General features: G+C 38.2%; 1 protein-coding gene across 1 annotated transcript; it reads left to right on the top strand.

Annotated features, from left to right (window-relative positions):
• Positions 1 to 17,813: 17,813 nt before the first annotated feature.
• Positions 17,814 to 97,190, top strand: LOC108668704 (lachesin). The gene is made up of 11 exons (XM_018155949.2): positions 17,814 to 18,589; positions 68,555 to 68,664; positions 77,280 to 77,490; positions 77,899 to 78,057; positions 84,896 to 85,024; positions 86,322 to 86,462; positions 91,614 to 91,766; positions 93,778 to 93,846; positions 94,355 to 94,432; positions 95,970 to 96,041; positions 96,485 to 97,190. The coding sequence occupies exons 1-11, from the start codon at positions 18,508 to 18,510 to the stop codon at positions 96,562 to 96,564; spliced, it is 1,284 nt and encodes a 427-aa protein (XP_018011438.1). The 5' UTR covers positions 17,814 to 18,507; the 3' UTR covers positions 96,565 to 97,190.
• Positions 97,191 to 135,042: the final 37,852 nt, after the last annotated feature.

The following is a 135,042-nucleotide window of genomic DNA, read 5'->3' as shown; positions in this document are numbered from 1 at the left end:
TATTTGTGCCTTTAAATCAAATTTAAATTAAATTTAAATTTGCTTTGTGCTGCGCCTGAGTTACGGTGGAGACTCGCCGGCCTTCTCGGATCGTGAAAAGGCGAAGGAGCCGCCAACTTGCCCCGCGTAGGTCCAACCTGCAAGTCTGATGTAGTAAAGCCGTGGTTATATTATTTGTATTAGGGTATTTGTATTAGGCGCCAAAAACTCAAATACATAAATATAGGTGCTCGACGGAGAGGTCTTAAAAGATGAGGTTGAAGTAGTTATGGCATCGTAGCGAATATCACTCTGATTTAATAAAATTTTTTTTCATTTCTTCTAATTGTAAACAACTTGATCGCTCCAATCATGATTTACATGATTGGAATGATCCAGCAAAGAGGCATATAATGATATAAATTAATTAGAGGTTTTATCCAAAAGGTATTGACGATTACGGTCTTATTATTTACCAGGTTTACCAGGTACCTAGCAGCACCATGTGGATTGTTGTTACGTAGTCGTGCAACGAACCGGGGAAAATTATTGAAAAGGGGGTGAAGTGGTAGTAGCTGGGCGATACTGGTTTCATATCAAATGTTTACGTTAAAACTACCTGAAGCGTCACCAAAAATAAGGCACAGAGCAAGCATTAATGAAGCTATTACTAGAAAATTTCTAACTGCTGTAAACTTAAACCTAGATCTTATTTTTTTTGTTTACTTTTTCCAATTGCAAATTTGAATCGAGTAATTCATGCCAAAACTGATTCACTTATGTGAAATGTCTTCACGAGTAACGACTTTATGTGCGGGTCATATTGCAAACAACTGGTTAGTCCTGCTGTCGATCTTCACTTTGCCTTCAATTTTTCTAGAAACCTGTTGTGAAGCGTACGGTTCAAACATTTTGAAATAAAATTATGTATAACCATCGTCATTTAGCCAACAATAACAAATCTGGACGTATATTTTCCCGTAAGTGTCATCTTCAAAACGCTATACAACGTGATGATAAAATACTTGACGCATCAAAACTGTATGACCAAATATATTCGTGTAATTTTTGGAAATTTGTATTTTGAAATTGAATTCCTAGTACAAAATTTTGTTTTGATAATGGGATGAATTCAATTATGTAGTAACAAATAAGAGAAAAATACTTGCCATCAAATTATTCAGAATTTGGGCTTAAACTCCAGTGCACACAGAATGTGTATAAATGGTGTAATTTAGAGTAGCTAAACTCCTTCAATCGCCGTTCAGAGCCGAGCTCATTGCAATGCCAGAGCAGACTTTAACAACTAGCAAACAATTTAAGGCATTAAGCGAACGTGCCAACCATTTGTTCATCAGAGCAATTTACTTCATTACTTCTTGTCTATTCAGGTGATAATTAGCGACTAATGAACGCCTCCGCCTTCCGTCACGTGCCTCTAAGATCGCAGGTCGCGACGCGCATCAGGACCGAGAAACTTAAACTTTCGCAAAGGCAAGCAACGATATACTGAACGACAACAAATTATTCTTGAATGTTATTCTATTTCACGTATATAAGCGGATTATTTTAGGCAGTTTACCGAGAATTATTCACCAACATCGATTACTCTTGATTATTATAATTTTTTTTATTATAAATCATGCAATAGACGATTTAAAATGTATGATAGCCATGATTCTATACTTTGATTTAATTTAGAATGGTGGTTGTTCAACGTTATGAATTATCAACAGGTAAAAGAAATTGGTACAGAGTCACTGTGTTGCTTAATCAAAATTAATTATCTATGTTTTTTATGTTTGAGTTTATTCATTTTCGAAATACCCTCACAAAAGATCATGTTCTACTCACTAAGAGCGGCTCGCTCGCGAGTTGAAGGGCGTGACAGTCAAAGGATAGCGAGTGTTTGCCGTGTGACTATACGAGTACACCGAACACAACGACGTTCCCGACGGCACTCTTGAACAGCTGCCTACGTTGCATTTCGTACGAAAGGAGAAAAAGTTCGTACGAAAGGTGATACGAGGCATTCATGAGACGACGTACAGCTGTGTTTGTAGACCAGTTATGTCGTCATCGAACACTCACAGATAATTCACCACATGCAGGTTTGAGGGCTTGTGTGTTTCATGTGTGTGCTCGTGTGCTCATATTGACGGTACACTCGAGAATCACGTACGTTTGCTAACCAGTAGGGTAACATGGGGCAGCGAGCCCACTGCGGGTCACGGGCCCATAGCGGGTTTCTCGCTAAGTATGGCAGATATTGGTCCGTGTTCTCTACCGCCGGTCGACAGTTTCACTGGGATGAAGTGTTTGCACCTTTAAACAAAACAAAGAACCACCTCGTATCAATTAAAACTTCATCAAAAATTTAGTTTAAAAAAAGTGGGGGGCGCGCTGCCCCACGTTGCCCTACCACTCGACTGGCGATCCCCATGAATGTGCCCCGAGACTTCAATTGACGGCTGCATGTCACGGCTCACATCTTTGGTTCTGCATAAAATTTTATGCCCCGTTACAGCAAACTCCAGAAAAAATCTTGGATGCATTTTTCTCATATTTTAGCGTCATTTAAAACAACAATATTCGAGAAATTGTATACGTATTAGCTATTGAAATGTTCTGGCAATCGTATTCGCTTGAGTAGTTTTTTCTAATTAACAGTTTTTCCAGCTGTTTTTTTCCGGCCATTGGAGAAAGCAGAACGCGTTGTTTAGCCGTCACGATGCCTCTGACGAGTCAATGATACACGTGCTCTGCGCAGCCGAAAGTTTGATCAAGTAATTTACTTTTTGCGTGATTATTCTGTCCCTTCTTCTATGTTGGGAAAATACACAATCGTTTATACAAGATGCTCAACATGCATTAATAATTGCAAGAAAATCATAAACTTCAAGAGCGAGGATAGAAAATTTGACGATACATCGAACCGATGCTGATGCTTCAGAGTTCATTCGTTCTTTGTGTCGTAGCTCTCCGGCAATCATTACGGTCAATTGCCTCATGAGATCGAACTCGTATTTTCCAATGCGAATTCGATAAATTCCAATAAATTCAGATGCCGTATCGGAGTAAAACAAATCTATGCACATCAATATTTATTAGAATAGATGCGGTTAAGCTGTAAATGCTGTAGTAAAATATTGAGCACGAAAATAAAAACGAAAACCATAAATCAATCTATAATGTTTTCTTGCTTAGCTGGGTTTCTGTGCTCTCCTAAATGAATAAGAGATCTGAATGATCAACAGACACTTTTGATGAAGCTTCGCTTCTTCAAGCCGACGGATGAGCGCCAACTTCTTCGACACCCGCCAAATTAATGGCAAACTCTAAGCTCACACAAAACTGATGTTCATCAGTGCTAAGACTGGCAAATCTGCCCTGTATGAACGTCGAGTTCCGAAAAGTCACTGATTACGACCTACTGCGCGGCTCATCAGGAGGATATTCGTTTGAATTTGAAAAAATGAACAAATGAATAACACGGTAGATTACGCGAAAAATTTAATTAACCCGAATCTGTCGAAATTAAGGACAAAAGAGCAAGGTTTTATGTATCTAAGTCCTATTTTATAACATGGAGACCCTAAGCAACGTCTCCAACTAAATTGTGTCAGATCACATTTGATTTAAATCTGAAAAATGGTCCGATTTATTATAATGACTAATTTTTTCCAGCTAACATGTTTTTAGCGCATTTTCTCATTTATGGAAAAAATGCGCTATTGTGCTCGCCATGTCCGTCCGTCCGTCTGTCTGTGTGTCCGTCCGTCCGTGAGTTCACGTTTTCATCGACGGGAAAATGCGCTCGCTTTCACTCACTGCAGTGAGTACTGAGTAATATTTTTTTTCTCTTCGGCTGTAATCTCCCTTGGATTCACATTTAATTTGACGGTAAAATGTTTAAGATGCCCATTACAAAAATGCGTCAAAGAAAGACAGAAGAGATCGAGATTTTTATTCATCTCCGCCCTCTCATAAAACATGAACAAAAAATGCCAGCAATTAAGGGTCTTCAATTAAATTCTGTAAGATCGACTTCGATAAAATATTTCGATCATAGGTGCGAGAAATTATAATCGCTAGGCATGTTTTTTTTACTAATACGTGAATTTAATCAGCAGTAGTTGGGGGTTCAGGCCTGCCTATACGGTGTACGGGGTTTTGCAGCCGTAGCTCGATGTTGAACACTTAAATTAACACAGCATTAAACAAATCCAATTAACAGTCATTTGCCTTCTTCATTCCATATTCTCATTCAATTTTTTGTTAAACTTTTTGTTCAATTTTTTTTGTACATATCTGTTTATGGATTTGTTCAGTTCTTTGCATATTGGAAACCTGGGACATTAAATACACGAATATAGGGAGCTAAATGATTAGCTTTTCCACGATAAATATTGGCTCGGGAAATTTCGGATTAAGTTAAAATTAACTTTAATTTTGAAATTTGGTGCATTCACTTTGTACATAGAAGTAAATGAACTTTATTTATATTTAAAAATTATCAATGTAAAGTTTTTCTTTAGATTTGATTTGAACGCGTCGTCCTTTTATATCCTTTACAAGAATTTTCCTTTCTTCCTTTTTCAAGAATTTTCTGGATACCATGACTAACGTATGATTCGAACATGATATCATGACTAACGAACATGGACATGCAACGGTCAAGAATCAACCATCCTAAGCAGGGCGGGTTTTGCATTCTAATCGTGTGTTGTTCATATCAATTAATCCTACAGCATCTTATTGGTTCAGATGTAGAGTGTATACGTTGAACAGTAGTTTATCCTTTGATCTTGAATCACCAATGTTTTATTAGAAAACAATAACTGAAATCTTAAATCATTATAATAAAAAACATGTTGGTGGATACAGTAGCTCACTTGCAGGGAGAAGGATAAGAAGACTATTGTAATATATCGAAATGTACTCTGCAAATATTATTACCTTAAAAAATGGCCGGAGGTGCAAATCTAATTCTCAATGAAAAAAATCTTGCAACTTGAAGCAACCGGCGCAAGAACACGCAAGCACTATTTCCAGGTTACCGATGTTACTGTCAAATTCATGACTTGCATTTTGTAAAATCTAGCGAATTAACTTGAACAGTTAGGTATATTGCTACCAAAAAATAGAGTGATCTCAAGGCAGTGCGAGTGGAGATGAATGAACAAATATCATCAACCAATTCATAGGACATCAAAGCAACGCATATTATTGCTCCTATACGCTGCGATATTTGCATAGTACTGAAATAATCCCATTTGCAGGAACGATGCATCGGAAGCTGCAGTCGACTACTCCACATTCCAGGAGCGAGAGTATGCAAAGCAACAAGAATAACAGACGCGTTTCTTTGACACCAGAAGCAAGGAGGGCCTCTGGCGGTCTCTACATTAATTAAGGCAGCTGATGGGGGCCAAAATTAGAAATTTACGCTCAACGGTCACGGCCGCACTTGAAAGATGGACTGTAACCTCCAGGCGTTAGTGACTGAACAGGCGGCAGAGAGCGACACACGGGAACACGAGTTGAGCGGGCCTAACGAAATGAGAAGAAGGGAGACGCAACATTTAAAGCAGGATTAAGTTAACTAGCGTAGTTCGAAACTATTCTATTACAGCGTTTACGGAAAAAATACTTTCTAAATAAAATATAGTGTTATACCATATATGTACTCAGTACTCGTATAAGCAAAGAAAACGCTAAGCAAATTCAGGATATCTTCAATGAAAATGTTTAATTATCCTCTACTGCCGTATGTGTCACTGTCCGGGAACATAACTTTCAACTCAAATTAAATTAAATTAAATTAGTAAACTAGTGAGTGTAGGAGGACATTTGTATGCAGAAGAGAACATTTTAGAGTTGTCGTACGTGGCGGCAACCATATGTGCAAGTAATTTTGCGCTCATTGTGCAAGTCATTTTGCGCGCGTATCCTTTTCGGCTAGGCTTTTGTGACAATATTGCTCCGGTTACTCATGTCAGGCGGTGGAGGGTTAAGGGACCAGCTAAATTATCAGTTCAAAAAATTATTTAAAATGCAAGTAATGAAATTCAAAATATACACGAAAAAGATTAAAATCAAGTAACGAGAAAACGACAAACGAAAGAATTATCGATTAACAATTTCAGGAGAATAAGAACTGTTCCAGTTATTAGGACAAGGTTCATCTTTAAAAACATGCAGTGCTTACAAAATATCTGAATCAGAACCACTAGTGGTTGAACCGAGTATCTCTGAATATCTCTCAGACACAGGCAGTTCGGCGTGAAGTATATATATATGTAGCGCAGCAGCGAGAGAAGGCGTGGAAAGAGGCAGGTTCGAACGAAAACTCCTACCGCTGTTTTCATAAACCCGGATCTTTTAGTTACGAAGGTATGAATGAAAAATAGGCAGCCAAATTTTTCTATCATCTGTACTTTGCACAGTATACCCATTGACGAGCCTGTATTCACGGCAAGACGGCAGCCAAATTAAATGCCACCAAACCGAAAAATTAACAACATAGGCTTCAACTTCGAGTAATCCTTGATCCACGCTCTTTCTAGGTATCATTTTTTATAATGAAAAATCTTGTCCTGTCTCGTATCTCTATATATTTTCTTTTATCATTATGTTACGTCTCGTTCGTATTTATTTGTCTGGGAACGGTTCATAGATCTAGTGCAAAATTTTTAATTGAAAATAAATCAAAATTTGGGCCTATATTCAGGGACATATTTTTTACTTTTGTGTCTTATTTTTCATTACTCGACCCGCTGTGCCGGTTCAAGAAAACGAGCGCTTGTTCATTAGCAGGACGCAAGCATTTTGTTCATTACCAGCTAATGTTCCCCTAAAATGCCTGCACCTACAATACATGTCTTGCCTCTCACGTCGAGTGTGAATATAATAATCAACTCTACAAATGTCAGACTTGATCCTTCGCTGAAGCGAAGCATCGCCATCGCACTTGAATAAATTAGTGATGTTTTGACTTCTTCCGCATCAGTGATCAGGAGAAGCTGTAATTAAATTATTCACGTTGTTAATTATTAAAAGTTGATATTTGGCTGACTTTTTGTACGAAGATCAATACTAGCATTCATTCTCAGCTACTGTATGAATTAGACACTGAATTAAGACTTGATTAATTCATTAATAAAGATAAAAAATCTAGGCTGAGGTTGCGTCATCATATTGCAATGTTACTCTCCTGGAGACCTCACGCGAGAAATGCCACGCAATTCTATCATGGATGATTGCTAGTAGCGCAGCGCATATTTAGGACAAGACTTCGGGAATTCGAAATTAGCCAATCAAGTTAAAATCATTGAGATCTTTATTGAATTTTCTGAATAAGTTACGCAGGGTCACTTAGACGACGCTTTTATAGCTCGTCCTGTGCACCCGAGTGAAGCAGTCCACCAGCACTGACCGAGACGACCTGCTGCAGTCATGCCTTATATAGTTCTCAGGTCAGCTACCAGGGCAACGAGTTCTCGAATATGGATTGAGATGACTACTTTGGTCATAGTCTTGATGGATGACTAGTTTGGTCAATAGTCTTGATGGGTGACTAGTTTGGTCATTAGCCTTGTTGGAAAACTAGATTGGTCAATAGTCTTTATGGTTGACTAGTTTGGTCAATAGCCTTGATGGATGACTAGTTTGGTCAATAGCCTTGATAGATGACTAGTTTGGTCAATAGTCTTGATGGATGACTAGTTTGGTCATTAGCCTTGTTGGAAAACTAGTTTGGTCAATAGTCTTTATGGTTGACTAGTTTGGTCAATAGCCTTGATGGATGACTAGTTTGGTCAATAGCCTTGTTGGAGAACTAGTTTGGTCAATAGTCTTGATGGATGACTAGTTTGGTCAATAGTCTTGATGGATGACTAGTTTGGTCATTAGCCTTGTTGGAGAACTAGTTTGGTCAATAGTCTTTATGGTTGACTAGTTTGGTCAATAGCCTTGATGGATGACTAGTTTGGTCAATAGCCTTGATGGATGACTAGTTTGGCCAATAGTCCTGATTAGCTTAGTATTTTTACGTCGTTGAAGCAGGATTTTGCTTACAAAATCATCACCCAGTTTTGGTAGATTTAAAATACCTTGGGCGCTGTTATTATATGCGAGATGAGTGTTGAGGCTGTGATGAGCTAAACTCAGAAATCGACGTAACCCGTTGCATCATCTGCATAGTAATGATCGGTCCCTTCGGTCGTCATGCCCACCGAAACTGCTAATACTAGTAGAACTAGTGACCCAATTGCCTGTCCAAAGAATACTCGAGATGTATGGAATATTAAATGATATTAAATGACTATGGACGATTAAAAGCTGTATATTTACTAATTAGAAACTCGATAAATAAATATGGCAGAACATGAGCTGAATAATGATATCACTTGCAATGGAATGCGAGAGAGATTTGAAGCAGACATTGAAAAAAGAACGCCATTAAGCACCAACAATGGAAAAACCAACTCTTGCCTTGCATGGAGCATCAATAAATAGTATATGATCTTATCATCATGCAGAATACAACATACCCTGGGGTTGGATTATCAACCTTGTATCACGTACTCGTTGCGCCGGACGGGAACAAGATGTTATACTGACATGTAGAAAAATGCTGCTCGACTACGAAGCGGTAAGGCTTTATCTTATAAGGCTTTATCTTATATGTCAGAATGCAAGTAGCAAGAAATGTTCAACCCACAACATTACAAAGACCTTGAAGAGTTTTCTACAATGAAACCGTTCAGTTTGCACTGCATTGATCCAAAATCATTCAATAGTGACTACTCACAAAAACATCTAACATAAATTTTGTTTTTACTTTCGCCATGAGAAATTATACCATCTCTTGAATGCGAAGGAAGTGCCAGAATTGTTTTGGAATCAATTATTATTTAAATACCCGATAACATTTGCACTGAACGCCATGAGAAAATTGAATATTGAATATTGAATATTCAGAAATCGCGATATTTAAATAAATTACAGTAGTTCAGGATGGCTTCTATTTATAATGCCACAAATTTCACTCAATAGGCGTTGAATGATCAAATTTAAGTTATGTTGTTCGATTAAGGGCAGATATTAATAACTTCTCGCAAATTAAATACCTAATTATTACCGCAATTGGAAAATTTTTTTGTTTATTGCATGAATTTACTTTGGGATTATTTCAAAACGATTCGCATTTCAACAATCAATCACTTTGATTACATCATATTTTGCAACTAGCAACCTTGTAATTAAAGATAATTTATTTTCACTGATTATTTTTATTCATGTCAAATGTTACATACCGACCTTGATGCATTACTCCGGGAGCAAAAAATGTTCTCTGTGATGTAAAGATGGGTCCATATAGAATCCATATAGATAATTGTCAGTTCGATCAATAATACTCGTATAGTCTCCACGCGGCTGTTCTTCAAGGAGAGTATATGGGGAAGAAACTCGGTGCGTGGTCTCTAGGAAAAAACGTGAATAAATAAAAAAGTGGCGAAGACTGGGTAGGGAGAGGAAAAAAACGGAAAAGGCAGTAGGTGACAAAGAAGGTTGCATAGCGCATAGTTTGATTGCATGACAAAATTATTTGCTTTACTACGAGCTCGTTGTGTGACGTGCCTGACTGCAAACCTACTCGTTCATCGCCTATATAGCATGAGAGAGCGCAACCTGACTCGTTTAGACCTGAGAACGTTGGAGTTCAAACTGTTTTTTTTTCAGAACCTGAGCACTTCATTGGCATGTAAACTCTCTGTTGTAGAACCTAAACACGTGTGAGTGCAAACCTACTCGATCAGTGCCTGCATGAGGATGTGGGAATGTATTATTATTCTTAACATACACGAAAAAACATAACATATATATCTTTTGTAAATGAATACATGGATAAAATATATTCATAACATGCACAACGTATGATAAAATATATATCCGATACTTCTGAATCTAATTCCCCGTATGAGATTATGCTATAATAGGTATGGTTGCAGCGCACGATTCACTATTCTGGAATTTAAAAACATACATTGTGTGCTAGTTTATATAGAGCTTGCGGCATCCACCATATCTCGATTTTCGGTACGTATCATAGATCATTCAAGAAGAATGAATGCAAACATTCATTCTAATTGAATCTGAAGAATCTCTGCTACGAAGTTTTTAAGATTTCATCATGACACTACTCATCTGTTGATAACATATAAAATGCAATTTCCTGAAAATTATTATTTATAGAAAAATTGGCTCTATATTTCACCTGATCATTTCATTTCTCCCCACGAAGTGTTGCAATATTTGATGGTTTGAGCCTTGCTGTCGTGTCATCTTCTAATCTAATGCAAGTTCATTAATGTTGAATAGTAGAAATATTATCAAATATATTACACCGGTACTATTGTCTGATCTACACATCACTCATTTTCTGAATATCTTGCGAAGAATGTACCATCATCAAGGGAAGAAAGTATCCCGAATAAAAAAATGATGCAAAAAAATGTTTCCCAAATGTATCTAAATATCATCACGCAAAGAGAGTATCCCGAATCCTTCGAATTTTTATACTCGAAATAATCATTCATGAACGAGGCATTCTTCGGTAAGCACCTGACCAGGAAATATAACCTCCCTCAGAGCTCGAGTTGTCATTTGCAACGACGGCCTCAAGTTTTTAACTTTCAGTACATCTCTGGAAATGCTTCTCCCCGCATCACATGTAAAAACCGAGCCCATTTCTTTGTTCTCATAGAAGAAGTTCTTCTAAAAATTCCAGAATTAATTCAGGCAGAAGCTCACCTGTGACATTTTCTGGAAAAGCAGGCGTCTTTGATGAACGAACTCCCGTCAGCTAGCGGATGGAACCTCAATTTTTTAGTCCTCGAGAGTAATGAAAACGTTTTTTCTTAAGATCCACAGAATGGTTCGGCCTCCGAATAATAGTTAGGTCAAGCATTGCGCTATTCAACAGAACTCATTGGTGTTCCGTACGTCGTACGTCTCTGAAGAGACGAGGAAAAGGTTCAAGCTAAGGTTGACAATGCAGAAAGTGTTTCATTTCCTTTATCAAGATCATAAGGAAAATGATTATTCAGTACTTCAGTATTTCAGAACACTGCCTTCAATGTAGTAGTTGAGTTAGGATGCACTCCATCAGTCTGAATTAAATCACGATTTTTGGCAAAATTGATGCAAAGTCTACAGAACTGGTATAATCAATTCATATAATCGAAATAAATTTTCTCCGAATAATCTCTCCGTGATACCTATAAGAATAATAAATCTACTCTTTCATAGTACACCATGACCTTGCTTAAGTAAAATGCCATGCTTATTATTTATTGATCACAATTTTTGCCGCATCACCATTTCTTGGAAGCCTGATCACCATTTTGGTCAGACTAAGGGTCAATGAACTGCTCGCATGCTAGCTAATTATCAACTCAATTATGCTACTCGTAAAATGAGTAAAAATTTAAAAATAACTTCTTGGACTGTGCAATCCAGTTTGTTTGTTTTGTACGAGCATAGAGCAACTGGTTCAGTTCTTGAAGAAACGGTTCAGTTCTTGAACATGTGTGAATATATTAAGCGGGTGCTAAAACTAAAATATTATGTTTAATTTATGCTTGTTGTCCCATTATATCATACGAGAGAAAACTGCGCAGAATTTCAGCTTAATTTGCTCAATTAATATTCACCGGTGGCTCACCGTCGTGCTATATCTTAGTGTTTGTTATATTTCCATATCATTCAAACGGGTGGTTTGAGCTTCTATTGGTTTAGTAATTTACATCAGTATCATCAGATTTGTATGTTTAAGTTAAATGAAACATGTATCGAATGTTCCATGTTAATCAGGGCACTTAATCAGACTTGACCTCCAGATGCTTTGAACATGCAGAGATTAGGAAGACTTGTGAGATCAAAAATCTTCCTTTGTTCTTTATTTCTTGCAATGGAGCTATTTAAATATAGAATTTTTTTGAATCATCATTGAAAATTTTGAAACCTTTCGCAGATTTTTTCACACAAACTGTTATGAAGTGTCCTCATATTCTTCCAGTCATGCTTCTGCTGAGTGTCATGGCAGCTCTTCAATGCAAAAGACAAATATCTGGTTCTTGTTGTTGTTGATTAAGTAAGCAGTTGTCCATTCAAATTATAGATTCCAGTACAATGCTGTTTAGTGGTCTCTGGTGATGTCTTCTTGGAGGCTAAAACGTTGGACCATTTCATGTTAAAATCATAAAAGCTGCACAATCAGTTGCTTCCATACCATTCCCAACCAAGAAAAATGTTACACCGAGGTTGCCGACGCTAGTCTAGTGCAGAGCTAAGCTTGGGTTATATGCCTCCATGTGGCACCAATAGTTAGCAGAATTTAATTGTCTACAGTAGATGTCAAAAATGACAATGCAAACAAAACGAAATCATGTCATATAGGGCTGCCTGTAATCGTAAACCAAACACTTACCGTTATGAATGAACGTTATTTCACTTAACATTAACATGTGTTAACATAAATGTTCAAAAATATGCACGTATAAATTATTTGAGATCCATTTTATGGCAAATGAAGTTAGTAACTTTATGCTCTTCAACACAATAAGAATGCGGGCTACGCGTAAGAACTTGAGAACCAATAACTCCAGGTAGTTTAATCTTTGGGGCCACATCCGTAGATTCGATGGCAAAGTTACTTCGTGCTAGAACAGCAATACCAGCCATTGTTCTGGGCCCATACTTTCAAAAAAAGCTAAGAGATCGTAAGTTCATCAGCCAATCATTGACGGCCTTTCAATCAAAATCCACCAATCATAGTCAAGAAAATAGAGCGTAAGTACTTACGTTCACTTAGCGAATTTTGAAAGTATTGCCCCTGGAGTGGATCATACCCTAATGGCTAACTTGGTATACCAGCCTTGTTCTAGGGTGGATCATACCTTAATGGCTAACTTGGTATACCAGCCATTGTTCTGGAGTGGATCATACCCTAATGACTTTAATTGGTTTGAACCAGGCCACAATGGATGAATCGGGACACCAGCCATTATTCTGATGTGAACCAGGTCGCAATAGCTCATTCGATACACCAAACCATAAATTGTGAACCATAATTATGTGGACCGTGCCCAAATATACTGCACCCAAATGATGTTTCGGGCAGAATAACGGAAGTGCCGACTTTTCGTGGACCTGCTTGAATACGAGTTAATAAATGGGTAGTTTCGAAACAAATATTTATTGAGACAGATGAAGTGCATTCATGCTCATCCATACCTTAGGACTTCGAATAGCACTGAGCGCTGCAAAATTCATATAATACTCACTAATGACACTTTGTGAATTTTGCTTTTTCATTCACAGTCTTCTTTAATTGGTAAATTTTTCATTAATTAAAATTAATTAAAAATTAATTTTATTTAAATTTAACATAAATTAAAAAGTTTTCAATTTTTTAGATTGGAAATTCTTCTGATGAGGTTAGGAGCCGAAATTTCACACTAGCAATGTTCCAGTAGCAGTCCTGCATGAACGAATATAAATTACAGCCTCAGATGTACCAGCCTAATTCTCTGGTGAGAAAAATAGTTTATAAATTTGATTCTGTCACGACTGGACATGTTACATAATTTTAAAAAATTCCCGATTCCTTATTAGGAGCAAATTATGAAATATCAGGAAAATTTTACTCCTAAATTAAGACTGCGTTGAATTTCATATTAAATGAATATTCAAGTCCTTGTGATTCGTGCAAATATATTCGCTGCTATATCAATTTTCTCGTTAAGTCCGATCCGATATTAAAAGAAAAAGTGCATTCTGAAATCCGAGAGCTCGAATGTAAACCATGATGCAAAAGTCAATTATGTCACGGATCATTTGGCTTTGGAATTAAGCGAAGCTCGTGCGAAGTATCACGGTTTCGCCGATTTCGTATCTGTGATCAAAGGGAAATTTGCGAGGTCGCGCCAAGTATATAAAGGGCGGCGCTAGACCGAGGCTGTGTGAGGGAACAAGGCAGGCGGGATCTTGGGCAGGCGGAGCTAACCTCGCCTGCACCAAGACTACCCTCAGCCTACCCTCGCTGCCTCAGTCTGTCCTCGGACGCCGTCACGAGGGGAGTGCTGGTGCCGCTTTCTGCTGACATCGCCACAGCGGCATGCTCTGCGGTCGCTTCTCAAAAAGATATGCTTTCCAACTTCCCATCTTGTGAAATACATCAAGTTTCAGTTTATCCTCGTGGTTCTCCTTGAACTTTTAAATGCATGTTATATAAATACGCAAATTTTACAATTTTGATTATTGAAGATTCTTCATTGTGAGAAATTTCAGAGATTCAAAACTAGTTTTCATCATGTGGACTTTCAGATAATAAATTGGGACAAAATAACTGGAAATACACGAGAGAGTTCATACACGTCGTCCACGTGAGAGTCTCGCCCGCGGCCTTACATGTCGCAGGGCAGGACGGTCGCAGTCGCCGCAGCGACGTCGTGTTGAAGTTACCGAGACCATCGGCTTGTGTCTTCACTCAAAACCAAACTGCTCGTTTTTTAACCTAAATTTCCCAACAACTCTTCCGTGCAAGTATTTTTCCTTGACTGTACACGAAAGTCCATACGTATATCGTGTATATTTTGTGTCGGTAGGAACATAGTGTACGTGGTTAGTCATCGATTCTAGAAGCCAGTAGCTGCTTTTAATCTTATTCATCTCATTAAAACTGACCTATTAAATATTAGTAAAATATACTTTATACTTCTTTACGACTGTGCTACACCTCTAATCCGTAGGAAAATATTGCATTTAGTTGTAACCTAGTTTTAATTTCTTATGACTTAAAGCATTTGTACGTGAATTGTTGAATATAATTTACACTTATAATACACCACTGATAAACGTTATAATGTGTGAAATATATTCCTTGATGTATTACGGTTCTGACGAGTAAAACTGGGTGAAACAATATTCTTCTCGTGAGGCTAGAATTGAAATAGTTAGCCAGCTGTAATGACGGCTGAGTTTCCTCAGGCCGTCTTTAGGCCGTAGTTAAGAACCCTTCTTCGTCATTGCAATCTCGGAAACCATCTTCTTTTTCTAATCGAGGAGAGAAATTTTTATCTTACAAATTTTCTTCCTAGATTCTTTACTTAATGCACAGTAGGAAACCTGTTTGACTTCGACCAGAGGATTCACTTTACCTGAATTTTATTTCTCCGTAGACGGCAACGAACTTTGTGCATATATTTTTCTATGTCAGTTAAAAAGGAGCGTGTCTTCCACCTTAGACCAATTTCTCAAGTCTAATTCTGAGATTTTTTCTTTTCACTTCTGGATTTAAAATTTGGACTCGAGTAAAGAACCGAGTTGAAGTTAATGACGGTCAAGAGAAGGCGAGGTCGCAGGCGATGGTTAATCGCGATGGTTAATAGCAAGGGCTTTGATTAGATTTTTTTATGTACATTTTATTATGAATTTCGTGTTTCTTTTAAAGTACGATCGAATTTTGTTCATGTTATGAAGTACATATTATCAACGCCAAAATAAAAACAAATACAAATTAAAGAAAACTGGACAGTAATAATCGCAGTTGGATATCAAATTTGTCAAAGTCTAAAAACATAGCAGTTCAGCTAAAGATTTTAGATGAAATAAAATATTTTGGTTGTGAAAATTAAATATATTGAAAAAACATTCAGTATAACTCAATTAGTACCTATAGGAGCTCAACATTGACATGAATCTTTGTAGTACATTTTATAAGAAGGATTGTTTTAAAAAGTTTTCTAGTATTTAAAATTTTCGCTACTGGCACTTAGCAGTTCCTCTTCTACATACTTGCATAAACTTCCTTGTAATTAGGGAGAATTTATGAACATTTTAAATCTCACGAGCAATAGTTGGGCTAAAAATTGTATTAAATGTTCAGAGTAGAAATAATTTTTTTTTTGCATTTGACCACTCGACTAATTGTTCTGGCCCTCAATGGGTTGAGGTATCAATGAAATATCTAATCAAAGTTTTAAGAAGAAATAAGGAATAGCGGGAAAAATCTTTTTCCCGCTAATAAAGGTCTATATAACGGGAAGTTTGTCGATCTTTTTTGTCGAGAATTCCGCCATTCGCTTCTGCTGGAGGACTATTCACAGATTAGATATATTATTATCGTTTATTTAAATTTTTAAAACTTTTTAAATTTCCACGTGTTACCCTTGACGAAACTGATAGGACGGTAATTTTATTCGCAGACATGAGGCATTCACATATTTGACCCCACTAGCTGAAATAATTTCCAGTATTTGCAGGATAAAACACAAAATTGCTTTACGCGTAATTATTATTTTCTCACAGCATAATCATAATTTTTTATTAACACTGAACGACGGAGTAGGAGTCTCACTGTCATTGAATTGAGACTAAGCAGTTGCCATGGTTACACGACGCGGCGTAGCGCGATACCTTCGCGTCCGGAAGTCGTAACGCTCGATGTGTTCGATCAGAGCTTCCGTATTGCTTTCGTATCGCCTCGTTTGACGTTCAACGGCAATATTGGAAATAAAATCGTATTAAATATTCCAATGTCCTTTGTTGAATATTATTTCTACATCGTCTGCCTCTAATATAACTTGAATAAATTTTCGAGAAGAAAATATTTGGAACACATGAAAACCTGTTTTGCATTGAAGACACAGAAAATATTGAAGTGCCACCTTGCAGACACAAGTTTGTGTATAGTCAAAATGGTTTCTTTTCACCCATTGATCGTTATAAAATTGAGTCGAGAAAACATAAAATTGCTATTTGTCGTTGCAAAGTCAAAAAATTGCATACGAGAATAGAACTTGAAGTTTGAAGAACACATCATATTAAAGTTGCATCAACATCTGTAAATGCTTGAGAATGACACTCAAGTCACGAATCGAAGGCTTGGGCATTCAAATACCAAATTTAATCCTTATATTTTATCAGCATTAATTAGCTGCGGCCAAAATCTCTACAATTGATATTCGTTTATCAATAACCTGAGACAAAGTAAGTTTGCGTTTCTAAAAGCTTACATAATAATAAAGTTTCCGATGTAGTGATACATGGAAAAAGTTATCCGCATATTAATTTTAAAATAATTTTAGCAAAAATATTGGTCAACCTGACTTTTGGTTCTACCGTGCATGCTTAAAAGTCAGTCCGAATGTGATACGAATAATTCGAATTTTTTCTTCTTGTAATGTTCAAAAAATGATAACAACCCATCAAATGACGTTTTAGCGTATTTATTGACCAATAATCAACTACAGCTAATTTATTCTGTGAATATAATAGTTTAGTAAAAAATATTAATTCAATATTTGATTCTTGCCTGCAATGCAAACATAAATGCATTCGTCCACTATCAGGAATGTTTTAGAAAATATTGAAGAATGCATTCAGCTGACCCCGCAATTAACACATTCTGCTGACCCCATTTGAATTAAGAAATGAAGTATATACTACATAATATAATGAATACCTTATTCTATCAATTTTAAAATACCTATCATTTTTGAAGCCCTGAACGGTTTTGCCAGTCGAAATTAATTAGTTATCATTGCAATTTCGAGAATCAATGGTAATTGTTTCCGAAAATTCCGAGCTCGAAAATAGGTACCAACGGACCGAAATAAATCAACACCCATCAGAAAATTTATGTCGTTCTATACAAGGAATAATGATATTTTGTAATTTTTATCTGTGAAACTCCTTTGATGATTTGAAAAATTGAAACTTCAATTTTTTAACTTACATTTTTATTATAACAAAAATCAGCCAACATGCTGTATAGCGCTATCTAAATCGAAATAATTGCAAAGAAAAGCAATTCATTAAGGAGAAAGAAATAAACTTTTGAAATTTGATCGCGTTTTTTTTATAATTAGCAAGAAATTTCCTAAGATGAAATTGGATCCGATTTTAACATCAGCATTTGAATACATATGAATTTGAATATTATTTTCTTGAAAATGGCCCGAACGAAGAAACTTGTGTGTCAGGAAACTGCTGAAATCCGAGTGGAGTGAAATGCTGAACTCAAGCATTGATAATCTCGTATGGTGATTGAAAGCTTACCTGTTCTCACTACAACATAATGCGATGTCCTCACATTTGAATCTTGACATTACAACACGAATAACTAAACCTGGATGTGCTGACAATATCATGCGATCGCCTCAATCAAGTCGTGCATAAAGTTTCTCGATTGAAAAATCCACTGTCAGTAATTTCAAATAAATGCGGCATAAGTGTGGCAGCAGTTTAATCTGATGTAGATTTGTTTGTCCCAACACTGAATTTTGAAAATAATCTCACAGTTAGTTGTGGAATGGTAGGAAACAAGGCGGGCCGTCTCTAGTGAAGTGATATTAGACAAGGTGTTACGTCACTAGTGAAGTAACTGTTGACAAGGCGTGACGTCACTAGTGAAATAATACTATACAAGGCGTGACGTCACTCACGTTGTGCTAAACCATGCGTCGGGTCTGCCATGCCGCGCTGAACCTTCTCTGCTGCTACGTCGCAGCTGCCTTAGCAGCGCAGACAGAAACTAGAGGTAAGCCACAACATTTTTATTGCTCAGCTATGATATTTTTTAATAGTTTGTTAAATTCAAAACAGAGATTCTATGCCATGCGTTTATCAATATATATATATAGGTCTTTCACTAATTGAAGAAAATCATAATTCATTAAATACGTTTCTATGAGGTTAAGTCCCAATTTCTAAGCAGTTGATGACAGAACGTCGCCAATATGGAGTGGAATTTCATTTCAAGTTAAAAACTTAAATGGGATCAGATGTAGGAACCTCAATGAGACCTGATCAACTGAGAAGAGTTGCACATTCAGCAATAAGAGAAACAGGTGCACAATTGCGATAGCCTGATTTGTTATTTCAGGAAATACTTTTCAGATGATCTGAAGGCTGTCTATACATAAGCGATAGAAAAAGAGGTTCTTTTCTTGTAAACAGCCACGAATCTCAATAAAGCAGTTGTGGTGTGTAGCGAGTAAAAAAAACTTTACAAAAAGTATATCATTTGCTGAACTATAACTTAGAGGTTTTATTCAGCAAGTGCTTATAGCTGGAAAGACGTAATTTAAGAAACTGGTTCAAATATTTCATCAAATAATAATGGATTGTTAATAAATACTTATTTTGTGTTATATTTATACAGGTAACTTAAGTGGATTCAGTTGAAATAAGTGAATTCAGCTATCTTATTCTTTTTACGAGATCTGTCTAAAAATGTAATTAGACTAAGTAAATGCAAGCACTGATGTTCATACGCTGAGAACGTTTCAGGCACCTTCTGCATATGACTTAGCTTGAATGAGATGAGCGATAATATTATGAAAAGTGGTAACACAAAAAACGTATCCTGCATTATTGTCAATTATCAGAATTACTTGTCTCATTTGCACTCTTATGTACTCATAAAAGTCGTTCACGTAGTACGGAGAATTTAAAGTTTATTAAAATTCAAAAAACGCCGCCGTCGACTTATTGTTTAACTTTTGTATTAGGTTCTTAATTTGCGTATTCTAGAAAGTCATGGCCGTGTCGAAACGTGGCACCGTATGGCCCAGAATTTTATATTGGCCTGGATCAGCAATACAATAGAAACCAAACTGTTCAAACATTGTGTACGTGTGAACGTTACTGTTAAGTTAGCAAGGTAAACTTGAAAAATGTTTCCTCTAGATAAAATACTTGAGTTTTACTGTCTCTTTAGAAGCCTCAAAATGCCAATACACCTCACAGAAATTGTTGTAATATGAAATGTTGATGAGCCAAGTAATTCAGGCTAAGATTTAGCCTTGAAACCAACCGCAAGCGTGTCGCTTCGCATGTCGAGTTATTCTCGCCTACAAATAATATAACAATACCAATAAAAATGGCATAAAGTGTATCAACAATTTTCTCGCTTTTAACTTACATGATTTTGTATAATGTTCTACAGGAGTTCTAAACTCAATAAATTCTATATCCCCTCTAATTGGGTAATAATCTCATATAATTTTGAATTTTTCCCAATTTCATTCATTCAATAATTTCACGATGTGTCCTAATTTTCTTTCCTTTCATTTGAACTATATTCAGGACCAGAGCTTCCCCCTTTTGGATTGAAGAGGTATTTTAGTCTTTGAGAATTAACGAAATGTTCTTAATTAATTCGAGAAATGACAAAAAGTGCATAAATTCGTACGTTTCTTGTGTCGACCTTGGTATGGGATGCCCGTTTCCGTAATTTTGAGTTTGTTGATAATTAATTATCTTGAGCTTATGTATATTCAGAGCATTATGTTCGTCTCATCTTCCTACCCATCGTTCTCATAATAAAAACGTCAATGAAATTATAGCTCAGCTCGATTCCTCTATGATGCCGGTCACCATTAGCCACGGTCCCTTTATTGTCTCAGTTTCCTAGCCTCGTATAGACGGCGTCTGAGGATCCTGTAATGCGAAAGCGTTGCCTTTCAATAAATCGATTATCTCCGTTCATTTCGCTATCAGCTCGCGTCCGCGATTCTGCAGGCCTTCGATGCAGCGCGGCAATAATTTGCTACCGCCTCCTGCACGGCGCCGATCACTCGAGTCCCTCACTAAGAGGAAAACTCCTGCGTAGTTTTGAGGAGTCACTCCTCGTGCGCATTCTTCTTTGGACACTCCAAGTTGTGGAGTGGCGCCAGCAGTTTGTTATAACGACCTTTGACTCACACCGACAAGCTCCGTCTGCGCCAGGGAAGTCGATGCTCGAGAAAAGTGGTTATAGAGGGAAACTTGTCACTTACAAATTTATCCTGCATGAAATATATATTAACTGTCCATCGATATCTAAAATAATATTTTTTATGTATCGGCGGTAATTATCCATTATTGACTTTATACTTAGAACAAAAATCCAGAAGTCAGTGTATTCAGAAATGATGTAAAGCGACAAACTCTTGCTGGTTTCGATCCCCACTAAAAATTATATCAATGAATTTTTCACGTTGAACTAATAAATGAAAAAGGTAATATACGAAAGGAATGTTTGAAAATCAACTAGATGTCATCAATATACGTATTGTAGAAAATATGCCTAAAATATTTCAATGGGACAACCTGACAACTAAAAAATATAACTCAGTACTCACTGCAGTGAGTGACAGAGAGCGCATTTTCTCGTCGACGAAAACTTAAGGTCACGGACAGACGGACGGACAGACGGACAGACAGACAGACAGACGGACATGGCGAGCACAATAGTGCATTTTTTCCATAAATGAGAGAATGAGCTAAAAACTCGCGAAAAGGCATGATAGGGCCAAAGAAATTGATGGTAGAAAAAAAATATGTACTGTACTCTGTCCTACTTTGGTAGATCGTCTAAAACAATGTTCAGAGAATTGAAGATCTTATTTTCAAAATATTTTCCGAATGTTAACCTGCACCTGGCGATTTCTTTTCAAAATGAGTTACTTCTTATTATCTAATTAAGGATGTTAATTATTCCTGCCCAGTCGGGGTCCCCCATGGTTTATGAACACAGTTGTGCTCGGTGCGCATCAGCGTACGTCAGAATGACATTGCATAACTTCTACGTCTGGGTGGTTGAATACCGCGGCAGGGGCTTTCGTTCAAATCATCTCTTTTCCAAGCCTTTTCACTCCGATGTGGGGCTTCACGCCGAACAGTACGGAGTGACTGTGTCTAAGAGCAATTTCTAGATGCTCGGTTCGATACTCTCTCGAGCATCTAGATGCTCGATACTCTAGAAATTGAAGATAAATAAGTTTTTATGTGCCGCTTTCGTTTTCCCGCCTCTTAGTTCCCACCTCTTTAGTTTATATTTGATTTACTTTGCTGATTGTGCTGGTATTCTCGAAAATTTTTGATGCGATGACGGAGCTTTTGGAGCTAATATACTAATTAATGCTGGCGGAGCTGGTCTCCGAAACGTTTTCAATGAAGATGTGTTGAATTTACTTGGCTTTTTATATGCGTTTCAATTCATGGTGAACCTGAGATTTGAGCAGACTTATCACATATGTCCCATTCGTAATATAACATTTAAATAATAAAGCTACACCCCAAGCCTGAGACTGATGATGAATAGTGTAAAAAGACCGTAAAATAGAATGCCAGTCATTATCGTATTCGAACTAAGACAATCACAGCTAATTCGAAGGAAATTTGCTTGTAAATACTTAGCATAAAATTTTATTCTATTTTGAAAACTATTGATATGAATTTATGGTGTGTGTGAAAGCTTAGCGTGGTTTAACTGCAATGTGTCATTGCTAGGCATTGATCTGGGTTCGAAATTTTCCGTTAGCTGCAATCGCTTACTGATGGGATTTTTGTACGTCTATTTATGGAAGGATTTTATGAGCTTCAAAAATGATCGAGTGCTGAATAACTGTACATTTATTTCATTGTGTTTAAATACTAGAAATCATTTTAATTTTCATTTCCATACAAAATAATTTTCTTCTGACAAAAGGGTACTCTAAGATTTGATTTATCTTCGTTAGAATACTCGCTTTATCTCTTATTTATTGTTATTTTCTAAAATATATACTGTACCTTTTGCTCACCAAGTAGACCCACTAAGCTCAGCGGAAGGATTGCCTATGCTCTTAGACAGAGCAGGTGCAGGACAGGCCGAGCGATCATGGAGAACACAGCACAACATTTGTCCGAGCGCTTCACCTGATGATGCGCTCTATCACCCTAGACCAGCTATGAGCCTCACGACGCCTTCCGTGTCCTCTGCAGATAAATTTCTTTGCGTTTTGCTGGAGTATGTTTTTCCCGCGCAAATGTTTCCCGCTCAAATGTTTTGATAATACCACCGCTAGTATTACGTTGTCATAGCAACGCCACTCGTAAGTCGATTTTGCGTACTTACGAAGTTTTGATAATACGGCCGCTGATCTTTTCGGTGTAGCGCGTCCGATTCGTGCAAATAGAGTAGCATCGTGCCTGGATCAAGCAAAGTTATTTTGAGATAAATGTTTCAAAAGGTTTTGCCTGTAAAGTATTTCTATCATAATTAAACGACTGACACGTTCGCTATAATATTATATTTTATGTTCTATATATTGGTTCTTAACGTGAAAATTAATGGCGAATAAAAAATTTACTTTCGACTGTAGCAAAATAATTCATCAAAGTTTGCTAGTGGAAGTACACGTCAATCAAGACCTGTATTATTATACATATTTCGGAGAAATTTTTGGCTGGTAACAATTTAACTGAAAGTGAAAAAAGTGAAAATAAAGGAAAAAATCAATCTTCAGTGCTTCAGAAAACAACATCTAGGTAATACTCCGCAGCTGCACAAACGATCACATTGAGCTGTCGAAATTTCGTCTATGCTCGGCTATAAAAGAAGCAACACAAGAAAAAAAAAAACAAAAGAAAAATAAAGAGAAATTGAAAGCAAAACAAAACTTCAGCGTAACTAGCATCTGTCCTTGATCTCGCATTACTTCGACCATCTCTTTCCACTTGCTTCTTCGTGAGCACATGCGCATCATATGAATTCACTTGCATCCGACAACAGGGGCCTCTAAACCGGTTAACTAGACATTCCCTATACCAGCTTCATGCTGGTCAGAGCAGGGCAGCGCTACTTGGAAATGTAGCGGCGCTACCGCTACCGCTACATGCTCTAAATGTAGCGGGCGCTACCGCTACCGCTACACCCACTAGATTGTAACGGGCGCTACCGCTACCGCTACAGTAAAATGTAGCGCGCTACATCAGCCGCTACAATGGCCAAAATTATTGGAAATCTCTAAATATTTATTGTTCTGCTATTGGGATTTACTCATTAACATTTAATGATAATAAAACATTTTTAAAACATATCAATGCAACTTAATTGCAATTAACCTAACTGAACTAGTATGGGTTAGCCCAGGGTTAGATACAGTAGATAAAAGTTACAGTTATTTTTATGTTTTACCTTCCCTACATGGATGTGAACTTTAATCTACCAATCTAAGAAATTATCCACATATACAAATAAAAGTCACCAACAGTTTTCAAGCTACGGCAATGAGAGACATACCATTCGATTTGTAAAAACAATACCTAGCGACTCTAGAAGCTTGTGCATGGTTTGACTTATATATGGGAGGGGGAGGAAGGTGGGGGGGTAAAAATGTGAAAAAATGGGAAGAACGCGAAAAAAACGATGAGGAAAAAAAAACCGGGCTACAGTCGCTAGATATTGTTGTTATAAATCGAATGATATGTCTCGACATTGTAGCATGTGATTTGCAAAAGTTATAAACTTTTTAGAGTACCCCTTATTTGCCGTTTTCTATTAATTCCACGTTTTCTTTCATTTTTTAAAATTTACATGAACAAAAAGGTCTTAGATTTCTGTTTTACATATGTGTACCAAGTTCCAAAACGATCCGTCTGTAAACAAAAAAGTTTTGTTGGAGGGTAGCCGATTCCCTTAAGTAAAATCTAAAGGCTTTATCTATAAATGTAGCGGTAGCGCTGTAGCGGCAAAACCTCGTATCGCTACTTAAATATGTAGCGGGCGCTACCGCTACCGCTACATTGCCTTAAATGTAGAGCCGCTACCGCTACCGCTACTGAAAGTGTAGCGGCCGCTAGTAGCGGCCGCTACATGTAGCGCGCTACTGCCCACCTCTGATGCTGGTATAGGGAATTTATTTGAATTTAACTCCACTCCATGTTTGGTATTATTGATTTTTCGTAATAAAATATTAATTTAATCAAGAAGCTACTAGGGATATACGGTACAAGGTACACGGAATAAATTTGAAAACAAAAATTTTCATTCGCAAAAATTACTATGCTTTTTTAATATTTTTATGAGCGCACACATAGGCGCATAAATATCTAGAGTTGTATAAAAATGCGGATAAAGTTCTACGAAAATGTCGCATTTGAGAGTGGAGTCTTGGGTTTCAGACTTGGTGAAAAAATGATTTAGGGCCCTCCCCCAGCATAGGCACTCGCGACTTTGACATGTATTTTTAACCTTTTAACCGTTCCTTCGTCCAGCTACATAGAACTCCCGAGCCTGCCAACAAACGGCAATAACCAGCATCATCTTGAAACAAATATCGCATGACGTGACGAGGCTTGTCACCTGCGCTGGTATAGCACTTACTCCCGTTGTAGTCCAGACATAGCCCGGCAAAGTCATCTATTCAATGACAACGCGCCAAGGCATCTCATAATAAGGACGCAGAAAAGTCTTTTTCAGGACTACCATGGCGCTGCTGTGACTTAAGTTGGAATGTCACCGTATGTAATGCCGACACCAATTTACATCGGATAGCTTTCGCACGAAATTCTAGAAACATTCGCAGAAATTTGGGAATCAAACAGAAGCAGAAACAGAAAATTCGAGTAAATTTTTAACAACTACGATACACCGTTGTAATAATTTAACATCTTTCAATCCGCTTCACACATGCTGAAATTATATTGAGCGTTGCTCTCATGAACACAATATCCCTGCTATCATCGGACGCCGTAACAGCAACTCAAAGTAACTTTTCCAAAAAATTGATTTTATTTTTTATTTACAACAACGATATAAATCAAACAAACGAACAATAATGTTAAAGTTTCTGCGAGTTAAATTGCGGAATACCTTACCTACGAATAAATCGTGAAACTGATCTACGAAATTCCCTGATTAGTTATCACCGAACAAAGAAGCTACAACAAAGAGTCTACGACCAGACTGCCGCCGAGCGTGCGGCACCCAAACGACCCCCGTCACCCGAGGAACACCGCTGGAGCAGCTTTGACGGGCCCAGACCAATAAATTTGTGCACCTTTTAGTCATAGCGCAAATAGCTGACTATTAGAAATTATAACGATTCAGTAATAACAAATCCTCTCTGAATGGAAAGAAAGTACATTGTACGAGTATCGTCACAATAGATTGTTCAGTGTATGAGAAAAAACGGAAAGATTACCAACATATGTTGCCTCCTACAGCGTACCGGAGCCGTTAATACTATCGAACTTGCATCAAACTAAGTATATATAAATTTTCAAAAAGTCCATTTAAAATCGAGCTGGCGAGGACGATTATAAAAGTTTGTGCGTCCAGGCTTTTCACTCACTTATTAATTCCCATGCATTAGCACCTTTCAGTGTTATTATCGAATTGACTCAACGTATAGTGCATTGTAATGCGATCTTATGAAGTGACCGTGCTTCTTGTTAACAATGCAAAGATAAACGAGAAGAGCTGTATCAACAGACTGTAAAGATGAATTTAATACGGCATTCACAAAAGGTTCGAATTAATGGCATTCATAAAAGGTTAAAAAATTAACCGTAGAGTGATTAGTGTTCATAGATAAAGCAAATTAAGATTCCTAAAAAATAATCATCAAATGAAATTTTATTGTACAATCAAGATTGAACAATCATGAGAACTTTTGGTACTCCTTCTGAAATTTCTCTCCAAACCGAAATTTCACTTATCTCGGTCTCTTTATCGAGTTCATTGCCGGCAGTAAAATGTTATTCGCACGTTCTCAAGTGGGTCGTTTTCTTATTTTTACTCGTAAGACTCTTCTGCATTTTGGCGAGGTGAGAGTGCCCCATTACTATTCTTTTCAGGTATGAAGTGGTCGAGTGTTACTTGAGAGGCCACTAATGTATAGCATAGCGCAACTCAGTTCTAAAAAGCTGACCCGCGCTCACTTTTAGGGCAGGCCCAACTCGAGTGTCATTTTCTTCAGCGCCCGCCCCACCCGACCGTCCAACCCTTAAGATAATATTTACCCGACGTGAATTCCGTAACAGATCCGCCAATTAGGAGCCTTATTTCAGACACTATACGTGGATCAGCTGTGGCTTTTGATGATTTCAAATGTTCGAGCTGCTGAGTGACAGAACGCTGGCTGAATACTTTTTTGTCATATTTTTTCAACCGATTTAATTAATTAATGAACTTTTACTTTTATAACACTTACTGACAGGCATTATGAATTTAAATAATTTTTCTCCGTCTCTAATCGTTCAGTAATTCACCATCGCGTAAGAAAAAAGTATAGTGAGGCAGATTGCAGATTTAGCTGTCGACGATTGTTTCAAAGATTGAACTTGAAGTTGTAGTTGATGACGACAGTTTTAACACAGCAGAGAAACGTAGATGTGACATTTTTCGCGTATGCATCTCTGCTCGACACTCTCAAGTGTTCACCTTTAACTCAACTTCTTATGAATAGTTTTTTAGAAATTTATACATCTATATCAAGAATATTAAGTAATGATCTTTCGGTGTATGGATGTGGTACTTATCTGTTATAGATTTTGAGTTATTCTATTATTCTTGCCATACATTATTATTATTTTCATTCATGAAACCACATTTCTCTTGGAAGAAGCTATTACATTGTGGCTCAATACATCCTCGAGACAAATGGTTTCATATTTTTTTATTTACATTAATAGTATGGTTGTTACTTGAAATCATAAATGCACTTCTATTGATTTAAAATGTGAATCTTTTCATTATCACGTGAAAGTATACACCATTAGTAAAAATGATATCAAATAATATTCGTTTCACATATAATTCAATGATGAATTTCGCAAACATAAAGCTCAGAATTCATCAGTTTTCTGAAAACATTGATTATAAAATCAATTTCTGAAGACAACATCATCAGAGAGAATAAGCGACAGGGCTTCCTTCTGATTAATTACGAGTGGATTATCATTTGCTTTGAAGAGCTTCGCCCATACTCCTCAACATCTGAAAGAAAATTATAATTCGATTTGAAATTCAAGAATATGTTGTGCAGAAATTATCGGAAATATCTATAGTTTGGTTCAACTTTCATATGATTGAGTAAAATATCTGTTTTATCGATCTTGGCTTCGAAGTTTCAGAAGCAGATGCATGACTAGTGTAAGGCGTATAGATGGTAAGAAGGAAAACGAGTTCTGACTTTTATGTGATGAGCATCTTACGGAATTTTTTTACTTATTTTTATCTCTAGCATTAAATTACAATAATCTTAAATAAAGACCTTAGAGCGAGAGACTCCAAGTTACTGACCACCATTTGCTTTACATGTAGAGAATTGTACCTGATATTATATTATTATAATTATTTCACAGAATTAGGTTCCACGAGTTAGGTTTTTGGCGCTCGTTCAATGATCACTGTAAAAAAATTCATTCCTGTTCCCTTAAAGTTCGTGGAGGAAACTGTAAACATTTTAGTTAAGTTGTGGTCTATATGGCTGCCGAGGATTCTTATACTACAAGTTTTAAGAAATTTCCTGAACTCTTATAAGCCAATTAAGTCTCGTAACAAAATACACCAAATGAAATTATTTTTACACTCTATCAACTGTACAACAAGCTCTTCTTGATTGAGCGTCATTTATCCCGACCGAGCATTCAAGTGATTCTAAGCTGATAATAATTGTAAACCGTTTCAAAAGATATACATAAACGAAATTGTTATCCACGATCATCTTTAGAGTAGCGCGTTCAGATGTCTTAGTATATATTTGTTTGTGAACAACTTCAATCATGAACCCGATCGTCGTCAAATTAAAATTTCAATTACATCACTTTCGCAACTATGCACGTCAATGCATACCAGACGCACCACTCAAATAAAATAACTACATATCACTCACACCACTACGTACATCAAACCAACCATGTCACCACGCACATCACTCACATCATGGCGTACATTACTCTCACCACTCCCTCTGACAGTCACTGTCTAGTGCGACTGCGAGACTGGGAGACAGCAGCTAGACGCTGGAGTGTCTCGTAACCAAGTTACGATTCGACGTCTCGCAAAAATCTCGCGAGACCTCGTGCGTCGAGCATCAGAATAATAATGCTTGTCTCTACTCATGTCTTTGTTTGCCCATCACGACTTCTTATCCCCACAGGAGTACACGTAAGCTCCCTATAAACGTCGGCCCCAAATCCGTGCTTGCGTGAGGAAAGATATTACAAAGACTGAGCTGTCATTCCCTATCATCATTCACCCATCTCATTCACTCATTCGTCTTATGTTTCATACACGTCATGCGTTTGGTCACTTACTAGTCATGCGTTTGCTTACTACCTCGGGTTGAATTCGTTTACCTACTCATTCGCATTGTGTTTCCTCACTCGCCCGTCATGTGTATACGTATGCACCAGTCTTTTATATACCCGCTCCCACGTTTTATAATTTATCGTAATAAATTTTCTAATTTTTTTCTTACATAGTTTAATCTCTAATTTTCTATTAAGAATGTGAAGAACGAATTGCTCACATTCGTCGTTCAGCGGCTATAAACGACTTTTATATCCGAACAAAATACTTTCTGAATTAAAAAATTTCAACTCCATCAAACGGTAAAACAAATCGACGGCCTACCACTCCGATCATCATTCTGAGATTACAATCTAATTATAGTCAATTCGACACAAAGAAATTTCCCAGGAAAAAAATAATCAGCACCATCCAAGTATCGGGATAATTTTAAAAGGATATTTGCAACATATACTGATGCTGACCAGACTGTACATGTGCTGATGCTTGTACGTCGCAGAGGTGAACATATTCGGCACAAAGAAATCAATTCGGCACAAAGAAATCAATTCGGCACAAAGAAATTTTCCATGAAAAAAGAAAAAATAATCAGCACCATGCAGGCATTGAGATGACTTTACAAGGATATTTGCAACATATACTGATGCTGACCAGACTGTACATGTGCTCATGCTGGTATACGTCGCAGTGGTGAACAAAAGAAGCGTTGATGCAGCGTTTGTGATGCAGCGGAGGACGCAGAGGCTGGAGCGCAACTCGCCCCTGAGACCTGCTGCTGCAGCAGCAGACTGCTATAGGGCTGGAAGTACGTTTCGTTTTCCTTTTTTGCGCATTTTGTCATTTATGGAAAAAATGCCCAATTGTGCTCGTCATGTCCGTCCGTCCGTCTGTCCGTGACTTCACGTTTTCGTCGACGAGAAAATGCGCTCTCTGTCACTCACTGCAGTGAGTACTGAGATATTTTTTTGTATTCTGGAATGCTTCTGCAATGATATCGAATAACTGCTATCCTATTCTGATTTAAAACGTGATAATACAAGCGCAAGCGTGGACTAGGAAATGTTCATTAAACGACTTTTTATATTACATAAAGCCGGGTGTCCACTGCTCATCATACGTCATTGGGATATTTTTCTAATCCGGAATCCATAGTAAAAGAGGTCTTTAAAAATTGAACTAGAATTTGGTGATTTGAATATACTTTCGATCGTTGAACTCGTTCTTATTAACCTGAATGTGATTGCCACTAAAACATTTTGAGCAGCTAATACACAGGATATTACAATAACTTGTAGTGTGCAGCATCGCAGTCAAGGACTGTGCGGGATAAAAAAACCTAATGCATTGAGCGTGTGATGTCAGAGAGCGGCTCTAACTATGACAATTATTATATAATAGTAATGCCAGCCTAAATAGAAAATTTCACCCTGAATAGGCCGGGAATCGATGCATTTTCTGATACATTTTCACCTGGAATTCATCTAAAATTCTATTCATCTATTCATAAACGCCATCAGTCAAGAGATTCGTTGAGCGTTTATTTGATTTTAATGATTTGAGATGGTGAAAAAACGTATTCATTGAGGTGAATTAGAAAGGCGTTCACTTTCTTATTCAATTTACAAGAAAGAAGTTGGAGTTACGTAACTTACGAAGTTCTATGGATTAGATCGTTTAGAATTTGTAGTAAATAATTCGATCAATATAGAAGCATTAATTATTCCTGCAATTTGTAATCTCATCCAAATAGGTACGGTATTTAAATAAGTCTCATATTAAATCTCAATAAATAGCGCCAGAAGTGATCTAGAAACTATATGTATCCCACCCAGCTTAGGGATTACTGGTTGATCCTTATTGACCTTCTGTAAGAACGCCAGCGAAGGCATGTTCTCTCTGATCGCCCTCGTTATTATGCATAGGAAACTGAAGAGCGACGTAAGATAACCAAGAAAAATTACCAGCAAGTCTCAATCTTGTGACTGCGATGGCAGCGAGATACACAAACGACATATCAGGTGTCAAAGGTGGCTTCCTATGACCGTGATTATTGGGATGTCTGTGGATCTTTGATGGTCATCCATCATTCGGTTAGAGCCCAACATGAATTTTGAAATGAATTAGATTAAATGTGAAATCATGATGGAAAGTATTCTGTGCACTGAATGCAAGATCAAATAATTTCTACTTTTCATTCATCTTGTAATTGGGAAGAGTAAAAAATCGTTAAGTAATCAAGTTGATAGCAAAACGATTTTTATTAACTTCAATCCCGATAATTTTATGAAAAATATGACGAATCTCATTAAATGGAGGTACATTATGCGAAGACAATCCATTAACTATGAACGGACTCAGTTATGAAGAGAAAGACAACCTCCAACAGATAATTCTATTTGCAACGAATAAATCCAGCCAACTATGATTATGTTTAAAATTTGACAGACCCTCCTGAATTTTAGCAACAAGGAATTGATTTTGATTTTTAAACCACTCAATGAAATGTGCAGTAAATCAATTTCCACTTCCATTGTACAACTTGGATTCGAAATTTAAACGGATGCTTACATACAGGTTTAAACATTAAATCATTAAGTTTTGTGGTATCTTAATTACTACTCGCGTGCATCATTTGAAAAGCGCTGTATAAATTACGTGTCCAAGGCAATCAAATTCCTTTTGAGAAAACGAAATCTTTCATGATGAACAAAGTTTCGATACAGCAAATCTGGCTCAGTTTCGATTACCCTAGCAAAGGGTAACCGCGCGATTTTGTGCCATTACGAAAACATAAGCAGAACATCTACATCTGCTCTGAAATATCGCATTTCTATTCTATCAAATTTGTATTCACACATCATGATATTTATTTCTATTATACTATTCAAGATATCGATCGAATCACAAGCTTTCGTTCTTAAAAGTGCCTCCTACGAAGTCATTAACCATTTCTATTAACCTGTAAATTCTTGGTGCCAGGCGAATATATAGAGTTCCTCTGCCAAACGCAATTAAACATCACTTAAAGCCTCACTCCTATCCTGATTTTGACTATAATCGTTGTTGCATTCTCCAAACGAGAAGCATTGCACTTGCATGGAGTCTTCCTAGGCTCTATGTTGCTCGCGCGTGAGTCGTTAAGTTTTAGCGCGTGTGTGATAGCAACGATTGAGTGCCATAACTGCTGCTGCGTTACGCCTAACGAACCAGACTTTGCGCTCTAAAACTTCGACGACCAACATCATGGGCCGTCGAACGACTGCTCGCAGGCTTCACTTCCCGTTCTCGCGACGAGCTTTGAACGGGTCTTTACCAATGTCCGCTTGAACATTCATTCTTCAACTGAGACATTCTCTATTGACTTCTAGACTTATACGAAATAAGTAGCTGCGGACATTGCAACATGGCGAGATTATATCGGAGGGCTTAATATTGATGTTGTCGTGTTGATACCTGAATTTTCATACTTCTATGCTCTAATATAATTCGAATTTACCCTAAAAGAGTAACAATGTTCCCTAAAACGAGACGATAACAGCTCAGGGAATTCTATAATAGCGATAAAGTAACGTGAACCTCCACAGTTACTTATGAACAACTGAGACAAAAAAGTAATTAAACTGTACTATCCAAACACATAAAACATAGTTAGAAATTGAAAATTTCAATTTAAAATTTAAATAATTATTCTAGAGAGTACGCTAGCTCTAGCCTAATATCTTGCTGTGCCATGTGCAAGAAATTAATGAACTAAAATTTATTCTTCCAACTCAAAAAGCTTTGAAGCAGTAATTTTTCCTTAACGGAAGAATTTAATCCCTGTGCTAGAAACACTCTACGCTAGTTACTAAAATTGATTTACATACAATTCGTAGAAGATCGCAGTCGAGTTATCCAAGTTCCCATGATGCATGAATGAGACTTAGACTTACGAGCATTCCAATCGGCGGTTTCTCTTCTCGCTTGCCCCATTGCATAACCACGTAACAATCTAATTTTAAGTCCCACGGGTAAAGGTAATTCGAATGAAAGAGGGATAATCTGTAGAGCAATAGACTTCTTTATGCATTGTAAGGAAGTGGCTCTGTTTGGGCTTTTCAAACATGTACCTGGGATATATATTTAATTAGGTAAGCAGGAAGAGTTGTTAGCTGAAGCAGCACATCAGGGTTGCACGTGTGAAGGATTTCTCCTCCATGTCGACAAATCGATGGTGACCTCACTCATAGAAGAGTGAAGGGTAAGCAAAGATCTCATTCTGTTTGTATTAACTTCCGTAGGGACTTACAATCTTTTCTGAGGCCACTTCAATGGAACTTAACGTACCAAAGTCATTACGGTTCGAGCTATCCGGCTTGACCTACAATAAATTGTTATTTGCGTGAAAGCATTGACAGACATTTCTTTTTTATCGTACCCCATTACGATGCATGTCAGTGGACGTTGACACGTTGTTGCTGCTGGTGTTACTGCATGCTTGTCACAACAAGCATGCAGGCACTTCTTCACTTCGTGGGAGGCACTTCTAAGAACGAAAGCTTGTGATTTGATCGATATCTTGAAAAGTATAATAGAAATAACGCGCTATCTGAAGCGCGTGACGTTGTCTGTGTGTATGTTGCGTGCCCCGAGGTAGCCTATTAAGTAGTTGTATTTTTATTTAATTTGACCGACTAGGTGCAAAGAGTGGAGTGAAAAGCCGTCGGTGTATGTCAGGTCTGCCATCGTTGTACTGACAAGATATTCATACTTTTTTGTTTAACGGGGTAAGGATATCTACTGCCTTATTCCGTCTAAATAGGCCTCAATATTAGCCAATATTGTTGGTTAATGACAAATTTTACTTCACAGTTTGGGCACAAGTACTTAGCAGGAGTGAACGAATCTGTGTCTGAGCGATTTGATGGCAGCTCAACTCACGATCGCAGGTCAAACGGAACTCGAATGTGAAGCTGCGGCCCAATTAACTCCCACTAACTACATATAGCCTTTGCGTCGCGCATGACTCTTGACCGTTCAAAGAATTTCGAAACAAATTTTGACATAGCACTACAAAATTTAACCGCATAATATTATGCAAAATGAATCATTTCGGCCTTAATACTATTCTAGCGAACCGATAGTAATGCCAACGAAACGTATTTGTTTTGCGAAACCTCTGAGATTAAAATCTTTTCATTACCCGAAATGATGTTTTCTACTACTCAATATTGGGACGGTTTTTATTTTCCAATATTACGAGGGCGTGGCGGATTTGAGAAGATTTTCGGCAGGCGGTAACGAAATCCAGCGTTAAGATGCTTTAATGAGTGCAGATATTAAGAGCTTGTGGAACAGGAAGGATATTACAGGCAGATATGAAGGGAAGGATCTGTGTAGGCAATACCTCCTCATCTAGCCGTAGCTAGCCCCACGCTGCAGTCTAATTAACTTGAGCCTCCCAACACCACACTCCCCGAAATTTTCTTTGACGCTCAGCTTGCCAGGATTCCCTCATTACAATCAAGATTGCAGAACAAAAGCTCCTTGCAGCAGCAGCACAAATTACGACCAGATCAGTGGCTGATTTATTGGTATATCGTTAATAGAGGCGGGAAACTAAACCCATGTTCATATTATACCTCTTATTCTTCACTTTCCTTCACGCAATACTGCGTTCCGACAAAACATGAAAAATTTAATGAATAATATAAATGGTTTCCAAGATTTTATTTAAGAATTTCAATCAATAAGATATCATATCTCCGGTGCTGTTTGGCAATTGGTATCGCTGGCGCACACAAGGTTCCCATTAACAGCTGGTTGCATTTCCAAAACAATTACACATGAATGAAGTTGAAGGGATGGTTTACTAATTAGAACAGAATAGTAAAATTTTAGGTGTTTTGCGATGAAGGTTTCTTCGATTTGATGTTCTGTAAGCACGTCCCGATCATTTCCCAACCGGTGATCGCGTTATGCGTTCAGAAAATCAAGCAGAAGTTATTGTTGCGAGTCTCAAGTTTCTCAAGTTCGCTGTTTAAGATGATAATCACGTGAAACCAACGGAAATTTGGAGTAAAAAAATCACTCAATGCCCTTAATTATATCCACACACAATAAAACAAAACTTCAAAACATTCCCCTAGCTAAGTTCCATTCCGTATACACGCCTGCTCGATAAACAAATTATTTAGTCAAGGTTTCAATGTGAAACACATTCAAAAGGAGTGACTCGTATGAACACTGTCAACGGGCAACTTGTCTTCTGCGACGAAGTTACGTTTCATCATTATAGATTATTCATCTGAAAGATTAACGTCAGCAAATTTAACCAGCGGAAACATTAACTAAATCCATCCGATGTATTCTTGTGAAGATAATAGCAGGATTTAAATCAAACATTTCAGTTGGAATCAGTAAAAACAACTGCAGAGCTGTATGAATACAGTTAATTGAACAATAAATTAATCACAGAAACAAAATGATAATAAAATTGATACAATGACGAATAAGTCAACATCTTTGAGGGCCAAATGATAAAATCAGCATCTTATGCAAATGTTGTACTCTGGCCACGCTCCTTTTTACGACAATTGATCGACCGATGAGGAGGGCTCGTGAATGCCATAAAGTCGGTGATTTTATTATTATTGACACCCGCTAATAAACTTAGGACCTATCTATAGCAACATTCTTATTACAATAACGATTTTATATTTAAATGAACTACCGAATTAGGATTTTTTATGTCTTTTGGTCACATCAATTCTTTGTCCTCGTGCTCCCTTCTGCCCCTCCCCAGCTTTATTTACTCCCCCCACAATGTCCAGTAATGCAATAGCCACTGAAAGCTCGTCTGAGTGTCCGTAAGTAGCTAGTGCGTCGCTGCAGCTGCTACAGCTCTTCATATTATGGCCGCTGCTCTTCTTACAACTGCTCCTTGATAGTTTTTATTAGTACTGTTGCCTTTGTTACAGTTTCTCTTGTTATACCTGAGTTATTACTGCTGTTACGGTTGTTCTGGTTACGGTTGAAATAAGACTCTTCTTTATATGTGAGATATTCCAACTATGCAACTGCTCCTCTGCTGCTGTGTTTATAAAAGGCAATTCTGATGTTCATATTACCGCTGTCCTTATTACAGTTGATGATAAGCCGCTTTTTGTTGCACTATAGAAACTTCTGCTTTGCATTTGCTCCCGTTACAGCTTCTCTAATACAACTGGGAAGTCCAGCAACAGCTGCTCCTGCTACAGTTGTTCATATGACAGCAGCACTTCCATCAGCTCGTCGACAAAATTTCAGGCTAGAGTTGCTTTTCACTCCATGGGTCCTCTCAGTACAGGAGCTACAGCATCCCACGCCTTCTTATATCACTGTTATCAAGACTAATATGTTGCTTCACATTGCTCGCACTTGCTGTTCTTTTACAGCTGTTCATATCAAATCTAGGTATTTTACCTCCTCTCAGACAACATAGGTATCGTCTACTGCTGTTCATAATAATAATCCTTTTTCTGTTAGAGTTTTCCTGGCTACAGCCGCTAATTGAAGAGCTGCTTATATTGCAACTGTTCCTGCTGCTTATATTTATTTTTAAGCTACTTTGGTTACAGCTGCAATAGTAGGTGCTGCAAAAACAGCTGTCCGTTAACTCAAACTTCATCAATTAAATCATATGATTGTTTGAATAGTAAGTTTATCAAGGATTCAATAGCAAAGAAAACAGCCAAAAAATTCACCATTTCTTAATAATGAAAACGTTTCCGTGTCCAGCTCCATCGTCATCGTTTTGAAATGACTAAGGAGCTGGACTCCGAAACGTTTCCATTTTTTAAGAAATTCTAAATTTTTTGGCTGCTTTCATTGCTTTTAAATTCTTGATAAACTTCATCATAGAAGATTAATGCACTCAGTCAACTTTCAAACAATTCAGAAACAAAACAAATAGAAGACTTGAGTCTACTCACCACACGGTGGAATAAAAGCAGGTCACCCCAACCGCACGGGTTAGCAGCAGGTCACAGCAAGGGTTAGCAGCAGGTCACCGCAAGGGTTAGCAGCAGGTCACAGCACGGGTTAGCAGCAGGTCACCGCAAGGGTTAGCAGCAGGTCACAGCACGGGTTAGCAGCAGGTCACCGCACGGGTTAGCAGCAGGTCACCGCACGGGTTAGCAGCAGGTCACCGCACGCGTGAAACAAATTAATGTAATCTTTGACGATGAGTAGCAAAGACGAGCTTATTGTCACCGTTCTAAAAGCCACTATTATTTTTGGGCGAATAAATCGAAGATGAATTGGAAAAACAAAAATAATAATTTGTACATAAACACAAATCTTGTATATAAACAAAAATAGAGATAAATCGTTAAATTTACTGGAGTCATGTGCTCACATTGCTTGACCTATGTACGCATTAAAAAACCTGCATTTAATATACATTAATTTTAAGCCCTACTACAACTGTTGAAAGGCAGATGCTGAACTTAGAGCTGGCCGAATAATCAGTATCTTGACAAATTCTTGAGAGTAACGTGCAATATTAAAAGAGGAAAAATCCCTCCTGCATTTTGAATCAACGTATGGAAGGATCAATGTAACTTTGATCATTCTGCAACAAACTACTTTTATTGAATGATATATTCTATGGAGTAATAATCCTTGGAATATATCATTACACAACATCCACTACTCAAGCCGTAGCCTTAGAATGAGATGAATAATATCAGTCTTCAGTCCTGGTGCTCACGACTCAAAGTCTTGCTCTTGGGTAGATTGTACCATATTTTTACACTTTAATTAATTTGAAAATCAATTTTTAAATTGCGATGCACGTTTTCTTGGCCAAAAAGTGTCGCTCACAATAATGATCTCAACTCAACATTAACTTTGCGGGACAACTTTCATCTGAAAGCAATTAGCCGTACATGCCTGTCGGGCAGCCTTGTTCGTTTAGTTTCAAATAAGCTTAAGCAGAGACTATTTTACCAACAGTTCAAGTGTTAGCTTGTTGGGACCAAACGATCGGAGTCGTAAGGTGAACCACATAAATCTTCAAGCTACACGCATCTTCGCGTGGTCACTTGGTCCTCTATAGTGGCATGACACGGTTGGTCACTCAGAATCTGTTGCTGGGTCTATAGAGAAAAGCTGTAAATATTTTACATGCAACTGAATTTTTTGTTGTATTCAGTATTCATAATTAATTTCAATAAAGTTACCAACACTTATGATGCTCAGCAGCAAGGATAGATCTTCAATGTTTATCCAGGTGATGGATACTCAGCATTACTAACTTAGTGCTCGTCGTTGTACCAGGTGAAAAATATAAATATATATATGGACACAAATGAATTTTCCGAAATTTCAGTGCCTCAAAATATATCCAAAATGTATCCTTATAGTAAAATTGCATGCGTGTGTATATAATTATTTTCAGCTATACTATTACTTCCATTGGAATCAACTAATTCATTGAGTTAATACGTGCTCATAGAAGAGAAAAAATTCAAGTCAGCTGTGAAAATAAATGCGCAGATACAACAGTAGCGGTGAGTGCGCGCAGCTAGGCTTAATTTCACGCTTTTCGCTTGGCTCAAATAAATTCTTGAGAGTTTTTAGAGCCCGGCGGAGAGGGGGAGAGGGGGAGAGAGGGAGAGATGGAGAGAGGGAGAGAGGGAGAGATGGAGAGAGGGAGAGGGGGAGAGTGAAGAGGAGGCGCAGCTGCAGTCTCGACTTTGTTGGCGCATTGCTGTGCCTCCTGCCTCGCTGAGCCTCCTGCCTCGCTGTGCCTCCTGCCTCGCTGTGCCTCCTGCCTCGCTGTGCCTCCTGCCTCGCTGTGCCTCCTGCCTTGCTGTGCCTCACGCCTCATCATTGCAGGATCGCTAATTTCGGAAGCCACAATTATCGTGATATGAGCCTCTCATTTCGGAAAATATTCTTATGCGATTGCAACTATATTAGCTTTTATGAATCCGAGAATATTGAATAGATGTTGACCTCGTGAAACTGTGGCATTATCTTGATACCAAATTATAGCTTCTTGTTCATACTATTATTAGCTCACAGTAGATTATTCATGCATTACAGTGCGCATGTTGTTAAGGTTCTCGGAATAATTGTCATAGGGCAGGGCTTCCTCGAAAACAAATGCAGTCAAGTGACATTTAATTTGTGTCTAATATTATTCGGCGTCAATTCTATAAACTGCAATCTCTAAATAATATATCTAAATAATCTATCTATCTCTATCTATATCTGCAATCTCTATCTCTGCAACTATAAACTGCAATCTCTAAATAATATATCTAAATAATCTATCTATCTCTATCTATATCTGCAATCTCTATCTCTGCAACTATAAACTGCAATCTCTAAATAACTGATCGTCCATCCAGAATGATCAGAAACTTATCCATGGTCATATCTTAGCAAAATCGGTTCACGAGACACATTTGTTTCAGGGGTTTTGAACTTGAGAAACGAATACATTTTGATGTGCTCACATGGAGCGAAGTAACGGACGGCAGGAAAGGCTGTGCCGAACGAAAATAGTGGTTAGTCGCTGCCTCTGAACGCCACATAAAATAAACTATAAAAACTTAAAGACTGGTCAAGAAACTAAAATAAAAATTATATGATGATTAATTTTTTTACGTACACCAACTGCATCATATTCTTTTATTTTCTCAGCATCCTTTTCGCGGTATATAAGAATTTCTGCGTTTTTTCCATAGGTAACAAGCGGCGCTCGTCGAGCTTTATTCCGCGTTTTTGCGACCCCGAATCAATTGCGGCGGAGGGCGGCTGTTCTCTTCCCATCTCTCTCATCTCATTTCCTGAGGGCCTCTCGCGCCTCTCGAACACAGAATATTCCCTAAAATTAAATTCTACCCTGGAAATAAGACCGCCCTGTCATCGACCTAAACGTGTATCCTATTTGCACCCAGCTGTGCTTTTTTGAAAATAAGGGAAACTTTATTTGTAACTTTGTCGAATGGTCGAGTGATTTCTCGTAAGTTGTGTCCATTGGTATCTTAATTGGATGAAAAGTTAACTTTTCTCGTGTTTTTGTGTACAACTTCACACGAAACTTCTTAAGCACTTCAAAGAGTCCTGCTAAGACGTCGGCAGTACAACGATAAGAAATTACATAATTTTTTCAATTAAATCTGAAAATCTTTGAACTGCTCTCTACCAATAAATCTCAATAAGCTAAATCTTGCTGCAAAATTTTTCTGGAGAAAAAGCGTTTGATTTGCGCTCATGAATTCACAACGACATGAGGACAATTTTTTGAATTTTGAATAGTTGTTCTGTACGGATGAAATTCATTTGTGTCTTCCCTGAAAGTGAGTACTAAAATTATGTTTTCCAATTATTAATGGAATCAATCTATGTTGAAATGGCTAGTTATTTATCCAAGGTATCATTTTTAAATTTGTATTACCAAGTTTCTTGTACTTGTATTGCAGAATGCAGAACTGTAAATTAATAGACTAAACGCATAGATACGCAAAATTTTTTTAAATATTACACGCAGAATATGTGCCATTTATAATTGTCATTCTCAATTTTAGGACAGGAATAAAAGTTCAAGCAGATCATGATGTACCTCACAGGATCGGGGATTGCTCTTGCAGTCTCATTAACTTGATTGTCCAATTTCATGCTTGAACAAGTTCAACATATCAATTGAATGCAATTAGCGTTATGTGCAGAACAATTTACGCGCCATATTCAACGAGTGAGTTAGCTTAGTTCAGAATTCAATTTATAGATATAACTTCATAATTTCCATTCAGAAAAACAACTATGAGTTGATTGTACGCTTTATTAGATAAATTAGCGCATTAAATTAGCATTTATGTAACTGTTATATGTAGAGTGTTTACTAGTGTTCAGCCTTAACGCCTCTCAACGTGAACTATCATGAATTAAGAAACTGTTGGCAGCTGCCATTTTATTTCAGAATGGTTCAACTATCATATCTATGATATATATACAGCGCGGAGCGAGAGATTATTGCACTGAGTAATGCGAGACACCTATACGGCTGTCGGTCTTGATGCAAGATCGAACTGCTTGGCACAGACATGGACAAGTAGTTGCAACATCTCCGAAATCGAGAATATTATTTAAAATTATGTTTAAACATTGAATTTTAGTGATATATAATATGTTATGCGATAATAATGTATAACTTGACCAGTTAGAATGTTGTACAAATGTAAAGATATTTGCGACAAAAAGCAGGATAGAAATACACTTCATGGTAAGAAATAATTAAGAAAGGGCCATAAAAAAGACCGCATGACAAGAGTTTCAAAATTTACAGTAGGCTCCATGAACTTGATTATAAATTTTAATTAATTTTAACGGAGCATTAACGCATAGAAGCTGAGAATAAGTTTAAACTTAAAATTAGCATGGATGGTCACTTCAAGACGGAAAGATTAACTGGATAACAATATCAAAACATAATTCCGATGTTTTTCATTTAATATAATTTTTACGAAATGCACAATTCCTCCGCTGCGTGAACAGGTCTCAGTTGTGCACGTGTAATAGTGATTATCGAACACAAGTTAAATACTAAAGTGGAATATTCGTGCAAGACCGCTTGTCTAGTAAAGATTACGAGTCATGCGCCGCTCATTGAATCGTTTTCAATCATCACGGGATAGATTTCCTTTTTCCGCAGTCTCATTAAATCCAGCTTTCCCGTATTAATTACCAGTAGCAGCCAACCGCTTAGCGACGAAAAACTTTATTTTTAAGGTGATTCAAGAGGAGCAGTTGTACGTAGGTGAGTCAATAGTTTTCACTTGTTTTACTTTATAACTATTTAGATCGTTAGGCTGCTTTAATCGCAGGTTCAACAAGAATTTGAGAGCAAAGAAAATACCAAGCATGTTCATCATATCTTCAATGAATATGTATTGTTCATGTTTATTGTAGAGCCGATTCACCAATACGGAAAACTGCTCAGCATGATCGGTTGGTTGGTTTCAAGTGGCAATCATGCTATTAATTAAAAATGAGGCATGACTAATTAGTAGCAAAAATATGATATTCCATCTAATTACATACATCCTCTCAATTACAAATTTATATTTCAATTATTTTCTTTTATAAATCATAATTCAGTGATCACTGTAGCAAAATAATGGTCAAATATGGAAAAATTATTAATTTTTTAACCCTCATGTATTTATCATCGAGGCACAGCGTATTATTGTTGCTTGCTGTAGTACAAGCAAGCGTAATGGATGATAGCTGAGCAGTAAAGCAGCCATTGAGTCTGACAAGCAAGGACGGTCATCCTCTCCTATACCTCAGGCGATCGTTCCTAATGACGCATGCACGGCTGGGGACTTTGTTTGAGCCTAGCTAGCACGACTGCGTGGCACGCACGATGATCAGGAGCCAACACTTGCTGCTGTACGGATGAATGTTAGTTGGATATGATATTTTTAAGATTCCTAAATGTTTTCTTGATAAGTTGGACTCAGGAACGAATTGAATGATCGTAAACACCATATTTGTGTCGTAAATAGATATGAAAGAACCATCAGAAATGCAAATGTTTTGTTACCAATTGTAATGTGTTGACATCACACGTTCACACATCACACGTACCGTCATCACACGTTGACGGTATATACTGTATACAGGTTTCGATGTTTACCTTTTATCCACTGAGCGTGGAATGTGATGGAATTAACGAAACCTCTCCCTCTTATCACGTAACGTCCGATATGAAGATTACCTTAGCTTTCCTACGAAGCAATCGCTGCCTCTGCCAAGCTGTCCCAATCCTTCTCTTTGCCGCGCCACAGCCTCGACTCTCATCAGCTGCCTCGCCTCGCCCCTCATCAGCTGCCTCGCCTCGCCCTCTCGCCCATCATCAGCTGCATCGTCTCGCCCATCATCAGCTGCATCGTCTCGCCCATCATCAGCTGCATCGTCTCGACCGTCATCAGCTGCCTCGCCTCGACCCTCATCAGCTGCCTCGCCTCGCCCATCATCAGCTGCATCACCTTGTCCGTCATCAGCTGCCTCATTTCGTCCATCATCAGCTGCATCGCCTGCATCACCACCGTCCTCAAGTCGCTCATCCATGCGAAGCTTTAAGAGATTATCTTGTAATCTCAGTTTAATCTCTCTCGCAATAATCACTCTCATACTGCATCAATTAGAATATACGACTAGAGAATATTCAGTGAAAATTGAGAGTCGTTCAAGATTTACTTATGTGACGATAATTATTAATGATATGAACTGCACGTAAAAACGGAAATTGAGGCTCTTAATTAATAAAAAATTATCATTTAAATTATATTCTTCTATCTATATGATATCAAATGGTACATTTAGATGGAACATTGCTCAATTCCTTGTGAAATAAAGACATCTTCGTTTAGAATTGTTATTGGGCTTGGTTTCATTTCAACTTTTTTTACACTCTTTTCTATGACATGTTTGGATAATTTTCGACTCAAAAGTCGATAGAATCACATGAACAAATATGCGGCATATATAATTTATCCTGCCGGACTTCATTTGGACAAACATTCAGTTTTGATAACTCTAAAATTACGTTCTTTTCTTATAATCTGTGCTTAAACATACACAGTATTTCAAATTCGCGGTGTGATCTCAATTCTATTTCACCTTGTGCAAAAGGTTTTTTATTTTTAAGTACTCCAACACTCCACAATATCCCAATTGAATTATAGCCTCAGTAAATAAGACCATCATTATACCAAAAAAAAGTTGGGGCTCTTAAATTAAGCACATTCTGTATAGATTATTTTTTAGCAATGTTATAAGCAATAAAACGTTAATAACATTACCATTAACACTAATAAAATTCTACTAGACAAAAATATAGAGCACATGTGATCTGTATTTCATGTATGTTATTTCAGCTACCAAAGGAGCCACCATGGCGCTCTAATTAACTGGTGCAGCGCGCGGTGTTTGCCCGGCCGACGCGGCGACCAAATGATGCGTTCTTTTGGCCGCAAACTCCGTGCTGAGCGCAGTGCGGTGCTTGCTGCTAAGAAACTACATGAAAATTTGAGAACGCGAGAATTAAAAGGCTCAATAATTGATGTTTTGTTCATAACTGCAGATAATCATAAAACAAAAAGTTATTAATTCGAATTCCAATTTGAATTTTGAATACAAATTTAATATTCGAATTTAATATTCCTTAATTATCCATAATAGTGGCCATGTGGACGTGCACTTGCTATCAAATATATGTTGAACGTTCGTAATACTCAAATACTCTAGTAGTCGAAATCCTCTGGCCAAAGAAATACTCGGATACCTCAAATGGAACGTCGCTTGACGCTCAACTCAACAAAAATTTTGATGCCCTGTCGTGGCTCAGGCGCTACCACAATTTCTGCGCTGTAACCACTCCGCGCAAGCCTATGCGATGGATTTGCTTCGGCTAGCACGCAAAGGGTAAAAAAGACTCCAGTATTTTGAACACAGCACTGAGAGAAACTAAGGAAACTGAGAGAACATCAACACATGACAGCGGATATTCGAGTAACTGAAGCATCAAATCCTACCTAACGATAGATTTGATTCTTAAAACTAATTTCAAATCTTTAATTTGCCACTAAATTTCTCTTCCCTACACATATATTCCATATTGTATGATTTTAAATCCAACTTTATACATCATCACTCAATAAACCTCTCAGTATACATATTTTTAATTCTAGGCTACGATTATGAGTAAGGCAGTTACACCGACCTTGTTCATAAGGGTCAGTAATTAATGCTTCTAAGTTACTTGTGAAGACCGCAGAGCAAGCGGCGTTTGGCGGCCACTACCGCTGTTGTCGGTGCCCCGTGACCCCGTGATTAGCGGGAGCGTCTGGCGGCCGCTACCGCTGTTGTCGGCGCCCGGTAATTAGCGGCAGCGCTGCGCGGCGCGGGCGCGACTCCGTGAAATGGGCATCGATGCGTTAAGTTCACTGGTCGCGCTACAGCGCACACAGCACTGCCAGGGTCGCGGATAATAATACATAATTATATACAACGCGCTGCCAGTGACAGCTGCTTGTGTTACTTCACGGTGAATTAACTCGTTTAGTTTCCTGAGCAACATTTGTTTTCACACCTGGAGCCCAGCGCCGACTTTTAATCCTGATATATTATATCTTTTTTTTTTATTTTCTTGCACGTGAAGCCTACCAGGCGCTTGCGAAACTCATATTGTTAGTGATCTTTCTCTTATATTATATTTGAAATTTATTCAAAGGTTGTTATTTTTTACAGCACAACCCTGCACACTTTTCACTCTTTCCGCCTTCCACTTAACACGCTGCTTAGTGCCGGTAAAATTTTTTGGAATTTGCCCAGATTCAATACTGTTCTTTATCCATTGAATGTGTGAAATGTAAACTTTGTTTCCAGTAGCTCATTACAGGCATGCCCGGTGAATATCAGCAAACAATTCTCACTGGCATAATATGAATGTCTTATCAAGACCAAGGCCTGTCTTCATGATGGATTCAGCTAGCGTCTTTAACGCAGAAAAAAAAACACAATTTATTTTCTGCATCTTGGAAAAAAGGCATAAAAGAATTCTTTCTTGTTTTTTATTGAGACGCCTTGAGTCAAATAATGAGATACGAACCTTCTACATTTATTATAATAATGACATAAGTACATAATAAACCTTCTGCATGGAAACCTTCTTTGCATGGAAACCTTCTACATAAGTAAACAGGTTTCCATGCAAATCCAAACTTTAAATTTGAGCGCCCATACATATTCTACTCACCTGCATTTGGCTACACACATTCAGTCAAAAAATAGTATAGGGAGCAGTCAACTGAGTTCTTTTCCATGGGGAATTTTCCACTTAGACTGAACCTTTCCCCATTCTTCCTCACTTCGTTCCTACCGTGAATGCTCAGTGTGCATGGTAGGTAACTGAAACCTTACAGGATAGCATGACGCCATTGTTGAGAATATTTCCCAGCATGGCTGGGAAATATTAATAAGCTGTGCTGGCTCGTCTATATACTATGGCTGGCTCGTCTATATACTACTACGATTAATAGGCTGTGCTGGCTCGTCTATATACTATGGCTGGCTCGTCTATATACTATGGCTGGCTCGTCTATATACTACTACGATTGATAGGCTGCGCTGGCTTGTCTATGTAAGTACTATCAGCATTTGATTAAACTCCTGACTCTCGTTCCCGCCTGATTTTGAAATCGTATTAGGCTTACTTATCAAATCCACTTGAACTAATTTATGAGGATTCGTCATAATATCCATATTATTTTCATTATAATAAATTTTGAATTATTTTATTGAGCACAACCCTAAAAAAGTCATCCTATTATTTAGGGCTGCTTGCGTTTTTTCACTCTTTTTCAAATGTTTTGGCTCACTCGCTAAACTTACCATCATTTTGCCGTAATGGATGACCAATTTAGGTAAATTTTCTTTGCGGATAAATATTTCAATAGCCGGTACATAATCTGACCATTAATCACTCGAAAACCTTTGAAATTGTACTTTTTGTATGGTGCCTTTTTAACCTTTAATTATTACTCCCTAACTTTAACTTTATTTCCAAAGTTCTAAAATCCATAATTGTGATGACATTTAAACTCCGGTGTGTCGCGGTTTTCAAGTACTTAACTTGTGACAGCGCAATTATGTGCACTTATTTTTAATTAAATAAGGTGAGGACAATTCAAATATTGGATGAGAGGTAAATGGAAACCTGATATGTGCAGAGTTAAATGACTCCATGCATGCATCACTAAAATCTAATTAAACTACATTAACCGTACTCAATTTGTTCCAATCCCTGTTTTGCGTTCAGTAAATAAGATTTCTAAAAGAGGTTTTCTTCTGTCGTTGGGGAAAATTTCCTACACGCACCATTCAGGTATGTAGGGCAACAATATTGTAAGAAACAATAAAACAACAATATGTAGGGAAGAGCCACGAAGGAAATCCTTGCCTCGTCGGAGGTTATTGTTCACCTCATGGATCTAGATGATATAAAAAACTATATGTAAAATGGAACTTTTCTGATTCCCAGTGTACTTTATTTTAGGATGGTTGAATAGCTTAATCAACCATGTCTGTACCTCGTGTTACCCTATAATGATTAATTCATTGTATTTTTTCCTTGGCAAATCATAGGTTTGAGATTCCAATAGTTATTAGTAATGAAAAACTAATCACAGAAATCGAAGCAGAAAGGACAACCTTGAATTGTCCCAAAGCCTTCCCCCTAAAAGCTTCAAGTGATCTGCAAGCTCTCCGGCAATGCTACCTCCAGCAAAGCTATACATCCATTGATGTCACGCAAACCTTCCTGCAATATTGGCAGCTGGCCCTCGTGTAGCGGATGGTATCGTGTTATTCGTTTTGAACGAGGAAGTTTTCTTTGAGCCTCAATATGAGGAAAAACTAATTTAGTTTGAGTGTAGGAGGGCGAGTCCACTTTGATGAGGTCGAGGGCTCTTCAAAAGCAATAAACCGCACGAGTTTTCTAATCCCGGTTTTATTTCGTGTATGCCAGTTAGCTGTGATGGCAGAGTGGGAAAAGCCTAGTATTTGAAACCGTCACTTTGTTCCGTTATAAAAAAGATCTTTGATGGTTGATGAGAGTAACATTGATCAAGATGAGTGATCAACAATGATTAGCATCTCTACTGTTCGTCCGATGTGGAGAGTCTAGCGGGGTGCAGTTGCTAGCTAATTAGCCTGACTCATATCAGTACAATAGTGCTTGTGTCATCTACGAAGTTGATTGAAGTCGATTTTTAATTTTGAATAACACGAAAAAATTAACTTTGCCCGATTACTGACTAACTTTATTTTGAATAATGCTGATATAGTCGGGCGAGTTTGATCGTATTCGTTAGTCTGGCGAATTAAAATGTGCCTGTTTTTACTTTTGAAATTTGACGCAAATGAGCGAGGAGTTGATGGCGTCGATTGCTGCTAATTACCGTTACTGGATTCGGAAATGTTACTGAGAAAAAAAAAAACTCTAAACTTCGATAGCTATGGTAACGATGCTTCATGAAGACTTTTTGCTGCCTCTTCATTAGCGTTAAATCTTGATGAGTGTGTTTTCCAAGTTTAACTTGAATCTTGATACACAAGTCAGTCGCTCATGCCAATGTATCGACATTAAAAGCTGAGTAGTAATCGATCTCAAAATAATTCAACCGTATTCGTCATGTTTGGGTTGGAATCGACCTTGCGTGTTACGGAACAGATCTCGCACACGGCACAATAGCGCTGCCAACAGACCTAATGAGTGCACCTAAAGACTAGCGCCTCGTCAGGAAGTCTTTGAAGTCCTCCATCGCGGGAGTCTTGCGTACTCAAGTCCAAGTTAATGTCCCAATTATCCATACATTAGAGATCCATGAGAAATATATATTGCGGCTCATGGATTTTCCATCCCACTGTGGGATTGTTCATGCAATCTGATTCAATTGCAAAGCTTGAATAATTCAGACGAATTATAGTGCCTATACTCGCACTCTTAAATGTTCGTATAATCTTGATGTGAAACGAATTTCAAAAACGCTATAGGATTTAAATTTTTGTACCGACAATTCCTGAGCTATTTTTAAATTTTAATTATAATTTAATACTCATTGTTGCTTCATTGTCATATTATTCACATTAAATGCAGTACTTGCTAAAAGAAAACGAGCGATCTTTTCGGAAATAGAAGCTAGGAAATTTGAAAATAGCAAGAATATTAATCACTTGGCCGAAAATTTGGCGACAATCACACGGCCAGACAGGCAGGCTGCTGGACCCACAACTGCAGCGGCGCCCGCATACACGCAATTGAAATCAAGCTGAGCAGCAACATGGAGGGAGTAGGAGTAGTCAAGCTGAGCAGCAACATGGAGGGAGTAGGAGTAGTCAAGCTGAGCAGCAACATGGAGGGAGTAGGAGTAGGAGTAGGAGTAGGAGTAGGAGTAGGAGTAAGAGTAGGAGTAGGAGTAGGAACATAGCAGCAACATGAGAGGGAGGAGTAGGAGTAGGAACATAGCAGCAACATGAGAGGGAGGAGTAGGAGTAGGAACATAGCAGCAACATGAGAGGGAGGAGTAGGAGTAGGAACATAGCAGCAACATGAGAGGGAGGAGTAGGAGTAGGAACATAGCAGCAACATGAGAGGGAGGAGTAGGAGTAGGAACATAGCAGCAACACGAGAGGGATGAGTAGGAGTAGGAACGTAGCAGCAACATGAGAGGCAGTATGAGTATTTAACGTTTAGGCTCAGTCATCCTTGCAGGATGTGTGAAAAAACTTCTTCTCTGCGTTGGTCTTGAAACTAAGTATTCGTCTACGACTGAGCTACTTAAAATAAAAAGCGATTAAAGATTTTAAGAGGATGAGAGCTCTAAAATGCTTTTGTACAATGTTTCCTTTAAAAATTGAATCTTTTAATTTTTCATACCGCCGCACCTTTTTTTAAGAAAACCTTTCTTAACATCAATTATATTTCTATTTCTTACATAATTTACATTTCTAACTCCTTTACTTTATCACATGAATCCAAAAATCTATCTCACACTCGGAAACTCGGCCAGTTTTTCTGTTTATTTAAATCATCATAAAACAATCAACTTTCAACAAAATATTTTCTTACGTGGATAGTATAAAAAAAATGGGCATACATGCTGCTTCTGTAATAACCACAATAACACATGCATTCCTAGACTTATAAAAATATTCTTCTGTTTTTAACTTGTGCCGTGTGTCGGAAACGCCGAGCTTATCTCTCACAAAAAGCAACGATTGACGACTCTGCTGTACATCCGTCCTCGGTTATGTATTTAAGTGAGACGAAAGAAACACTCCGCCTTGACCATGGGAAGATCCGTGCTGTAGGAAGCCTGCAATACAGCGGTCCGATACTAGCAGTCTTTGACTGCAATCGCCACGGAAGCTCTGACTTATCGCAAGATTTTTCAGAAGTTGCTTCCGTTTTGTGCTCGTAGACACACTGGTACCCTGCAAGACACGCTGGTACCCTGCAAGACAAGCTGGTACCCTGCAAGACAAGCTGGTACCCTGCAAGACAAGCTGGTACCCTGCAAGTCTGCAAGACACGCTGGTACCCTGCAAGACACACTGGTACCCTGCAAGACACGCTGGTGCCCTGCAAGACACGCTGGTACCCTGCAAGACACGCTGGTACCCTGCAAGACACACTGGTACCCTGCAAGACACGCTGGTGCCCTGCAAGACACGCTGGTACCCTGCAAGACAAGACAAGAGCCAAGACAATAGCCAAGAAAACGTGACTGAATATATTATACGATAATTACCTTTCCGCCACACATGATCTGAATGTTATCATACCGCGCGAAAAGTTTACCAGTGAGTTGCACTTAAATTACTGTTAAATCACGTACTGTGCACATTCATCAGAATATTTTGTTCATATCAGGCAGACTTAATTTTCAATCAGCAATAGAAGTCGCGTTCGTAAAAGACACGCGAGTGTTCCGTATAACAATTCGCCTTCATAAAACGCACGCGGCTCCATAGAAGCAGGCGTTGGCGTCTTGCTTTTTCTTCTGCGTCAAGAAATACAGGGCAGAAAATACAGTCTCCCGATAAATGTGCTTCGCAGACTGTGCCATGCCCTCGCGTCGGCTTTCATTAAGAGAGTTGGTCTGATTTAAGGCGGTGGTAAAATACTTGATGATAATAACCGTACTTGCGCTGTCACCATAATCATCAATAACCGAACCCTCCTGCATACCCTCCTATACCGAGTGATGCTATACTAATGGGACAAATTTTTAGGAATTTTAGTTTATTACGACAGACTTGATGCTAATTTTTCAGGGCTGAACTGAATATTCCCCGCTAGGATTAGAATTCGGAGGAGCATGTCCAGTGTCACAAGCACTCCGCCGAACTTCATCATGTTCAGTAATTACCAAATTAGCTCAACATGCTGGCAACTGATGACAACTGTTGAACGGAATAAATTCGATGTGCGACTCCAATAAGTATTCATGTCTGACATGTACATTTTTGCACAAAACAAAAGCAATATATTTTATAATAGAGATTTCCGCTTGAAACTTAAGTACTTCCGCCGTTGGAAAACGGTACACCTTTGAACAAAATTATTAATGCATAGAAATGACGAGTAGCTATTTTCATGTACGTAATGCGGGACAGATACAGTAAAAAGCGCGCGTTCGAATACAAAGGTTGCCACAAGGCATAACTTCTGGAAGAGTTTGTTTTGTTGTGTAACAATGACTTCGATTGCGACGACATGGCTTTGCTCACCCTCCTGCCACCTTTGCTCTTCAATATCTGCTGATCTTCTGAGAAGAAAATCATGGATAAACAAAGGTACTCGTATTTTATTTATGTATAATGAATACACTCTACTTGGTAGAGTATGATGATATGATCATACTTTTTGTGCAAAAAACAACTACGCTGAAAACTCGCTCTACACTGGAATTAGAGGTATACAAGCGTAATTCTCTTCTAAGTTGCGAGCGCCTACCGCTTTTATCAAAATTCCGTTGAATTTCAGCTCTTCGATCCCAACGCGTAAAACTATTTCGTTCACTCGAAGTGCAAATTACTGCAGTATCTCCTTCAAGAACATTCAATAAAAACAATAAAAAAGTTTTTCAAGTCAAAAGTTGGCGCTTTAAGCTGCTCGCTATTCAAAACAGGAACTTTTTGAGCAACTTCTCACGAAAAGTTACTCCAAAAAACTGCCAAGTTTGTCTTAATAAAAACTAATTCCACTCGGCAGAGGGTAATGGGACTGCTCTGGTCTATTGCAGCGAGCGCTGTGATGCGCAGGCAGGAATGATGCTATACTGGAGTGATGCTAAGCCCTAGTGATGCGATACTGGAGTGATGTTCAGCCCTAGTGATGCTATACTGGAGTGATGCTAAGCCCTAGTGATGCGATACTGGAGTGATGTTCAGCCCTAGTGATGCAATACTGGAGTGATGCTAAGCCCTAGTGATGCGATACTGGAGTGATGTTCAGCCTTAGTGATGCAATACTGGAGTGATGCTCAGCCCTAGTGATGCTATACTGGAGTGATGCTCAGCCCTAGTGATGCAATACTGGAGTGATGCTCGGCCTTAGTGATGCTATACTGGAGTGATGCTCAGCCCTAGTGATGCAATACTGGAGTGATGCTCGGCCTATATAGTGATGCGCGGTTGGTGTGATGCTCAGCTAGGTAGAGTATAATGGCTGATTCACAAGGGTCATCATTTTCATTCAGTGTGAAGTTAATTTCATGATTTTATTAGGTTAATTCAAGCAATATTCGCTCATTGGGCATAGAGTTATGATGGAAACTATATGAGTCAGATTTCTTTTTTCAAATATTTTCGTTAAGATTAATTAATGGGATTGAACACAACACATATTTTGTTCTTCTCATCTACAATGAAGATCTAACAACATAATAACTTCTAGAGAAGAATACATAGAAAGGAAAAAGTACTGGTCATTTAGGTTAATATTTCCAAGTAAACAGTGTTCTATTAAGGCTCAAGCTTAAAGCTATTGAATAACGAGTAAAATAGGAATGAGACAAGAGAAGACACCGAACACAAACGAAAAATAGAATGTCGAGAGAGGAAAAATGAAATAAGGTATGAAAATAAATCAGCTCATATAACTCATATATGCGTGACACATATCGAAATCAAATGTAACGCTCTCTTAAAAATTTTGAAGGAAATATTTCATTACCACTACTATTGCTAAATTTGTTATTGTAAGAAAGTAAAAGCCGTTGACACCGCGGCAAGACCTCCAGCCGGGGCAGCGCTAACGATTTTCCGAGTGCATTGGTATTCAGGGGGCGACACCGACTGTTTTTCTCTACATTGGAAGTCAATGATCGGCAGCTCGAGAAAACCATTCCTAAAGGCACTGATTGACAGCACGCGGGTCCTGCTTGAAGTAACGGCTATATATCTTATTCTCTGCCGAAAGCAGAGAACGCACTTTTATGATTTATTCAGTTGTCGATCATATTATGAAAATTCATTAGATTCGAAATCAGTGTCTGCTCCGTCTATTTTCATAAATATTAAAATATAATTCATAAAATTTCAAATCTCATCTCAGCAGAAATTGTAAATTCAAATGTAAGACCGCTGAAGAACCACGTAAAATGTTTTCGAAGCAAGGAATTTGTGTTATAACTTCCAGCGCATTCCGTATTCACTTTGAATCAATCTTTATGGGCCCCGTAATTCAAATTTTAATCTACCTGCGACCAATTTTCACACCGGGATTTATTAACATATCGCAACTATGTAATGAGGAGTCTTGGGTCGACCCTGAGTTATTACCCATTGAAGAATAGCTCGTGTCTTATTCAGATGTTCATCACAACAGGTTTATGGAGGAGTTTCGAGCGACCTTGCCAGATTTTACCCGCCCCTCAAGCATGCAAATTGCTCACTACATCACATATTCTAGGAGCTTCGTAACCTAAATCTTATTATATCTCCACGTATACAAGAAGAATACATCATGTAAAATGTGGCTAAGAGAATAAATTATTGGAACATGGCAATAATTTGAAAATTACTAGTATATTTTATACTCTAATAGATTACTTTAAATACGAAGTGAAAAGATATTGCCGATAAGTTGTATGAAAACTGCTTTATTCGTAATGCGCATCGTCGATATTGGTTCTATCAATATCAATTCTGTCAATATTAGCTCTGACATAATTGTTATCTATTCATAGTTTGCTATGAATATGAAAGTGCTCGAGCTTGTGACATTAGTTCCTGAAACTGAATTTATATTTATAAATGTCCTATCTAGCTCCTCCTATTTCATATATTCGTTATTCCAGTGTATTTTTAATGTATCTTTATCATGTTATGATGTTCAATTTAAATTTTCGTGCTAGAGCCTAGTTTACGTGTTAAGATCGAGTCTCTGTTCAATTGAATATTTATATTTTGAATATTTATCAAGTTACGTAGAACAACTCGGGAATTTGATTGCCCAAATTAAAGAATAGTGTTAGAGCTACGACTGCGAGACGGATTTTTCTGTCTCGTATAAACTATCTTCATCGGAATCTTACGACAGTAAACAAGGGATTTGAAGTCATTGATTAATGTTGAAACCAAATTCAAATTCCCAAAATATGGACATGACTGCAAACCTTTATCTGAAGAGATCATATTCCGATAATTATTGGGAAGATGTCGCACAGGCTAATTACCAAAGAACATAGTCAATAAAATAATTGAAATGAAATGGATGTAAATCTTTTCATTTGCGTAAACTTTGGTCGGTTTCGAACGAGGACAAACTAAACTTCCTAAACCCGTGTTAGAAAAAATAAATAATGCATTCAACTCCTATTAGGTAATAAGGGAAGTTGTTATGATCGCTATACCGTACAATAATTACTTGTTTATTTGATCCATATTTATCTTTGATACTCTGAAGTTTTCTTAGCTCATCTATCATTAGCTTCATATGATTGGAAACTATTTTTTGCTTAATTAATTGTCAAAATTATGAACTAAACAAATTGTTCTGGCGAGAAGGACGTAACGTTAGGTGGCCTATATGGGATACGAGTCAGGTATTCGAAATCGAATAAAGAAGTCTAGTGTAAAATGACCTATTTGTAAAGCGTCTGGGTTTACGGTTATGAATCACCAGTGTCAGGTTTCTATCCTCCATGTGACGCGTACTACTAAAACTGTACGATAACAACGGCTTTTGTGTAGTGGTTGCCACGTGTAAACTGCGGCAGCGTGAGCGCCACGACTAAGTGTATAGTCAAGAATTTTCCCCGATTTTGATATTCTTTCGTCTCATTTTTCTGATTTTAAAAATAATAACTTCGCTTTCAGAAAGTATTTGTCAAGTACTGTTGTCGATGAACAGGGCAGGAAATTCATACGCTTGATAATTTGTCTTCAAGCTTGATCATCAAGAATCGAAGCTTGCAGTCAAAATTAAATTTCTTATCTCATCATGGAAGCTTTGAGGCGCTGTGTCGAATCATATCCTGAATCTGTGCTTCATTTCGGCAATGAGCAAAGAACAAACACAAATCATCGACTGTACCGGCGATTTTTAGAACTCAATTCGAGCGAGTTCACTATTCGATGAAGTGATCGGGAGTCGATATCAGGAGGGCACTTCTCTCAAGTTGCCCAGGCTAAAAACGCCAAAAACCTCCTCTTGACGACTTGGTTCGGTCATGAATAAGTAATGATAGGAGCCGGTGATGAGCGTCAGTTGAATAAGAGAAGCGAAGGCGAAATAAAGTCGCCTTCTGGCTCCAGCGTTCAGCGCTTCGCAGGGCACATTAAATCTTAAAGCTTTATAATGAAACTGAAATGAATCGATGACACGTCAAGACAGAATTCCTGGCCGACCAACAAAAAAGGCCTGGAGGAAGGTGCAGCATTAGGATAGATTACAAGGAATTATTGAGTAAGCCAGCGACGACAGAAAGTGCGCGGGGCTTCATTTTAGCGGATATTCATTCTCATGCGAATCGTGATTAGCAAAGCACAAAGAAGCTCTTTGTCTTGCAGGAGGAGGCGAAGCAGCGGGTGATGGCAGATTAGTTGGCTTTCTTGATAAAATGAACAGCTGAAGTGGCAGGCAGCCGATCGAACTGAGCTACTACATCGTTCCACCTGAACGAACTAAATATTTTGACCATTTCACTTACGAGCTAACCTTGACTCCTTTATATCCTTTATTAGTGAGTTATCGATTCAAAAATAATTATGATCGGACGGGTAGCATACAAATTATTTTGTCGGAGTTTCGTTCGTAAACTGATATCATACACTAGCCAAATGAAATGCTTGTACAGGGTGTTTCAGAATTAAGTAACCCTTTTAATTTGTTAATAAATAAAAAACTAAGAACGTTATGAAGTTGAAACTTGTTTTATTTAAAAGAAGAACATTTTTATGGTAATATTGTATCCTAGTTTTAAATATAATATCTTTTAAATGCCCACCACAATTGTTTTGACAAAATATTAATGACGTAACTAGGATACAATATTACCATAAAAATGTTCTTCTTTTAAATAAAACAAGTTTCAACTTCATAACGTTCTTAGTTTTTTATTTATTAACAAATTAAAAGGGTTACTTAATTCTGAAACACCCTGTATATATTTCTGCACGACCAATTTTCCCAACAAAATATCAAAACTGTCATGCCATGTTTTTAATTAATGCCTCTCCACAAAGACAATATGTGCGAATTGTGAATTGAATTGGTAGTATAACGAACCATTAAGCCCTTATTAACAAAGTGCAGAGTACAAAGTATGAGTGATGCACGTCTAATTATGGCTGTTAAATGAGTACGAAATATTTCCAAATTAAAGTTAAATTTGATTAAGAATTTTTTTTCAGTGTTGTAGCTATAACATCGTACCTGGAAGCGGAATGTAATGGGGTCTAATTTATTTCACTTATGAATAGTAATTTACGAATAAAATTTTTGTTGATTTAGAAGACATTGTAGGCGAATAAATCAATGTTTCGACAACGTAATTACATTCTTCATGTTTTCACTCGTGGGGGTGCGATGTTACATTTTCACTGAGGGGAAAAAGAGCAGGCATTGAGTTACCGTAGAGATGATGAAGAAAAAGAAATGAAATTACGAAACGACATATTGATGCTTGGCACATAATTTGGTTTTCGCGTAGTTTCGACATTCATTTTTAATGAACTTTACAAGGGTAGTCGGTCCTGTGTGGAAAGCTAACTGTCATAGCTTGATCAAAACTCTAGCCGCATTGACTTTTGAGGCCTGGTGAAGCACACTTAAAATTGGTGGACTTCAAAAACTAAAAATTAAATTGAAGAAACGCCAAGAAAATATCACCATATCTTCATTGACAACTTCTGGAAATCAGTTCCTCCATCAATTCAAAAAGTTACATGAGACAGGTACAATCAACCGAGAATAGACAAATTTACACGAAAGAATCAACAGTAAGTAACGAATAACGAAAACGGAACCTTGAAGCTGTAAGCATTTTTAAGTCAAGGTTTCTGTCTCAAAATATGCAGCGATTCCAAAATCCCGAAACCCGTAGAACTCGAGGTGAAACCAAATATATTGAAATTGCACATCACCACAGCCACTTCTTGCTGTTCAGACTTCAGCGTGGAGGCGCACAACAAAGTGACGCGGATAAGTAAGCGGCTGATGAAAACGAAATCTCCTGCCTTGGTGTTTAATGTAGGAGTTACGCGGCCGCATTCCAACGTATGTAGGCTGATACGAACTGCGCTCAACGGCAAGACTGCACGAGTTTTGGGCCGCTGGATAGCAAATAGACTACAGACCCTCACGAGACCTAGTCTGCAGTACAAACACAAGGACATGAGCTGTAGACCCTTGCGAGACACGGGCTGCAGGAATTCACAGTGCTACATCTGTTTCAGGGATGTACTGGAACTAGCACAGCAACTTGTATTGAAATGTCGAGCTGTAGCACAGCCTGTTAGTTCTGTAAAGCTGTTCCCCGGTTGTCTGTCTGCCTCGCTTCCTGTGACTCAGCTTGTGCCGATGGCGCGGCTATTGAGCAGCTCGCCCACTTCGCTAGTAAACAGCTTCTTCTAATGGACGTTGCTCCTCGAAATAAGAGTTTGCTTGAGAATAAATTGATTTACATTGCAAAACATTTTTGTAAACAACGATACGTTATGTGGTAATAACTTTAACTATTGTCATTATTTACAAGGTAGCTTTCTGAGCAAATTATTAATGAATTTTAAAACTTTTTTCCACAATAAACAGTTAGCGACCACCGATGACAGTATTTTCGGGTTCAAGTTCGAGCTTTTGTGTGTAAGACGACTCAATATATAAACTCTATATGTACTCTCTAAAATAATATAATATTGGAAAATCTCTCATTATTCGACACATCATAATGCACAAATAAAAGAATGTTTGTCCGAAGTAGAATTAAATGATTAAATTAACTTGAATGGGTCATGTTGTTAGGGATTACAATAAGGTTCGTTAAATTTGTCATTTCCGTTTTGATTCACCACCGATGATTTCGCAAATGAATGTTTACTTATTTGTCATTGCTACGTGATCCACCACAGAGGTTAGTACCTGCATTGTTTATCGTGTTAAACTTCGTGTTGATATAATGGTGGCCTTTTTGGTGATATTTAATATTATTATTTATATTAGTTTTTATATGTCTGTTATATTCATTTGTTAGAGTTCCGGTAATTCAAGTCCTTGATTTGTATTTATTCTTGCTTTTCAGCGAGGCTCCGAACTTAGGACGTGATTAGGAATTAGTGGGCAAGGGCTAGAGAGACACGCGGTTTATAGTTTTGTAATTTGTTTTCTTGTATTTATCTTTAATTTATTATTATAGCTCTTTATTTATCAGTTTTTATTCATCCTTTTTATTTGCGATCATTGGCCAAGTGTTTGGGGTTAGAATGCTTATTTATTGAATAGTCCCCAACAATGTGATAAAAAAATAATCTGTCATAATTATATGATATCATAATCCTCCAGTTGTTCGCATTATTTCAATACGAAGAATTCATATTTCAAGAATCCTTCGTCCTATGTGTCAAATAGTTCCAAAATACCACTCATCTGGAATTGCAGTATAATTTCTGTAATTTCGAGCATTCCATTCCATCCATCTTAAATAACATTTATTTACACTTATAAACTTCATTTGCGGCTTATCAACTCAATCCGAAATTTTTCCAGCTACAAACTCCTTCGAAGCTTGCAGTCTACCCAAAAGAAACTTTTAACATCCTTCACTGCAATTTTATCCCAACAACAGGCTTTTTCAACGCTCATCCAATTTTATTTACGGAACAGCTTGGAACAGTTTCCATCCATGTACTATAGACACTTCCTAATTGTAGATTCGTTTTCCTCATATAAAATTCTCGGATGAAACCTCCGTTTCCGAAGGAGCCATCAGTTACTACAACTTTGTTGACGGAAATCAATTCCATCCTGGCGTGCGAACCGAGTTGTGCTGCGCAGGCCTGCGGTATCGAGGTTATCTCGTAGACGTCGTCTGCGTGAGTGTCACCAAGAAGCGGGCCAGCGTGTGTTGGACGGCTGTCTGATTATCAGACCAAGTATTAGCAGTTAGAAGAGTTTGGGTCTCGCCGGGACGGCGCACGTCTTGAGCGCTTCATCACGCGCCAGTCGCGGTGCAGTCGAGCGTGACTTTGTACTTGTTTGGGACGTAGTATTTGGTACTTGAGTGACTCACACATACAGGAAATTGCACCTCAAAACTTGGGATAAAACTACCATTAAAAGGAAGCTCCGTGACAAAGACTTCATGAAATTGACAAAAATTTATAACTAAATGAATTCATACGTTAGTTTGATAGGTGAAATATTGAGTCAAAATTTGCGTACATTTTGCAATTGATTTCTGGTTAGCAGCAATGTAATTTTTATGATAGAAGGACAAAAATTAATATATGATCCGTTTTGCTAAAATTACTACTTTAAATCAAATTTTGAAAATGGAATAGTGGAAAATTATTAATATAAATGGAAAAAAATTAATATAATGAAAAAACACGATCAAATCCACACTTTATTTAGTTTCTTGAGCTACGTATAAATTTACAAAATTTGTTAAACAAAATACTGATTTATGAAGGATTGGTTGAGAAACGCTATTCACAAGGGAGGTAGGCATCATTTCTCGTTACTCCAACTATATGTGTTCTAGCGGGGACGGTAACTTATCTCATTATATTCTCAATGCATTCCTACTACTTGCTTAATATTCAATCATTACATTGATAACAACGAACAAAACGGATTCGACAAAGCTATCACATCAGAACTATTATTCCGATGTGAATGACTGTTGAAGGGTTGATTAATTGTTAGACTCTACCAGATGAAGCCACTAGCCCGTGGTGCAAAATATAACTTGAACTCCTCTCAAAGCAAGATTTATGAGACGAACACTTATAAACAGAGGAAAAAATTCACAAATAATTAAATAAGTTTCATCTATTTGGACTGAACCGATTAAATGAAAAAGGCATTTTTGATTCACGTACTATGATTTTATGCACTAAAGTAAGAAAATAATCCAAACTTATCATTATTTCTAAATTTTGTTTATTGAGCGTAATTTCATTAATCTTGTTTCCCCCATTAATGTTGTTTCCCCCACTCGTCATTGAGTCTTCGATATTTTTCCAGAATTTTTTGCATTTTTATCCAGCGCAACAATCAGAACAATTCATCTTTATTCGCTGTAGCCTACGGCTCATAACTCCTGCGTCAAGGAAAAAGCCCAGCGACTGCGACAGCCGAGAAATGATGGCGGACCAATAGGCACATTTTATAGCACAGTAACGACGCTGCTAAACAACACGCTGCTGCTCCTGCTCGCTCCCTCCCTAGGAAATGTCATGAGCGTATGTAGAGGGCACAACATTTCGCCTCTCCAGCCACTCGGATCACAATATTACACTTACAGAAGAGGAGGGATTCGTGGAGATTGCCGTCCACTTTAGGAGAAAGATATTTACTCCGAATATTGCCAAATCTCGAATAAAACATTATCAGATAATATGTGGACTTGTCACTTGTGGACTTAAATGTCTACAAAGAACTAGTGTGGACTTATATGTCCACAAATGACTCGTGTGGACTTATTTGTGGACTTATCACTAGTCATATAGACAAAAATTATGCTTTGCGATTTAAAGCTAATCAAAAATATACCTCAGTACTCAGTGCAGTGAGTGACAGAAGAGCGCATTTTCTCGTCGACGAAAACGTGAAATCACGGACAGACGGACAGAAGGAAAAAAGCACAATAGCGATTTTTTTCCATAAATGAGAAGATGCTCTATAAATCCATTAAATCAATTGTTTAATTTAATTCAATTTGTTTGAATAATAACATTAGGGAATGACAGAGTGTATATTTTTGAGGTGTTGTCACTCTAGTAAGTCTTTTTTTCCTTTTTAACACATCCTTTGCTGGCTAAAATAACCTGACATTTAGAATGACTTTACTATGGCGTCATGGAAGAAGAAAACAAACGACTGCGTGGACGTATAAAGCTTTATTTCGCGATGAATTCTACAGATCACTTCAAAGCTGTAACTTCTCAAGCATTCATTACGTCAGTGAATTGCTTCTACTTAACTTAAATAAATACTTTTTATTCCACGAATATGGCCTTTAGCTGAAATTACTCTCGACGCGATGTAAAAACAGATATTATGAACCAAATATACTTTACCGTTGATCTCTCTGAACCCACTAAAGTAATGCCAAAACCACCCAAAACATTTTAGTAAAAAGGCGTTAGGCATTATAGAATGCGGCTTTTCAAGGTATTGATTTTTTATTTGGGTCTATTGAGGGAGGGTAGAAGCGAGGGTCTGAGGGGAGCAGCTGCTGTGCGCGGGCTTGATTATTGCTGTGCTAAACTTTTGCTGACTTTTTCCGTCACGACTGATGGATAAGATGCGTCAATGGGAAGCCGCTCTTCATTCCAACTAACTCGGTCATTGTTAACAATGTTCCTACGTTGTTGAAAATCTCAACTAGCCTAGAGAAACTAGAGAGCAGGGATTGCGAATTTTGTAGATATATTAAAAATTTTTGAACGATTTTTGTAGGAAAGTTCACCTTTCTCGGCAAGAGATTGTAGAGGATTTGTGAAAATTGTAAATCAAGAAAGTATTTTACCACAAAATTGCGCTCAAGAAACTTCGTAATTTGATTCACAAGTTTTGAACTATTAATCAACACCTCCTAAGCATTTCAATCTTACGCATCATGTAAGAATTTCATGACATTTATATAATTTTTTTCACAAGGTAATATTAGATGCACCTCGTCATCGCATGTATCTTCTTCCATAACACACGTCAACTGTAATTAAATTTGATTCTTTTTTTTTCCATAGTCAGGGAAATAATCAATAGTACAAAAAAAAAGTTTTTGAATCTAATTGAAATATTACGAAAATAAATTCCCTCTGGCAGTTATGTTCCATTGACTCAATCGTGAATGTTCGAAGAGATCAAGTTATGCCACGGAAAGCACTTAAAAAATCACGAAATAATTTCCGGTGAATTGACGCAAATAAACAATTGAAAATCATTGAAGGAAGAGTCTATAAAAATAAAATTAAAAACTTTCACAGTCGGAGTAATTATTAATTTTTAGTAATGGTTACTAATTGTGCGGTGATTTTTTAAATATTCGGTAAATTATAGTAATTGCTTCCCGTGTGTTATAATGGAAACTATTTACAGTTATAAAGAACACCTAACCTAGAGTGATTCGTCTCTTCAATTAACATCAATGACCAAAGGTAACTGTAGATAGAGATATCAAACCGATGTCATTCCCTCCTGAACAGTTGTATTCCGATGATGGTCTGTTTTATTTATGTGAATTTCATGGTCACTTTATCATGAATTACCGAGTGTGATGCGACAAAAGCCTGACCATGATGCGTACAACGCGTTGGCATGCCAAGCAGGAGGCCGACTCCCGACTGGTCTGTCTCCTTGGTGACAGGCTACGATGGCAGGACTGGCGTGACGAAATGCTGTGATCGAACACACACAACAAATGACTTTAAAAACAAAAGACAAAAAATAGTAGTCATAGTTAGTATTCGATGGCCGTTCTATCAAAAGAGATATAAGGCACTAAAGCAATTTATCAAAACATTGGTTTTAACATCATTTGATGGAAGATCATACAATATGTCATCGAAATAACTCTTATTGAGCACCGTATCAGCATTATATTACCTACCGCAGTACCATACGAATTGCTAATTATAATGTCCAAAGTATGGGCATTAGGCTCATTCAAACACGGCACTCGGCTGTATTCGTATGCACGTCTCAAATACTCTATCACGCGCCCTTCAAAGATTAAAATTCCTTACTGATATCTAATTTTACATCAGATTGTATAAAGGATGGTGGTTTAGCCCTCTCAGATTGTTTACATTCATCAATGAATTTCAGAATAAAAATATAAGACAAATTTAACCGTCTCAACTAAAACTGCCAACTAAAAGCTAAATCTTCCAGGCGACATTGCAGGTCCCATGGCATAGGATAGACGCTTTTTGTTAGGTAAAATTGCACCGTTCTTTTGCACCGTTCGCAGTAAAATTTCACCATTCTTTTGACAAATTCGTTTAATAAAATACAACAAGCACGCTTTTAATTCAACGAGTCTATTCCTTCAACTATGTATATTCAACTATAGTAGAATATACTTATTTCATAATTAACAAATCTAACATTACAGTTTACCGCGTCCAAATGGTCGGGAGCATCACGTCCCATTCGTGAAGAAGGAAAGAGATCAATAATATATTAAAACTACAATTTCCAATTCAAAATGAAGATTGAAGATCTTCATTTATCTCCCAGCAACTGTTTAATTTCAAATATCTTATCAAAATATGAAGAGAGTGTTGAGTCATTACTTGGCCACATAAGATCAATCTGTACTGATTTACAATTCATATAAATTCTGGTGATTACTTGACTCGTGAAATTTCATTCCCAAATAAAAAAGTCTGTTTAGACGCAACTATATAAACCCATCGGATGTCATAGTTTTAAGTCTGATTTTTTCAGCTAAATGGGCAGTTTTCTATTGGTTACGTAATATATACATCTATATCCGTGAACGACATGATTTGTGTCTTCAGAATATGAGTAATAGGTCTGGATATATATTTAAGAAACACGTCATGGTTAAGTGGCATCAATTTTGTAGGGTATCTAACATGAGCTATTCCATTAATTTAAAAATGGATAAAATATGTTGTTAAATATTAGTTTAATTTTCCGCAGACTTACATCAAAGTAAAGCTCTGGCAAGCCAGGTTTTCTTATAGGCCGTCTCAAAAGAGATAAGCAATTTAGTGCGATTATATTCAGGCCTTCAAATATTCATTACCCTACTAGACAATAAACTAAATATTTCTTAAATTATGTCTCGGCCTCTGAATTATGGGTTTCAAGCTTTGCATATATAATTTTTGCTGGGATAATGAACGCGGCAACCGTCTCTGCTGCCGCCAACAAAGCCATTAATAAGTTCAACTAATGAAACTCGGAAAGGATTTATATGCGTGCGTTCTACGTGAAAACTTCATTTTAGAAATAGTGTCGAGAAACACGACTTCGATGTCACAATTTAGAAACTATGCCAACTTTTTAAATAAATAGGATTTCTCATTTTATCTACAAGTAGAAACGATGAAAAATAATGTGCTTTAATTTTACCCTGCCATCTCGCGGCACAAATGAGCAGCGTTGAGCGGTCTCAGCAGCGGCTGCAATATCGCGCGTGCGTGTCGATATTCATTTGTTGAGCTGCGTCTCAGCCGTGGCAATAAAGAAGAGACTCAGAGCAGGGATGAGAGTTTAGTGCTCAGCCTGGGTGAAGATCAGAGCTGCTCTGAGCACCGGGCGCCATTCATTGTACTGTATATCCCTAAGTAAAGCACTGAGCTTAATGTGTACTTGATTATTACAGTGAGTTATGTGCACAGAGGTTCCACTCTGCTATGTACATCCATGCACAACACTGAGCTTGTATGTACCTGATTGACGAAGCGAGTGATGAGTACAGATCGAGGTTCCACTGTGCAAGTACATACACGAGCAACACTGAGCTTTATGTTTACATGTTAATAGTTAATAAAAACCTGTATTATCATGAATTTCATGACCATTGCAGCGCATTAAGTGAACTTCGAACGCCAATGAGCTTTATATACAATGATTTGAAAACATTTAGTTCGGAATATAGCAAGTGCTTGATTTCACATGACTTTGCTTTGCTTGAGAACCTGACCACTGCACCACAATCCCTTGAAATCAATTAAGCATTGGCCCATCAAATATTCACTGAGAAGATCACAATAATAATTAAATGGAATTTTAAGTGCTAATGAGCAGCAACGAAGAAATTTTATCTATGCATAACCATCGAAGTCTTTAGTATTTAACTAGTCGGTAACTAATATCCAATAGGGCATCACATGCATGCATTCCAGCAGAAAGTTTGACCTGTTCGGTTATGGAGGACAGAACCTTAATAAATTGAAAATAATACCGTAGTTCACAACGAACTCCGATATCTTCTTACCTTGTTAATATAGTTGAGGGCATTTGAGAAACTTGAAACGTAAATGACTCATCTCATTATATAGACTAATTTAGTTGTAAGTAATCCATCGCGTACAGTACGCGTGCAACCTGAACTTTTCGTTCGAAACCTTATAATATAGGGCTGATGTAGCTGAGGATCACATGCATGCACCCGCTGCCGCTCATTGCATTATTTGTTGGCAACTTCGCTACTCCCAAGAATAATTTGGTACAATTCTCGCATATATTTCTTTTTCATATATTATCGTAGTCAATTAACAGTTCTTCAATGTACTAAAGTAAATTCGCTATTTTCTGTTGACAGAGTATAGAAGGCTCAAGCTTCGATCTTGCTTGATAACATTCGAACTTATTGAACATGCAGGGCAGAACATTCAAGTAATTTTCTATGGGTTTTGTGTTTTTTTTTTGGCACAGTTCAATTTTTGAAGATTAAAAGTTAAGTTATACGCTTGTCTATTTGTTCCTATAATGTTTGTTAAAACGAGGGTTTTCCTAATACGTAACATTGCTAAATTTGTCCTGCATGGCTAGATGAGGTGGCTTTCTGAATTCTAAGCCAGGACATAATCTCATGATAGCTTCTTGATATTTACCTACCACTGCCTCGTGGTGATTTATAGTGAAATGCTTAAGTTGGATCTGGAAGCTGAGAAGAAACAAAAGTTCATCTGAAGGAAAATCAATCTGAAGTCTATGAGTAAATTAAAATATATATACATATATTTTAAATTTTACTCGTGAGGTTAGTGATATCCACAGCAAGCAAATTCAATTGTGAGTTCCGAAGAACTATGAGTTTGTTAGTGATCGACGTCTTTGTGCTGGTGAAGAGGCATGACGATCAATAACGATCCGGGACGATCCGGGAAATAAGAACGGAACTATTTTATTCCTCTTTTATGTTCGTGCAACTAGCATTGAACACCTGGCATGCAGTTGTTTGAGATCGTACTCAAGGAAAAAAACAACTCGGTGCTCATCTAAAAACATCAAACATAAAAATATTCAATCATCATGCGAACCTCTCAGTCTATGTGAGATGTGGCACGCAATATTAATGAAGTTTATTCTTAGTGATAAGGTTTTGGATGATTAAGGATCATAAAGAACCTAAGCTTTGTTATAGTACTTTACAAATTACAGATTTTCTTCATATTTTTATTAGTAAGAGAAAGTTAAGGACCACGCAATATTACCTTCGTAGCTGTAATAGTGACTGATAGTACTGGAATATTGAATGTTGGGCTCATTCCGCAATCTAGTGTTATTTCATGAGACCTGTCATGGAGTAATACGATATATATCGTGCAGAAATGGTAATTATACGAAGTTACTAATACGCAGATGAGTCTTAGCTTGACGATATTAGAGAAGGAAAACACCAGTATGGCTGACAAGCATGTGAGAATGAAGTGGTCTGACTGAAATGTCTTACTCTACAATATTAACTCACCACTTTTACAAAGTAAACCTGATTTTTGGAACAGAATATAGTTTTACTTATATCGTTGACGTGAGTTGTGCGATTTCTGTGTACTTGCAAAGAATACCATGCAGTTTCGGAGAATACCGCAACGGTTAAGACGAAACAAAAAGAGCTCTAAGCGTACGCAGCCGAGATGCTACAGTGGTGAGGGCGCTGGATCGGAGGGAGGGGATAAACGCTGCATAATTTAGTCAGCTCACGCTTCTTTCTCTCCGGCCGCCTGAATATTCGGCTGTCCATTAGAGTATCGGCCTAATTCGTAGCCCTCTTTAGCGCGCTGAATGCTGAAGCCTGACACCCCGCGGAGCCATCACCTTGCACTATTTCTCGCTCTCTTTTTTAACTTATTATGCGGGTCTTGAAATTACAATGCAGGCGATTGGTGCATGAATAACCTTTTAATTTATGCGGTTTTCTTAAGTAGTTTCGACATTTGTGAACTTTATAACTACTTTTGTTATTGTCCTTGATTCATGAATCGATTAATATGTTGAATGAAAGGAAAATCACAATTACAAATTCATTAATCGATTCTTACGCAATTCATCGATTCATATCTCGATTCTTACGCAATTCATCATTTCCGGACGTTGCTTGCACCTAAAAAATCAAACATGAAAAAATTACAATAGCAAAAATTTGCAACATTAATTTTTTCAGCCTCAACTAAGTAGAAGATAATTAAGATGTAGATGGATGTCGGACAACTGGTACGGCTTACCGAATTGTAGATATTCAAACTACAGCAGCTGACGCGTTAATAAATGGTTCAGCGAGGGGTTCAAACGTACTGAGATGCGATTTTTCCGCGAAAATTCTTCCATATCCGCTCGAAACACAAACTAAGCCATTGTTTTTGTTTCACAAACCAACATTGCCTTCAAATGATCCCTCTAAATTGAGAAAATGCACTACCCTTTTAAGAAGCCAAGTCATGCATCATCTAGCTTGGACTACCGAAATAATTTAAAAATGTACTCCAATAATCAGTATACCTTGTTATTTATAGTTTATTGTAGCTGTCGCTTAAAAATAACTCAGAAGTATATGACTTTATCCTTCAGAAACAGAAGTTGCCCGCTGAAAGCTAACAAATAACGGTTTATAAACCTCTTGTTCAGATTACGGGTTAATAGCGCCAAAAATTACAAGAGTTGCACGTTTTCAACCTTTTTTTAACAGTGTAAAATAGCACTTTTTTCCTAAAATATCAGTGTCTTTCATATTCCTTGTCAAAGAGGGAAAATTTGATATTTCATCCATGATACTCATTCGTTCGCATGCAGATAAAATTCGGGCTTCGATATAAAAATTTTATTTGACTGGCGGTACTCAACATATTGACGCATAATAAAAATATCAGTTTAAGAAAAAATTTTGAGACTGATGAAATTACTTACGTTTATATCATTAGAAACTGGGCATCCAATACATATTTCATGAAAGGTTTCCTTGGCTGTCGTAAAATACGCCAAAATACAGGCACGAATATTGAAATGGGCAAAGTCGTCATTGAGATAAGCCAACATTGTCGAAAAGCAGATTTTGGCCTAAAAAATCCGTTTTCATTAGATCGCTCTTAGATTTGGATATTGCAATGAGTGTAAATAAATTTTCCTGTGAAAAATCACCTCGTAATTTTATGAAACTTAATTGATCAATGATATTGTGTTTGCAGGAGGGAAACCTCGCGATCCTGTTTTCCTGGGCGACATCAGCAACCAGACCGTGGCTGAGGGGCGGACCGTCAGATTCGCGTGCCGGGTTGACTACCTGGGACCACATAAGGTGAGTAAGCGCTTCATATATTGAATTAATTGCTTGCTCAACTATATGCATGAAAATAAAAGTAATTACAACCTTGCATTTCTCTCTTTTATAAATCTGTGAATTAAATCCTCATAGAACAGCCAAATTACGTTATTTTAGCTGACGTCAGTCAAATTTTCACGATTTATTTATTTATAAAAAATATAACTCAGTACTCACTGCAGTGGGTGACAGAGAACGCATTTTCTCGTTGACGAAAACTTGAGGACACGGACGGACGCACAGACGGATGGACAGACAGACAGACAGACAGATAGACAGACAGACAGACAGACAGACAGACAGACGGACATGGCGAGCACAATAGCGCATTTTTTCCATAAATGAGAAAATGCGCAAAAAATTCTGGAATATCGGCCTCTGCAAAGAAATTATAAACAACACGCTTAGCCAATAAGCGTATTGCCACTAAAGCACATTTACATTTAGACATTGAGGAATATTTGCGGTCAAAGAGCATGTATAAAACCATCTAGGTTGATACTCTCACATCTTAAAATTTTTGGACAATTTTTTTTTTAAACGAGCTATTCTATTTCTTTCTATTTCTGTTTTACGCAAGGGAGCTAAAAAATAAAAAAAATAGTTACAAGTCTGTGATTAAATCGACCAATTACTGACAGCTTTTCAAGCTAAACCCACCAATATCACAGACAAGAAATCGGCCGCTACGTGTATATATAGGGCCGTTATAGTTTCTAAATTACAGCTCTGGTGTTACGTGCATGCATGAGATCGATATTTCTGCCGGATCTGTGCATGGAGTCAAAAAGTGCTAAGGGACAAATTGAACACAGTTAATCTCTTATCCCTTTGTTTCAAATTGATTAGGACATTGCAATAAAGGTTCAGTATTAGGAAGAGAGCATTTGTGAGACTTGTTTTTGAACTTACATTCTCGTTTTATTTGTATGGAAAACGTAATTGTAGAGCCGAGCTTGCAGCCTACTCTAAAAATGACTAAAGCGTTGTCAAAATAGCGACGCACTATATGCTTGTAGTTTCGGGCCCAGTATAAAAGCGTGTGGCCCAGTAGGTCCTATGGAAGTGTGGTCCATGTATAGAAGCGTTATCAGTGTGGTTCAGTATAGAAGCGTTATCAGTGTGGTCCATGTACAGAAGCGTTATCAGTGTGGTCCAGTATAGAAGCGTTATCAGTGTGGTCCAGTATAGAAGCGTTATCAGTGTGGTCCAGTATAGAAACGTTATCAGTGTGGTCCAGTATACAAGCGTTATCAGTGTGGTCCAGTATGGAAGCGTTGAAGTGCTACGTGCAGAAGGTGTTTCACATTTGGACAATGGAACCCATTCATTTTTTTGAGTGTATGGTACGTACAACGATCGTTTGTGGCGCTCTCCTCAGTACCAATCAGCGAAGTGCAACAGCAACGGCCCAACACTGCGTTTATCTTGGGTACATTTTAGCGAAGTAAATCAGGATTTGTTTACTGCGCTCATCACGAGTGGAGGTCACTCGAGCACGGCAGTAGAGTCGCTGACTCAGCCAAATAAATTGGTCTGAGCAGCACTGCAAGTCCCTCCACATTTCAACAGCTTCCAAATAACTCAAATATTTTTTCACAACTCTGATTCAGTGCCGTATTTTCTACTGAAAACTCAATTCGGTATAATATCTCTTTTCCTTATGATAATCAGGAGTTATTTCTGGTGGTTTTTCTGCTGCTATAGAAACCTAGCATCACCATTCCTGATAATAGTTCAGAAATGATTCATAAAGAAGAAGAGTTTATTGATGATACTAAAGAAGAAGTATTCAATGATGATGATGCACAGAGAAGGAAAGTTCAGAAACAAAGCGAATAAAGTCCAGTCCTCTAATCCAATTCAACTGATTAATCACAGTTGCGAATCAAAGCAGCCTCTGTGAAACGTGAAACAATAAATCAGCAAAGTGTGCGATTATGTGCATAATTGAAGTGGACCGGAAATAAGCAGTTGATATATAAAATTTAAATGCAAGCATATAGGTAGATTTGCAAGCATTTTCCATCGTTCAAAGTAATCACAGTTATATTAACACTCTGTGGAAACGAGTAGCACATGTTGGCTTGAGTTTGTTTTTAAAATTTTCACAATAAACGTGATAAATTATACAAGAACCAATCCACAATAATAGAAAATAGAATTATACTTTATTCACAAGAATCGAAACTTGTTGAACTCTGAACAGAAAACATGCATTTTAAATAATATTGAAACCCCAACACAACCACACACACCGAAATGTTGCATGTACAGAAGGTGATTCCTAATACAAGTTTGCTTGCACTTCTCTCAAAAACCAGTACCGAGTATAGGAATCAGTGCTCCACATCACGAGTCTTGCAGCGCTTCACTGCACTCCTCAATTTCATGTTAGAGTTGCATCCAGAGTAGGGTGGCATTTTTAGCGCACTTTCTCATTTATGAAAAAATGCACTATTGTGCTCGCCATGTCCGTCCGTCCGTCCGTTTGTCTGTCCGTCTGTATATCCGTCCGTGTCTTCGTGTTTTCGTCGACGAGAAAATGAGCTCTCTGTCACTCACTGCAGTGAGTACTGAGTTATATTTTTTGAATCTGTATTTTTTAAAACTGTCAAGCAACTTTCGATGCACACATTCTAGTTCATCGATGATAGTCATGTCCATATATGACAATACAATTGTGGAATTCTTCCTTCTCAAATACAAATTTTATTTACCCCGTTCGTCTGGGGCAAGCGTGTCGTGCACAAAGTACCTGTAGTAAGTTTTAGTTAGCACCTCTACTTTTAGTCTGGTCTAGAGTTAAGGGTTAAGAGAAGGATGCATGAGGTACGTACGTTTCAATTCTGATTATTCGTGTGCCTGTTTTAATGTTTTTTAATGTTAACTGTTTTAATATCGTGACTGAGTTTGAAATTAACTAGTGTAATTGCCAGTCATACATTTCTTTAAATGCAATAATAATTTTATGTTTTCAGCTTCCACAAGGAAAAGACTTTAATAAGACATGAACGAAAAATCGCGCATTCATGTCCTTTGTAGTTAAATTCTATCGAAACATCCAACGAGCCATTGAACATTCAGGATAAACTTAAGCGCAACCCCCCCCCCCCCAACAATTATCATGTCGGCATTTATCTTCTCGAAGTTCTTCTGAATATATGGTGAAAAAAGAAAGCAATAATTAACGATGCAAAGTTTGGTACATCTCACGGGCGCATGATCTGTTTCTGAATTAATGTTGCAGAAGTGAATATCTGCCATTTTAATTCACTACTCATACCTATTAGAACACATTGCACAACTCTCAAACGACGTGTTGGTATTTATAATACGGTATACATAGACTTATTATGAGAATGAAAAATATTATAGGAGAAATTTTCCTTAGAGGAATAGATAAATATTGATGCACTGTAAGCTTGAAAAAAATGACCACCATGTGACTGACATTGTTGGCCAAATAATTGCCACCCAAATTCCAGTTAAAATCTTCGTTTTGTCCGCAGTCTTGGCGGTAGACACACAAAACTCAATTCTTACCAAAGTTCAGATAATGTTAGCAAAAGCACCCTCTTTCTTTACTAAAATTTCTGCCAATTTTTGGCGATATCACTCCTGTTTATAACAGAGATATAGATATAGATCTCCAGGTGACATCTGAAAAATGTCAGCAAAGACGATGACAATTCTGCTGACTTGTGAGAGGAGCTCTGAATTTGAGTGACGGCGAGGACCATGAGATGAAATTTTCTGAATGAAAAAAGACACTGCAATGCGCACTGCAATTTATTTAATTAAGATTTGAAAAAAAAATCAAAAAAACTTCCAGAAATATATTTCTGTTTCACGCTCCACCACAAATTCTTTCGTTCATCCCCCCAATACTTGAATATTTTATAAATGAACACTTGAACCATTTATGAATGTAGTCTATCACCATAAATCTAGCGAGCAAGAACACTTGATTGCGCAATAGTTGGTGATAATGACGTTTTTGTAGAGTTTAGTGCCGCACACACGCTGCCTGAATGAAGGCGGAAGCCAAAACTATAGTGGAACTATGAGTTCTAAAACTTTATCGTGAGATGAATATGAATCCAAAAGTGGTGTTGAAGGACATTACCAAAAGATTAACCAGTGAGGGAACAATTAAGTGTGAGTCAGCATACCATACTGCGTTGTCTCAACAAGAATGGCCTGCATGGACGCACACCTCGACGAGTCCCATGCATTTCACACACGACGTCAGTTGCTGCTCGTTTGAAATTCGCAAGCTCTTACGTGGACAGAGAGGAAGGCTTTTGAAACCAAGTATTATGGAGTGACGAAACAAAAAGTAAGCTATTTGACTTGGTAATACGAAGAATATTTGACAAAAAAAATGGGTAGGCTTTCTTTCGAAGAACACAATCCCAACATACGGGGATTACCTGGGGGTGGATCAATGATGTTTTTGGTTTTTTCTCTTCAAGTGGCACCGAGAAGTTAGTTCCAATTGATGGAATAACGGACTCAGATGTTTATATATAGATTTTGAAAAATCTGCAAACATCCGGTCGGAATTCGATTCTTGAAGGACGATGGATATTTCAGCAAGATTATGGTTCTGAGCACAAGTCGAAAGCTTTACTGCCTAATAAAACGAAGGTCACTTTGCTTCCATGGCTAGCAAATAGCCCCGACTTGAACCCGATTAAGAATTTATGGCAAAAAACGAAAGTTATAATCAATAATTTGGCTCCCATGCAAGAATCGCCAGAAATTGAAACAATTTGTAATTGAAGAATGTGATAATATCTAGCGGATGCCACTTCGAATTTCATCAGAAACTATAGCAAGAGACTGTTGGAGGTTATCACGATGAAAGAACATGCCATTGATTATTATTATTGCAACTATGTTAGTATTTTTCAACTGTGCGAATAATTTTGTCTGAAGGCGTTGAGGAATTAGGGTGGCATGTTGAAATGTTTTGAAATTGCGTTTTGTTCCAAAAATAGTATTATTTTCTCTGTTACATACTGCTTGGTTCCATTAGATCATAGGCTCATACATTCGTTAATTGTCGAGTTATTGAAGAAAACATTAAAAATAGAGGGTTGCACGAATAATGAAGTGTGTTTGGTATTTGTTTCGAGTGAAAGGGGACACAAAAATTAAGGTGGACAGGAGATGTTGAAGACTTTTTCGATTCAACGCGTGCTTCATTCAAGATCGATCCGCATGCCGACGTTGTGATGACCGCTCCTAAACGCAATCACACTGGTCCTTTGCTCCTTTGCTCTACATTGTGTCACGTGAATCTAATATCACTCAGCTATAACAATTCCGGTTCCTGCGTAAGCTGATTCATCAAGTGTATTTTTGGCATAAGTAACCTTCCCCATGTTCTTACATGGATGATATAATAGGCTGAATGATGAATAATTATGTGATGTAAGCCATCTCACTAATTCTCTTCCTTCGATTCTTTGCTTCAATTAATTAAGGAACGCCAATTGTCACGAAATCGCCCAATCAATCAAAAGCACGACGTAACATATTCATTCATCATAATCGTCGATAAAGGACATTTTAAATTCATTGTCATTTCAATAAACTTCGTATTCATTGTGGGGCCTTCACGAATTAAATTAATAGTGAAATTTTCAGCTCATGCGATAAAATTTTAGCTTCTCTTCCCGAACAGTCATCAGAACAAGTAACTCAGGCTTCTTTGCTAAAATAAATTCTGACCCCTGCGCCTTCGCTTTTTTTTCATCCATGTTTTCGATCGATATGGTGGCATGGAGAGGCATGTATCTCCGCCAAGAAACCTTTTCCAAATTTGAGCGCGTTTTTCGTGCCTCAAGCGTGATTTGCCTTGGGTCGCTTCATCTCCATTATCATGCGATCTGTTAGCCGTCACGCTGCTTCCTGCCCTCTGATAGAAATATCGCCCCACAAGAAATATTGACGACCTAAAAACAGCACACGTCGCACGTCCTCAGGCCTTTTTACCACCATCACTGCATGTGCTTCCTCTTCTTGATAAGGCATCACACGACGGAACAAATGAAACATCTTTCAATTTTCTGGTGAATATTCATTTAGGTAATCAATCGAATTCAAATACGCTACAAAATTTTTATAAATTTCATTTGTATTGAAGAAATAAGATTGCTGCAAGATTTCGATGATAATTATTTATATCAGTAGCGAGGTTTACGAAACAATACATCAATTGTTGGAGAACTACGACGCTGTCACTACGTGAGCACTGTTAGGCAGAGGTTCTGTTCATTGAGTCACATAGATTATCCACACGTATATTTACTAAAACATAACTGTACAATAGCGTTGTGTTCACTCAAGGTCCTCGTTAGCTAGCATCTAAAACATGAATGAAATAAATTTCGGTTTTAGGCAAAATCTAAACTGTGGAAGGTTCTACATTAAAATGGAATAACTATTTCGACAGAAATGATAATTACTGATTTGTTTAAATTGATACTATTCCTTAACACAGTTTTCAGGGCGTGTTCACGTATTTCGGCAGGTGCGGGATGCATTGGAAATGCGTTCGCCTCACGCGGTCAGTTGAATTACTGAGCAGATTTTAGAAAAAAATCATGCTAGATCTTCAAAATGGGCGCACAATAGAGCGGAAATTGTGGCACATGAGAGAAAATTGGAAATTCTGATGAGGGGCAGGAGGGATCCCAGCCAGCAGGGAACAGCAGCTAAGGTCAAGGAACGGATTTGACGGTAAAGAAATTTAGGCAGAGATGTGAAAAAGAACCTTTTGCGAGGAGACGGTTTTGTCCAAATGACTGTCCCTATTTATATTTAAATATATAAGTATCCTACTTTTATATGAATAAACTACCTGACGTCATAACGCCAGAAGGTGCTTCAGATGTCGTGAAGAGTATCGACTCCAATTTTCAGAAATTGGTGCGAATCAAATAATTTTATTATAGTGTTGGGTATTATAATAGTACTATTTACAATATTGTAGTTCCATCATTTTATTATTTATTTATCGAAAACTAGTCTAAATACGTCAAAAAAACTTGAATTTACAATAATTATCATGCAACCATTACACTTTCGCTGAAAAGGGCTGCATGCCAGTAAGCATTCACGAGCAGCAGGGCTTGTGTATAGGAAGGTCTGAGATTTATCAGTAGTGACTAGGAGATATAATTCAGGCGGCGCGATGCTGCTCACTAAAGTGCCTTTGATGGCTTTGTCGGGCGGTGGCTGAAGCCCTGCCAAGAGATGCGCGGTAGCCTCGGCCGCTTGCAACGATAAATGATTGCAATATAATACCAGCAGAGCTCTGCTCTCGACCCTCGTCTTTGTCTGTGAGCTGAGAAAAACATTTAGAAATGGAATGCCTTACTCGCAATCCCTGTAAATATTTTTTTTTCATAGCTTGGTATCTTGGGTTTGCAAAAGCTGTTAATCTTAACTGTTTCTGTTTAATACAGATAAGTCCTTCGAATCATGTTAAAAATATGCATACAATCCTGTTAGAAAAAGGCATATTAATAATTTGCTCAACAGTAAACACATGGCGCGTCTGTCACGGAAATAAAAATTTTACTTCACCTCACTGTCGTGTTAGAAATAAGGTTGACTATAATTGTTTTAATATAATGTTGAATTAAGTTTTTCAATAAATCCTTAATGAAAAATTAGGTTTTATTTGGAAGCATAAAAATGAAGTAATATCGTTGCTTCGCTTACACGATCAAATATTAGCAGAACAAATTCAATCGTAGTGATAAGCTTCCATAGATTGTACAATTTTCAATGAATCGAGCAAAAATCGGAGCATCGTAATGACACATGAGCTGAGTGCGTCGTAATGCTCGAGGTAATTGAGTTGTCCGGACTGGGCAATGACGACCTGATGAGGTAAGTCATTAATTGGAATGACTGGCCAGAGGATTGCACAACAGTCCGGCCATCCGCTCCAGTGATCGATGGCCTGCAATGTCAGCCCAACTCGCCATGTCGACCTCTGCTAATGGATCACCGAACTGAGCTTAAAAAGCAACCAATACGAGCGTGATTTTTACAGGCTTGTTGGCTACGGACCGTCCGAGGTCCGAATGCTACGGGAAGGAAATGCTGCTTCCGGAGCCCGAGTGGTGTAGAGCGTCCAATATAAATAAATACAATTTGCCGTGAACGGAGTTGCTCAAATATAGTCACAGAGTCAATGAATTTCGTCAGCTCTTATAAAAAAAGTAGTCGTGTCTAAAAGTAACAAAAACCGGCTTGCAGAGCTTAAGCAATGACACCGTGAGCCACCAGCAGCTTGATAGCTGATGATATATGAGCTCTTATATACGTACTCCTGTTTAATCGCTGAACGATCGAGATCTTATCAGAAGAACAGTTTAAGCTTCCTCGACATGTATCATACCAGACTTTTTGCTATTGACATATTTAATCATTGTAGAAATTCATCATGGGACATTAATTCTAAAAACCAGGCTTATGGACACTAACAGCTCAGAAAATGATCAATGCATCTGCACATAAAAGAGAGACAAATGTCCATAACTGAAACGTTGCCCTTCTGCCGACAGCTTGCGTGGATTCACTACGAGAACTCGGCCATCCTGACAGTTGCCAACCACGTGATCACGCGCAACGACCGCATCAGCGTGACGCACGACAAGCACCAGAAGACGTGGTACCTTCACATCGCTGATGTTAAAGAGTCCGACACTGGCAAGTATATGTGCCAGATCAACACTGCCTCGGCCATGACCGTCGCGGGCTATCTCACTGTTGTGGGTAAGAAGAGTTCCTTCTAGTAATACCTGATATTTTCTGAGACTGGGTTAAAAAAATACTTTCTAATTGGCATAACTGTGACCATTGTTAATAAATGAAGAATATTGTAATTAGACAAAATAAATCTGATACATTAAACTTGTAATGTTGTGTTCAGAATTTAAATACATTTGATTTTAACTTCTATATGGAATCAAAATTAAAGAAAGCAAATCTATCGGAAATTAAAATCATTGAATCTTGCGCATGTACCAGGATAGCTGATTTTATGATTCAATGTTCCGTCCACCCCGAGCTCAACATAACGCGAACACAAAGAAGCAATAAATTCTCTTAAAATAAAATATCCTGAAATCATATGAGGTATGGAGGAAGTTTCAGTGTATCGTATCGCCCTGTGGCGTTCAGTGCCACCGGACATCGTGGACTCGGAGAGCTCCGGTGACGTCATCGCGCAGGAAGGCAACGACGTGAAGCTTCGCTGCAAGGCGCGCGGCAGCCCCAAGCCCATCGTCACATGGAAGAGGGAGGATGGCAACCCCATCACCGTCAACAAGACCTTATCAGGTGGGTCAAGGAGGTAGATTTATTAAACTATAACTGTTTTATATTAATAACACTTTAATTTAATTTGCTCCCACTACTCCCACTAACAACGGCGATTTCGTGGGAAACAGGCAACAAGCCAGGGAAAGCTCCGTTTCTGTTTCACTCATTTATTTTTTAGATGAGAAAAAATTGTTGGTATAATTTTGGATAAAATATGTGCAAGTCTGTATATGAATGAACCGAACTAAGCTTAAATAAGGGCAAAGTGATTTGTCACAGTTACAAGTAAATGCGTAGACGAATATGTTATCCAATAATAGGTTTCATGCTTCGAATAGATTTTCCCTAATGAAACATCTCGCTGGCTTGTCAGTTGCGATACTCAACTGGGGTCTGCACTTGGTCTCTGATCAAAATATCGTCGCTGGATCATTTATTGTATACAGATAGGCTCCTTAGTTAGATGAAGTGGCATGAACACTTCGATTGAGAAACAAACGGTGATGTGGTCGGCTGCTGCATTGCCACTTAGATTTTCATCGGCCCGCACCGCAATCAATCGCCGCTCATATGACCGTTTAGTAAAATAAGACTGTGCTCACGTGAAGAAGTCTAACTGTCTGTTTAAATCTACAGTTGGTTTGGGAAATTTTTTAATTTCTAATTGAAATTAATTTCAATTTTTGGTTTCGTTCGAAGATTGATTTCGGCATGAAAAAAACTACTGTAATGCCATTTAGAGCAGCATTCGTCATTTAAAAAATCCAATAAATCCGTTTTTGACGAAGAACGAAAAAAATTGCTGCAGAGGTTGTGGCTGGTTGGTAGCACCACGGTGATTAGGATTAACACCGATTGCCTTGGATCAGATCACAAACCGAGTGGATGAATTTTCATATGTATACGAAAATTTTAATTACAAATTTAATTTTAATTTGAATAACACTGCGATAATTTTACTACAAATTGACATAGATGGTTTGCGATATAATCAGTAAAATATACATGCTTTAGAAAAACATTAAAATATACCACTTCTAGAAAGTATCATAATGAAATTATTTCTTTTGTACTCATATACGGGGTATATAGACGTGCCTCATCTGTTGCTAAACAGCATGTCGAGACCTACTTATTATTTCGTAGTAATGTTACTGGTTAACTTGAGGAGAAAACTAGACAGAACGGCTGCACCAGAGAAGACTCTGTTCTCCTGGCATAGGCTAGATCGTGCTGACACACACTCAAAACTTCGATGTGCATCAGAGAAATGCCCAAATATTTTTTATTCCAGAGTAAAATTTCGTTTATCAAGTCACATGAAAACGGTGCTATAAGCTGCCGTGTGAACATATGACAATGCAGCATACATCTTTCTACTCTTATTAGATGCAAGTGTGAACGACGCAATTCTTCATCTCGCTACTGTAAAAATATAAAACAAACGTATCCTACTCACGAGTCCTGGTCTACCTGCACTAAAATTCAATACCCGCGTCAACATCTACTACGAGTATGGAATTGGTGAGAAACCATCAAATGATTGCCGTTGGTTGCATTGGTTTGAATGCTTGCCATAATGTTGAGTTCCGCAAGAAAATTTTAAGAATTGCATTGTTGAAACTTGCCTTTATGTTTATTGTAGCCAAGGGAAGGTAATAGTAATTCGCCTACAGAAATTTGAATTTAAACGAACAAAGCCCATTTTACTCATACGGAAAGTTATTGAATTTTATTGCATTAAGAATCTAAGGAATTACACGGTGATGATCTCACAAATAATTTTCAACAAATAAATTTCTGGAGACAAAATTTCAGAACGTCTCAGTCGAGAAAGATTGGAGACTGGAATTTAAACTCCAATGAGAAACTTTGCTTGGAACTGAACAGACTCTACTATATGCTCAGCAAGCAGCAGGACCAACAACAGTGCTGCTTGCAACGCTTGTTGCCACCGCTGCTGAAGCGAGCAAACCAAGACAAAACGCTCAATTTGGAGTAGCGGGGCGCAGATGGGCTCGCCGTGGCTGTTCTCATACCAATACTCGACCGAGAGTCTGCTTTGATGCGCCGAGCTACAGCCTCGTCAGTCCGCTTTTGTGTCTAACAAAGACCTTTTTCACAAATTATCTCTTTTCTTGTTTCAATAATGTCTGTACTAAAAAAAAATATTTTCTCTTTTCAAGAAGGTTCATCGAACTTCGGAAGACAAATTCAACGTATTTTGTTCTAACTTAGTATTGAAAAAACAATTTGGCAACCGGTATTGTTTGGAAATATTAAAGTTTTTTTGTCTTCTGTGCTTGAAATTTTTATGTACTTTATCGCTACTAATCATTTCAGGAATTTTTACCATTCTTTGTCCCGGTTGTGCAAAATAGAGCCAGCAACTAAGATATAATCGATTGGAATAGTGCTTTTGAGGAACAATTGGAATTTATCTGCTATGCATAAAAGAATATTTATGTTATTACCATTTTTGACTATATAGAAACGACCTTAATTTTGTATGATCTTAATTTCTGATTCAAATTTTATGTGGTTTAATTTAATGTCAAAGATACAATCATATTAGAAACTCGTCTTTCTTCATTGCTGCCCGCTTGTAGGTCTTGCTGTTTCATGATTGAAGAAGAAAATTCGTTCATGAAACTTTGACCAATGAAACTTGTGCGTTAAAACAAAATTATTTAATTTTCTCGGGTTTGGAACAATGATACATCATGATGCTCATATAAAAGAATGCATAAAAATCTCGCACAAAAATAAGCGATCAACCTTCTAATCCTTCTTACTCTCAATTCAGGGAAATCGCCTTTTCGCGCACCACGAGCAAGTCAAGCCAAATCGTTGGCGATCGGCCGGGATTGCTGAGGCGGTAACGGCAATTAGCGGTGGTTTTGTCTTGCACTGCACAAATGCAGCCGCAGATCGCGACCCTAAAGCTCCTGCCCCTCTTTGCCTTTAGGATTTTCAAATAGGACTGCAGCGGTCGCTTATCGATAAGAGCTTGTGTCTGGGAGGCCTACACGGTCTTATCAGAAATTTCCTACCTAAAGCTTCATGGACTTGATGCGCTCAGGCGACCGGTGGACGTAAGCGTCTATGTTCTGTAGTTCTGCGAATGCTCGTTATACATGAGAATACTTGTTAATATCTCAGCAAATTTGTGTACGTTCTGCAAGTAAATTTCTTCAATGCCTTGTAACAATAATTTTGAAGTTGTCCAACAGTTCTTCTTGGACTGAAATCTAGCCATTCAGTAGGGATGTTTGGACAAAAAATGCAGTGTAGTTTTTATATTTACGGATATTTAACATGATATGTCCGCCCATATTCTCGGTAGTTGACGTCTGCTGGAGTCGAGCAGTTGTTGCGTTATTGAAATAAGATCGAATGCTTTTGGATCTTTTTGGACGAGTAAAACACAGAAGTAATTTATCACGTATTCTAAGATGCAGATAAGCAAGATTTTGTATCCACTAGCCGATTAAAAGAAAGTCCTGGATTAGAGCGGCAGTTATTTTTGGATTTACAGTGGAAATTTCTTTGTTGAAATCAAATCAACATATAAGAATTGTTCATTTTTAAGATTGAAATAGACTTCACTCATTTCTTGAGGTCCCAGGATACAGTTTATCCTTCATTCTACTCTGGAAATAAATTAGAGGAACAACGATCATTTTGTTCATTAATCGTAATCTATTTAGAGCATTTTAAAACTTAATTTATTATTGATAAATACAAGCGTTATAGATGTCTTGATCGCCATACACCGTTTTTTTAACTTGTATCTCATTTTCATTGCGTGAAAAATTTTCCGAAAAAGTTTTTCTCTCTTAGCCAAACATGGCGCCTAAACTATGCGAGATCCGCAGAGGCTGTAGCTTCTGCTAGTTCGTACAATCAATGACTGCCTGAGTGCCTGAAATCATTCAATTTATGAAGCGTAGATCAATAAAGTCTGGGGTTCATGGGGTCATTAATCTTGAAATTATTGAAGCGGAGTTCAGGGAAGTTACTGGGGCAGATCAAGGTTTTTAAGATTATTGTAGCGTAAGTCAGTAAGGTCTATGTTGCATGAAACAAATTATGTGATCTTAAGACCATTGTAGCGTAATTCTATAAAGTCTATGGTGCGTGGGGTAGATTGAGGGATCTTAAGATTATTGTAGCGAAAGTCAGTAGAGTCTTTGGTGCATGAAGCAGATTAAGTGATCTTGATATTATTATAGCGTAATTCAGTAAAGTCTATGGTGCGTGGGGCAAATTAAGGGATCTTAAGATTATTGTAGCGTAAGTCTGTAAAGTCTATGGTGCATGAAGCAAATTAAGTGATCTTGATACTATTATAGCATAATTCAGTAAAGTCTACGGTGCATGAGTCAAATTAAGGGATCTTAAGATTATTGTAGCTTGGTCCAGTGTGCCAGAGGCCGGTCAGGAGTTCGTGTAGACGATCCTCAGAAGTTGAATCGTCATGCTGTGACTGGCGCTCGTCAGCGAGGTCACCTGCCAACTCTAGGGCCAATATTCACAATTAGCGCCAATAGAAGCAATTAGCCAATCTGTCTGAGCTCCGCAAACGCGGACGAGATTAAATTCTCCGCATCACGCCGGTGTCTCGCCTTTCTCTTCCTCAACTATTATATGTATTTTAATTCATAACTATTATGACTTATCCATCAAGATGCTCGTCTGCAGGATTTCTTACGTAATTTCAGTATATTAGTTCGCTGATGTAGTAATACATTTAGTTTTAAAACCAATTATCTGTAAATTAATTCACTTTCTTCTCTCCTTGTGTCGTTGACTTGCCGAGGTCGATTTCATTTCGCTTGCTGACATCAGGGGTTTATATAAAATTATTACTTTTCTCCTTAAGCCTTAGTTAGAATGTCACAAGTCGTAATAGAAAAACAATTTGGGGCATTTACTTTTTCTGAGTTCATTGTAATTTTATCAGAGATTTCTCATTTCTGTGCTTGAAATGCTCAACAGTAACTATGTATTCATCAACACGACGATAACGCCCACGCAGGCGACGTTATCGTCGCCTGCGTGGGGACCTCATTGAAGTATACAAGTATACTCATGGTTTGTACAAGGTCCCAGAAGGTCGTCCGTAAGGCCAGTCTAGTCAAGAAAAGTACAAGAATCGGCGACAGGCCTATCCAGGCCTATTCTTTAATGCCGAAGATACTATACTATACTACTATACTATACTATACTAACACCCAAAAATATACTTCAAGTTACTTGAAAATAAGCCAGTCAAGTTCATGATTTAAAATATTTTTTATGTTCTTAGAGTCATTTAAACGGCACGTATCTTTTTTAAAATATTTTTTATGCTCCTAGAGTCATTATACGACACGTACGTATATTCATTTACCCTACTCCTATTTATACCTGAACGTGTACCGTATCACATCTAGAGGATCAGAAAATCTCGTTTTGCAATCTTATCTCAAGTGCGCCATTAATCGACGCGAGTTAAGCTCGGCAAAAGTTCTTTTGAAGCGCCGTCCCGTAGCCACGCAAACTCAATTGCCAGGCGGAGCGCCTTCAAAGCCTTCAATTCTCAGCTTGCGGCTCCTGCAGCGACTGCTTGCCAGCCTAAATCTTTGAACGGCTGCAAGTCTCGTCGTGTTGCCACACTAGGGATTGGATTTTTTGGCCGCTGCTTTTTCTTAAAGACCTCGGTAATCGAGTGCGGATTGAATGACGAGAAGACGCAGCGGCTTGCTGGAACTTTACATCGACTTAGGGAAGATGTTCTTGTTGTTACGCTTGTTTTGCTGTGCATGTTATACAGCAAGCTTCCGGGGAAATTAAATAGTATTGATACACTGAATTGTTTAATATTTTTATTACTAAATAAATAGCGAGTCTAAGCACCTACCGTATAATCGGAATTAATTCAAATAAATAACTGATACGCGAGTGACCAAAGGTTGTGATTTAGGTATCATTTTTATTTGTCACATAACCGTCGTGGCAGAAATTGTGATCATAAGAGTATTTATGAAACTATTTCTAGAAAATATTTTTTGGAGCATGTGTCATCTTATTTAAAGCAGATATATTTTAATTTATCTATTATTAATGAAGAATCATAATTTAAATAACTGTTAGCTTCACTAAGTTTACAAAGTTTTACTTAGTATTTTGTACATTCTGTATTATAATGAATTTTTGTATTTGTTGATACTAATACTCTTTCAGCTCAGTAATGATTATAACCGCGGCTATTTTATAGTTTATCCTATAAATAACTACAAAGAAGTAAACTGATAAAATGTTTTTTTTAAGTCTGTGGAGCACGATTTAAAAATTTGAACACAAGTCTATGGATATTCGAGATACTGCCTTCAAGAAACTTCTGTAAACTTTTTGATGCGTTTAGCTGAAATGAAGTGTTCTCGTAAAACACCAACGAAGAGACCATGAAATCGTTTTCGTGACGATATATCCTCTGCCTTAATTTATTACTTAAAAAGCACAATCAAAGATATAAAATGAGTGCGGAGACATGGCATAAGTTCTATTAATTAACTGCCTGTGTGTGATTACACAATTATGCCGGTCATTGCCTCGTGTTCGTAAATTTGATGTGCGTTAATGGAATAAGCATAACGGAATAAGTTTAATAAAAGTGAACGGAATAAATGTTTGCGCACTTATTCCGTTCATTGCCTTATGTTCACGAATGTGCATAATGTGTGTTCACACGGACCTACACACCTCGTGTCCACGAACACAGTGAACATAGTAATTGTGTACACACACCATAATTATTATATTTATTGCCATGTGTTCATAAATTTTATAAATACGGTGCATATATGCGCAGTGATCGACCACAAGGGGGAAGTGCTGACGCTGAACAAAGTCAGCCGTATGGACATGGGCGCGTATCTCTGCATCGCCAGCAACGGCCACCCACCCATTGTCAGCAAGCGCATTCTTGTCAGCGTCGACTGTGAGTACTGACTCCATTTCGAAATAAGTGTCTTTTCGGAATAATTAAGTGTCTTTTCGGAATAAGTGCCTTTTCGGAGTAAGTGTCTTTTCGGAATAATTAAGTGTCTTTTCGGAATAAGTGTCTTTTCGGAATAAGTGTCTTTTTTGGAATAAGTGTCTTTTCGGAATAAGTGTCTTTTCGGTATAAGTGTCTTTTCGGAATAAGTGTCTTTCGGAATAAGTGTCTTTCGGAATAAGTGTCTTTTCGGAATAAGTGTCTTTTCGGAATAAGAGTCTTTTCGGAATAAGTGATTTTAGGAAAAAGTGTATACAAGTAGAAGTAAAAGTTAAAATGTGTAGTATGTTTCTTCGGGACAATTAAGAGACCAACAGTGGAATTTAAGGTTTGAACAGTTTCTGTATCTTTTCAGCTCGAGAGTCTACAAGTAGTATCTAAGGTTATATAGTAATAAATTTTTTAAGGTTATTGATGAGTTTGCTAATTGAAAACTCGATACTATCTAAAAATATTATCTTCACATTGCTTACCACTTATTCGCGATAAATAAATAGAATCAATGTTTCCGGTGTTGTAGAGCAGAATTCCGTGACTTTTTCTCACCCTAAAAAACAGGTATTTCTCATTACAGATCGCTTCAAGTTTCTGGTTTAGGGAAGATCTTTACCCCAAAAGTTGAGGGTTTCGTTGTCTCAATTATCATATGATGATATGACTTCAACTTGAAAGTGCTGAAATTACGTATAAATTTTATTTCATGCATGAGCGCAGAATTGGTTCAAGCTCATGTTGTCTTGAAAAACCTTGTCGGAGGTTTAGATCATTAAGCTTGTATAGCATCGCGCTCATTTGCTCATTGGGAGGCGTCAAGTCGATCCCTCAGGTACCCTTCTTCCTTAGGTACTCGAAATCTCGTACATGTAATAGCTCCTTACTCTAAATCGAAAACCAATGAAGACAGCAAAACAATTTTCTTGCATATCCACAAACAAAGTTAACGCCTGTGTGAGAATCGTCTCAAGCTGAAGTGTCGTGACAAGCAGAGTGGCCCACTGGCCCAGTGTTTACAGTTCAGAGTGCTTAGTCTGTAGCAGTGAGTTGCGGGTTTGATTTCAGCTCTTTGCGACACTTCTAGTCAAATCGGCGAGGAGGCCAGTGGTTAAGCACAGCTAAACTGGAGCAGTGAGTTGTGTGTTCGTTACCGCTACAAGCTGTGAATATTCTGCAATTTCAAGAACCTACGACAGGTCTAACGGCTTGATAGACACTGAGACCGCTATTACTATTACCATGACAGTCCCCCCGATGCTGTGGATCCCACACCAGTTGATCGCTGCGCTGCGTGGCAACGAAGTGTTGCTGGAGTGCTACACTGAAGCGCATCCCACTTCCCTCAACTACTGGACACGGGGCGACAGCAACATGATCTATGACTCGGGTCAGTGACTGATTTATAAAATATCTTGATCAGTAAAAGCTTGTTGTTTCAATTTTTAAATTTTTTATTGTTATTCATTATTATTATTCATTATTATTATTATTCATATTCATAGCATTTTATGAAAATGAATAATAATATTTTATGTTATGTTTAATTTATGTTTATTTCCCAGTTATGTTGTTTTTCATTCTCTAAACTTTGATTTATTTAATTTGAATTTTACTCATTATATGTTCTTTGGAAGTTGTGTGCTGCTGCAGTCGCATCTGCTTGTGAGCTAAGCAGGTCATTCATTTTTCTGACTTATTGACGACACTGCAACGAAACTGAAGATATTGACATATAAAAGGTCGTATGATTATTTCACTACTACTATCAACCAAAATAAAGTACTCTACATTATATTTTACTCTATGAACATATCTCATCCTAATGTGCAACCAGCGCAGCCGCGCTAAAATACAGAGCTTTCAGCAATTGTAAAGCCCTCCGCTGAACTCCTCGAGACTATAAAACTTTGGACCTCAAATCGTCTCACTGGATCTCCGAGGCCTAAGCTTTGCGTAAATTCTGGCGTCGATCGCTCTATTGTATTGCCGGCGTAGCGAGCGCGTTGCGCTGCTCTATTGTATTGCCGGCGTAGCGAGCGCGTTTTTGAATTTTGACTTTTAAAGTGATTTTATTCATTTTTAGTTTAGTCGAACTGATGATGGAGCTGGACTCCGAAACGTTTTCAATATCGATATGGTGAATTTTCTTGGCGTTTTCTTTGCTTTTAAATTCCTTGTGAACTTGCGATATGAGCAGACTAATGATATAAGAACTTGGATATATACTGTACTTGGATAAATAAATATTGCGCTTGGATACATATTGGACCGGATAAAAATTGTGCTGAATAAATATTGTACTGGATAAATATCTGACTGGATAAATATTTGACTGGATGAATATTGGTCTGGATAAATATTGATGTCCAATGGACAAATATTGCGTTTGACTTTCTCATTATATGGAATCTAAGAGTAACGATGATGTGACAGTATCTAGATAAATTGAACCCCTAATTACTTTCAAATTAAATTATTAAGAAGTAAGTCAAGTATATAGAAGCAGGAAAATGCCGATAATATTTATCATCAATTTTAAACGTTTATGAATCCATGCAGCTCTATCATCCAGTTTCAAATTTGTAAAATTCTATTCAAAGCGTGGAAGTCTTACAGTTGTGCCTGAATGCACCTGCAACCTAATAAGGTGGATGGGTACGAGAAAATTCTTTGAACACTATAATTCGTTTCTCTGTGTAATTCCTTTGTGCCATCATACCTACAAATTACGCTACGTCATGTCGACCTTCGCCGCTGTGCAATGCGCAAAAGAACGATCGCAGTGTAAGAGAAAAGTAATCTTATATGCTCGAAGGAAGATTGAAATTTCAAATTATTCACTAATAGTGCATGTAAGTTAACAATTGGTGAAAATTTCAGAACAGCAAGTTTCTGAAGTCTTAATAGATAATTTTAGAATTATGACAAAAACAAGATAATGGACAGTATATATAACTAACCGTCCGCTACCTGCCTTAAGAACAATTTTCAAATGTCCTTTGACATGAATTTCCAAATTTTGGTACAAGGGGACTTTATGACAAAATTAACAGATAACAATTTATATTAATAATTTGCAGCGTAAGAATTAACATAAATTCCAGCTATGCAGTTTATTAGTGTTTGAGTCATCTTAAATTCGAACTATATGAGCTAAAATTGAAAAAAGCACCGTAACCACGGACAGTCGATTTTCAGGTAACAGAATTTTGATAGCGACTGATTAAATAATCTTCAGTGTAGCTGTAAGAAATTCGTCGTTAAGAGAAAAAATGCCGGATACCCAACAAAGAAGTAAGACTGCGGACCGTAGCTTATACAACTAAAAAGACATTTCGTGTATTCTGGTTGTTGACTCGAAGCTCCCGTTCTCCTCAGATCGAAGTCTTCCGCTTCAGACCACAATTTTGAGTCATCATGTGTCCAAATTAAGTGTTGATTACTTCAATAAAAATTTAATTGAAAAATAGTGATCTGTATTATTATGGATTTGTAGATTACGTTGAGAATAACCAACTAAAAGTATTTCAGAAGTCATTATGTGACTAACTATGGTTGTCTTATTGTTTCATCGTGATTTTTATTGACCTATCTTTCAGATGAATAGATCTATAAAACATGAGGAGTAAACAATTGAAAACTAAAAACATCGAATCGACTTATATTATATAAACTTATGTAATGAAATTTTCTTCTTAATTTCTGAGAAGAGCTTCTCTCAGAACTGTCGACTTGATAATAATAAAATCTCTGCTATTTGTAAACGAAATTCTTGTTGAAACAACGTCAATTGTTCATGTGTGCTTTAAATTGTTAAGTTTTTGCCGCTTTGTTGCTTTCCAATTTTCAAATTCGGTGTTAATTTCTCCTTTTATATTAGACCTGTGGATTGATTTTCGCATATTTTCAACTGACGAAACTGGTCTGTGAAGCTTTTCCAATTAAAAAGTCATTATTTATTGATCTAATTTATTTATTGATCACTTAATCAGTTCTCAAGTCTTCTTATGCACTATCGAGGAGTGACCGACATCAAGTATCGAGTAACATCTGATCTTGCATTTTAATTATATGACGGCGCTCGATGTGCTCGTACATGCGAGTGGTATTAAACGCGATCATTTTACTGATATTTCGAAGCAATAATGGAATAGCCACTGACGATTTTCCTAAATCAGGCAAATTTTAGGTACCGCAGTGCTCAATAAATTTTAGGTACCGCAGTGCTCAATAGCGATGTCCCTAGAGATCCCGACGTGCCCCCCCCCCCCTGCCGAGGGCGGCTAAACCGAAGCTCCACAAAAGTAATCAGCTGAGAAAGAAGAGCCCGAGTGAAGATAGATTTGCGGCCTCTAATGAGTTGGTTTCGATACACTCAGGCCCTGGCGCTGAGCTCCAACTCTCTCATTCTCTGGTCTCCTGTTCTCCAGCCTTCTTCATCCTTTCATTTCTCTATCTATCGGTAGTCGAGGACGATTTTGGTTAAAATTATCGATCAGTTGTAATTCCTATTTAGTAAAAATGCTTCAATTTTGCATTACTAACAGATTAAGCACGGCGCTGCTCGAGATTTACACTACAATTTATGAATCCCATAATAAAAAACGCCCATAATTTAGAAAATAGAGTACGTTTATTAAAGAAGAGTGGAAAAACTTCAATTGTCCGTGATTTTGCCAAAATTTTGCAGCAGCCATCCCGAATCCCAGTTATCCCGAATCCCATTCATCCCGAATCCCAGTCAACCCGAATCCCGTCATCCCAAATCCCGTCATCCTACATCCCGTCATCCCGAATTCCCGTTATCCCACATCCTGTCATTCTGAATCCCGTCATCCCGAATCCCGTCATCCTACATCCCGTCATCCCGAATCCCAGTCATCCCAAATCCCAGTCATCCCAAATCCCAGTTATCCCGAATCCCGTCATCCCGAATCCCGTCATCCCACATCCCGTCATCCCACATCCCGCCATCCCACATCCCGTCATCCCACATACCGTCATTCCACATCCCGGCATCCCACATCCCGTCATCCCACATCCCGTCATCCCACATACCGTCATCCCACATCCCGTCATCCCACATACCGTCATCCCACATACCGTCATCCCACATCCCGTCATCCCACATCCCGTCATCCCACATCCCGTCATCCCACATCCCGTCATCCCACATCCCGTCATCCCGAATCCCAGTCATCCCGAATTCCGTCATCCCACATCCCGTCATCCCGAATCCCAGTCATCCCGAATTCCGTCATCGTAAAACCAGATTATGACTCTCTCCAGTCTGTGTTACTCAAATGCCTTTCAATACCCTAATTCCAGTGAAATTTAATATGAAGGCAATTTCACAACAGGATAGCAGTTTAGGATATGTACAATACATTTGTAAATGTACTGCTACATTTTCAAAACGCGCGTAAACATAATTGTTAAATTTACAAATACCAATACGTGTACTCGACAGTTTCTGTTTGATATTTTTCGTTTCCCATTTCAACCGCTTTGGCACCATGTTTGATCTACTAGATTTGAACTAGCTTGAATTTGAAGCTTCAGAAGCAGAAGTGTCGTTCATATGAAAACAAAGATTCATGGCTGTTTGCAAAAATCTTATGTGCTGCGAAAATGAATGTTATTTCCAGTTTTAAAATGTTTTCAGATTTTCCAAATACGTAACGCAACATCACTCAATTTAAAAACGTGTTTCGCCTCTTGCACCTTGCTTATTTTAGTACTTATTTCCTTTACTCCATACCTTGCATAGTTGCATTACATTTACTGATAACAACGCAGTTGCTAACACGAATTGGTTTTTCAATACAGTCCAAGATTTATTTTACTTATGAAACAAGGTACCTCGTTCACTCGTCGCTGAAAATTACCTTCACTGCCTACAAAGCTGAGCTCCTCAGAACAAAAGAGATCAGGCTTCGTATATCAGAAGTTGGTGGCAGGCGCGCCTCTCATAATACGCGTATTTGCATAGCTGTCCAAGACCTCCAAAGTGTCGCGCTGCGTCGGGCGCTGTCGGGCGGCTGAGAGCCTGTCCCCAACTTGCGGTACCGCACGCAGATTGCATTTGTTTCGTGTGCCTGCACATTGCCAGATCACACATATTCACACAACAACCTTGTCTTAATAACGAGTACAGTTCTTATCCATTTGAAAATTTCAAAATGATAGGTTTTTATTTTCCCGTGTCGTTTTCTTGTTACTTATGTTTTAGGCGCTTTCGTGAATGTATATTCCGATTTTCACTGTTGATTGTAAATGTATTCCATACAAATATTTTAACCGAAGATGTAGCTGGTCTCCAATACTCATTTAATGAATATTCGGAGAGCTTGCTTGGCTTTTTTTTTTTGCTTTTACATTTTCGGTCTTTATATAGAAAATAATATCATAGACAAAAAATAATTAATATTTATTGTTCACAAACCAGTTAGCGATATTAAGTCATTCCTGACGCACTGAAACTAACCTAAGCATACACTAACCAAATTTGTGAAAAAATTTATTCATTTCCTGTCAGAAAAATTCCACATCGAGCACAAAGTTGGCAACCCGGGCTACAAGATCCACATGCTGCTCACCATCAGGTACATGGAGGACGAGGACTTCGGCACATACCGCTGCGTGGCCAAGAACCCGCGGGGCGAGACCGACGGGGCTATCAAGGTCTACGGTGAGACTTGGGTGTGGTCTACGGTGAGACTTGGGTGTGGTCTACGGTGAGACTTGGGTGTGGTCTACGGTGAGACTTGGGTGTGGTCTACTGTGAGACTTGGATGTGGTCTACGGTGAGACTTGGATGTAGTCTACGCAATTGTTTGAGGTCTACGGTTAGACTTTTGTGTGGTCTACGTCATTCACGGTAATCATGAGGTCAAAACTTTTCTAGTAAAGTCATGTAAACGATTAGATGTCTGCTATGCAGGGACACGGGAAGTCTTTTTCTACTGCCTTGTATACCTCTTATAGGATTGAAAACGTCAATTTTAAACGTACAGAGTTACGAAAGGCATAAAATTAAGTAATAATACCGTTCGTTTATTGCATATATTAAATTTTTTGGCTAATTATTAAATTGATTATTTGAAAATATTTATTACGAATTTGCAGTGACAAACACTTCTTGTTGATTAAGGAAAGAAATTGCGGCCATTTTCGACCACAGTTCGAGTTAATCTCTGTTGTTGAGAACAATATTCATTGTGCGCCTCAAATGAGTCCTGATATCGCAGTTTATTATGAGAGCAGAAATTTTAAGCTAATTAAGTATGTCACTTAAAAAAGTATTAGAGCTTATCATGCGCAAACAATTATCTAACAATTATGGATAATTCCATATAATCGTAGCTGATAAGATTTGAATATTCAAATCAAACATTGAAGATTTATTACATTTCGGAGAGTTTGCGCAGATACTTAGGTTCATTTAATATTATAATAAAGGAGTCCTAAATAAATTTTAAATATTCTTAAATCAAGATTACTATAAAGCCATAGGTGCATTTAAGACTCCTGGGTGTCATGGTGTTGTCTACGTAACTGAGGGAGTCCGCAATGAGCTCAACAAAGTGAGCGGGAACTGTGGTGCACGCGTCAACTATAACCATCATCAGCTCCAAATAAAAGTAGTCGATGAAACTTCAACAGCGAGGTCGAAGTTGGAGTGATACTGCAACATAAAGATGATGGGATAAATAAATGCCGAAATGGCAACAAAGAGCACAGTTCAATAATTCCAAATGGCAAACGTGAACAATTAGAATAAAAATCACTAAGCACTTGGTGGCACTCAGTTTATTGGTGGCACTCAGTATGAGTACGCACTTTCAGAGGCTGAAATACATTGAAATAAGATGAAATCAGATTGCGATGGATGCTTCAGATGAAATAGAAAAGTATTGTTGAAGAATTGCTTGGAAATAATGTAAGGTATTGAAGTGACGGCTAAAGCTAGTAACGATATATACAGCTTTTAGCAGTATCGTCAGCTTTAGGTTTGATCAAGTTGAAGTTTAAATGGTATGTACGATTGAGCTTATTAGATAGAATTTCTTTATAGCTAAAACATCCTAGAGCAAAATAAAGCATAGCAGTAACCAATTTAACAAAATGAAAGAAACTCTAACACACCAAAATAAGGTTGAGATACAGCAAACTTCAAGAAGTATATTTAAAAATTAGACCTATTGATTGATTGTGAACGGCGTTGATGAACAGTACGACGGCGTCAATAGGCCCTGAAAAGATTTCGTCTCTGGAGCAGCTCTACACCGTAATTCCGTGCGATCTTTCTTCTTCTCTTCCGGACCAGTTCCCAAATCTTTGCCTACAAAGTTTTCAAGTGAACTTACCCAAAAATGATCTTGATATCACCTAATTATATTACTAAATTCAGTTTCTAAATTATAAAATCAATGAACGGTTGGAAATTTCTCCTCCAATTATCAGCTTATCATGAGCAAATTTAGAACAACATGAACCTTGCATTTTGTGTAAATGTTTTCGAAAACTTAATTTTAAATAAAAAATTATCATAGCATTGTGTGTGTGACAATATTCATTATTTTTTCACATGACTATGTCATACAAGGACTAATTTTAGCTTGTGAAACGTTCCGATAATATTTGCTGTGTTTACGAATAACTTAATAATTAATGAGAAAACGTGTCCCTTATCGACACAGACGCAGGGCCTCCTGCCACCACCACCATCGCCACCACAATCCCTACGGAGGTCCTCGACGACATCAACAGTGAGTGATGAAAAGGCTTGCTATGATGGCGAAATCCAACTGCACTGTTTTTTTAAATGAGTTTGCCAGCCATTAAAAAACTCAAACACAGTACGAACAGTTCGCTAGCCAGTTATAATTTTTAATTATCTCGCATTGTTCAAATCATGAAACAGAAACAGCAAATATATGCAGTTTTAAATGAGTTTGCCAGTCATTAATTTACTCAAACACAGTACGAACAGTTTGCTAACCAGTTATAATTTTTAATTATCTCACATTGTTCAAATCATGAAACAGAAACGGCAAATATTTGCAATAATGAATTACATTCAACCTGTGGCTGAAATGCTGACAAATTCCTGAACGTAAAATGCAAACATTTTGATTGTCTAGATCATTCAACCAGCACAGAGTCGAATGCTGGCTATGCAGGTTTAAGTAAATTCGTTCCGAATAAAATCTTAACGATTGTCTTTTAACTTCTTATTTCATAATTTAAATTCTACTTCTATTGCGCCTGGAGCAGACCAAGTGCTGGACAGAAGCCCGGGTGCTCGAGGCCGCAAGAGAACACAGCTCCAGTCGCCTGGTAAAGCCGTTGATGGTGAGCGTCTAGTCTCGTTGTTGAACTGATGTAATGGATATTGATGTTTTACCATTATATTCATGTGTTCTTTTTTTAATTTTCTAGATTTTTTCTAGAGTTACTTCGAAATGGTAAATTCATACGCATTAAAATGAATGGTAATGCGAAATTAGACAGCCCATCTAAGCGAAATATAATTAAAACGGAAATTCCGGTAACGAAGCCTTGGTTCTTTTTCATGCACAACCATAATTTATTTTGATCCCCAACAGCTACTGACTAGGTGCCTGAATATTTTATTATTATTCATAAAACGCAGTCAGATGCAAGATTCTCCCTTCTTCACAATTCATTGCATTGCAACTTCCTCGTAGAGAGACGACTAATTATCTTTCCAGATGCGATAATGACCCTGACGTTTGATCATATATCATAGTTGATCAATGTAAGGCATGCCTTTGGCGATCCTTTAGACTAGTACAGAACGGTAGAAGAACCCGGGGTGTTGTGATGCTTGTCAACCGGTTTCTATAATTCTGTGCACAAAGTGTGGTATTAGAAATAAACCATGAAAATTCATATTATGGCAATATCGCTTTGAGGAAAATCTGGTATATTCAGAACAATAAATAATGTAGTCTCTCCAAATTACTGGAGGTTCGGCACATGTACTAAGCTCAGCTACTAATCGTGATCGAACAGGTAAACTCTTTCTTCAAAAGTCGGCACAGATGCACCACGAAAAGTTGCACTATAGCATCCATTTTTTCAAGTTTCCTTCATCAGCACTTCATCTGTAACATTTTCTGCGAAATGTCACTCATCAAAGCATAATTTGATGCCGTAAACTTACAGATGAATTGTTGTGTATATATTAAGTGAATGGTTCAACCGTGCATGAACAATTTTCAGGATTTCGGCTTCAAGTATAAGTAGTATTGGAGTAATTATTGCATCCAATCTAAATATAATAGAAAATTATTATAGAAATCTTAGAAAATTATAGTCATACTATGTTCACAAACATAGAAACCATGAGAAGTAGAGATGATTCCCTCACTACTGGTGATACTTAAATGTTGAGGGAAAACTCCGTAGATTAAGATGTTCACGACTGCTTCACACAACAAGTTTCCTATCATTTCATTTGAAGTCTAATTTTTTATTTTATTTCTATTTATTATTCACGTTTTTATTCGAGCAATTCATGATGATATTTAGGTAGGGTTGATATGAACACAAAACTAGGCCTGGTTGGGAAGACAGTTTTCATTGTAAAGGTCTTTAAGTAAACATTCAATATCCGTCCGATAAACCACTATTTCTTTCAGAAAAATAGAACCATTAGCTCATCTTATATATGCGTTTAAACAGCTAAATATCTGAGATACACTTGTTATTTCCTGAAGAGGACGCTTACCCTCATATCCCACATGCATTCAATTCAGCAATAGTCGTCTCAATGATTAAATGGCATCATTAATTTCTAACAAATTCACAACCCACGTTTTGGTCCTATTATGTTGTGCTTGTGACGCCTCGATATGTCCCACAGGTACTCTTAAAGATTCTTCTCGTCCGCCCTATGCTGATGGCCTGGATCTTTTCGAGATATCCATCGGGACAGGTCAGTGCCCAGGAGTACAGCACAAAGTAGATAAAAAAATGTGAGGCAAGTGCCACTGGACATTTGGCCCACACAGGAAGCAAGGTTGGAATTGAAATGGACTGGATTTGCTTTTAATTGAATTGGAAATTGATGACTTAGTGATCTTCAAAAATAATAAGTGATGCAATAGTACCCTACGCAACGTGAGCACCTGTTGATGTGTATATATAATCAATAATCGACGTATCTTTTATAAATAAATAAAGAAGCGGTATTAGACTATAACAAAAATTCGGATAGCGAAAAAGGAACCTATTAAAACTTGAACCAATCTCCTGTGAGGATCAGCCGAGAAATAATGACTTACGAGTGAACGTGAAAACTACTATTTCAATGCAATAATATTTGATTTTCAGGACAATGCTGAGTTGATCGTTGATATTTGAACTCGTGTGTTGCAGGTCACAGGTCCATGGCTTCACGGAGCTTAGCGGCGTTGGTCATGGTCATATTGATCATTAATAGAACGTTATTATCATAACCTCGTCCTTACTGCGCGTCAAAGCTTACGTAGAGATTTGTGGAGCTGATGAAGGGATAGAGTATATAATGTCTACAAATTCTATTCATTCTGCCATGTGCAAGACATATCTATGCGCTCATTCATTGTTGTTGATTACAAGGTGAATCAATTAGAAATAATTTGTGCTTTGTTCAATCGCATGAGTCATCTAATGTGCGTTAATACCGAAATAAATGGTAGACTTTAGTGTGTAGAAAGAAATTATACTTCTAGATGAATGGGACGATATTGTTCAAACATATTTCAACTTATAACCTCATCATCTTGTTCTTAACAAGTTAGTTATGCATTTGACAGAATTCAACCATTTGGAACACAGCCAATTTCAGTAATTCCCAATCCAAAGCTTCACAAGGAACTCAGTTCAGATGGTGGACTATCCAAAGAGAAATGTGAATTTAATCCATCTTGCTAGCTGTGGCGGTAAAATTAATAAAAAAACAGTCAATCCCGCGTTCTCCTACGCTGACAGCCAAGATTTTTTCCGAGATATCCATCGTAACAGACCAGCGCAGAAGCTTACATCTCAAACTAGAAGAAAAAAATTCACTCTAATTCAGTATATTCGGTAAAAAATTACTAAAAACTTGTAGATAAGAAAAAATAAAAATTTTTCATAATGATGCCGGAAATGCAAAAATCTAGACCACAAATATTTGACGTCGGAACAGATACTTCGTTTCACGCGGCTGTGTAAATATCACTTTGTAAATAAAGTAATCAAATCAATCATGGCTTCTTATGAGCTGTTTGAATTTGAACACTTAAAAAAATTATTTGCTGTCGCTGGTTTACGCCACTAGGTTTATTCGCTGCTGGTGTTTTGAACCCTCGCATCACCCCTTATTTTGATCCATGATATTTCGTAATTCGAAATCTTTAGCTCAATTTTTGGAGCAGTTCGTGAATACTCCCTTGATCCAATGTTTAATTTTCATGGATTAGTTCAATGATATTTCAAAAACCAGTGCTTTCAATTGTAGTTTGTATTGAAGAAATTTGTAATAACAGTGCGTAAATACTTGTAAATAGTTACATGCAAGTATTATTTAATGTTTAATCAACCCTTACGTCCTTATAATGTCTCCGTGCGACCGATCGCCGTTCAGTAAAACACTGTTCATTTTACGTACCTCCATGTACCGATATCGGTCTTAACTTATGCAGCAGGCCTTTGGGAACATATATCGTTTAAGCAGGCCTATGGGAACATATGTATATCGTATCTTCAATGTAGGAAAAGAATTCCTCAATTCCTAGAACACCATAGCCAGCTTCATTGAAATATTATCAGATAATAATCCGATAATAGCCAAAGTAAATATCAAACTAATGTACATAATCAGCAAATCTTCATTTTTCAATTTTATTCGATTTGTTCTGTCATAATTTCGCACCAAATATGTGTACAGGGATCAGAGACGGAATTCGTCTTTTGTTTTGCCCGATTGTGACTGTGTTATAAATGACAAGTTTTTTACTTTGCATCTCCATCAAAATTGGTCTGAAAATTTTTAATCCACCAAAATGAAAGACAAAAAGAGAAAGACGCCATTCTAAATTTATTTTTAAGGTGGTTTTGAGAAAAAGTTTCATGCTTCTATGATTTTTTCAGTTTCAAATGACAGTGTTTTTTCACTAATTTTAGCCATTGACTCACGAAAGGGACCTTCGTCTTTAATAGTATTTAATAAATTTCAGTTCTCAGGAGTTCTGGAATATTTTATGAAACCATGAAACCGATATATTATAAGTTTACGTATAAAAATATTTTACAATATCGACATTCCTTCTCAATCAAAATGAATGACCGCTGACACACGCCTCTGTTAAGGCCTGCCCGAGATATTCTATGGGTGCATTAATTATCATTTATTTCATAACTTATCAGAAACTACTTCAAGTGAACAGCATTGCAGCAAAGGAACGATATAATCAGTAAGCGGGTATTGCATACATTTTGTAGTCCAACGAGCCGTTAAATTAACAATAAAACCTTTTAATTACCATAAAAATAGCTCTCCAAGCCTTGATTGTATTCTAAAACCTGCAAAAAAATCCATAAAATTAAATCGATAGTTGATCCAATCGCCGGTAAAAATCCGTCCCATTTCTTTTATTGCTAATCGTCATTCTTCACGCAGCGCAAGCAGCTAGTTGACCTCTAACTGAACATTCATCACCCGATTTTATTGGATTATGTACTGCAATATTAGTAGAAATGGTCATCCGTTATCCAGAGAAAAGTTAACGCTATCATATTCCAAAACGTAGATGATGCAAATTCTACTGTTTTCTCTGAGAAATTTTCTTTAATTATTCAACAAGAAAAATTTAATAAATCCGTATTGAAATAAAATATAATAATTATTTAAATAACATTGAAATTAAGTATAATTTTATTAAAATAAAATTTAGAAATTAAAATAATGTCAGCGTTAACAGGCGCGTATCCCGCCTGAGGGAGTTAATAAGAAGTTATAAGTACACCTCGTTTAGAGGAGTGTTGGAGTTACTCCTGTTATGTATGTACAGAATTGTATATCTGCTGAGGTGCTCTCATGAAGCGGGTTTGAAATAGTAGCTTCATCACATCTGTGCCCTAATGCGCAAAAACTATTAGTCCTATTTAACCCCTAAAATGTCCCATTTCGTGGGATTTATTGTGATGTTATAGAGCGACATGGATGCAGGGCTCTTGCTGTTCCTACTTATTGACCCAAGAAGACACTCTGCAAGATTAATTACTCCGTGCTAATCCGCCAAATTACATACATTGTTCTAAAACGCCCTTTCACTATACGTCGTTGTATGGTTAGGTAGAAACTCTTTCTTCATGCAAGTTTGATTGAATACCAAAGAATGCCTTTTGTTAACAATTTTCTTGTTTATTTTTCAATGAGTCTAACAAGATTATTGCTGGATTTGGCAGGTCAAAATCAGGTTACAAAATGACGTTTAAATAGAAAACGACCTTTCGATTAGAATCGACTTCACTTTCAGCTTAGTGATGGTTTTACAGCACAGGAGTTTATGGTTATTTGAACTGCTCATAAGGTTCTGATCCGAAATTTTCCTACCATTGTCTCCCCGAATTTTATTCGTCGCCTATTGCGCGTTGTTGTAAGTTTCCTAAAAAAAGGCCCAATCGCCACACACTTGGAGAACCTGCGGCTTGACCATAGTTTCGCAGATGTTTATCCAATTTTTGTGTTGATGCCACAAGTGCGACTAACGTAGAGGGCCATGCTTCCTGTGTCTGTGCAATGGCTAATTTTCTTCTAAATTTCAATGTCAGGGAACAGCAAACCATGACAATCCAATGAATCTTTGATCCCTATAACACGCTCGCTGCAAATTCGTGTTTTAAGTCATTTATGTAAGGCTCAAAAATCCGATAGATTTCATTACTTTCTTCACGAATGGAATCAGAATTCCTATTACATTCCAGTTGTTTCACTTTAGTTGTTGTTGTGGTTGTTCAAAATAGCTGGTAATTAAGTTGAACAATACGTAAAATTTCTCTCTTGGACTAAATGTATATGTAAATATAACAACTTGTAGCGTTTTTCTTAGGTCCCCCAGATAAACCTTTTAAGTGTTTAAAAGTAATATACCAGAATTTAACTGAGTTACGTATTTCTATGCATACCTTAAATGTTCTGAAAATTAAAAAAAAATTATTTACAGTTGTATGACATATTATCGTATTTATGCCACATTAATGTTGAGCTCAGTTGTTTGTTGACTTGTTAATTCATTCATATGCAATAGGTCATAAGTGTTTTAGCTGCACGTTGATCTATTAAACGATGTTTCTTTCCGTCTAATATTGTAAATATTGTACATCTGATCAAATAAAGTGTGTGATTGTTGTACGTTTGTGCATTTCTTTCACTCCATTCAATTCCAATGCTATCGTTTATAATGCTTGATATTTAATAGTAATATTTTACATTATTCGGTAATGGGTAACAAGCACAGCATTAGAATTTATGATGGATGGCGAATTCATGAGTAAACCTTGAATTACTGGTTATTCAATTTATAAAACATAATTAATATTTACGTAACAAATTGATAATTTCGGAATAAATTCAGTATCCAATCACAATAGCTAAAACAGGAGCTGTCTAGGCAGTGCACAATTAGGTGGACGATAAACAACTTTTTCGGAAATTCGTTTTCCGACTATGATTTTTTATAGTCTTGTGAATGATTCTAGAAGAACATCTAAGCATCAATGGATTCGTGCCATATTTCGTATACTGATTTATAATTGATTAATAAGTAATTCTTACAATTATCACCTAAATAAACTAGGTTAGCTTTAAAAAATTTAGCATTACAGTCAGAAATATGCTAAGATTCACCTTTCTGTAGTTTTTAATGGCCTTGCGGTAACTGAAGAAATTGTTTGTTCAGAAGTTCCTTTAAAGAAGATTAACTTGGCAGATGTCCACAGAGAAAATCATAGTCCGATAGCGAATTCCCATAATCGATGTTTTTTGGTCCACCCGGTGCACACCCAGATGAAAAGACTTCATTCAATTAAGAACTAATCGTTAAATAATATTAAAAATTAAAAACTACAACTGTTCCAGAAAATCATTACTCGCTAAAACTACAGTAGTAATTTTACCAAAGAGGTACTAAAAAGAAAAAAATACCAAGGAGAGGTACCAAAAAGAAACAGGACTGATTTTTCTAAATTCATCAATTCATCCATAACATATTCAATCAGAATTCACTAGAGTGAACTCCAAGTTACTTGCGGCAGTTTTGCAAGTTCGTCAATACTTCAACAACGATCTTTATGAATTAGGTCCCTGATTTTCTCAATATTTTCTTCGGTGCGGTAAGTTGAAGGATGACCTGAGCGTGTTTGGGTGTCATTGACATTTCATTTTGTTATGCGAGAAAATCACTCAAAAACTTACGTCCTCCTCACACCATCGTCTTTGTAGGCTGTCTGTGGCATCTTCTTCCCAGTTTGTACAGAAGAAATTAAAATTTAACGGCAGAATTTTGCTAACGGAAGTCAGCCATCATCAAAAAAACGACGAGTGCACATAAGAATTGTTACAAAACAAATGCGATATTGAAACATGGCCTTCTAGGGCAGCGATGTGTAACACACTAACTGACATTCATGTTCTAAAATTTCGCCCACATCCAGACAATCCGTTTTTTTTTGCGTCGCCCCTCGTGCATTGTTCTAAATGTACCTTTTACGGAATTTTTGAATTTAGAAATATTCTGTCGCGTATGAAGTACATGCAAAAAATTGTAGTTGAATAGACAGCTGACGTCACAGTTTGGTGACGACTTGTCGGGCAAGCCATAACTGCTCAGTGAGTTAATGACTTGCCAGTAGAGCGATGACCTCTCAGTAGGGCGATGACCTCTCAGTCGAGCGATGACCTCTCAGTAGGGCGATGACCTCTCAGTCTAGCGATGACCTCTCAGTAGGGCGATGACCTCTCAGTAGGGCGATGACCTCTCATTAAGGTAATGGCCTCTCATTAAGGCAATGACCTCTCAGTAAGACGATGGCTGCTGTGTAAGGCGATGACCTCTCAGTAAGGCGATGACCTCTCAAGGTTCTCAGTAATAGGCATGCCACTTTTCAGTACGGCGATGCATGACGTGTGCTTTCTGCCCTGTAATCTCCCGTTGTTTAAAAAAAATCTTCTGGCAATTGTCCCTCATGTTATCCTGATTAATTCTCAATGGGCATGTTTTTATAGGGCTTGCTATTGCAATAAACTTCGAAAATTTCCTCAAATCAAGAGATCAAAATGTGCTACGGAAAATAAAACATGTATGAGTTATAACAGTTGCATCCTAAACGCTGGGTGCTGCACGTTGAGCCTGCACAATATGTACACGCTTGTGTACATTTAAGCGAGCGGTTCTAAGGCTGATATCACCCAAATGGCGTGTAGTTAGGAAAAAAGGATATAAGTTAAGAACATATAGGAAAAAAATACAGTTAATGTTAGTTCAAGATTCACATGTGTAATCGTAGTGGGGCGCTGAACACGATGTTAGGCTGTTTCTTCATGTGTCGCATAGGAAAGAATTGTTGCGATTCAGGTAGTCTGCATGCTTTTGAATGGAGACGATCGCGTTGGTTAAGCAATTCAATAACTTGCGGCCAACACGTGCTTCTCGACCCACGTTGACCGTAGCCATAGAATTGTGAGCACGCGACGGAGTCGATGAGCAGTGTCTTCAACTATTGAAATATTTACTTCATCTCATTTGAAAAATTTACCACCATTCACTATGATCGTGAAAGAGCATCTCTCTGGCTAAGAAAAATCTACATTGAAAGAGCATGTACGTGGGTATCTCAGCTTGACTCAAGTTTACTTGACCTTATATATGAAGGTCCTAATTAGACTGGATAATACAGAGACAAACTCAACTTCAATTTATTGGCCTCGTTGTCTGATGTAGTGAAGTAATCAGAGCTTATCACCGAACGTCTTTTTGAATAATGTTTCACCTTCACCGGTTGACATGCCACCGTCCATCCTATACATTAATCCACTTACAACTGACGAACAAAGCTGATTCTTAATAGACTTTAGAAATTGAAAGGAGTAGGACAAAATTTGAAAAACTTCGAGGACAACTGAACTTCTCAAGTTATGAGTTCAAGATTCGTTCAAAAGCGGCAACAGAAAAAACTACGAAAATTCCAACTTTCCAAGCTAATGAAAGGCAAATTTTAATCTGTTGAGTAGTATTCGTACGTTTATTTTAAATTATATTACTTTTATTGTTAATTGTTGCAATACCGGCCAATCGCTGATCGGTTGTTACGAAATGAGTAAAGTTTTGCACTTGATACTCGAGGATATTCCAAGATGTAGGAACACCAGGTCCATTATTATATACGCTGGCGATCTGCAAGAGATTCATGTGTGGTTGCTGCTATTGAGGCAACTACCATGTTTGTTGAGTTCTTCTGTTAGTGAAGGATTATGATGATAAGCTTTTCTTATAAGCCTCAAATTGTTACCGACTTGTTATCGTTATTACTGATGATACATTTGAAATTAGTGCTGCATGCGTGGTATTATTACAGCTATTAATAAAAGAGTGGCTTGTTGAGGTGCTGCAGATCCTACAAAAACTGCTCTACAAGCACCGTCTGAGCGGCTCGGCAATATCCTCTCGAACAATGAGAACGAATATCGGACGAGTAAAAACATCAGCCTGAAAAAGGAGTCCCGGCTGGGACGATATTTGCAGAAGGGGAAAAAGGAGCTTGTGTTGGCCCGCATTCTTGCACTAATGATGCAAGTTCCATAATGGCTTCTCACTTTAATAAGCCAAAGATTGTGATTGATGCCGGCGCGTGGCTTTTTTCTGCTTTGCACCAGCGCCACTTTTGCTCAGAGTTTTTGTGTGAGATTCCTTTGGCTTCTTGCGAGAGCTTTTAAGGCTTGGCGCCCTGAGTGCTCGTCGTATTGTTCACAATGGAAGGTTACGGGCAAGATACTGGCATACAATCGCCTGGTCTCACTGCGCACGGGAAGCGTTCCAGCTGGAGCATCCACTTCTGGCTGTGGAGGAGAGATCACTTCAAGCATTAACTTCAAACTGAAGGCTGTTGCGCTGCTCTTCAACTGGGGAACTGGCGCTTCTTCCCCTCAGCGGCAGACCCTCAGCAGAAGGTAGATTTCAATAAATTGCTTAAGCTGCTTTAATGTGCGTGATATAATATTTGAATCTTTTACCATCCAGTTTACGATTCATGACACCTTGTGTTAAAAGTACTTTTCTAGTTGAGAATCAAAGGATTTCATGGGAGATATTGAAAAAAAATCAAGCCGACCCCCATGAGCTACTTTGTTCTGTTCAAAACTACATGAAAAAAAATATTGATATAAATTTTTTTATATTGAAGCTGAGAAAGCCAAACGCAATTCTATGCAGTAAAGATCATGATTCCCAACATCGAAACAGTAGCATACAATCGGCTCAAAAAGTAATTACTTTTCGGGCAAAAACGGAAGCATCGGCGCAGGTTTTGCCGTTACAGCGGCTCATCCAGGCCGGCGCGCGCGATTCTTTGTCTCCGGTGAAAGACGACCGCTCAGCTGGCATAAATTGGCCCAATTATTGCATGGTTCTTTGGCCGTATTTGGGCAAGCTGGCTGAGCGTTATTGTTGCGCTGCACACAAAGCGCCAATCAAATCAAAAATTTAGTGCTATAGATGAAAGGAAAACGGTCATACAGATGTTGCTGAAGCGAAATAAATGTTGCCTCTCTAAATTTCTGTATTGAATTTAAATCAGACAACCCAAAAAGTGTCAAAGGCCATGTAACTGATCACCAGAAGGAGATGATTTTCCTGAAAACAAAAGAAGTGTACCGTTGGCCTGATTCTCTGCATGCCTACCGTCATACCTAACGCCTAAAATATATTGCTATCATTCCTCAATACTGATTTTAGAGTCCATTTTATCTGTCAGTGATGTCGCCATAATCCGTTACTGAAGTCGTCGTAATCCGTTATTGGAATCGCGTAATGCGTCACTCGTGTAGCCAGAATGCGTGCTCGTCTCGCCGTAATAAGTCAGTCTCGTCGCCGTTATAAATCACTTGTGTCGCCATAATGCGTCACTCGTGTCGACGTAATAAGTCAGTCTCGTTGCCGTAATAAGTCACTCGTGTCGTCGCAATGCGGAAATCTCATAGCCGTAATTCATCACTCGCGTCGCCGTAATAATTCAATCGTGTAGTCGTAATGCGTAAATCGCGTAGTCGTAATGCGTCACTCGTGTCGCCGTAACATCTAGCCCCCGTGAGCACCCCCCCACTATACGAAACCCTAACTACATACATTCTCACTCATCTCATCTCATCCGTCCTATCAAGCTCTTTCCCTTCTCATACTCTCACGCGTCTCACCAGTACTCTTAAAACAAATGACTGTACATGCAATAAGCTCTATAGTAATTCTAGTTCCACTTGTAGTGATTAAGCCCTTTCTCGTTTCTCCCTCCCACTCGTCTCACCCCCGTCCGTCTTCAAGCCTTTATCGTTTCACCCTTTCATTCGTTTCACTCGTCCTGTCTAAACCTTTCTCGTTTCACCTTCCCACTCGTCTAACTTGCGTCATTGAGCCCTTTCTCGTTTCACCCTTTCACTCGTCCTCTCATCCATCCCCTTTGATCCGCCCTCACACACGTTCCTTCGCATCCGTTCCCTGCGGCTTTCTTCTCATCCGTTCACCCGCGCAACGCTCACCCATAAACCCACCAACCCACTCACCCGCACACCCGCTCACCCGGCAGTCGTCAGCGGAAGTATTTGCATAAGATTGGTCCATTCGAGCCTCCAGCGCCCATATGAGAGCTGTGCTGTGTGGCTGTGATGTGGTGTGGCCTTGCTGAGCTGTGTTGTGGTGCTGATCCGCGTTAACGTGTTGCGTAGGGATGGAATGCGGTGTTATTATATGGTGCTGTATTGTGGTGCTGTGTAATGGCGCTGGAGTGAAGAGCTGTGGTAGACCTCGGCTGTGCATCAACCACGATCAGGCAGTGAATGATAGATTTTAGTAATCTAGGCTGTCAATTTGTTGACGACGCGAAGTGTTTGACGTCATCCAGTGGCTTGAGACGTGAAGGTAATGACGCAGTTCATTTGTTGTCGACGTGTGTTGATGATGTGCTGTACCGAGCAAGTATTCTCGCAGGCACCGCAGTCTGCAGACAACTGCCTGGGAGGCGACGCCACCAAACAGCAAAGCATTCGTCCACGCCGCCTGAGACACACCGCCTCACCAGCTCATGAGGCAGATTACAAACCTTGCGCACCAACAAAACTCCCATAGTGCTGCTGCTTCAAAACACGGGCACGATTAAGATTCTTACCTTCGATTTCAATTCATTCCTGCAGCTCTAGACATGATTTTGATTCTCTGTATACTTAGTTAATTTCCAGCCTTTCAATAGTATGAAAATTCCGAGTTCATTAACTTGTTCATTTCAGACGAATGTGATTATTAATTCTGTCACGCACAATTATAATTTTTAACGAAAAAAAAATAGAGTAAATGATGGATCTGCAACTCCTTCAGTCTTAATTCCAGGCAAATTTTGATTACTGCAACGATAAATTATTTTATTACATTTTTAAGGTTCATCTACCAGACTCGAATTAAAAAAAACTTTTGCATTCATCACAAATTAATCACGCAAAGCTTGGAAATAGTCATGTTATCATGAGGCTACCTATGGCTTTAGATAGTGGCAAAACTACTCCTTCCATGAATAGGAACCAATCTATTCCAATTTGAAATGTGCTCTAAATGATGATGTTATTATTTTCTCTCAAATTCATACGACGGGAAAGTGAAAACTACTCCGATGTAACAATGATCTCTGCGACCTGTCTACAACTTGTCCACCTCTATCAAGAGAGTAAAACGATAAATTAATACAGTTTTAATTCAATAAGGACAGATTTAGAAGGCCCGTGAATAACCATAAAACACAGGCAACGAGTTGACCGACAAGCGGAGGTATAAAGTTCAACTCACGGCGAAACAAAGCACACGCGGCAGCGTCCAATACTTGCCTCCAGGGTAAAGCAAGAGCAAATTCAGAGGCTGTGAGCACACTGCCTTTGCATCTGATTGTAATTTAACGACGCCTCGTTAACGAAATTAAAAAGGGGCCGAGCCTCGGAGTGCTCGCTTGCTAGCGGCAATACGAGGGCGGCTTCTGAGCGCAGCAGCGTTCGCGGGTCTGCAAGAATTTGTGAGAAGAAAATCTTTGTTTTGCAAGAGAACATTTTAGGAGGAGAGGACGAACACTCTTGACAGAGTGCATCCGAGTTCTATGCATCTTAACAACGCTGTAATTGACGGCGGACAGCGGATCTGTGATGACACAGGGACCTTTCCAATAGTTGAAACGAAAGCTGAATGTAATTAAATGATCGATAGGCGGGAAGATTGTGAGCTAATTGCGATATATATCGTGTTATACATTATTAAATTCTAAATATGATAAATAATGAGCAACAGTTTACTGACATAGCTACGCATAGTTTTTGGATAAAATAATTGCTCGGAAACTATAAAATCTATCGAATGCACTACCGTCGAGAATAAGAAAGTCAAATTTTGCAACGATGGTGAGGAAAATCACGAGAAGACTGCTAAAATGGGCTGTAACTTGCAGCTAGTCTATGGGAAATTCTCGAGTAAAGTTACTCTTTTCAATTGTACAAAAACTTTTAGCGCGACCTCCCTTTTCAGTGGAAGGAGAGTTTAATCAACAATTAAAGTTTGGAAAAAAAAGTCAAAGAAGAAAGTATTTATTCTTTCAGAACAGTGTTCATGGGAACACCACAAAATTAATCTTGCGAATAGTAAACTGGTTCGAGCTGCTGCCCGGTGGAAGTCCTCGGAAATCGGGAGCAAGAGCTTCACCTGGCCAGCGCAAGCCAGCCAGGTAACACTGAAAAACTGACGCGCTAAGTTCCGTGCCGCCCATCCTGTCAGAAATAAATGCCAACTGATTTTTATGAAAACTAAAGCCAAAGAACAAATTGGAACAAGCTGAATGTTAGGGTTCTAAATATTAAATCTTAAATTTACGAACCTAGCAGCTATGCTCTTGTAATTCAAATGATAATCTTAGAATTAGATATATATAGAATAAATTTGGCTTTCTAAGGTATAGTATATATTCAGTTGGAAGACAAGATGGGTTTTATTATTTGGGTTGAGAGCAGTGAAGGGGAAACGGTTATCCATAATGGAAACCGGCCGGGGCTACAAGTTGCCACAACACCCTGAGCTTAAGTGACGGACAACCAACCTGCAGCATCCGGTCCTCTCCACAGCTCTCGCAGAGACCCGTCCTCCGTAAGAAGACGAGCTGATGCCGAAGGCCCCAGGTCATCCCAACACCTCGAGGCCGCCACCTCAGACGAGACGCACGCTTGAAGGTCTCACTCCATAACGTAGACGTGGAGGACAAAGCTTAAAGGTGTGGCGTCGTTGGCAGTCGTAATGAATCTGTCTGCTGGGCTGTTTCTGAATCGGACTAGAGGTTTGAGTTTAGCCTCTACCTTCAAAGTTGGATTCGAAGAAATGCGGAAGGTTGCCGACACTATTGCAAAAATGTTGGGAAACTGTAGCCGGCCAAATAAACTTACAACTAACTCAAACCCAAATAATAAACGTCCAACTGGAAATATCTTAGTCAAGATAATTTTATACATCAATATTAATCATTTTCTCTCAAATATAGCGTTTTGTCGAATCACCTCAGCGAGCATAGCTGTACCAAAAATGGTACCTGATGTCAATGTACCATTTTTTGGTCAATATATCAAAGAATCTTTATTTGAATATCCATATTAGTGTCCACCTGATCTTTGTACGCTTGGCTGCTGCTATTTTAACAGCAGCGAGGAAAGCTCCTGGATGTGCTTAGGAAATATAATCTGTGACAGAAGACGTGAAGCCTACGCGCCATAGGCGTAAAGTTTTGTGTGAGTTAAGGCACTTTATTGCATGGCTTTCAATACTATTACATATCAGCGTTCATTAGTCTTACAGGTTATGAATTGGAATTTTCTTCAGAAACATCATCCACATTCATGCAATATATCTATTAATGATTAAAATATGTAGCTTGCGGGGCTTGAGTATTCGAGTGGCAGCAACTCATGCCACATTTAAGTACCTGATCTTCATTATTAGGCACACTACCTACAGCGACCTTTAAAACTTGTAATTAGAATTCACTGCTACGGTTGACGCGATAAATCTTATATGTGATGAAAGTTAGTGTTGAACATCCAAAAATTTAGAGAGCAAATTTCAAACAGTTATTCTGCACCAGAAAGTCGCATACGACTAGTTTAACCTTTAACAAATCTGAAGCGTCCGGACACGAAAATGTAAAATTTAAGGTTATTTGCATATCCAGGATTAAGTCAAGCATCTAAAAACGTGCTACATTGATTGCCGATAAATCTTGTGAATCACTCATAGGTGAAAAACAGAGCAATGTATATAATGTAAGCAATAGAACTTGCAATTGGCACAATACAATTGATCTTGTAAGTATTGTAATGCTATAGTAGGGAAAACTCAAGTGATATACGGCAATACTTTAGCGTAGCGCAGTATTGGACAGCTAGTACATCTTTCCATCTCGTAACTTCCTTTCTTCTACGGTTCATGACTTCAGTTTTCGATCACGTTATTCCACACTCGCCGGTGAGCCATGTGACAATTTCAGAGCTTCTTTTTTATGCCTTATATATTGCTGCAATAAATCAATAACAGTTTGCTTTGGTATTCAAGTAAAAGTAATTCAGAGTGTTTCTTTCTCAGTTCATATCTTTATGGCGGCACCGCCGTGTCCTCAAGTTCCTATCTTAATTTCTGTTTGCTTTCGTTAGTTTCGATTTTTTATTCCTGACGTTATTATAAGTTAAGTTAGAAAGTTGAAACTCTAAGTTCAATTTGATCCAACAATATTCGAACGTCAATTTCCATTAATTTGGCATGTCAGCTGAAATTGGAGTAAAAAACTTTATTCATTACCACCTAAAATAATATAAGTAATAAAATCATACTTAATACATCAAACATTTCATTTCTGCGACACTTGGCGTGTTATAATTTTTTCAACCTCGACATACAATAGAAATTCACATAAGTACATATATATTGCTATGCGTCACAATGCAGAAAAATAAGCATCGCTTCATTGGTCAAACTCGATACGTTTCGACAAATATAAACGATCTGAAAGGACAAAAAACTGCAGGTTAATCGCTTACTGAGTTAATAATAAATGATTTTAAGTTGTTTAATAGGCAGGAAGTTCATAATTATGAAGATTATTAATGGTCTTTGTGTTAATTTGTGTTGACCTTTCATCTTCGGTGTTGACATTTATTCGGCCATATATGTAAAAGTATGCCACTATTTGAAGCCATTGCCTGTTTGGGTGTGCCTATTTGAAGCACAGCCAAAAGCTCAGGCCGGGTTTTCAGAAAAAAATCACGCAATAAAACAAAATGGACGTTACCAGGAGTCAAATTTTGGGCTGAATAAAATAAATATAATAATATTGACTTCCATATTATATATGAATGACAAAGGGCTACAAGGACCAAGAAGAGAGAACTGGATTAAGGTTAACAGACTTTTCGGTACAATCGACATCTCAATTGCCGATTGTCGGTGTTTGGAAGTGTTGATAGTGCACGATATTTTGTGCAGTAGTAAAGTGAGTGTACAACATGGTTTTAGTAATTATTCATGTAACAGAGCATTGTGTACAAAAGTATTGTTAGTGCACAACATTTGTGTTCGTAATTATTGATTATTCATAACATGGCGTTCAAGAATATTGAGTGCGCACAACGTGGCGCTCAAAAAGATTTAGTGGCACAGCATGATGTTCATAAATATTAATTAATAGAACACAACATTATGTTCACGAATTGATAGTGCACAACATTTTGTTGAGGAATATTGAGAATGCAAAATATTGTATTCAGAAATTAATGAAATTGATCTCCAATAAAAAAGATCATAGAACCGCACCCCTTGAATTTCATGAATCAAAGGGCACATCATTGGGCTTTATAGAGTTTGTATAAAAGCGCCTATTGGATCGTGTCGATTGCAGCGGTTTAAGCCAGAACTCGATGTGCTCCTAGAAATCTTGTTCATAACATAGAAGACTTCATCGGGAAGTAAGTTTAGGAAATTAGTATATTGGAAGTATGTCATTGTTATAAAGTGATTGTTATTATCATTATTATTAGTACTATTGATACCAATATTGATATTGATAGCATTGCATTACTAAATAATTTACAGGAAAATAGAAACGATTCCTGTTATTTATTTTCCAGCCTTGCAAGGATATAATAATAAAAAGCTCTCGGACAGACATTTATGATCTGGCAAAACGATTCCTTTCAACTTTACGTGATTACATAAAGCATCTGTTCATCTAATAATTCTCATCATCAAGCAAAAACAAGAAAAGCGTAAAAAACTGAATTATTGCAATAACATGGAGCCATTGCGCAACCTTCTCCCACCCAACGCTGGTCGGCATCGCATGTCTTGATCGTAATTGAGATCAAATTCTGTTCATGTTCGAACGGACTGCGAGCGCTTAAGAGTTGTTCGTGAGACTCTCGACACAAGAATAATAGTTCAGTTGGCACTCTCTACAAAGAGCCTTTAACTGAAGAGTTCGAAATCCCTAGCCCCAGGGAGGGCAGCAAGGCGCTACGTGCCACGACTACCACATCAGGCCTCCACACCCCCACCTCAGCCCCGGCTCACTCGAGTGGTGTTGCCACACAACTACATCAAAATTCCTAAAAACTATTTTGACCAATTTCGGATATATTGCTCTATTTATAAATATTCGATTTTATTCTGATTAATCGAAGAAATCATTCATTTCGTATGTCTAAGCATGAATAAAAGTAAGGGTCATTTTAGTTTCAACATTACCGGAGAAATTTTCTCCTTCTATTTACACTAATGAAAATCGTAGAAAAAATTTGTCAAAACTTTATTTTAGTAAAAATTTGCAGAGGTGGGCAGTAGCGCGCTACATGAGGCGAGCGGCCGCTACATTTTCAGTAGCGGTAGCGGTAGCGGCTCTACATTTAAGGCAATGTAGCGGTAGCGGTAGCGGTAGCGGTAGCGCCCGCTACATATTTAAGTAGCGATACGAGGTTTTGCCGCTACAGCGCTACCGCTACATTTATAGATAAAGCCTTTAGATTTTACTTAAGGGGACCGGCTACCCTTGTATTGCATGTACATCTATGGTAGTAGCTTTGTTGAACGCGTCTCGTTTGTAGCTTTCAAACGAGTGCAAACGCTTTGTAATTAACGAGAGTAATGATCTACATATACAGATTTAATTCAAATAAATCTTTGTAGATATTGTTAAAAAATGTTCATATATATATTTTTAAACTTGTCTTACGCAAAAATTATAGCACGCACAGACATGCGGTAAACTGCGTTATAGATGCGCCTTTTCAGCAGCTACAAAATGAGTCAAGAAAACGGTAAAGCCAAAATTTCCTATTTTTAGGGTAGCCGGTCCCCTTAATAGTATTAAATATTATTTAATACCAGCATGATACATATACATAATACAAATTACAGAATAAAACTGTACGAAAGTTTTCGGTGTAATGTTTTCAACCTCAGCCTGTTACTAGTGTCAACATGTTAGTTGTTACTTGTTAAGTTGTTACCAGTTACCACTTACAGGTTTTTTTCATCTTTCAGTTTGCTTACAGTTATTTTTATGTTCCACCTTCCCTACATGGATGTCTACTTTAATCTACCAATCTCAAAAATAATCCACATATATATACAAAAAAGACTGGTTTTTATATGTATATGTGGATAATTTCTTAAATTGGTAGATTAAAGTTCACATCCATGTAGGGACGGTAAAACATAAAAATAACTGTAACTTTTATTTACTGTATCTAACCCGTACTAGTTCGGTTAGGTTTATTGCAATAAAGTTGCATTGATATGTTTTAAAAATGTTTTATTATCAATAAATGTTAATGAGTAAATCCCACTAGCAGAACAATAAATATTTAGAGAATTCCAATAATTTTGGCCATTGTAGCGGCTAATGTAGCGCGCTACATTTTACTGTAGCGGTAGCGGTAGCGCCCATTACAATCTAGTGGGTGTAGCGGTAGCGGTAGCGCCCGCTACATTTAGAGCATGTAGCGGTAGCGGTAGCGCCGCTACATTTACAAGTAGCGCTGCCCAGCTCTGAAAATTTGTAGCCAATTGGAATTTCATGCTCGTTTCAATTTATGTTTACTATTAAAGTTCCGCAATAAACTGAAATTCGAATGTTCTTCAGTATTTAGAAATTTTACTGAATTATTTACTCAAACACAAACTTGACAATGAATGCTATGTATAGAACGGTTTCTAAACTCTAGATCGACCATAATAAGGTCTTCAACATTCCTTTCATATGAGAATATACCTGAGAAACTTTCATTAATGAAAATCATATGACAAAACAATCGCTCCGTCCTCCAGGTTAAATTTACAAGTCATTGATATTTTTGTCTATACGTAATATAAGCATTTCTAAAACTATGGGCAGTTGTGGCATTTCAATGAGGAGGAATATATAAATTTTATACTCGTCTCATGAGATTTGCTTCATTGAAAACGGAGTGTCTTATTCGACAACATTTATGTTGAAGAAGCAACGGTACAGTTGCAAGTTGATCTTGACAGGCTGGTTGACTGGGCTGATAAGTGGCAGCTGCGTTTTAACGCTGACAAATGTAAAGTTATCCACCTCAGCAAGAGTAATGAATAGCAAGAATACAGTATGAGAAGACACGGTTGCAACGACAGAGTGATGATGTCGAAGTCGACAACGGAAAAGGATTTAGGAGTTAACATCGACAATGAGTTGAAATTTTCTAAGCATATTGAAGGTCAAGTTAATAAAGCCAATAAACGACTTGGACTGATCAGACGCTCTTTCGAGTTCCTAGATGCAGGAAAGATGAAGCAGTTAATTGTTTGTTGCTGTCGTGCGCCCGAACCTAGAGTTTGGAAACGTCGTATGGTCACCGAAATTTGAAAAGGACAAAAATTTAGTAGAGAGTGTTCAAAGACGCGCAACAAGAATAGTTCCGGGCTTGAAAGGCAAGTCCTATGAGGAAAGATTAAAGATTATGAAGCTTCCAAGCCTCAGTTATCGACGTCTGCGTGGGGACCTCATTGAAGTGTACAAGTATACTCATGACTTATAATACAAGGTCCCAGAAGGATTACTAGAATTTGAAACAAGAACCAACACCAGGGGCCACGGCTATAAACTAAAAAAACAGCGTTGGAACACATCCATGCGACAACATTTCTTCTCGCTTCGGGTCACCGACATGTGGAACAGCCTACCTGATAGAATCGTTGACGCTCCGAGTATGAACATCTTCAAAAACAGACTAGACGAAGCTATGCAGGAGCATATGTTCAGTCTTAAAATGCCTAGCAAATTACGGACCAGGCAATAAGTCCAGCAGCTATCTCAATCAATCGTCAGCTATGGAAAGATCGGGTTCCAAAGGCCGGATCCCTTGTGAATCAAGTCACGAAAAGTTCAAGAATCGGCAACAGGCCATGGGCCTATTTCTTCAGCGCCGACACTTCTATTCTATTCTAAGAAGCGATCAGGCATACGGCAAAACATAGTCCAGGAGGCATAGCCAAGGATGCGGGCTGCATTTACGGACTGCAGAGAACACGAATGTTCTGTGCAATATGTGTGGAGATGTGAGCTGACGGGAAATCGATGTTTTCCCTCTGACATAAGTTTTTCAGTAATATTTCTTGAACGACAGTGCATGCTCTGCATGCCAGGGTGTAAGATGCGTGTAGAACCTCAGGTGCTTTTTTATTAGCCGCATTCATTTACTAAACAGCTTTTTAATTTTTTGTTGCGTTAGTTTGAATGTTGGAAGAATATTTATATATTTTCTAAGAATCTCTTATTGATTTTAGCCGAGACGAATAAGACCAATTTAGAGTGTTGACATCCGACTCCATCCTGAGGTTGGAGTCAGGAGTAGAATGGACAGGGCGTATCCACTCATCCGACTCCATCCAGAGATTGGGGTCTGGATTGGAGAGCTCAAAGCGTATCCACTCATCCGACTCCATCCACTGGCTGGGGTCTGGATTGGAGAGGGCAAAGCGTATCCACTCATCCGACTCCATCCACTGGCTGTAATGGACAGGGCGTATCCACTCATCCGACTCCATCCAGAGATTGGGGTCTGGATTGGAGAGCTCAAAGCGTATCCACTCATCCGACTCCATCCACGGGCGGGGGTCTGGATTGGAGAGGGCAAAGCGTATCCACTCATCCGACTCCATCCACTGGCTGGGGTCTGGATTGGAGAGGGCAAAGCGTATCCACTAATCCGACTTCATCCTGAGGCTGGGGACTAAAGTGGAGTGGACTGAATGTATCCACTCAACCTACTCCATCCGGAGGCTGGGGTCGGGAGTGGAGTGGACAGGGCACATCCACTCATCCGACTTCATTCTGAAGCTAGGGTCTATTACATTGCTGTGGAGAGAGCGTGCCCCTCATCAGTCTGACAGCTTAGTAACATCATTCTTCCTTGACATTATAGTTTCTCTGGAATATAGGATTTTCATCTTGTATTATCTCAGCTTCACTTTGAAAATTATTTAAGACTGTAATTTCAAGCCTTCAACCAATCTTGGAGAAGTTGTGAGATGCATAACAAGCTGATTGCAGCTACTGATGGAGAAAAAATGATCTTATATTTATTTTCATGACTTGTGATTGAAACCCCGCTTCCTTATTTGTTTACCAAATTTCTTTCTTGCGTTACGCAATTGGAGCACAACTCCACTTCCAATTTTACTTATTTTTGTCAAATTGTTGTATATGTTCCAAGAGGACGAGGCAGGATAGTTCCCATTTGTTTTGAATTGGGAATAGCCAATAATTTTCTAGAGCGGCTGCATTTTAAACCCGCTACAATAAAAAATTCAAAATCGTACTCCAAAGACAAATCAAGACTTGTGTTATGCATGATTCAGATAAGAAGTTCACCTCCACCGTTGACACAATATAACAACGACATCGATGAACTAAAAGTCATCATCGAATATCCAAAAGTCATCGATGCATTACCTGCCTGCCTTACGAACAGAAAACGTTGACCGGCAGAAATTCGTTCCCCGGAAGCACATTTCACGAATTTTCGCCCTGTAGTGAAGCATTCGAATCTCCCGAGCGTCGACACTTGCGATAGCCGACGAGGAAACTGTCAGCACGATATCAACCTGTATCCTCAAGGCTATAATGAAGCGCAAAAAGTTCAATGATCAGCCCGGCCGACGTCTATATTTCAGGGACACCAGAAAACCTGTTTACCCGTACATTTGGCTCCTGGTATTCTTTTGTCCTGTTGCGACTGGCCTGTCTTCAGTCTAGTTCTCAGTTATTCAGAGCACAAGAAGAAACACGTCAGGTGTACACAAGTGTAAAAAGAAAGTAATCCCGAGATGCACATGCAATATGCAGTGTAATCGCTGACATGAGATGTGACTCTCCTTCCGCTCAAATTACCTGATGAAATAGATGGCTCTCTTGTTTGCAAATCGAACATTTCCAGCCAGTTCGTATCTGTCACTTTAAATATCATTTTGCAGCATTATTTTCAGATAGTTCAATTCTTCGATTATAGGAGTTCAGCGCTGAAAAAAAAATTCCCAGGTACCAGTATGGAACTAATTTTTTAACAATAACGTAGCATGATTTTTCTGCCATTTTATTTGCTTTCAAATTCGTGGCAGATTAGCGATTAGAGCAATCGAAAGATCTTAGTACTAGAAAATAATCAATTTTGCAAAATCAATTTTGACAAACAAAAAGATGTAGAACGAAACTCTCATGTCCACGAGCTTTTTCTGAGTTTATTATTGAGTCTCAAGAGACATATTGAACAAATTAAATGTTGATACTTACTTAAATTCCTACATTCAAGACTCGTTTCCTTCCGGTATGAGGCGCCGTATAACCCGAGCGCCGCCATATAGCAGCGTCGTCGTGACCTCCGCCGGGCCCAGCGACACGCAATCTGCATGTGTTTAGCAGCGAGCAGCTGAGCCTTTCTTCAGTAACTGTTCTTCTTGACTTTCTTGTGTTTCTTTGTTAAGCTGTCCGTTCTTTATGTTCCCTGCCCTAAGTAATCATCCTAATTACCCCATCCTAAAAACCTATTCGGATATGCTCGGTAACAACCAAGCGGCTTGAACTCTTAATCAACCAAATTTTATCCTATTGAACCATCTGTTATATTGTTGTTAACCATCTACCGTGGTGAAAATATCATTTTACCAAGTATAGGTACAATCTCACTGCTATCTTGTATCTCTGACCAGTTTACCTAACCCGCTGCTCCTACATTGGGCACGCTGAACAATTAATTATGCATAGGAAGTTGCTGGGAAGCTGAGGCCATCCACGACGCACGCCTACCGGCCTGTCACTTACACGACCTCCTCGCCACTTAGTGAGGTCAGCGAAGCTCTGCTGCGACATGCAACACAAATGCAGCGAGTGAATTTCACACCGCTGAATTCCCAAGAAATTCATATTGTCGCTATCAATCCAAGGTTATGTCCACTAAAATGAAAGATTTAGGTTTCGTTTAGCACAAGTCGTACTAGGCCTCTGCCCACAGCGCTAGAAGGTTTATAATAAGAATAAGTACAGGATTGCATTGACCCGCAATCCATGCCAGTTCTCTTTTAATTTTTAATTGGTTCCGAAAAATTGTCATTGTAAGCCATGGAAATATAATCGAAACTCTTCGTTTATTGTAATATCATGAAAAAATAAGTGTTGATTACCTCGTCTTCATGCGGAAAACAGGATTCAGTGCTTAGAATATTATAATCGAATTAGTAATACCTTTTTTCAGCTTTAGTGAAATAAGTTCGAAAAATATTCCAATGTAGTTAATTTAGTTTGAATATTCAGAAAATTCGGCACAAAGTCTAAAATGAATGTAATAACTTTTATATGATTGTAAACGTCGAACGTTTATAGAATATCGAATTAAAATAATTCTCCAACTGCGATCACGAAACGCAGTTGGAGAATAAAAAAGACTCACAATTACTCCAATCAAAGACATCAGCATATCTCTTAACTGAAATTAATGCTGAAAGATGCCTGACTAACGAGTTAAGCACTTCGGCAGAAAGTGTTTTTCAATCGTTCCCTGAGTCAGGTGCGATCTTATATTTGTTATGACTTAATGCAAATCTCAGCCCACTTTATCTATGCAATCCGTGTAAGTTGCGCGACATCGTCCCCGGACCAAGGCAACTGCGCCCACAGCAATAAAGTCAGGTAGCCGCACAACAGTTCACAACAAAGTTCAGATATGCCGCGCTGTCACCTCACTTCTGACTAATTGATTACATTTCCTCCGTTGCCCCGCTCTGTTTCCCCATATTTCCCACCATAATACCTGCCGCGTTAGTGAGATATTCGTGCCCTTGTCATGAGTGATTGGTCTCAAGCTGGACATGATGCTTCGTGAGCTGTGCATGCGCATAGACCACAACACGCGACAATGTCTTAAAATTTGCCTTTTGAAGTAAACCTGGACATCGTCCGGAAATATTTCTTTTAAAGTAAACAATTAATCGCTTATACATGAGAGCTTGACATGGAAAATAAACGTTATCTGTTTTGTTCACCGAAAAGAGCTCTTCATATACGAATTTTTTTCAACTGAATGGATTAGATTTCTGCATTAGATTGTCATTGTTGAATTCCATAACAAAATGGCCAACACTCTCCCATTATTAGATTTATTTTACTGACGACTCAAAATAATTTCGAAAGTTATTTTTCGAAATCATTTTCGGAATAATAATAATTTCGAAAGCTGATAGTGATAAATGTGTGAACGAAGCTAGGCATGTTTAAATCTGAACATAATTTCGCCCAAATCATGGAAAGGCTACAATTTCCAGGATTCGGATGAAATCATGGAAATTACAAATCAATCAAGTACAAAAATTACATCGGTTATCATCGATCACATTCCAATTTGGAAGTGCGATCCTAAAAAAATTGTTTTAACCGAAAGATTACGTCAACTGCACGAATTGGCTAATATCTGCATGACCCAGAAACATTCTCGTGCATTGGTATATATACGGCTAACGCAAAGACATGTTTCTCTCAAAGTACGCTTTGTTCGAAGTTTATGTTATTTTAACGTGTATTAGGCACAGCTTTTCCATTTCCTTCAATACCTGAGGCATTTGCTTACTCATCAGTGTAACACTTGCTGCAAATTCGAGGCTTCTTAATAACTTAGTTCATTTGAGAAGTAGAGATCGTGGACTTCGGATGCCATGCCTCCTGAAAGATGGAATTGAGAAACGTGTGCTTCTGTTAAACCCAACCATTATTCCTTCCGTGATTTGAACAGTAGCTCTCACGGTTCACAACAAACGTCATTTCTCCACCTGACAAAATTTGATGTGTGAACCTTACTCAGTGGACGAACAGGAACTGAACTGACGAGCTTCGAACGGTCTACAGCAGGTGCAACAAACAAGCCTGTTTAAACTTTTACAATTTTAATGGAGTATTAATGGAATTGTTATATATTTTCTTGGTCGACCGACAATTTTTCAGACATTTTCGAAATTGCAATGCAATTGGCTATTTTTTTATACATAATGACAATTTTTGAAGCACGCGTATACTGTGAGTACGAGTGTGTTGGGAGCTGGGAGTTGTTGGGAGTACGAGTGTTGTGTTGAGAATATATGTCCGTAGCACCCACGAGTCAGTAGCTCCCATAAATTGATTGAGGTAATAAGACTTGACAAGCAACGTTAATATTATTCCCCAATTGATATTGTTAATCTGCTTGTTTTTTGTTCTCAAATTTTTGGTGTACTGTAAACTCCCCCACATGCTCCAGTTTTGTAGTCGCGGAATATTTTTCAGAAATTTATTATGCATGGCGGCAGCAGAGCGACCTGCTGCTGTCCCGGCCCAGTCTCCGGGCACGGCAAACAAGGCAAAGTTTGTAGCCGCTCATGTCAACAGCTTGTGAGCTGCGGTCCCGCCGTCTAATTAACTTCCTTGCATGCCTCCTACTGTCTGCCCAGACCTTCTCCCCTACAACAATGGGGAGAATGCCCCCTTTTCATCCCTGGGTTTCTTTATTAAACATGCGCTCACTGGAGGACTCCGAGCCACCCATGCTGACCTCTCCACCCCGTGCAAGACGGGCTTTCTTCGTTAAAGCCGCCACGCGCCGCGTGACACCCGAGTACCTAAAGGTAAGAGTTGGAAGAGAATTATTTGGCAAAGACAGCTTTGGAAGTGCTCAATTTTCTTGCAAGTAGCGTTTTCAGACGAAACGCTCATGTAGCGTTTTAGGATGAAGGCGTGAGAAAGCTGCTGTACACTGTTTTTAATCTTTATGCATTTAAGTTTACGCCAATTTCATGTAATTCATTGTTTTTGCAAAAGGTGTAATCCCGATTGTTCTCTTGAAATTATGTAATCTACGGAATATGAAACATCAATGTGAAGCGTCAGAATTCGATATCTTGGGAGAATAAGGTTAAGTCGGCCGAGACGGTCACAAGTTCTCATTGTTTAGCTTAAATCACTTCAAAAACATGCATTAAAATCCGCACGCTGAAAATGTACCGGCAATAGCGGTACCACACATACGTTTTCTGGGGCATAATTAATTCAGCTGATTGATTTTTTAATGAGGCGTCTCTAATGCTCAGGTGAATTAAACTAATGAAATTACATGGGATGTGACTTTTTTCCTGCCTCATGATTGCCCCCGAAACCTGTGCAAGAACTTCTTGACCGAGATTTCATTCTTTCCAGACATATTCATCTCACATTTTCTTAGTGACCAGCAATAGCTGATCGATCGAATTTCTGTCGCTTATTTTTTTGGGGGGGTCGGAGAGTATAAGACAAAATCACAGCTCATATTACCTGCTAGAATGATTAGGGCACAAGTGCTATTGCTGGAAGTGAGCGAAACCTGGCCGAAATGAGCAATATATCTAAGTTTTATTCATCCGAGCCCGGCTTTAAATGGTTCCTTACAGACAAACAAATTAACGAGGAAGGATTCTTTCATTTCACTTCGATATTGCAAAGAAGCTGGCCAAGTGGCGCCGCTGCAAATGGTTTGAGAGACGTAAGGCGGCGTAAGACGTCTCTTAAAGGCTTTAAAGCGCCCTAATTGTGCAGGCCGAAGCGCTTTTCTTGCCTGTAATTAAGAAACATTAGAGAGCACCAAACGATGTTCGGCCCAAGTTCAGGCATCTGCAGCGCGATCCCTCGCCTTCCAACGGCTGCGTTTGATGGCTGTCCGCTGCACAAAATTCCGTCCAAAACTTTGCTCTATCTTCCTCATTTGGAGGCGCGAATACAAGCAACGACGGCCGCTCTGCATGTGACGACAGTCACCCCTGCTCGCGCCCTCTCACTTTTATTGTTGTTGACGTATCGAAGGAAAGAACTTACGATCAACGCGTCGCAGGAATTCAGGACCCATAGCGCTCAACGTTTAATTTATTTCATTAAGGTCATGTTTTCTCAAGTGGTTTTGTCCATCATTGAAGCAACCATCGGTCACACTGTTCATTGCTCAGCTTTAGATGCTAACTTGAAAAATAAACGATTGTTTCGTCCAGAAAAATAATCTACTTACTACGAATAAATTAACGATACGGAACACCAAGGAAATTTCCCTTCAAGTTTTCAAAGCTCATCAAGTCATGAAATTTGCTTGATGCATGCAGATAAAACGAGGCCCGTGCGTGCGCGAACATGTGAGCTGGTATAAAATATGCATTCAAAACCATTACTCATTTTCAACTATACGATGTTCTTTTAATCTAATTCTATCTCGGAAGTTCGAGGCCGCTTCTGCATGTCCTTTCTGGCGCAAAAAGTAATTCAATCGCCCCTCTTACCCCTCTAATTGCTCGCACCCTCCTCCCTGCCGACGCCAGTCCCCGAAGGGATATTAGAGCCTCTGGGGCAGTAGAACTAGCGGCAAACCCACTAATATCGCTCGTCTAACCTGCAATAACATTAGCATGGATTACTAGCACAGCATCGCCACAATATCTATGTTAATTCGTAGGCGTTAATCTAAGTTGAGGCGAGTCGTAGCTCGCTGATATGAGCAAGGCAAGACCTCCTAATGGGCCCCGGTTATTGAGAAAAGTACCTACTGGGCTTCATCAACGAGAAACATGTAGCAGCTGCAGCTTGATCAGAAGACGGATGAAACTTACAGGATTTACTTCATTTCACTTCTTCGAGGCCGAGTCGTGAATGTAATAGTGATGCACGAATATAACATCGCTTCATTAAACTTGATCAGTAAACATGGCTTCCAAATATCCACAACGTAACGTTAGGGCATGGAAGACTTATTTTTTGTGATGTTTTATGTATCAATAGACATCTTAGCCTGCTTCAGGATTTACGGAAATTCAAGAGTGTAAATTCGGAATCAAAAATGATTATTCAGAAAATGGGGTCTCGTGTTTGCTTTCTTCGGGAGACTTCTTTACTCCAACAGTCATTCATCTAATGAAAATAAAAAATTTTGTTATCATTGAATCTTCAGACAGAAAAATATTGAAGCAGAATGAAGCAGATGCTCATGATACTTTGAGTACAAAATTTCATCTCATATTCTATCGAAGTGAGAAAAGTGATTCGAAAGCTAGCCCTCCAGGAATCATTAAAATAAAATAAACATTTGTAATTGGAAATACCCAGTGAACTCTCGAATCGAATTAATTTATGTGATTCCCTTGAGGGGCTTCAATCTATTATATAATTATTCAACGTAACAATCGAAAAGACAGACACTCATACCTGAACCATTTACTCACAATCGATCATAATTTTCGATGCCAGAGAAAGCTTGTTATTTGTCGTTTGTTTGTTTGTGAATTTTGTCGTATGTGAATTTTCAACGATCATTTAATTTAATTCACGCATAATAATTTCACGCAGGCGTTGCGTAGTTAAGCGACGCGCTTCTCTAAGCGTTTAAAAAATCTATACCTCTCGCTCCTCAGCAATCAATATGTTAGTTGTATAGGCAGCACATATCTTCTGTGGCATACATGCGATTGAGCGGGTGTGAACATTAGCATGTACATAATGAACTTCTTACCGTACAACAGGGATAAATTTTTTCCTTGCAATGCAAAAATTATGCTATAGACATTCAATCAAAACCTAACGGCTTGCATGTACAAAAATAATTCTTTGTGTCGATCTTGTTTCTGTACGTACTTTTGAATTTAACATCTAGATTTTTCCAATATTTTGAGGGAATCAGATGAGTTGCACCTTCTTGTATCTGTATTTATCAAAGTCTGACTTTTTAAAGTCAAAAACATTGCGGGGAATTTCGATAACACATTCCGTTAAGTCTAACAGTGATCAGCAGAAGTATATAGAAATATAAAGTGTATTTGTACCATTCATTACCCCTAACTTTACAAGTGACAGGATGGGCAAGTGCGTGCAGGTCATTTCATTTTCAATCTTTCATGGGCGTTGATTTTTTCGATTAAATGTTTAAGCTAAGAACAGTACATTTCGATCTCTACACAAGTCCTAAAATGAACTAAGATTATTATTTAAACACCAAATCACGACAACCTGTATTTGTTCACAGCCAAAAAACTTTGCTGAACAAACAAGCAGGCAGGCACCCTGGCTTTCATGGGCAACAAATCTAGTGTTTATCTAGTATCATTATAACTATAAGAAATTCACAATTCCTAAGGCGCTACGTTTGCAAACAACAATAGAGGCAATATAATAATTCATTTTCGAAATTCCTTATAATTTACGCGCCAATCATTTTCTGTTTTACTTGTTTATCGTGAACAAACAATGACTCATCGTAATTTTACTTGCAGCCATCTGAGCTAATCCTCTGTATGAGTGCTTGGGCAGGTACTGGCCGGCTGAGAGCTAACTTTCGGAGGCTCCAGACTTCCAATTTACCGATTTGATAAGAAATTTAAACTTGTTTAATTCAATGATATAATAATTGTCTCGATATCGAAAATTTCGAGGGCATGAATATTCAAAAACTTTTTGGAGGGACTGAGTAGTGTTTGAGGAAATTCGTGATCATGCGGTAAATCAATTTGCTTATATCACTTCTAACCCGTTTTAATTTTTACAATAGCCCGAATAGGTTAAGCAATTATACGTATCAAGAAAAATAGCTTATTTAACAAGAAGAAAACCATGTATTTTAATGAGGCTGAGTAAATAATAATTTATTTCAGAAACAGGTGCCATGAGATCAGCTGAACGCAACTAAAGTCGCGACTAAAACTTTGCCATGCAGCAAATGAAGGCCCGGACAGCCGAGCTGCTGCGTGACGACGCTTGTCTATGCAGATCGTGTTTGGTTGAATAGAAACTTTGTTACAATTACGGTGATGGGCGAGGAGATACGGGGGCTCGTCGTGCGTCAGGAAGGGCAACGAGCGGTGCAACGCTGACTGGGACTTGACGCTGAACAGTGAGGACGTTAACAAGTCAGCATGAGCAGCGGGCGGTGCAACGCTGACTGGGACTTGACGCTGAACAGTGAGGACGTTAACAGGTCAGCATGAGCAGCGAGCGGTGCACCGCTGACTGGGACTTGACGCTGAACAGTGAGGACGTTAACAGGTCAGCATAAGCAACGAGCGATGCAACGCTGACTGGGACTAGACGCTGAACAGTGAAGACGTTAACAGGTCAGCATGAGCAACAAGCGATGCAACGCTGACTGGGACTTGACGCTGAACAGTGAGGACGTTAACAAGTCAGCATGTACAGTGAGCGATGCAACGCTTCTGTGCAGTGGACGCGTTGGTTCAATAGTTTTGGTTACAAAAAAAAGAGTTCAACAAAGAATAATCACTTTGGTATTGACTATTCTTTGGTATTCTTCTAACTAAGTTTGAAAATGTTATATTTACATCTTAGTCTGTGATTTATGTAAATGTGGAAGAGTTCTATTCGCTTGCCATTACATAAATTTAACTCTTCCTCGGCATACGGATCACAAGTTTTGAATAACAATGACGTACATACACACAATAAAATTAATTTGTGGAAGTAATGATTGGAAAACATTGATCGTGTCGATTCATGGTTAACAGCTGATTTTTGACGTAGTCAACTGTGAAGGAATGTTTCCATTGAAAAAGTATACATTCAAATGAAAGTGGAGTATCAATAAAAGTGGACGAATTATAATCGGTGCTTGCGTGCGCTTGTTATAAATTATTTGTTCCCGGAATCTTCAATTAAGAATTATCTTGCCGGTAGTCCATGTTTTAGAGTATTTTGTTCCCCCCAAATAAGTCTCGCATGTGTTTTGAACTCAAATTTATGCATGCTTTACTATACTCAACTTCAGGCGACTCCAGTACCGAGCTCCCCACCATTCACTACACTATATGCACCATTCACCCCCACCTCTCTATGCTGCCAGCACCTGCTACTCCTGATGGCTAAAAGTGTCAGCAAGTTTGTAAGTTGCAGCCAGGGTTGCTTTAACTCCCCAACTTGGTGTGCCCATCAACTTGAAGTCTTCGATTTGAATTCCCAGTATTGGAAGCCAGCGCTGCTTTATTGAACTCATTTCAGGATCAATATTTAACGGAATCTTTTGCCTGATGTCTCATTTGTTGCCAAAAGTTGGAACGGCTTCACTAACTGCTGCTAAAAGCGCCGCGCGGCAAAATGCAACCAAACTTACAGGAGGAAAACTTGGTCGCCCACCCGTCGCCATCTTGCCCCACCACCACCAGGCATTCTTTCTCTTGGGGGGGAGGGGAAATTAATCACCAGAAATGATGTTTTGACGTCGCTCATTTGCAGAGAACCTGAACCAAGGATCGTGGCTGCCAATACGTGATTGGCAAGAGAACGCGTATCCGGGGAACCGAGTACTCGCTACCACAATTAAGCAAACTTCGATAAAAATGTAGTCAAAGAAGATTGATACGACTTTTGAATGTAATATTGATGTATTCATAAATGACCGTTTGAACAAAAAGCGTTGCTAAACAACCCGTTGCAGTCGAAAACAATGTATATCAATTGAAATGAAACCAATTTTTATTTTTTACTACTCTACTTGAAAAAGTATTAGGATTTAATACGAAACGATGCTTATGGCTGTTCGTTGACATAAAAAATTTTGTTATTTCTAAAGGTATTATAATTTGCAGGTCATCGAGCATCTTATTTTCTGATTGACGACACAAATAATGAAATTATATTCTGCATAAAACAAAAAGACTACAAGCCCAAAGCCTATTCAGAACTTCTGCATCGCGGCACTTCATGAACCGTTCTTGACGTGTATAGCGTCCTCGGTCTCTATACATGACGGCGGCATCCACAACAAAGAGAGAATGTAGGTACCTGTAGAGTTTCTAGTTAATATGCCTGGGTGAACAACGTGATGGCTACACGGTTCTAGGAGCAAACTTGAATCAATTGGTGGTGAGCAATTTTCATATATTTCCATTATATAGGCTTATGCAGGTGCCATATCGCTCAACTCTTACGTGTGATACATATACTGAAAATCGAAAACAGTCTCAACACTCGTCGTTGCGATGTTTTCAGGAATGCAGTTACACAACAATTAAAGTAGTGCAAACCAATTATATCCATGGAATAATGTTTCCTAACAGCTGCCCACTAATAATAATAGTCTGAAGCAATAAACTTACTCACTGTACAAACCACTAACCATTCAAACCCCTCCAACCTTTCCACTATTTTTGTTTTTTGTTGTTGTACCAGCTTTGGAAAAAACATAATAAACGATAGAGGTAAAAAATGGGGCTTTTCAATACTGCAAGTTATGGTCGAGAACGTTGGCGTGACGACACGAATTTTGATTGTTTATATGGCTTATATTATTGCAGATTTGAGTTTGGTTGATACTGCTTCCTGCAACGTGATGAACAAATAGATCTTAATGGGGAGTACGACGGCACAAATGTTATACGCATTATTTTTTCTGCACCAATTCGAGACTTGGAAATGGCATCCCGCAGTACAACCTATTTTGTTGTTTATAAATTAGAAATAGAAAGCTGAACCTGTCGTGGAAGAACTCTGTCTTGCTCGAAACGGTATGCTTGTGCATGCACAGCTGCCCTTAGCCGTAAGACTAGGATCGAGCCGCAGACCAAGCTAAATAACACCATAAACCATTTAACTAACTTTTTAAAGTCATAGGGCAGGAGGTTTACAGCCATTGCTCAAGTCAGTACTATAGTACCCATAGATGTACAACCCCAGCACCGAACCAATGACCGACTTGAGTCACCTTTTCACTCCCCCTTCTTCTCCACCTGGCAATGAGGTTAGGTTAGGTTATGTTTGTTTTGTTGGAGAGACGGGTTACGTATGCATGGAGGTAGGGCTGTGGGTTGTTGTTACTGATTTAGCAAGGGCTGCGAACTTATGGCGATATTTTTTTATGCACTTAACATCATAGGCTACTCTTTCCTGTAGCATGCTTGTGCACGTGAAGAAATGACTTACGACCCTATGGTTTTAGACTCTCAATTTCAGCGGCTAATCTACCCTATGGCAATTTTAAACAAATTTCCATTACATTATCAGTAACGTGGTGTAAAAATCGGTATTAAATCAGATACGTAAGTCACAAAAATGTTTTTTGATTCTTGAATTATTTTATATGAAAGAGCTTTCCACACACACTATTTGAAAATATATTTAATATGTATGTTATGCATTATTATATGAATCACCAGAGTCATCAACTCTAATGCATCGCGATGCAAAGCAATTCCTTGCATCATGCACTGATGGTAACATCAGAAGCCCGGTAACATAGCCTCACTTAGCTTCATTTTTTAGCTCTAAAACGCCTATCTTTCAGCGCGTTAAACTTGTGGCATAACTTAGCCGTGATTGCGCCCTCTAATTGCTGCCTAATTTCCCATGCGGGCCTCCATATGGCCATAATGTTCCACAAAATTGAATAGAATTATGAGAGTCGCGGCCAGAGCAGCGGCGGTAGCCTCTCCCTGACATGAGTACTGCAGCCTGAAGACTGGATGCTCACTTCCAGACACATCCTGTGTCATGAGGACACATCCTGTGTCATGAGGAGCGTATGAGGACACATCCTGTGTCATGAGGACACATCCTGTGTCATGAGGGGCGTGTGAGGGCACATCATGTGTCATGAGGGGCATGTGAGGACACATCCTGTGTCGTGAGGACACATCCTGTGTCATGAGGAGCGTATGAGGACACATCCTGTGTCACGAGGAGCATGTGAGGACACATGCAGCGTGAACATGAAGCGCCTTTCAACATGTAACGTAAATAAGAACACATCGAGCATTCAGGACTGTGAAGGCCAGTTGGCCGAGTGGAGACCTTTTCAGGTGTATTTAATTAATGTAGTTACCATTGTACTTAATTAATGTAGTTAACCTTCCATTGCTGGAAATCATTTCTGCTGCAAGAGAAACTAAGAGCTCCATATAAATGTTGCCATCTTAAATATTCAGCTCCAGTTGCATATGTAATTTCTAGTAATATTTGAGAAAATATCTGATAAAACTTTGCCCGCAAGGTACATAGTATACGTATCTATAATATATATATCGCAACATATATTAATTTTAAGAGTCTATACTATATTTAGTTAATGAATTTTAAACAAAATGCCATGCCCTAGTAAGACAAAATGAGACTCCTAAAATTCTTTATCTTCACACAATGCAACACACCAAGCAACCTTCATTGCAGTCTTGGGTGTACTCTGCCAAATATTGACTTTTTCTGTTAATGACGTTGCACTTCTCTTATTACTGAATGGCAATAATGGGACGAAATGGACGCATATCTTCATTTGGAAAGCTTGTATAACTGTCAGGGCTATAAACTGTGTTTAAATGTTAATAGGCTGTCAAATACTGGCATCATCGCAAGATACTGTTTCACTAAATTAGACTACGAAAAGCACCTATACGGGGATGCTTAAATACAATGCCGGGCGTTCTCCATTTGAAATTTTTAAAATGAACAATAGATGCTGCACAAATATTGCCTCAATAATATAACCTATAATAATCCATTCATATTATATTAGCTGTGAATAATTGCACACCACCGTAAGGAAGGCAAAATATATCATTGTTATTGAAACATTGCAGGCAGAAATTCAAGTAGAAATCAGCCGATTGTAAATGACTTTTGAAAAATAATGACTCGAAATGACGCATTCTATACATCACGTAACCTAATATTATTTCACGAAAAAAGTTTCAAGATGGCGTTTCACGTATTGGAACACCATTCCGATATCATCCTATAATTATTATTTATTTTCATGAGATATCAACAGATACGGGACACCAATATTTTTATCTTTCCTCGTAAATAAACTTAACTTTCTTGCTGCGGCCTTCATGCGTTGGGCGAATTACACCCGTACTCGTGTTTGTGCTGCTCAGGCTCGTTTAGCTTGGTCTTGGAACTCTCTAAACCAGATTCAATAATGTCAGGAATTTTCCACGAAGTTTTAAGCTCTTCATAGCAGCTTTTGAGGCCACTCTGGAATATATTAGATCAGACGGGACCTCAGGCGGCTCTTGTGCTGAACGCGCCACAAAATAGCGATGATGTTTACTAGCTCATATGCATATGTTTTATATCTCATTATAATTAGGCAACATTGCCGCAACATGCAGGTGAATGTGTATTTCAGGGCTAAGCAGAGCTCATTGTGGTCTTATTTTCATCACGAGTAAATTTTAATTGAAATTTAGCAATGCTCACAAGAATATCCTATTCATGTTGACAGTTGTTTACTGAGCTTTGCCCGTGCCGCGTTGTGAAAATGAAGCTTTATTTCAAATGTTATCATTGTTCTTTGTGCATATAAAAGTAGCTGATATTTAATTGAGTTAGTTTACTGAGTGGTGCCAAAAAACTACGTCCACAATATAGCACGTGCTGCACGTAGCAGAATAGAACGGTCTACACTCCACAGGGGCTGGCTGTATCATCAAAACTTCGTAAGTACGCTAAATCGACTTACGAGTGGCGTAAGTGCTGATATGATGACGTAACAGGTCTCCTATTACAGAAGATCACTTGGCATTTGACGGGCGTTCTCCTTGTGACAGTTGCCGAATAGACAGAGACATGGTCCGTTCCTCCACTCATCCTACCCGAGACGTTCCTGTCACATAGACAGAGACGTGGTCCATTCATCCACTCATCCTACCAGAGACGTTCCTGTCTAATAGACAGAGACGTGGTCCATTCATCCACTGATCCTACCCGAGACGTTCCTGTCTAATAGACAGAGACGGGGTCCGTTCATCCACTGAACCTACCCGAGACGCTCCTGTCCAATAGACAGAGACGTGGTCCGTTCATCCACTCGTCCTACCAGAGACGCTCCTGTCCAATAGACAGAGACGTGTGGTCCATTCATTCAAATACCACGCAAAAAAACTGCATTATCACCGGAAGCTGAACAATTCCACGATAAATCTCTCAAAGTCGTACATGAAGCAAGAAAATTTTCCTCCAAAAGACAAAAATATGACTCGCAAATTATTAGCCAGGGGAATTTGTGGGACATTATTTAGCGCTCATTGACGAGATTTAGATAATTTACCGAAAATGTTAATTACAAATAAATAAATCAAATTCATGAATGCAAACTCACGTATTTCACGTAATGATGGGCCTTCTTTCCAAAACAATTAAAAAGATTAAAATAATTCTGTGTAATTCAATTAAAATAATTCGGTGTAATCCAATTAAAATAATTCTGTGTAATTAAATTAAAATAATTCTGTGTAATTCAATTAAAATAATGCGCTGTAATAAGATCCATTAACGATATCCTGAATGGCTTGCGGAAATCTAACGTCAGTCGTTGGATCCCTGAGCGTCTCTGGCGGTATTGCGGTAATTGGACGCACACAAGACGTCGGTAGCGCCGTCATTTTTGCAAGGCTCGACCCTTGGCCTCCCTAAGAAGTCTTGTAAACGCCTTCCTTACAATTATAATTCGAATGTCTCAACATTTGCATGTATATTACGCGAGGGGAGCGGCGGCAGCTGAGGCCTGCGATCAGAGTCGTGGCAAGGCGGCATAGGAGAGGCCGGGTCGACAGGGTACAAGAAAAAAGTCTCACGTATCGTCTTTTCCAGCCGACTGTTGTCATCACGCGCGCATACCTTGAATGACATACTCCTACATGCAGAGCTAGGCAGTGCTACTTTGAAATGTAGCGGACGCTACCGCTACCGCTACATGCTCTAAATGTAGCGGGCGCTACCGCTACCGCTGCAATTGCTTAATAGCGCCGCTAAAAATTAAAAAAAATTTAAAAACATTCTAAAAAATGTAGCGCCGCCAAAAAGAATGTAGAATGTTAGTGTTAACAGGGCTCGTTTGGTAGAATAATAATCTCGTCGACAGCTGGGACAGGTTTGGCATAAAATTTCTCATCTATTGATCAGCTGGGAAATTAAAACTCGCTGGAAGACATCGGCTGTGTTTCTGAAACTTGCAGTACATCGTATGAACGCTTTACGATTCCTCACCTTTATTTTTGAGTGAAATATTTTTTGCTTATAAAGGACATAAGTGTGACGTGCGAACGTCTATCTTTAAACTTTTGGTAAGATATGGGTTTCGGGCGGTAGAAAAATGCACGCATACCAACATAGTCAACTCTATAATACGATGAGGTTTACTGGTGATTATGCACTGAAATACAATAGAGTACCGGTAGCTCCTCTGCCTGGGCCGCCTATATATGCCGGTCTTACGCTAACGCGTCGTCTTGATCTCTCATTGAAAAAGACGAGCTCGTTCTTAGGAATAAGGAAGAACTTTTCTTTCCTTCTGAGCCATATTTTCTTGTCCATCCTCAGGAATTTATATTATGAAATTCCTGGGCGGCGCTGCTTTGCTTTGAGAGCAGCGACTGAAGCTTTGATTGCCGCCCCTCTGCCGGGCACACTTGGGCGCCACGTGGCGGTGGCGGTGGTGGTGGGCTAAAGGGCGCGGTGTGGTGGTGGTGGTGGGCTGACGAGGGCACGGTGTGGTGGTGGTGGTGGGCTGACGAGGGCGCTAGCTCAATTCTTTCTTGTGGGTCTCCTCCATTTCGGCTCTCTTTCTAAACTCTTGCTTGTTGGTTTCTTCAATTTCGGCTTTAAAAACAGAAAACAATATACAATAATATAATAATATAATATATATAATACAACTCTTCACTTCGTTCGACTTATAGAATTGAATAAGTGCGTAAATTTATTTCCCTCTAGTTATAGACTGTGAAGGTTTACACAATTGAGGTTAATAATCCTATATTGTACAGAAGCTGCTTTATTTGCACGAAGCAATTCAGAGGTTGCCTGATTCAACTCTAGAGTTCCTTGTAGCATCTTGATGAAGAAATGCTGTGGGAGCCAGGGAAGGAGTACGTGAAACTTATGTAGACATGATAGGGCCTAAGTCTCTACCTCGAGTTCAACACTCCACCTCCTGACCATATAACCATTTTTTAGGTACGATTACGAATAACATTGATAACAGAATTTGAAAACAAAGAAAGCTCCTAATAAATTCAACGTGTCATCATTGAAAACGCTTCGAAGACCAACTCCATCTTCAGTTCAAAAAAATATGTAAGATACAAATACACTGAGAAGAGAAAATCGAAAGATACACAAGTTGTAGCGCAACGTTTTCTTTGCTTTCAAATCATCGGTGAACTTGCAATTTAAAAGAACTCATTATATAAGTAACGTCGTCAACGATTTTGTATCTCCGGTTACTTTAGAGCCGGCAGCATCGTACTTCTAAAAATGGTGTTTGATGTTTATGCAGAAATATTCCGCACCATAACTTTTCCTTTCTAATTAATTATCAAGATTCAATAATGGGATGAATAATAGCAGATCCTTAACATCTCGATGCAGAAGAATATAATTAAATCAATAGAACGAATATCTTTCATTGAATTAAATAAGTTTTCAACCTCGTAAAAATATTCCAGGAGTAGCTGAGCTAAGCAAGTATAAGCGGTGGCTGTCGCGTGCAAGGAACAAATATGCAGCGCCAGGCCTGGGCTGATGACAGTCCTGAGGAGACTGAATGGAGGCAAGCTGTTGCAAGGCCTCATAATCCCTCATGTGAGCTGTAATGCGGGCTGCAGAGAGCACTGCAATACATCTCAATGTTATTGCTCCGCTTGCTTACAGAGATCAAGACAGCTGCGCTGATTTATGCCAGGACTTCCAGTGCCCGACTTGCTTTGCTCGATGTCTCTTCGCCTGTGGACCAGGGAGATGTACAAATCTAGGTTGAAATTCTAAGTGTTTATTTACACATTGGCGATGGCGGCTCCAAAACAGATTTCTTGCTACAAATGTATGCAGTCACTTCAAATTGAATATCTATTGCAAACAAATTATATTTCTAATTCAGTGTCTCGTGATGCGGATGGTTCCACATGTTTTTACAGCATGTTTCTTATCACACTCTCATTTTAAATAACTTTTGGAATTGGAATTATATGCGTACTGACCTCCGGTCAAGACATTTTGATCGGTCGTTCACGCTTAAAAAAATCTTTTACTAGCGTGAAAAAGAGTTAAAAGTTTGTCACACTCGGTAGCTAATTAAAAGTTCGATTATTAAGTATTATTTACAATCCTAAATTCCTAATAGACTATAACATTCAGTTATACATTTCAACGTCCTGAAAAAAAATCAGTGTACGAAAACATTCGACACTGGCACCTTCGCCCTCCAACCCTTCAATCTTTCAATTTTTTTTTAATTTTAAAGACCCCAATCTCATCAACCTCCTCTTCTTCCTCTGACCTCCACAGGTTCTCTAAATATCACTCTCCCAGACATCGCCACAGCTGCTCCTTCCTCTTCCGGTCCTAATTACTACAACATTTTCATTTAACTTCCACATGTTCCAATAACTTCTACATGTCCCAATTTCAGATGCGTTGCTTCTAAAGAACTTTTGAAAGAACTTTACTTACAATAATTTTCATGGCATATTTCCCCATTATCCCTGTTCACATCTCCTGATTTATGATAGTCACTATTAATATTCCTATACGTGGATATAATTTCAGATTTTCTTTGAACTGAATGTTTATTCCTCATTCACTAACCCAATAATGTACTCACTTCTAAACAGCGGTATTTGATACCAGAGTTCTCTTTTAAGTCATTTACAATTTTATTTAACTATCAATTTGTCTATTTTCCATAATTCTTGGCCATAAAGTTTACGACCATAACTACATTTTTGATAGTCTTTCTAGATTTATTGTCTCAGAATAAAGACAACCCAATAGGACATAATTCAGGCTAAAACTTATTCTGATGATGTTTGATTGCTATTTTTCGTCATTTCATTCAACCGACGTGACAAAACTTTGTCCGTTAATTCCGTGCTCTTAATTTTGTCTGTTCCGTCGAGCCAGACCGTACGAGCGCAACCGCTGGACACTCAGATAACAAACCTGCCCATTAAGTTCAGATCAAAAGCTCATTAAGGCGTGATTACGTCAACTGCCCGGCCTCCGTACCAGGTCAAACCTGCGTATCGATGATAAAATTCGAGCGATTTCCGCAGCGGCATCATGGCACAGAAATCAATAATTCTTTATACGGGATGATTCAC

Source organism: Hyalella azteca, unplaced genomic scaffold (assembly GCF_000764305.2).
Source record: "Hyalella azteca isolate HAZT.00-mixed unplaced genomic scaffold, Hazt_2.0.2 contig7054, whole genome shotgun sequence".
NCBI classification, from domain to species: domain Eukaryota; kingdom Metazoa; phylum Arthropoda; class Malacostraca; order Amphipoda; family Hyalellidae; genus Hyalella; species Hyalella azteca.
Note: the sequence above shows the minus strand (reverse complement) of the source record. Positions and strands in the feature narration are given on the sequence as shown.

Bases quoted from the DNA above. Each gene is read 5' to 3' on its own strand.
- LOC108668704 (XM_018155949.2), top strand. From the start codon at position 18,508: ATGCGTCGGGTCTGCCATGCCGCGCTGAACCTTCTCTGCTGCTACGTC. The intron at 85,025-86,321 runs GTGAGTACTGAC...TTACCATGACAG, and splicing joins CATTCTTGTCAGCGTCGACT to TCCCCCCGATGCTGTGGATC. The intron at 91,767-93,777 runs GTGAGACTTGGG...TTATCGACACAG, and splicing joins CGGGGCTATCAAGGTCTACG to ACGCAGGGCCTCCTGCCACC.